This window comes from Beta vulgaris, chromosome 4 (genome assembly GCF_026745355.1).
Source record: "Beta vulgaris subsp. vulgaris cultivar EL10 chromosome 4, EL10.2, whole genome shotgun sequence".
NCBI classification, from domain to species: domain Eukaryota; kingdom Viridiplantae; phylum Streptophyta; class Magnoliopsida; order Caryophyllales; family Amaranthaceae; genus Beta; species Beta vulgaris.
In genome coordinates, this window is record NC_079205.1 from 60,381,045 (window position 1) to 60,516,278 (window position 135,234).

At 33.7% G+C, this 135,234-nt stretch overlaps 12 protein-coding genes and 2 pseudogenes across 34 annotated transcripts; 9 read left to right on the top strand and 5 right to left on the bottom strand.

Annotated features, from left to right (window-relative positions):
• Nucleotides 1–5,334: 5,334 nt before the first annotated feature.
• LOC104890296 (wall-associated receptor kinase-like 1) lies at nt 5,335–11,602 on the top strand. 5 transcript variants are annotated; one of them, XM_057394498.1, is made up of 8 exons: nt 5,455–5,470; nt 7,141–7,405; nt 7,552–7,600; nt 8,116–8,198; nt 8,712–8,786; nt 8,911–9,554; nt 9,667–9,825; nt 10,137–11,602. In XM_057394498.1, exons 4-8 carry the CDS (start codon nt 8,137–8,139, stop codon nt 11,378–11,380), a joined length of 2,184 nt encoding a protein of 727 aa, XP_057250481.1. In that variant the 5' UTR covers nt 5,455–5,470; nt 7,141–7,405; nt 7,552–7,600; nt 8,116–8,136; the 3' UTR covers nt 11,381–11,602. The 5 variants fall into 5 exon arrangements, with proteins under 5 accessions (XP_057250479.1, XP_019104438.3, XP_057250481.1 ...); XM_057394496.1 differs by lacking the exon at nt 7,141–7,405 and having other exon boundaries at nt 5,335–5,470; XM_019248893.3 differs by lacking the exon at nt 7,141–7,405 and having other exon boundaries at nt 5,335–5,470; nt 8,732–8,786; nt 8,939–9,554.
• Nucleotides 11,603–36,005: 24,403 nt separating this feature from the next.
• Nucleotides 36,006–42,846, top strand: LOC125496795 (uncharacterized). The gene is made up of 8 exons (XM_048642388.1): nt 36,006–36,204; nt 40,959–41,060; nt 41,161–41,229; nt 41,350–41,478; nt 41,593–41,673; nt 41,927–42,368; nt 42,485–42,731; nt 42,832–42,846. Exons 1-8 carry the CDS (start codon nt 36,006–36,008, stop codon nt 42,844–42,846), a joined length of 1,284 nt encoding a protein of 427 aa, XP_048498345.1.
• A 62-nt stretch (nt 42,847–42,908) lies between these two features.
• LOC125496425 (uncharacterized) lies at nt 42,909–46,612 on the top strand (annotated as a pseudogene).
• A 6,420-nt stretch (nt 46,613–53,032) lies between these two features.
• Nucleotides 53,033–54,708, top strand: LOC104902974 (probable serine/threonine-protein kinase WNK11). The gene has a single exon (XM_010690936.3). The coding sequence runs from the start codon at nt 53,033–53,035 to the stop codon at nt 54,653–54,655; it is 1,623 nt and encodes a 540-aa protein (XP_010689238.2). The 3' UTR covers nt 54,656–54,708.
• Nucleotides 54,709–55,605: 897 nt separating this feature from the next.
• Nucleotides 55,606–58,575, bottom strand: LOC104890294 (uncharacterized). The gene has a single exon (XM_010675714.1). It carries the CDS (start codon nt 58,573–58,575, stop codon nt 55,606–55,608), a length of 2,970 nt encoding a protein of 989 aa, XP_010674016.1.
• A 3,274-nt stretch (nt 58,576–61,849) lies between these two features.
• LOC125491576 (wall-associated receptor kinase-like 1) lies at nt 61,850–67,611 on the top strand (annotated as a pseudogene).
• Nucleotides 67,612–69,182: 1,571 nt separating this feature from the next.
• Nucleotides 69,183–77,008, top strand: LOC104890255 (wall-associated receptor kinase-like 1). Of its 8 annotated transcripts, none has more exons than XM_048643582.1 (5): nt 69,183–70,847; nt 72,333–72,410; nt 72,865–73,707; nt 73,818–73,976; nt 74,133–75,654. In XM_048643582.1, the coding sequence occupies exons 3-5, from the start codon at nt 72,900–72,902 to the stop codon at nt 75,233–75,235; spliced, it is 2,070 nt and encodes a 689-aa protein (XP_048499539.1). In that variant the 5' UTR covers nt 69,183–70,847; nt 72,333–72,410; nt 72,865–72,899; the 3' UTR covers nt 75,236–75,654. The 8 variants fall into 8 exon arrangements, with proteins under 8 accessions (XP_048499539.1, XP_048499540.1, XP_010673973.1 ...); XM_048643583.1 differs by having other exon boundaries at nt 69,183–70,839; XM_048643584.2 differs by having other exon boundaries at nt 70,733–70,768.
• Nucleotides 77,009–77,279: 271 nt separating this feature from the next.
• LOC104890252 (wall-associated receptor kinase-like 6) lies at nt 77,280–82,683 on the top strand. The gene is made up of 3 exons (XM_010675666.4): nt 77,280–80,568; nt 80,665–80,823; nt 81,200–82,683. Exons 1-3 carry the CDS (start codon nt 79,641–79,643, stop codon nt 82,432–82,434), a joined length of 2,322 nt encoding a protein of 773 aa, XP_010673968.3. The 5' UTR covers nt 77,280–79,640; the 3' UTR covers nt 82,435–82,683.
• Nucleotides 82,684–83,241: 558 nt separating this feature from the next.
• On the top strand, nt 83,242–87,296 carry LOC104890253 (wall-associated receptor kinase-like 1). Of its 2 annotated transcripts, XM_010675667.3 has the most exons (5): nt 83,242–83,374; nt 83,835–83,889; nt 84,369–85,344; nt 85,431–85,589; nt 85,766–87,296. In XM_010675667.3, the coding sequence occupies exons 2-5, from the start codon at nt 83,875–83,877 to the stop codon at nt 86,971–86,973; spliced, it is 2,358 nt and encodes a 785-aa protein (XP_010673969.1). In that variant the 5' UTR covers nt 83,242–83,374; nt 83,835–83,874; the 3' UTR covers nt 86,974–87,296. The 2 variants fall into 2 exon arrangements, with proteins under 2 accessions (XP_010673969.1, XP_048499532.1); XM_048643575.1 differs by lacking the exon at nt 83,835–83,889 and having other exon boundaries at nt 83,249–83,374.
• A 5,130-nt stretch (nt 87,297–92,426) lies between these two features.
• On the top strand, nt 92,427–99,497 carry LOC104890251 (tricyclene synthase TPS4, chloroplastic). Its single transcript, XM_010675665.4, has 7 exons — nt 92,427–92,702; nt 93,617–93,875; nt 95,815–96,196; nt 97,151–97,369; nt 97,736–97,874; nt 98,359–98,607; nt 98,992–99,497. Exons 1-7 carry the CDS (start codon nt 92,457–92,459, stop codon nt 99,280–99,282), a joined length of 1,785 nt encoding a protein of 594 aa, XP_010673967.1. The 5' UTR covers nt 92,427–92,456; the 3' UTR covers nt 99,283–99,497.
• Nucleotides 99,498–100,008: 511 nt separating this feature from the next.
• LOC104890249 (putative wall-associated receptor kinase-like 16) lies at nt 100,009–108,466 on the bottom strand. 11 transcript variants are annotated; one of them, XR_008969175.1, is made up of 4 exons: nt 108,072–108,466; nt 105,021–105,136; nt 102,241–104,882; nt 100,009–101,563 (listed from the first exon to the last, which is right to left on the bottom strand). XR_008969175.1 is itself a non-coding variant. In XM_048643586.2 (2 exons), the coding sequence occupies exon 2, from the start codon at nt 101,348–101,350 to the stop codon at nt 100,289–100,291; it is 1,062 nt and encodes a 353-aa protein (XP_048499543.1). In that variant the 5' UTR covers nt 101,351–101,383; nt 102,241–102,593; the 3' UTR covers nt 100,009–100,288. The 11 variants fall into 11 exon arrangements, 3 of the variants coding, with proteins under 3 accessions (XP_048499543.1, XP_010673965.1, XP_010673964.1); XR_008969171.1 differs by having other exon boundaries at nt 105,021–107,948; XR_008969174.1 differs by having other exon boundaries at nt 105,021–105,106; nt 106,581–108,466.
• LOC109133519 (wall-associated receptor kinase-like 22) lies at nt 106,683–107,711 on the bottom strand. The gene has a single exon (XM_019248702.1). The coding sequence runs from the start codon at nt 107,709–107,711 to the stop codon at nt 106,683–106,685; it is 1,029 nt and encodes a 342-aa protein (XP_019104247.1).
• A 3,386-nt stretch (nt 108,467–111,852) lies between the features above and the next one.
• On the bottom strand, nt 111,853–112,278 carry LOC104890292 (probable LRR receptor-like serine/threonine-protein kinase At5g16900). Its single transcript, XM_010675712.1, has one exon. The coding sequence runs from the start codon at nt 112,276–112,278 to the stop codon at nt 111,853–111,855; it is 426 nt and encodes a 141-aa protein (XP_010674014.1).
• Nucleotides 112,279–119,900: 7,622 nt separating this feature from the next.
• Nucleotides 119,901–120,977, bottom strand: LOC104890291 (putative wall-associated receptor kinase-like 16). The gene has a single exon (XM_010675710.3). It carries the CDS (start codon nt 120,975–120,977, stop codon nt 119,901–119,903), a length of 1,077 nt encoding a protein of 358 aa, XP_010674012.3.
• Nucleotides 120,978–135,234: the final 14,257 nt, after the last annotated feature.

Below are 135,234 nucleotides of genomic sequence, written 5' to 3' on the forward strand. Positions count from 1 at the left end.
TTCTTTCTTATCCAACTTACAAAAGGATTTTTTCATGTTAATGTTGTGCTTTTGCTCTGCTACTAGAGAGAACTTTTTAACTCCCCTTTGCCAATGATGTTCCTTGTTGTCATTTCGGTTTTGGCTTCGATAGTGTCACTAATGACTACAAGGTTGGCGGTTATGATATGATCGATTCGAGTATTGTATTGTTGTATTCCCTAAGCTACTAATTCTTGGAGGCAGCTCTTGATGCTTATTTCTATATTCACTATGATACCACCATGTGGGTGTTTGGTCTTATTGGTTCTTCCTCTAATGGTTGTATGCTTAATTGGATATTGACTCATGATGTTAGGTGTCAAACGAGAGACTGTCTTCTCTCTTTCGACATGGTTGATGAGGTCTTTGGGAGACCACTCTGCCTTATGATGCACCTTATCTTCATGGCTTTTTGTATCAAGGGTCCAACCATGTGTACCCTACCGGCCTACCGTATATTGTTTACTAGACGATGTCGAGCTGCATATTTCGGTACAATAGCTTCCTTTGTTTGGCAGTGCATATGCTATTCTTACAGTACATAGCCTTCCCCAACCAAAACCTATGAGGTAGCCGATTGCTTTGCATTAATCTTAGTACTATTAGTAACATATGCACTTCATCGACATTGCAGGTATCTGTAGATTCTTTAGTAGAATTTATCTTGTGAAACAATAACGTTAGTATATGTCTTCACTTTCTGTTGTGCATTTTCAGGATGCTATGGAAGATGCCCTTGTTCTCATACTTACCCCTAAATGCTCTATTGACATACTCAGGGATGTTCATGCTGCCAAAGAACAAGGGAAGTCATATGTTGTTGTGTTTGTTGGTGTCAGTTGAGAAGTCCTTTTTTTCCTTATTGCATAGTATCTCACTTGAAATACCAAGGCACTGTTATCAATTATAGCATAATTTATTGATATTCTATGCAAGGACGGCATGTTAAAAGAGGCCATGGACCTGTTCTTCACTATGAATTGTGATTTGTGAGGGCATCAAACTTAATCTTCTCACTTAAGTTTTACCTGCTTGTTAGAGGCGTGTACAATTGTGGCTTTTAGATAGAGGCTAAGAATATGTTAGCAGAAGTATTGGATAATTACATATCCAATGACTATGTGATCTATGATACCTATCCTTTTTAACCGGAAAAAAAGTATTGAATGTTTCCACCCTCAGCATGTTGGTTGACATGCTCTCTAAAGATGGGAGTATTGATGAAGTACAAGCTATTCTATAATTTATGTTTAAGAGAGGCGAGGCTTCAGATGTGATTATTTACAAAAATGCATTACTGGAAGGTTGTTTCTGTGGCCAGATGGAAGATGTAAAAATGCTACTTGATCTCGTGGTCCAAAATGGTTGTGATCCTGATATTATACTAAGTTACGAAATTATGATCAAGCGGTATTGCAAAACTACAAACATACAACTATTATTGATGGACTGTGCAAAGCCAATAGACTCCCCTTTACGAGCCAGCTCTTCATGGAGATGTGAGCTCCTGGAGTTGCTCCAACTGTCGTGGGACGACTCGTGTATAGTCTTCTCCCTAATGTTTTATTCTTGATGTTTGAAAAGTGAGTAACTTTAATGAATTTTACCTCCTAGTCTCTGCCAAGTTAAGAGACACACTAAAGGAGTTGTTATTATTGTTATCTTGTTGTAGTGTAGGCTGTAGCTTATGGCATTTAACATTGTTACTTGTATGTTTTCAGGTAAAGAGTTGGGAGGAGCCTTGAGAAAGGCAAGAAGTGCGTGCAAAAATTAGCAAGGATGGAAGGTACATGAGAAAGAGGCTTTGTTCTCTTGATCACTTGATAACCCTTTATATGAACTTCTGAACTCATTATCAGCAACAGTAGTAAAATGAACTCTTTAAACTGAATTTTCCTACAATTCGCTATTTGTAAGCTGAAACTCTTCAGGTTTTATAGTAAGGAAAACATGAAAAGAATAGAAATGCATTGTCCTTACTATACGTTTGAACGCTCGGAGCAAACAAGCAAAACAGACAGTTATCACCCAGTTTCTGACATTATATTAGGAAGATGATTGATCTGATTTGTAATATTCTTGTTTCATGCTTCCTGTAGTGTAAATTAGGTTACTCAAATCTGACAGAGAAATATGTGAATGTGAGGAGTATATGGAAACTATACGAACATAATCAGCAACATACTAGTTCTTTTGGAGGAAGATAAACAAGTACTAATATTTTTGACAATTGGCTAACTGAAAGTTATGTTGGACCACAGGAATTTTTGTTTAGTGGCTGTTAATATTTCAGCAGCTACTAATCATACTTACTTTTGCCTTTGCTTTTGTATTTACAGAAAGCAAACAAGAAGAGAAGTATGCCATTGAACTATGACCTAGTGCACATTGCCTTGATGAAGACTAAAGATATGTTAGTGCTCTAGCTACCTTTAATCATAAAAATTAACTTTGTTTCCCCTTTAACTAATTAATACTATTTACATAATCATGTTGCATTTCCCAGCCATAATCCATGTTATTTGGAACTATCACAGTTAATATTCTTTGAATTTGGATTGATATAACATTTAAGTGGCTAATTATAATAGTCTTGAATTTTTTTATTTATTGACTTTTAGGGTGTTTTGAACTAAAAGTTTATTGTTATTGATCTCCTTGTTAGGGTAAGGCCGCGTAATTTGACCCTCCTATCCACCTTGGGCAGGAATATCTTTGTAAATATATTGGGTAATGTTGACGCTGATGTTTATGCCAACGTGTTTTTAGTGTATTGTATGCAAAAAATTGTTGGGTGACATGTATATATAGGGTTAAAAATTGTTCATGACATGGTCACAGCAAAGGCGTTCGATATGCTTCTTTTACAGATAATTTTCCTTTTCCTGACATGGCTTCTGCTTGCTTTTCCATGTCTAGTACAAGCCTCATTCCCACAGTCACAATTAGCCACCATGCTCACTGCTGCCAATATTACACTGCCTGGATGCCCCCGCGAGTGTGGAAATGTGACAATCCCCTACCCTTTTGGCATTGGGAGAGGCTGCTCCTTGGGGGATAACTTCGCTGTTGTCTGTGACGTGCAAAAGAATTTCTCTGTACCTAGATGTCCTGGTAGACAGATTCTTGATATATCTGAGACCCAGTTGACAGTAACAGCTCCTCCTGCTGCTTCTTCTTGTGACTCTGTAGAAAGAGGATTAGGTGAAGACAACACCTGGCGTACGATTGATCTGACAGCCTTGCCTTATTCAGTGTCATCCACCTCCAACAAGTTTGTGGTCACTGGTTGCCATCACTATGGATTGATTGAGGCACAAACAATGACTGGCCGGGAAGTTGTTAGCTGTGTTGCCTTGTGTACCAGAGAAGAGGATATTAATGATAAGATGTGCTCTGGCATTGGTTGTTGCAAATCTCCTATACCAAAGGGCTTACGTGCCTGGAATAGTAGCCTAGAAAAGATATATTACAACACAACTGTTTCATATGGGAATTGCAGCTATGCCTTCATAGTTAAAAAATCAAGTGTCAGAATTCGGGGAGTTCAGGATGCTGGGCTTCTGAAAAGTGTGCCTATAGTGCTTGACTGGTTTATTCCCAATGAGTTCTGTAAGGATGCTCAGAGGAACTCAACTACATATGTGTGTCAACAGTATACAACTTGCATTGATCTTGATCAGGTTCTGAGTGTTGTAGGATATCGATGTAAATGTCTTCATGGGTATGAGGGAACCTTATCTTAGCCCGGGTTGCACAGGTTAGTATGTTGATCACCATCTTCAATTACATGTAATTGTTTTCTTTTGGCAGCTTACAAATCAAGATCATAACCTGTAACCCCATATAACTATTTTTATCTTATCTCCCAGAAATTGATGAGTGTGCAAAGGCAAATAATCCTTGTTCCGGCACTTGTCTCAATACTCCAGGTAGCTATAATTGTCACTGTTCAACTGGCTATTATGGTGATGGCAGGAAAGACGGAACTGGTTGTCGTTCTAAGAGCTTGAAATTGGTCTACAGTCTTGGTAAAGTTATTTTTAAAGGAATAATTATTGTTAAGATAGATCATGTATGAAACAGAGTTTGCCGAGGTAGTTATGTATATTACTTCTTAACCTAAAATGAGAAACTTGGTTACTCTGCTGCAACATTAGTTTGGAATGAAAATAAAAGAATCCCTTGTTGTAAAGATCTTTTTTTCCTGAACAAGTTGAAATTCCAGTCTTCTGTTCCATTTAAACCAACTAAACTAATTAAGTGTTAGGGTGGGTGATTGACCATTTTGCTATTTGCTAGTTTTCTTGAGCATAATGAATCTGTAATCTGCGCTTTACAGGACTTGGCTTGGGGTTGGGATCTATGCTTCTCTTTCCCAGTGGGTTTTGGCTTTTCATTGTAGCTCAAAGAAGAAGGAAGATAATGGAAAAGGCTAAAAACTTTAAGCAAAATGGTGGTTTCTACTGCGACAACAAATGTCATCCAAGGACGGTATGATAGAAAAACAAGGTTATTTACTGCTGATGAGCTAGAGAAGAGCTACTGATAATTTTAAAAGACAGAGTTCTGGGTCAGGGAGGTCAAGGTACAGTTTATAAAGGTATGTTGGTGATGGAAATATTGTTGCCATAAAAAAATCCAAAATAGAAGGACAGAGCCAGTTGAGCAATTTATAAATGAGGTGGTCATTTTATCACAAATTAACCATAGAAATATTGTCAAGCTATTAGGATGTTGTTTGGAGACACAAGTTCCTCTGCTAGTCTATGAATTTGTACCAAACGGGACTCTTTCTAAGTGTATCCACGACCCCAGTGAAGATTTCCCGGTTACATGGGAAATGCGCTTACAAATTGCTATAGAAGTAGCCAGAGCTCTTTCTTACTTGCACTCCGCATCCTCAAAGCCCATTTTCCATAGAGATGTTAAATCCACTAATATACTTCTTGACGCGAAATATAGAGCTAAACTATCAGATTTTGGAACATCAAGGTCTATTGCCACTGATAAATCACATTTAACCACTTGTGTTCAAGGTACATTTGGTTATCTAGATCCTGAATACTTCCGATCACACCAATTCACTGACAAGAGTGATGTTTACAGCTTTGGGGTAGTTCTAGTGGAGCTTTTGACAGGGTCAAAGGCTATTCGTCGTTCTGACTCTGTTAATGGACAGAGCCTAGTTTTGTGGTTTCTGTCAGCTTTGGAAAATTTGAACTTGTATGATATATTGGCTGCTCGAGTTGCAAAAGAGGGTAAGAAAGAAACCATCCTTGCCACTGCCAATCTTGCGAAGCAGTGTTTGAACATGGATGGGAGACAAAGGCCAACGATGAGAGAAGTCGCGTTACAGTTGGAGATGATCAGTAAACTGGAAGATGTGCCTGTTTCACTTCAAAAGACTCTGTCAGAGATCGATGTGCAGAAATTCGAAGATTTTGAAGTGAGTACAAGTGATAATGTATTGCCTTCACGCACATCTTACACAGAAGAAGATTGTTCTTTACCTTTAACTAAATCTTTCACTACTATATTTTCTGTACTAAGATCAAAAGGTGCTAACAGCTTCAAATAGTTTTGTTGTGAACTTTGATATCATGACTTAGAATTTTCAGTACTTTTTTCTTCTTTCCACTTACTAGTTTCCATTAAGATATACATCTAGGCTTTGTTAGTCGGCAGCCGAATGTGCTAATGCTTGGTTTAGGTGTGGTGTAAGAGTAATTTGCTTTGCTGTATTGATCTTGTATTATCAATGTCAAATTATAAGAACTTTGATGGTGAATAATTTTTCTTTTTTCTTATTCGAGGAGGAAACATTACAAATATAATCTATGTTGCTCGGATTAGGATACCCATGTCCGACACGGGTACGCGTCCAAGTGTTCGACTTGATTATTTGTTTTGAAACTTTTCAATTTTTTGGCCCAAAACGAAGCGTCCAAGTGTTCATCCATGTTCAAATGTCGAGGATCCGACAATGTGATTGTGTCATGTATGCTCTCAATTTGGTTGAAAATCGATGGTTAAACTGCAAACTGTTGCTCAACTGAACTGAAGAAACTGAACTATAAGCCCTTGTACTTCATTTCGTTTTGTTTAATCTTTAGCTTCAATATACTCCATATTCTAACAATCTTTTTCGCGTTAATTATAGGACAACAAAAGCTTCATCTTCTTCTTATTCTCTTCTTCCATGGCTGCATTACTCTACACTAGCCTAGTAGCATGGCGATTGCAGGTTTTCTTGCTCTTTTTTTGTTTTGCACTTTATTCCCTAAAAGGGTAACTATGCTACAATAACTTTTTGGCCATTTTGTGCTGGATATGGATTGCTTAAAACTCAAACGTCGCTGAGGGTTTGGTGAAGTTGAAATCAACTGTACTTTTCGATTTTTTTTCCTTTCTTCTTCATTTTCTGCCTTTTTTTTTTTCCTGTTTATTAGGTTTTTTTTTTCCTCTCTTCCATCTGGGTCTTAGTTCTTATTCAACTAACATGAAGGTACTTCTTCTTAATTTTGGATTTTTTTTCTTACCAATTTTATTGAATTCTTTGGGATTTCAAGGGTTTTCTTTTTGGGGGGTTTTTTCTACTCTCTTTTATGAATGCGAGTATAATAATATTACTGGGTGTCTTTGTTTTTTTTGTAAATGTGTAATGTGTAAGTCTTTAGACGATGATTCCATTTAGAAATTTCCATCAATTTGGATAATTGAATTCTTTGGGTATTTCATGGGTTTTATTTTTAGGGAATTTTCTACTCTGTTTTATGAAATTCGAGTATAATGTTACTGGGTGTTTTTTGTTTTGCGTAAATGTGTAATGTGTATTTCTTTAGACTGTGATCTCACTTAGAAAAGAAAGTTTCATCAATTTGGATTATTGGCTACATTGATTTTGTAAATTTTCACCAGAAAGAACAAATTAAACTCGAAGTTACCATAATTCATCTATCCAAATTCATAACCCTCAGCATGTTGGTTGACATGCTCTCTAAAGATAGGAGTATTGATGAAGTACAAGCTATTCTATAATTCATGATTGAGAGAGACGAGGCTCCAGATGTGATTATTTACAAATATGCATTACTGGAAGGTTGTTTCTGTGGCCAGACCGCAGATGGAAGATGCAAAAATGCTACTTGATCTCGTGGTCCAAAATGGTTGTGATCCTGATCTTATACTAAGTTTCGAAATCATGATCAAGCGGTATTGCAAAACTACAAACATACAACTATTATTGATGGACTGTGCAAAGCCAATAGACTCCCCTTTACGAGCCAGCTCTTCATGGAGATGTGAGCTCCTGGAGTTGCTCCAACTGTCGTGGGACGACTCGTGTATAGTCTTCTCCCTAATGTTTTATTCTTGATGTTTGGTAAGTGAGTAACTTAAATGAATTTTACCTCCTAGTCTCTGCCAAGTTAAGAGACACACTAAAGTGTTGGTTGTTATTATTGTTGTCTTGTTGTAGTGGTAGGCTGTAGTTTATGGCATTTGACATTGTTACTTCTATGATTTCAGGTACCCAAGAAGGAGGCTTTGTCGATCACTTGAAAACCCTTTATATGAAGTTATGAACTTCTGAACTCATTATCAGCAACAGTAGTAAAACGAACTCTTTAAACTGAATTTTCCTATAATTCTCTATTTGTAAGCTGAAACTCTTCAGGTTTTATAGTAAGGAAAACATGAAAAGAATAGAAATGCATTGTCCTTACTATACGTTTGAACGCTCGGAGCAAACAAGCAAAACAGACAGTTATCACTCCGTTTCTGATATTATATTAGTTAGATGATTGATCTGATTTGTAATATTCTTTATTCATGCTTCCTGTAGTGTAAATTAGTTTACTCAAATCTGACAGAGAAATATGTGAATGTGAGGAGTATATGGAAACTATATGAACATAATGAGCAACATACTAGTTCTTTTGGAGGAAGATAAACTAGTAGTCTAATATTATTATTTTTGACAATTGGCTAACTGAAAGTTATGTTGGACCACAGTAATTTTTGTTTAGTGGCTGTTAATAATTCAGCAGCTACTAATCATACTTACATTTGCCTTTGGTTTTGTATTTACAGAAAGCAAACGAGAAGAGAAGTATGCCATTGGACTATGACCTAGTGCAGATTGGCTTGATGAAGACTAAAGATATATATTTCATGTTAGTGCTCTAGTGACCTTTAATTATAAAAATTATCTTTGTTTCCCCGTTAACTAATTAATACTAACATAATCATGTTGCATTTCCCACCCATAATCCATGTTATTTGGAACTATCACAGTTAATATTCTTTGGATTTGGATATGGACTAACATTTAAGTGGCTAATTATAATAGTCTTGGTTGTATTTATTTATTGACTTTTAGGGTGTTTTGGACTAAAAATTTATTGTTATTGATCTACTTGTTAGGGTAAGGCCGCGTAATTTGACCCTCCTATCCACCTTGGGCAGGAGTATCTTTGTAAATTAATTGGGTAATGCTGATGCTGATGTTTATGCCAACGTGTTTTTACCACTTACAGTGTATTGTATGCAAAAGATTGTTGGGTGACATGAATATATAGGGTTAAAAATTGTTCATGACATGGTCACAGCAAAGGCAATAGATATGCTTCTTTTACAGATAATTTTCCTTTTTCTGACATGGCTTCTGCTTGCTTTTCCATGTCTAGTACAAGCCTCATTCTCACAGTCACAACCAGCCACCATGCTCACTGCTGCCAATACTACACTGCCTGGATGCCCACGTAAGTGTGGAAATGTGACAATCCCCTACCCTTTTGGCATTGGGAGAGGCTGCTCCTTGGGGGATAACTTTGTTATTGTCTGTGACGTGCAAAAGAATTTCTCTTTACCTAGATTTCCTGGTAGACAGATTCTTGATATATCTGAGACCCAGTTGACAGTAACAGCTCGTCCTGCTGCTTCTTCTTGCGACTCTGTAGAAAGAGGATCAGGTGAAGACAACACTTGGCGTACGGTTGATCTGACAGCCCTGCCTTATTCAGTGTCATCCACCTCCAACAAGTTTGTGGTCACTGGTTGCCATCACTATGGATTGATCGAGGCACAAACAATGACTGGCCGGGAAGTTGTTAGCTGTGTTGCCTTGTGTACCAGAGAAGAGGATATAAATGATAAGATGTGCTCTGGCATTGGTTGTTGCGAAGCTTCTATTCCAAAGGGCTTACGTGCCTGGAATAGTAGCCTAGAAAAGATATATTACAATACAACTGTTTCATACGGGAATTGCAGCTATGCCTTCATAGTTAAAAAATCAAGTGTCAGAATTCGGGGATTTCAGGATGCTGGGCTTCTGAAAAGTGTGCCTTTAGTGCTTGACTGGTTTATTCCCAACGAGTTCTGTAAGGATGCTCAGAGGAACTCAACTACATATGTGTGTCAACAGTATACAACTTGCATTGATCTTGATCAGGTTCTGAGTGTTGTAGGATATCGATGTAAATGTCTTCATGGGTATGAGGGCAATCCTTATCTTAGCCCAGGTTGCACAGGTTAGTATGTTGATCACCCTCTTCAATTACATGTAATTGTTTTCTTTTGGCAGCTTACAATTCAAGATCATATACTGTAGACCCATATAACTATTTGTATCTCATTTCCCAGAAATTGATGAGTGTGCAAAGGCAAATAATCCTTGTTCCAGCACTTGTCTCAACACTCCAGGTAGCTATAAATGTCACTGTTCAACTGGCTATTATGGTGATGGCAGGAAAGATGGAACTGGTTGTCATTCTAAGAGCTTGAAATTGGTCTACAGTCTTGGTAATGTTATTTCTAAAGCAGTAACTATTGTTAAGATAGATCATATATGAAACAGAGTTAACTGAGGTTGTTATGTATATTAGTCCTTAACCTAGAATGAGAAACTTGGTTACTTTGCTGAAACATTAGTTTGGAATGAAAATAAAAGAATCCCTTGCTGTAAAGATCTTTTTTCCTGAACAAGTTAAAATTTCGGTCTTCTGTTCCATTTCAACCAACTAAACTAATTAAGCGTTAGGGTGGGTGAACGACCATTTTGCTATTTGCTATGTTTTCTTGAGCATAATGAATCTGTAATCTGTGCTTTACAGGACTTGGCTTGGGGTTGGGATCTATGCTTCTCTTTCCCAGTGGGTTTTGGCTTTTCATTGTAGCTCAAAGAAGAAGGAAGATAATGGAAAAGGCTAAAAACTTTAAGCAAAATGGTGGTTTTTTACTGCGACAACAAATGTCATCCAAGGACGGTATGATAGAAAAAACAAGGATTTTTACTGCTGATGAGCTAGAGAAAGCTACTGATAATTTTAATAATGACAGAGTTCTGGGTCAGGGAGGTCAAGGTACAGTTTATAAAGGTATGTTGAGTGATGGAAATATTGTTGCCATAAAAAAATCCAAAATAGAAGGACAGAGCCAGTTGGGTCAATTTATAAATGAGGTGGTCATTTTATCACAAATTAACCATAGAAATATTGTCAAGCTATTAGGATGTTGTTTGGAGACACAAGTTCCTCTGCTAGTCTATGAATTTGTACTAAACGGGACTCTTTCTAAATGTATCCATGATCCTAGTGAAGATTTCCCGGTTACATGGGAAATGCGCTTACAAATTGCTATAGAAGTAGCCGGAGCTCTTTCTTACTTGCACTCTGCATCCTCAAAGCCCATATTCCATAGAGATGTTAAATCCACTAATATACTTCTTGACGCGAAATATAGAGCTAAACTATCAGATTTTGGAACATCAAGGTCTATTGCCACTGATAAAACACATTTAACCACTTGTGTTCAAGGTACATTTGGTTATCTGGATCCTGAATACTTCCGATCACACCAATTCACTGATAAGAGTGATGTTTACAGCTTTGGGGTAGTTTTAGTGGAGCTTTTGACAGGGTCAAAGGCTATTCGTCGTTCTGACTCTGTTAATGGTCAGAGCCTAGTGTTGTGGTTTCTGTCAGCTTTGGAAAATTTGGAATTGCATGATATATTGGCTGCTCGAGTTGCAAAAGAGGGTAAGAAAGAAACCATCCTTGCCACTGCCAATCTTGCTAAGCAGTGTTTGAACATGGATGGGAGACAAAGGCCAACAATGAGAGAAGTCGCGATACAGTTGGAGGTGATCAGTAAACTGGAAGATGTGCCTGTTTCACTTGAAAAGACACTGTCAGAGATCGATGTGCAGAAATTCGAAGATTTTGAAGTGAATACAAGTGATAATGTATTGCCTTCACACACATCTTACACAGAAGAAGATTGTTCTTTACCTTTAACTGAATCTTTCACTACTATATTTTCTGCACTAAGATCAAAAGGTGCTAACAGCCTCAAATAGTTTTGTTGTGAACTTTGATATCATGACTTAGAATTTTCAGTACTTTTTTCTTCTTTCCACTTACTAGTTTCCATTAAGATATACATCTAGGCTTTGTTATTCGGCAGCCGAATGTGCTAAGGCTTGGTTTAGGTGTGGTGTAAGAGTAATTTGCTTTGCTGTATTGATCTTGTATTATCAATGTCAAATTATAAGAACTTGGATGGTGAATTATTTTTCTTTTTTGTTATTCGAGGAGGAAATATTACAAATATAATCTATGTTGCTCGGATTAGGATACCCATGTCCGACATGGGTACGTGTCCAAGTGTCCGACTTGATTATTTGTTTGAAACTTTTCATTTTTTTGGCCCAAAACGAAGCGTCAAGTGTTTCATCCATGTTCAAATGTCGAGGATCCAACACGGATGCTTGAGGTGAAATGAATAACCAGAATAATATAGAATATAATAAAACTGTTTCTAACTGAACTGAATCAAACTGAATAAAATTGTTATTAACTAAACTGCATAAAACTGTTTTAAACTAAATCGAATCAAACTGAATAAAACAGTTTTGAAATATATAGAAAACAATTGTCTCAAATACTCAAACTCAACTATTTCAAAATGTAACACCTCATTTCGTATTTTTTAATTTACCTAAATTATTGGCGTAAAATGACATGACACCTTAATAGCTAGACAAAGAAAAAAATGTAATTTCAATTTTACATTACTATTTGCATTAAAAAGTTGAATTCTCAATAATCAAAATTTAAGACCTTTGTGTATTTTAATAAAGAGAAATACTTACATGGTTGTATCACTTGTATGGGCTATGGAATATGATTATTTATTTGTTTTAATTCTTCAAATATAATTAATGAAATCCATCATTGTTAATAAAAATTTTCTTTCTACCTTAACTCACCCCACATTGATTGCTGGTTATCTTATTTTTGATTTTTCAAATATAATTCATGACATTGATTGCTGGTTATTTATTTTTAAACACTTCCACTCGATGTTACTTTTACTATTTTGATTACTTGCAATAGCAAATTATTTGTCAAAGCCCTTTAATAATTTAGGAATGTTTGATGTACTATTATAAAACAAATATAGAATCAAAGAATAAAAAAAACTATACTAAAATCTCATGGATCAAATGTAAAAAATCAAAACCAAATTTTTATTTATATCACAATGTAATTACAACTAAGCAACAAACATAAAAACAAAAAACCTAACAAATGTTCCACTTCTATTTACAATATATTAAAACCCTAATATCCTAAAATTCATATCTGCCACCACATTGCACCCTATAATACAAAAAAATAAGTTAGCATGGATAACATATGGAAAAAAAAGGATGAAAAATTTTATGTAATAACTCACCAAAATATAACCATACCAAATGTTATGTTTTGAAAAAGATAAGTTTAGATTTGGGCTCTCAGAGTATTATCATCATCGAGCACATGACCCCAAAACACTTACCCAAATTGTCAACTAAAATTATTTGAATCCAACAAGATACTATGGGCATCACCACACTAAAATAGTCCAAAAAGAGACGACGTGTACTCTAGTGAGAGTTCCCAACATAGCAACTTGGGTTTCAATCATTTTAATAAACAAAATAGGACAAGTTTTGAGACCTTATTTCGATATTAAAACCCTAATATCCTAAAATTCATATCTGCCACCACATTGCACCCTACAATACAAAAAAATAAGTTAGCATGGATAACATATGGAAAAAAAAGGACGAAAATTTTTATGTAATAACTCACCAAAATATGACCATACCAAATGTTATGTTTTGAAAAAGATAAGTCTAGATTTGGGCTCTCAGAGTATTATCATCATCGAGCACATGGCCCCAAAACACTTATCCAAATTGTCAACTAAAATTATTTGAATCCAACAAGATACTATGGGCATCACCACACTAAAGTAGTCCAAAACGAGACAACGTGTACTCTAGTGAGAGTTCCCAACATAGCAACTTGGGTTTCAATCATTTTAATAAACAAAATGGGACAAGTTTTGAGACCTTATTTCGAAACGGGACATTTAGCAAGCTCAAGAGCAACCAGCATTTAACATGCTCAAAAAAGTAGATCTTTCTGATTTGCTCTCGGAAAATTTTCGTCATCGAACACTTGGCCTCATTCCAAAACAGGGTAAATATCAAGCTCAACAGAATCCAACCAGCAACATTATCAAGGTCAACAAAATCAACCAGCAACTGTATCAAGCTCAACAGAATCCAACCAACAACATTATCAAGGTCAACAAAATCAACCAGCAACCGTATCAAGCTCAACAGAATCCAACCAACTTAATTTTTTAAGTTGAAGAGAACGCACCTTCATTTGATTTAATAAACAGGTAAGACAAACACTTAAATATGCAACATTTTCACTGTGAAGATCAAAGTTCACTTAAATATGCAACATTTTTGGATTTCACACTATATAAGTCCTTGTACTTCATTTCGTTTGTTTAATCTTTAGCTTCCTTCTTAATCAAAATATTCTAACAACCTTTTTCGCGTTAATTATAACACAACAAAAGCTTCATCTTCTTCTTATTCTCTTTCAAACCTTCATTCTCTTCTTCCATGGCTGCATTACTCTATACTAGCCTAATAGCATGGCAATTGCAGGTTTTCTTGCTCTTTGTTTGTATTGCACTTTTTTCTCTAAGGGTAACCTGTACTACAATAACTTTTTGGCCATTTAGTGCTGGATTGCTTAAAACTCAAACGTCGTTGAGGGTGTTGGTGAAGTTGAAATCAACTGTGCTTTTCGATTTCTATTTCCTTTCTTCTTCATTTTCTGCCTTTTTTTTCCTGTTTATTGGGTTTTTTTTCCTTTCTTCCATCTGGGTCTTAGTTCTTATTCAACTAACATGAAGGTACTTCTTCTTAATCTTGAATTTCCTTTTTTGTACCAATTTTATTGAATTCTTTGGGATTTTTCTACTCTGTTTTATGCATGCGAGTATAATAATTAATATTACTGGGTGTTTTTGTTTTTTGTAAATGTGTAATGTGTATTTCTTTAGACTGTGATTTCATTTAGAAAAGAAAGTTTCATCAATTTGTATCATTGGGTACATTGATTTTGTAAATATTCACAAGAAAGAACAAATTAAACCCAAATTTACCATAATTCATGTATCCAAATTCATAACATCATGAATTCATTTGTCCTTGCAAGTTTGAAGTGCTAATGAAGTTCTTTGTGGGTGTGTGTGTAGATGAGTATGTTGTTTGCTATGGTTGCAAGAGTTCGTTTCAAAGAAGATGTGAACAGGTAATTTTGGTGTCTGTTGTTTCCTACTTCTGTAAAGTTAACTTATGCATATGACTCATAGTTTTTGAAGTGTTTTTGATTGTTAAAATCTTCTTGTCCCAAAGTTACATTTTATGTTAAACTATAGTATAAGTTTTGGTTCTTCATATTTTTGCTTTTTCCTGTCAACTTGTGTCTTTATATAAATACAACAGACAGTCAGACACAATAGTAGCTAAGTAGTCTAGCTAAACTACATTACTACGTTCATAAAGATTTGGAAATTTTTTGTGTGAATGACTAATTTTCAAGATATTGTTGAAATTTATTTGCTGCTCATTAAAACTTAGTTTGGTAATCTGTCTTAGAGAAGGAGCCTGTGGCTATGTTTGGATTTTGGCCTACATTGTCTGATGTTACTATGATAAAACTATTATGTTCAAGATATTGTTGAAATTTGTTTGGTGCTCACTAAAGCTTAGTTTGGTGCTCTGTCTTAGAGAAGGAGCCAGTGACTATATTTCGAATTTCGCCTACATTGTCTGATGTTAATATGATAAAGCTATTTGTATCCGAGGCTTTTGTGTCTTTCATGATGGTGAAATGTTTGTTTGTTGACCTATAGCTTTGGTTGTTCTTACCTTGTTTTTCTTCTTTACACCCCTAAACTTTTCCTAGCTAAACAACACCTCAAAAAGAGGGTTTTGTTTGCTGATGAATGTAGATTTATACTTCCTCCGTTTCTTTTTACTCGCTACACTTTCCATTATGGGAACGGAGGAAGTATGTTAGGATGCTAATGAAAATATGGTACTGCAATTGTCCTAACTGATTGTATGTCATTTGTGTTTTTAGCTACGGTAGAAGGCCAGTTAGCGACTGCTAAAGAACACGAAGCTGACTACGATCTTTTCACACATCAGATTTGATATTTGGACAAAACCAACTTTTTGCTGTTATTTTTTTGTGAGTTTGAAGGCTGCTAATTCAAACTAGAAGCTCATCATTGGCAACACCACTGCAACTTTGCATCTGAAGAGAAGGCAGTTTTTAGAACATGAAGCTGACTACGACCTTATCATACATCAGATTTGATATTTGGAGATAACCAATTTTTGCTGCTAATTCTTTGTGAGCTTGAAGGCTGCTAACTCAGACTACAATCTCGCCGGCAACACTACCTCAGCATTGCATATGTAGAGAAGGCAGTTTTTTTTAACATGACTACGGTTTCATACATCAGATTTGATATTTGGAGAACACCCATTTTTGCTGCTATTTCTTTGTGAGTTTGAAGGCTTATGTAGAGAAGGCAGTTTCTTTTCTTCTAATATTGCGTCAAAGTAGTACATACAATAACAACACCATAGCTTGAAGAGTTGAAGGTGATAGTAGACAGCTGAAAGATGACATTTTATTTTGCAACTTCTCCACAAGATAGTATCATAGTAGGCAACCTTTTTTCTTCTATTAGGCGTCAAATTAGAAGTAGATATTATAACACCAGGCACTAGCTAATTGTACATCCATACCTTGGAGGTGATCTTATACAGATGACATTTGATTTTGTAACTCCTCCACAATGTAGCATCTTTGCTGCAAGTTTCAAGTGACATTAAATGTGAATTGATTCTCTAACAATTAGTCTCTTTTGAGTTTTTGACAATCTGTGGCCAATTATGGTGTCTTCTTTTGAGTAGAGGCATCATAATGTATAGTGATTCTTGAAGTAGTGTTTTCTGACTGGCCTGATGTTGTTGGTTATGTTGTGTTTGTGCGTGCGCGCGTGCATTCGTGCTCAAGTGTGGATGAGTGCCAACATTGGTGGGTCGCTTTGGAGGAATTACATGCTCCGCTTAGTCGATATTACTTTCATCCTCTTCTCTTATCTTGCATGTTCTAATCTGATTACTAGTATCCATAGCTGCTGTTTTTTTGGGTACCCCATTGATCATTGCGTATCTTTTGAGTTGTCCATGCTAGCCTTTAGTAAATGTTCCAGATTTCTATGTCTTCAAAGAAATTGAAGTTTGACCCTACGCTCTGCATTACCATATTTTCATCATCTATTCCTATGTAATATGATTCTCTATATAATTCATTCTCTTTCTACCTCATGTTGACTTTAAACACCCCCCACCCTAAAGTGTCCTAGTAAGTAGTATGAAAGTGGTGTTTAGGTTAATTTGAGTTACATTATAATTGATAAAGCTTATTTACAAACATATGGGAACATATTTCAAACATTAGCCTACGGTTTCAAATTATAATATTGTGTATTCTACAATAAAGTTGCACACATTTTAAAACAATGGAAATTCATTAGGTAGCCTCACCATTTGTATTTTCAATATTAATTTTATTAGCCTCCAAGGAAATTCAAGGACAAGGAAAGCATAGCAAAGCTTGATCACGGTTAGGGAATTGCAAGAGAATCCTGAAGACTAGTAGTAAGAAAAGGTCTTGTTTCATTCCTAAGTTTGATGTTATTGGCAAGTTGCGTGTAGGAATAAAGAAGAAATTTGGTTTCATTGAAGACCCTTCCCAAAGCTCAATGAAAAAACTAGCTTCAAGTTCTTGTGTTGCTATCAATAAGTCAGATGTTCATAATGCGTCAAGTCCTTGTCTGAAGTTAGATGTTCTTAGTAAGCCAGATATTAGTAGTGTGTTAAATCCTAGTCTTATGTCGTCTAGTAGTGGGTTTAAGGATGGGCTTGTTAGTCTATGTATTGCGAGTCCTCAAATAACCAAAGTCCACAACCTAGTCATAAAAGCTAGGCAGATGGATTCACTTATAATTTAATGTTTTTATCAATGTATGCTCTTCTTGTCAAAAAAAAAAAAAAAACAACTATAGCCTTTTTTGGAACTAGCAAGCAAACCTCTCCAATTTCTAATTCCTTCTATTTGATTTCCTAATTATCTGCAACTAGTCATCAAATTGTGAAAGTTTCCATCTTCTATACTAGGACACTTTAGGGGGGGTAAGAGTCAACATGAGGTAGGAAGAGAATGAATTATATAGTATCTTAATCTCTATTCCCATAATAAAGAGAATCATATTACATAGGAATAGATGATGAAATTATGGTAATCCAGAAGGTAGGGTCAAACTTCAATTTCTTTGAAGACATAGAAATCTGGAACATTTACTAAAGGCTAGCATAGACAACTCAAGAGATACGCAATGATCAATGGAATACCCAAAAAAAACAGCAGCTATGGATACAAGTAATCAAATTAGAACGTGCAAGATAAGAGAAGAGGGTGCAAGTAATATCGACTAAGTGGAGCATGTAATTCCTCTCCAAAGCGACCCACCAATGTTGGCACTCATCCACACTTGAGCACGCGCACGCACGCACACAACATAACCAAAAACATCAAGCCTCTCAGAAAACACTACTTCAAGAATCACTATACATTATGATGCCTCTACTCAAAAGAAGACACCATAATTGGCCAAGAATTGTCAAAAACTCAAAAGAGACTAATTGTTTGAGGATCAATTCACATTTAATGTCACTTGAAACTTGCAGCAAAGATGCTACATTGTGGAGGAGTTACAAAATCAAATGTCAAATGTCATCTGTATAAGATCACCTCCAAGCTATGTATGTATAATTAGCTAGTGCCTGGTGTAATATCTACTTCTAATTTGACGCCTAATAGAAGAAAAAAGGTTGCCTACTATGATACTATCTTGTGGAGAAGTTGCAAAATAAAATGTCATCTGTCAGCTGTCTACTATCACCTTCAACTCTTCAAGCTATGGTGTTGTTATTGTATATACTACTTTGACGCAATACTAGAAGAAAAGAAACTGCCTTCTCTACATAAGACTTCAAACTCTCAAAGAATTAGCAGCAAAAATGGGTGTTCTCCAAATATCAAATCTGATGTATGAAATCGTAGTCATGTTAAAAAAACTGCCTTCTCTACATATGCAATGTTGAGGTGGTGTTGCCGGTGAGATTGTAGTCCGAGTTAGCAGCCTTCAAGCTCACAAAGAATTAGCAGCAAAAATTGGTTATCTCCAAATATCAAATCTGATGTATGATAAGGTCGTAGTCAGCTTCATGTTCTAGAAACTGCCTTCTCTTCAGATGCAAAGCTGCAGTGGTGTTGCCAGTGATGAGCTTCTAGTTTGAATTAGCAGCCTTCAAACTCGCAACAAAATAACGGCAAAAAGTTGGTTCTGTCCAAATATCAAATCTGATGTGTGAAAAGATCGTTTGACAGCTTCGTGTTCTTTAGCAGTCGCTAACTGGCCTTCTACCGTAGCTAAAAACATATATGACATACAATCAGTTAAGAACAATTGCAGTAGCATATTTCCAGTAGCATCCTAACTTATAAATCTACATTCATCAGCAAATAAAGCCCTCTTTTTGAGGTGTGGTTTAGCTGGGAAAAGTTGAGGGGTGTAAAGAAGTAAAACAAGGTAAAAGCAACCAAAGCTATAGGTCAAGAGCAAATATTGCACCATCATGAAAGACACAAAAGCCTCGGATACAAATAGCTTTATCATAGGAACATCAGACAATGTAGGCGAAATTCGAAATATAGTCACATGCTCCTTCTCTAAGACAGAATACCAAACTAAGTTTTAAATGAGCAGCAAACAAATTTATACTATCATAAGGAAGCTCACCCCGCAATTGGTTTGATGCCAAGGCGAAAAAGACTAGAGATGACATGTTATAGTCTTATAGATAGGCGCAGGGACTATTCCAGTGAGGTTGTTGATGCTGAGGTCAAGATGTTTGAGGCTCTGAAGATGGCTCAGTTCTTTCGGAATAGTGCCTCTAAGAGTATTAGTACCCAAATCCAAGTTAATCAATGAGGTCAGATTTCCAAGAGATGGTGGTATAGGGCCGGAAAATGAGTTGCTTGCCAAGCTCAAGACTTCGAGGTTTGGGATCGGATTGATATTAAGGCATCCTTGTCTGAATCGATACTCGAACGAATCGACTCAACAACAAGGATTAAGGGATAATGAGGAAAAAACTAGCAGTTTAAGAAGGATGGAACATACAAACAATGACAAAGGAAAAAAACCGCGGAATGAATGAGCTAAGAGTGCAGACCCAATACCATGTTAGAATTTGTGTTTAGAGATGAAGGAAGTAGAAGAAAGAAATAGAAAGAAGATTGAAGGTAGCCATTGTTGAGCTTTGTAGAGCTCGTGAATTAAAAAGAGAGAGAAAGTGAGTAGGAATATTATAACATCTACTTATTTATACTAATTGTAAGAGGTAACAAAATTAATGTTAGAATTACAACTAACATAACTAACAACAATATCTAAACTTTAACAACCTAATATCTAAACTACATTGTAAGATCATATATCCCCCCACCCCCTAATTATTGCAAGGATTTTCTAATCTCGGATTGTAAGACTATATTAGACATCGTTATTTAAGTTGGCTACGGTTTAACATCAAAAAAAAAAAATCTGAACTCCAAACTCCAACAAAATTAATATAACATTCACACAAAAAATTTCCAAATCTTTATGAAGGCAGTAATGTAGTTTGACTAGGCAACTTAGCTACTGTTCTCTATTGTATTCATATAAAGACATAAGTTGACAGGAAAAAGCAAAAATATCAAGAACCAAAACTTATACTATAGTTTAACATAAAATGTAAATTTGGGACAAGAAGATTTTAGCAATTAAAACACACTTCAAAAACTATGAGTAATATGCATAACTAACTTAACAGAAGTAGGAAATTTCAGACACTTACCTGATCACATCTTCTTTGAAACGAACTCTTGCAAACAACATACTTATTTACACAAACGCACAAAGAACTTCATTAACACTTTAAACTTGCAAGAACAAATGAAATCATGATGTTATTAATTTGTATACATGAATTATAATTTGTTCTTTCTGGTGAATATTTACAAAATCAAAGTACCCAATAATCCAAATTAATGAAACTTTCTTTTCTAAATGAAATCACAGTCTAAAGAAATACACATTACACATTTACACAAAACAAAAAACATCGAATTTCATAAAACAGATTAGAAAATCTCCTAAAAAGAAAACCCAAGAAATACCCAAAGAACTCAATGATCCAAATTGATGGAAATTTCTAAATGAAAATCATCGTCAAAAGAATTACACATTACACATTTATAAAAAAACAAAAACACCCAGTAATATTATTATACTCGCATGCATAAACAGAGTAGAAAAATCCCAAAGAATTCAATAAAATTGGTACAAAAAAAAAAAGATTCAAGATTAAGAAGACGTACCTTCATGTTAGTTGAATAAGAACTAAGACCCAGATGGAAGAAAGGAAAAAAAACCCAATAAACAGGAAAAAAAAGCGAGAAGAAGAAGGAGAAAGGAAATAGCACAGTTGATTTCAACTTCACCAACACCCTCAGCGACGTTTGATCTTTAAGCAATCCAGCACTAAATGGCCAAAAAGTTATTGTAGTACAGGTTAACCTTAGAGAATAAAGTGCAATACAAAAAAAGAGTAAGAAAACCTGCAATTGCCATGCTATTAGGCTAGTGTAGAGTAATGCAGCCATGGAAGAAGAGAATGAAGGTTTGAAAGAGAATAAAGAAGAAGATGAAGCTTTTGTTGTGTTATAATTAACGAGAAGAAGGTTGTTAGAATATTATGATTAAGAAGGAAGATAAAGATTAAACAAACGATATGAAGTACAAGGACTTATATAGTTATGTATTGTCAAGTCGGTACGAATTTTTTTTTCCCACCACCTGCCGCCTCAAAATTTACGTAAATATTAGAGACAAATCAAAGAATTTATGTAGTAAAATTATTTGTAGGTTTTTGTAAATAAATCTTGGTTGTACTTTTTTCGAAATTGGTCATACTTAATATAGGAATAGTGTACAAAGTCAGATTGTTGAATTTATTTGAAAACGGAAGGAGAATAATTTTCATATTGCAAAAAAAAAGAGTGAAAAATTAGAGCTAAGATTAAGAGAGATGTATAATATTGAAGATTATGAAGTAAGATCCAACATAGAAAAGAAAATGTGGTAAAAGAGACAAGAAAAATAGCAAAAAATAAAAAGTAAAGATAAAATAAACAAGAAAAAGAAGAATTTGTTTGTAAGTTTACCACCAGACCAAAGCTACATTGTATTAATTTTTAGTGAGGGTATTAGTTTTATATTATGTGTTTGTCTGACGTTAAAAGAAAAAGGAAACTGATTTTTGGGTGGTGCCTGTGTCACCCAGTTCGCCTTTGGTTGAACTGTAATCCGATTTTTTTTTAGGAATGGGTCTCCGACAGAAATTTTTCCCAATTCCGTTCGAATTTCGGTCCCGGTCCAAAACTACACACCTCTACGACTCTACCTGTCACCCCCGCCAACCGCCACCTCCTCCACCATCCACCCCGCGAATTATTTCTATAATTATTGGGCGATGGGGAGGAACGTAGGACGTTCCTCCCATGCCCCGATGGTAGAGGAGTATGCGGATTGTGGAGGATGGGAGGAGGGTTGGGGCTCCTCGTGGAGGTGGTGGGAGGGAGGGAGGGCTGTTCTTGGGGGTTGTACTTAGAGGCTGCTAGTGAATGGTGGAGGAGGTGGCTGTAGGGATGGAGGTGGTGGCAATTGGGGTGGTGGTGGTAGGAGGTGGTTGTTTGGGAAAAGAGAAAAAAGGAAGTTGGAAATGTTTGATGGGGAGATTTTAAGAAGTTTTGGGACGATGTTTAAGATTCCAACTTATATAGGAGAAAAAAGGCCTAAGAGGTTAGTTAGGCGGTTAGTCCCAACATGGTATATTCATCAAAATCTTAAGTTCTAGGGAGAGACTAAGGCCTTGTTCGCCATGTTCGGTGCAGTTTTTTGAAGTAGTGTTTTAAGTAGTTTTTATCTTTTGAAAAAATTATTTTACTATTTGTCAAAGTGGTTTCTGGACATAGGTGACGGGTGCTAAAAGTTAAGATTATTAGCTTTTGAGTTAAATTTTCATTTTTCACATATTATTTGCATGTTAAAATTTCGTTAACAACTATTATTACCGAACATTTATGCTTTAGCTAGTTAGTTTAACTAAACACTAACAACTACCTCAACATCAACAAGTTTAAAGTTTACAACTACTAGCTACTTTTTTTTTATGCCAAGCTGATCCTAAGACCTTGTTCTCTACTAGCTTTTGAATTTGCTTTTAGTGTTTGGACTAATAGAGTGTTCGACAACAGCTTCTGCACTACCTCTTAATGTTTTGATTTTTGACTATGTCAGAGCACTAATTGAGTATTAGGCATAGTAGACGTTGAAATAGTTATATTAGCTTTTGGAAAATTGTTCTCAAATGTTAGAATATATAGCATTCTGTTTCACAAAGTAGCGTTCTACCTTTATTCAGGGAAATATTACGAGAATCAGGAAGGACTTTGCTCTTCATCCATACACCTCCATAACTATTGCAACTTTCCTATCAAACCTTGAATAATATATTCGAAAAAAATTCCACATTTTATGGATAAATTTGGGATTACCAATCGATCGTATAAATACTTACCAGAATATGCGATATAATTGCTTGAAAATCGCACTTCCTTCCGGTGCTATTGCTTCTTCTCTTCAGTGATATTCTAAGTTTACTTTGTGTCTCACTTGAAATACAAATGCACATAACCTAATATCTATATATATATTTAAAGTAGGATCCTTGAGGCCACGTGTCGTTCTGTTATCGATTTCAATCCTACGTGGCATGATGTGGCATGCTCCTTTGATCAGTATTTTTTTCGAGCTCATTGAGGGTGTCCACGTGTCACACGGCTCAAAGAAATTATAATTGGCGTCAATCAAGGATTTAAATTGATATGTGATCTACATAATTAAGGAAACGTTTGTTGGACTAAGGTAATGTGTGTCAAGCAAGTTGCACGTGAAAATTAGGAAAAAAAAATATATCAAATCACGATCTTAATTGAGAGATTTTCGCATAAATTATGGAATCAATTAAGGAAATTTAAATATGAATAAGAGTATTATGGAAACAAAAAAAATACCGAATCAATTTGGAATAAATCATGGTTGTAATTGATAATCAACCAACAATACATGCTAATATTAAGGAAACAAATTTACATTTATATAATAAAAAAAAAAAAAAAATTTTAAATGGTAATTATACTCGGCCATATGTAGTATAAATATCCATGATTCTTAGGCTTTGTCTCACCACACCACACCAAATCCATAGCTTCTAAATGGCGTTTTTAGGATGGTCATGGCACACTACAAAACAAATTTTTCGATTTCTTTTCATGCGTTTTTATGAGATAATCTTCACAAAAATATTAAATAGAAACCAATCTAATAACCATAAACGTGATATGCCCGTAATTGAAGATGTAATTCATGAAGTCCCATGTGAAAATCAATGCGCCTCAATTGAAGCTACATGGCATCCGAAATTGGCACATTCTAATTTTTTTGATGTTGATGCAATGGTGTTAACACTATTTCGTTCGGGTCGTCTTCTGAGTCATAAGGTATCAAAAGAATTCACGCATGATATATGTTATGATTCGCCTATATGGGATACTATTGAAGACGTTACTTCATCAAAACCTCGGTTTAGGGTACACTTGGATTGTGATAACATGATGTTGTACTACCTACACACTGTTCCTCCAAGGATTCATAAAGTGTGCGATGAGTGTTTCGAAGAATTGAATTTGGCCGACGGAGATCTTCTTCAATTAAGTAGAAATAAAACTTTATTGTATTATTGTGCAAGGACTTTTTAGCAGTTTTTTTACATTATCTTTTATATTAATATAGTATGTTAATTCTCTTAGTTGAATTACAAAATAAGTCCAATTAGAGTTGTATTTCTTTTTTTCATTCTTAATATAAATATATACGTGTTTAATACATGTATGTTAATTCTCTTGTGATAACATTAATGTAGTCATATTAATAAAAAAAAAAAAACTCATGGTTGGTGATTAATACATGTAATAAATTGAAGCTTTTAAATACCAACCAATGCATGCAATCCATTAAATATTATCTACCACCTAATGCATGCAATACATTAAATAATAAATTTTTTGCCTATATAATAGCTTGCACAAATCCGGTTTTTTCAACCCCTCTTGCTTCCAATCCATCAAAATCGGTTTTAAAATTCAAAGCTAATTATCCTTCAAATTTCTCAAAAACAACTTATTTCATTAAAATGGATCCTAGAGTTGCAAAACATATCAATGATATTAACGAGTCTATGTATGAATTTTTTGAAGCATGGTCTGCCATTGATGAGGAGATTTCGAAATCTCTAAAAGCACTAGAGAAATTAGATGATGAAGATGAAGTGGAAACCATGGGTTATGTTGGTATGATTATCTCCTTTCGTAATAAGATTGAACTTGCAACAATAGAAGCAAAGGAAAGAGTTCAGCATTTGGATTCCCTAATAAATGATTAATGTCATAAACGTGTTCAACGATTGGGGATGAAAAGCTGAGGTTACGTCTTCAAGAAAAAAAAGTATTCAAGTTTAGGTGGTGTTATTCAAGTTTATCTCATGTATTATTTTGCATTTCCGTATTAACTATGTATTCCATATCTCATTTTATTTTTGATGGTCATGAATTTTGTTTATTACAGCAAAAGTCTTGCATTACATGACTAAATTAATTAAGTGAAATTTCATAGTAATTAATTTTAAATATGTACTATGTGTATCTCTTTAGTTATCATTGTCGTTAATTAAGTTCAATAAAGAAAAATAGATTATCACGATTTTTTTTTTTCGGATCTATAAATAAAACGTGACTGCAAATTGACATCTAACGTAATCAGTTTTTATATTACGATCTAACAATGAACATATCTTATTACCTTTTTCAGGATCTTATTACCTTTTTCCGGATCTTATTACCTTATTAACATCTAACGTAATCAGTTTTTAAATTAACATCTAACGTAATCAGTTTTTATATTTGGCAAGTTTGCAACGCAATATTCTACTGATTATTTTTTTTATTGAATCCGAAATTAAGTTATTTCAATCAACACATACTTTTTTCTTATATATATTGAACATACAAAAAAGTTGTTTTATTCTCTTTTGTGAAATGGATCCTCATGTGAATAAGGTGCGAAAAAATGAGTTAACACTATTAAATTCTTTGATGAGGCAAGTTCGCGTTCAAAATAAGGAAATAGGTATATATATATATACTCCATATTATTATTTCCACACGTATTTTTTAAAACCTTACTTTTTTACATTCTGTTAAAACATTGTAGCCTAAATAATTCCTTCTTCGATTTTTTATCACATTGTGTAGGTAGAAAACATAAAAATTGTTACATGAAGCCCTAAGTTAATAAGAAATCGTTTCATTGTAGGTTAAATAAATCAATTTTTCGATTTTTTTTCACAGTATAGCAATTTTCGCCTCTTTGTTCTGTTTGATTTTTTCTTTATTTTTGTCCACGTTTAGTATTATTAGTATCATAAATTTATATGCATGTCAAATAGAATGTATTCGTAAATGTGTTATTCTAAAAAATGACATGTTAGGTGTTGTTGGAGTACTCATCTATATGGGACGTGTTCAATCAAAAATTAATCAACAAAGCAAAAAACAATATATCATACTAATTGACAATAGGTAATTTTATAATTTCGTGATTTATATTACATGTAATTGTAGTTATTTTCGTTTTTCTTGCCATAATTAATATATTGATTCATTGTTTCTACTTATATCAGTTATACTGCTATGAGACTATGTGTTGTCGACAATTTTTTTGACCATTTACAACAATTAAGTTCTGACCTATTACAAGACGCTGTGGTTGTTTTAGCAAGAGGATTGGTTTTGAAAAATGACGACGGTAAGCATCAAAATTGTATTATTTAGGTAACATATTTTCAAATTCTGTATTTGAATTACGTATGTATTTTCACTACATTTCATAGGCATTTATTTGCAATCTGTTGAAACCACACAAATCATGATCAATCCTAGGACAAAGATTGCAAGCAAACTAAAACAGTGGTAAGCTAATATGTATACTTACATGCGATTTGATCATTTTTTCAACCATGCGCAACTTAACGTGTTCTCTTAAATACATGTTTTGATTGGGTTAATTAGGTTTCGTAACGATCAATTTGTCCGACACAAGACACTATGGATAAATAAGACTTCTCTTCCGCTCAATAGATTACTATGCATCTCGAATTCAATGCGTTTATCCATTTCTGAGTTTCACAAATACAACGGAGTACGTCGTATCTAATATTTACTTTATAATATCTTAAATTCGTTTGTTTATATGTATATAGATATGTAAATTAATTTCATTCTTTTCATTGTAGGGATGCAAGTGTAGGGTTGTTGGGAGATAGATGATATTTATAAAGTCAATAGTTCGAATTCCGTTGTTCATGCAATCAAAATAAAGGATATAAGTGGGTCATTAAGTGTTGGACTATCTCACAAGCAAATATGTTTTATATTACAATTGTCCACTCTCGATCTACCAAAACGAACTGAAGAGGTATGTATGTTAATATTATAATTTTCTATGATACAACTACAACTTTGTAATATAAATTTCGCATTATCGCTAATAATTGTTTTTTGTAGGTTAAATACATGGACAACATACGGACCAAACTGTTCTCTCATATTGGAGATGCATATGTTTTCGTACTTGAAGCGACATTGCTATGTTTTAAATCTAAAGTTCATAAAGTTGTGGATGTTACACACGTTTACTGGGCGGAAGAGTGTGCTTATCAATTTACTTGCAAGTTGCCTACTTATAGCAACCAAATGGATCACAAAATATAAACTTTTCTATATTTTATTTGTTATTTTAATTTTCTTAGTTACAAAGTGTTTCAATTATAATGTAAGTTTACTACTTTTTGTTATGCGTTATTAATTATATAATTCGAGCACTTCGTTTATGTCTTAAATCATAATAGAATGAAAATTTAATAAAAATAAAGCATCATATCTATATATATATTATATGTAATCGTATTTATATATTCCATTTCTAAATTTGATTTATTAACAAACACTTAAAATAATAGACTAAGTTAGTGTAATAATTAATATTGGACGTATATATAAAACAACCATATACAATATTAGTACGTTCTTAATAAAAAAAAAATATAACTGGCGTCAATTTTGTAATTGAATTTTGAAAAAATTTCCTATATTACATAGTGCACTAATTTAGGTAGTTTTATATATGACAGTAACGAAATTTGGTAGGCGTTGCCAATAAGTAGTGACTTTCCATTTTGTCAAATATTATTGCCAAAAGACACAACCATTTATAATAATGTAAATATATATATATATATACAGATTTATATATTCCGGTTATAAAATTGATAGATTACCAAACGTTTACATTAATATTGCCGCCTGTTTTTTACAAAAAAGAAAAACCGATTTTGAATTTTTTTTTTTTTTATGAATTTCCTAATAATCTATATTATTAAAATAGCATTAATTGGCATATACATAGATATTTGGCAGTTACGAAATGTTGCTATGATTAGATTTTAATTTCTGACTTTCCATTGTCTCAAATATTATTCCCATAAGACACATCTTTTCATTTTCTCTAAGCATGCCTTTTTTATGAATGTTATATATATATATCTAAATATACATGCATAGTTTTTCATTTCATTTAACCAAAATACACCCTCCAAAATAAAATTTCGATTTTTTCATTCTCACACTCTCTAACATGGGATTCCCAAATGCAAAGAAGCCTAACATTGTTCATTCCCTTCCTACTGAAATTATTATTGAAATTCTTTCACGCGTTGGTGCTGCAAATGCTCCTGATTTATTTGCATGCAGAATGACGTGAGTTTTATATATATAGATTTCTTTAGTTTTTAAGAGATTTAAATTTCCACATTTTCATCTTATGAAATTAATTTATTTTCAGTTGCAAGGCTATTAATAAACTTTCACATGATGGGAAGATATATAAGAAGGTTTCTTTTGAACACCTTTACATGCGTTCAATGCGTAATGATGAAAATAAAGCAAAGTTTTTTGAGTTGTGCTTGGAATACAAAAATCCAGAAGCACTTTTGCGTTATGGCATGGTAAAGTTGTTTTTTTTTTTTAACTAACGCAATTTTATCAAATGTATATTTTATTTATTTATTTACATTATGAACATAACTAACTATATTTGTATAGGTACAATATTTCACATATGTGATGTTAGATGAAGGGTTGAAGAACATCGACTTGGCACATTCAAATGGCAATGTGTTGGCCAGCTATTTATTGGGACTTTTGCTTATATTCAATGCAGATGAAGAGCGCAAAAAAAGGGGTGTAGCGTTATTACTAAGTGTTTTTCACAAGCATCCAATAGATAAAGTGGTCCAATTAAGAGAAACTCTACGAGATATGATGGTGTCCCTTTGGTTAAATAATTCCATAGTTCGTGAGTCTGATGAATTCGTAAAGTGCGATCAAGAGCACCTTCATGAATATGACAACATTGTGGACAAATGGGATTACTTCGCATGGGGTCCTGATGATCTCAAAAGTTTATGTGATGCATACTTATGTAATCGCGAAGCAGCCTTTTTTCTACGCTTGCTCCACTAGATTTTCTTAGATATGAAATATTTATTTTAAGTTTTTGCTTTATATTTATTTCTAGGTAAATTTTCAGTTGTATTAAGTTTATTGTCATAATAAGAGTTTTAATTTCAATAATATAAGTTTGTATTAATCTTATATATTTTTCATATTAAATGACAATCATATTTGTTCAGTTCTGATGAACTTATATTCAGTTTGACCACATATCAGAGCAATCTATATATATTTAATTTGATTAAACACTTATAATTAAAAACTTATAAATGGTTCAAATAAATTTTAAATTTTGTTGTTGATTAATGACATTTATAAGTGTTTAAGTTTAAAGAAGTTACTTTATCTTATTTTAAGATTCATATATATACTTATGAAATAAAGGATCGTTTTCTTGATGCTAAATCACTATTACATATGGAGTGAATAATTATTTTGTATGTAATGCAATCAACTATTGTATATTGTTACGCCAATTTATGTAAATGTTGTGTATTCTATGTCTTATATTGTTTTTAGCTATACAAGAAAAAAAAAATTACGATTTTTGTGGGGAAAGATTTCGCAAGATATATATAGATGCTACAATTTTCGTAATAATTGTATTTAAAGAATATATGTTTTATTCCTAAAATACAAATAGGCTAAATATATTAGTAATTTATTAGTTGATTATCTGATTTTAGGAATATATGCATGATACTACTGTAATTTGAAAATATCGTTTATATTAATACAAATTTACGTAATAGTTGTATTTTAGGAATATATGGGTTACTCGAATGTAAAATAGGCTATATATGTTATTAATTATAGCAGTTTATAATATCCTGTAATAGTTATTTAATGATTTAAATGATTGTAACTACTTATTATAAGCGTTTTATAAATCGATGATTAAGATTATTGCTATATTAAAAAAAAAAATCATTATGTGCGAGTGATTACAGTTGTCATTGATTATGAGATATTAATATTTTAGGTAAATAATTCATACAATCACTATACGATTATATATAGATACTGTTAAGATCTCAACGTTAATTCAGAAAGAATCATGATACTATATATTTTTAAAAATATCTTTTATAATAATACAATTTTAGAAAAGATTTGTATTTCAGGAATATATTGGTTACTCAATGTTAAAATAGGCGAGACATCTTATTAATTGATGTAATTTAAGATATGATTTTGAGTGATTTAATGATATAAATTAAGGTAATTACTTACTGTAATCAATTTATCAATCTGTGATTAAGATTGTCGTTGATTATAATAATAGATTCATATTTTACATTCACTATACGAATTGGGTATTATATTAATGGCAAATCATTTCCTTAAACAGCTTCATATTAACGTGAATAGTACTTCATAAATATCTTTTACGTCACTTTATATAAATACACACTAAGTTATTACTCATAATCTTAATTCATATTTTTCGAAAACCTCTTCATTTCATCTTTCAAAATAATATTTTCTCACGGAAATGACATCCCAAAATGATGCCCCTGTTAAAAAAATTATTAATGTTTCTGATTTGGTTAAGGGAACAAAGTATATCACTATTGCAGTACGGATAATACGGGTTTATGAGAAGCCAAACTTTATGAACAATCAGGAAGCTGGTAGTATAGAAATGATTTTAATGGATGTACATGTAAGTGATTTTTATGGATGTATATAGATAAATAAAATTTATACGTGTTTATAGAGTATTTGTCTCTTTTACTAATAGTTCACGTATATTTTATATGTGTTTTAGGGTACAAAAATACATGCCAGTATTCGGAGGAACCTAATAGTTGCTTTCTGGCCTAAGATTGAGGAAGGAGGATTTAGACATATTTCTAATTTTTTGCTACGTGATAATGCTGGATACGAGCTTACTACGCAACATAAATTCACCATTTCAATGAATTATGGATCGTCCATAGTGGATTGCAATGCTTTGGATATCCACAATATGGTTTTGAATTTGTTCCATTTGGTGATATTTTGGCTAAAAAAGGTTCTGATGTTTATCTCATTGGTATGTTTAGTTTGTTCTATAATTATTTCCCGTATTTCTATTTTTTTTAGGGTATTTTGAAACGTACACCTTAAGTTGTAATTTTTTTTTTACTACCTATAGATATAATTGGGCAAGTGACTGCGTATGGTGAACTAACCAAGACCACTAAATCGAGGTGCATGACTATTGAGCTGATGGACACAACGTATGTGTATACCAAATTGTTACTTATTGACCATCTTTTTTTTATATTTTTTAAAAATTTTAATTAAATTTCAATATAAGAACTTATGAACTTTTTCATTGTTATTTCTAAATAGGAATGACAACCTAACATGTGTTCTATGGGGCACATATGCTGATGAGATGATAAATTACATAAATGCTGAGGGAGCTAATGGTGCAATTGTTGTCATCTTACAGTTTGCAAAACGAATCATGTATAAAGGTAAATCTTAGTTTTATTTAATCCACGCATAGATTTCAATTTTCGTATTAAATATATTTTAGTTTTTTAAATTTTGGTATTAGATTTGTATTAAATTTACATTTCGGACTAATTATGTATTAAATTTTTATTGAAGATTCAAGCAAAAAGTTAAATGTAATGCACGAATTAATATTTTATTTTTTCCGGATATTTTAAGAAAAGGGAGTAAATTGAAAATTTAATGTAAGTAATTCGTGTATTTTATATGTATATTAGATTCGCTTTGAATTTTCATATTAAATATCTTTTAGCTTTTTTATTTTCGTATTAGATTTGTATTATATTTAAATTTCGGACTCATTATGTATTAAATTTGTATTGAAGAATCAAGCAAAAAGTTCAATGTAATGCACAACTATTTTTTTTATTTCCGGATATTTTAATACAAGTGACTAAATGGTAAATTTAACGTAAGTACTTCGTGTATTTTATATGTATATTAGATTCGATTTTATTTTTCGTATTATATATCTTTTAGCTTCTTAATTTTCGTATAAGCTTTTTATTATATTTAAAGTTCGTACTAATTATGTATTAAATATGTATTGAAGAATCAAGCAAAAAGTAAAATATAATGACCTCAATACTTTTATTATTCCGGATAATTTAAGAAAAGTGATTAAACTTTATATTTAACGTAACTACTTCGTATATTATATACGTATATTAGATTCGATTTAATTCATTTAATTTTTTTTTTGTGTTATAGATATAAATTTGATAATCTGTTTTTTTTATACTAGGTGGTGTTCGTGTTCAAAATTCTCGATATGCTTCAAGATTGTTCATTAACACACAACTATCTGAAATTATTTCTTTTAAAGATAGGTAAGTTATATTAATTTTCACTTAAATAGATGACATATCAGCCACATTTATATAATTAAAGATTTATATAATTAAAGTTTTAGCGATGATTAGTGTTATATATGAACTGCCCTAATTGAAACAAAAAAAAACAAAATATAATATAATTATAAGTTATCTAACACAATAATATAATTTGAAATTATGTGACTACATCTAATTATTTGTATAAAACAGCATATTCATTAGCATGCGATATAGTTGTACTTAACCATGTAGGTGAACTATGAATATGAGTGTATTTTATTCCACCTAATCATATCAAATACAAATACATAATTATTACAATTAAAATTAACAACAAATTACATCGCTTTAAACTATTAATTACATATACAAGTAAACTAATATTAGGTGGAATAAAATAATTACCCATTCATAGTAACCAACATGGTTAAGTATTATTATTTAATTTATTGTACCAATTAAATATACGTTATGGATCACATAGTAAGCATGTATTGATAGATAGAATAATAAATGTAATTTATGTTGTGTCATATAAAGTTAAAGAAGTTATACCTGCGATTCATCACATATCACCAAATACATATCACCAAATATGTAAGTTTCGGACTCTATATTGTTGCATGATATCCTACAAACATGTCTACATTATATATTAGCAACTAACTTTGGTTGTAAAATGAGAACATATGAAAGATTGAGTATATTATTAGATAAATAGGAAAATCATATCTTGGAAAATGCATTATTAATAAAAAAAACTCATACAAATAAAAGATTCATACAAAATGCATATACATGTAGCATGATTTGTCTAAGCTTATGCTACATGATTGTTTTCCAGCATGTGTTGCAAAACTCAACAAATATCTGGCCAACTAACTCAACTGACGAATGAGAGTGATGACTTTTTGAAGCAAGAATATGTAAAAGATATTTTCGACATTATGAACATGAAGAAGGTGAGAATTTTGTCATTTCATGCAACAATATATATTAACATCACAAGAAAAATAAGACTTCTTAACCTTAGTATACATTTTCATTTCTCAGTCTTGTGTATGCGTTTGCCTAGCCACAATAGAGGACATCGATGTTGGTTATAGTTGGTATTACGATGGATGCAACAGATGTATGAGTGGAGTTATTAGGGAAGATGATGTCATCCGGTGTAGAAAGGAGAATGTAGTGTTACGTAGTACAACACCAAGGTAATTATTTCTAATTTACTAATATAAAAACAAAGTATACAGTAATATTTAATATCAAGTTTCAATAAATGCATTTTTATAGTTTAATAGCTAATTTTAATAAATTCTTATAGATTCAAGATAAAATTGATTGTTGCTGATAAATCTGGAGATGCTACTTTTATGATGTTTGATAAAGAGGTGTCCAAATTAGTTGGTAGAACAGCAAAAGAAATGGTTGCCTCTCAAAATCAGGTTCGTTATCATACATTATTTATTTGTCAATTATAATACATGGTTTCTTATTTACATTTATAAATGCTAACATCAAAGTACATGTAGGTAGAAAACAATGAGTTTCCTGAAGAATTCAAAAGTCTATTGGGGAAGAGATTTTTATTTAAGGTCACTGTGCCATATAATAATGGCATTGATCAAAATTATTCCTACACTGTGAATTCTACGTCCGATGAACCTGAATTAGTTAACAAGTGGTTTGAACTTTATGTTAAGTTGGAGGTATTTGATTTAATTCTAAGGATTTTACAATTAGTTTCATTATCTATTATTATGTAAACAAGTAATTGGTAATTACTTATGTAAACTTTTTTCTTCAACAGAACTCTATTGTTGTGAAAAAGGAGAGTGAGGCAGAAAGCGTGCAAGAATGTGAAGAGAACATGGTAATACTTAGCTATTTCAACTAATTTCGTCTACCCACATTTATCTACATATATATATTGTTTTTTAGCATTTCTAACAACCATTATTTTTTCAACATATTCAATAGGATCTCTTTCAATCGGAGACAGACTCTTCTCTATCCCACATCACACCGCAAAAGAGAGCAACATTACTTGATGAACATTCACCCTTAGGGATGCAGCTTTCAACTAACAAGAAACTCAAGTCTGTTATGCCTCAAGAAGAAGATGGACTCTAGATATTGTTGTTGAATTAAGAACTATATATATAGTCTATCTATAGACTATTAGATGAACGTTTTAATTTGGTTGTTATTTATATTTCTAAACAATTTGCATACATTTATTCAGGATTTGGTTATTCTCCTATACATTCATTTCAAAACTCTTGTGGTTACGACATGATTGTTTATGAAAAATTTAAATATATCATTGATTGCCATATAGATTATCCTCATTGTTTTATGTTTAAGAAAATATTAAACATTAAATAACATGTCTTAACCTAACTGTTATAAATTATACATAACAAATAAAATATATATAGATGTTTAAGGTAATATTAAACATTAAATAACATGTCTGAACCTAACTGTTATAAGTTATACATAACCAATAATATATATATAAATATATACATATATACATATATATATATATATATATATATATATATATATATATATATATATATATATATATATATAAGTAATATAATAATTAATATATATCTATATATTACTTATACTATCTCGCATGAATCAATTTACGCATACAAAAATAGTTCGTCGTTGGTGATATAATTAATATGTATGTATGTTTATACTAATGTTTTATATTTTAAACATCTTCTTACACACATTTTTATTAATGCATCCGTTATAAATAACTATACATTTTTAATGCATCCGTTATTACCCATATATAAATAAGAGAGGGAAAAAATATACGACATTATATAACAATTTCTATTAATGCGTTAGTCTAATTTAGTAAATATTATACAACATATTTTAAGAGAGAGAAAAAATATACGGCATTATAAAACAATTTCTATTAATGCATCCGTTATTACCCATATATAAATAACTATACATTTTTAAGAAAGTTCCCTAATGCATAGCAAATCAACTTTTTAAAATGGCGTTATCTATATATAATCAGTAATATTTTGTTTCCAAAGTTGCGCGATATTGAAAAGCTTAATAATAGGCAATTATTCTTTGATTGATTCGGAAATAATTTGAAACATTCCTATTATATGATTTTCGTAATAACTGTTATATATAAAACTACTAAGGAATCTTTACCATACTATACTCTATATAATATCTCCACAAAAAACGTACATATATTCTTCACACCTTTAGACAAATTAATCTTACAGTGTTCTTATCCTTCAAATATAATATCATATTCTTATTCGTTAATAATATATAGATTGTAGAAATGAGTTCTTCTACTAATAAACGTGTGAATAAACGTCCAGATTACGGAAAAGAAAACGAAATTTGTGACAATACTCCATTTGTTTGTAACAATTCAAGTCAAGTCCATGATGCTAAAGTTGCCATGCAAAGGAGGAAATCAATTTTGAACGATAAGCGAAGTAGAAGCCAAACAACACCTTTACTTGACATTTCTAATGGTAAGTTGATTTATAAAGGCACTATTTGTTGTCAATATATTAACATTTTGTGCAAATTGTATAGAATAATAAAGCATTTAATAATGAATTAAAGTTATTCATCATGTAATGTTCTTACTATAACATACATAAGTCAATCAAATTGAATATATCTTTAATTTATCATGTATATAATTTATATAATTATTAATAATTATAAAGAAGTAAAGGGAAGACTACCTTCTTAATCTTAATATCATAATATGTTTTAAACATATTTTCTTCAATGGCCACCATCTTCTGCATGCAAATCAAAACCTCAAAAAAAAAAAAACATTTATTGTATATATAAACTTATATATAATGTAGACTAACGCATACACAAATTGTATATATATATAGTTGTAGACAATTTTGAACTCATTCTAATTATACACAAATTATACAGTTTACAAAAAACATAAATGAGGTTCCATGCATGCAATGTAAATACGAAATTTATATCTTAGATTTGAATTATTATCTTTTTAATTTTAAAATAATATATATATATATATATATATTATTTTAGAAATATACATATTATATACATTTATAAATTATCTTAAATATTTTGTGTTACATTTATGTGAGAAGTTTAGATATCCATATATCCTCAATACGATATTATTTTTTAAAATATATACGATTATTATTAATCTATTATATCATAAATATTATCAACTATATTTATAGATTGCGGAAGTGCATACAACAAAAAAATAATTCAGATGACATTGTATTTTTTACATATGTTAGCATATATTTTGTAGGTACATTGTATTATAACAATTTATACTTATTATTATGTATAGACCACAGATTTAATTAAAAATAATTCATATGTTGTAATATACTAATGGTTTTTGCTAAGTTGTTATATTTGTAGTGTATATATTTTCGAATTATAACTAAAGAAGTCATGATAGTATTCTATTATAATAGTGCAAAAGCCAATTTGTTAGATTGTATTACTATTTCCCATATATATATTAACATTTTCTGTTCAAACTAAAAAGATATATAACAATATAAACTATTTTCTTACATTCTTATTATGCATATATCTGTGGAATTTTATGCAATAATAAAGTAATAAATAAACAAATGAAGTTATTCATCATGAAATTTCCTTAATATAACATACATAAGTCAAATTATTTGAATATATTTTTAATTTATCGTGTATCTATATTATATCATTATTATTAATTATAAAGAAGCAATGAGAACACTACCTTTTTAATCTGACTATCATGATATGTTTTCTCACATTATTTCTTCAATTGCCACCATCTTTTGCATCCAATCAAAACCTCGAAAAAAACAAACATAACTTATGTATTTAACTATATATGAAATGAACTATAATTATGAATAAGCAACATAAAGAATAACTTATGTATTTAACTATATATGAAATGAACTATAATTATGAATAAGCAACATAAAGAATAACATGTATTCGCATAATTAAATCAACTATAAGTATGAAATACATTAAATTGAGGATATACATGCACTTTTTATTGTATGTTCTTTATAAAGTGGTAATTTTAGATTGATAAATTTATCATATATTCATGAAATAATTTAGGTACTAATTAGTGAAACAACAAAATTTATACCTAGATTATAATATTTAATCTTATAATTAATATTTCACCAGATTTGTAACATGCATGAGAAGAAAATATCATATTCATAGAACTATAATTAATGACACACACTATATATATATTTATTCTAATGTTTTTTATTAAGTAATTATTTCACTTTTATTTATCAATATGGGATAGTGAACTGTAAATTGTTTTTTTTTTTTTACATGCATGCGAAATATTAAACAGATTCACCTATATTACTAAACAAAGGAAATAAATTAAACAAAGCTAATTTAGATCAAGACATTAATCATATATTAATGAAATAATATAGGTATTAATTAGTAAAAGATTAAAATTTAAACTATATTATACTATTTATAATTATAATTTAAATTTCATAATTTTGTGACATGCATGCGAAAAAAAATATACCATTCATAGAAAATAAACACGAAACAAAAAAAATGACATGCATTCTATATTCAGATACTAAAAAAACAAAAATTAGATATTCAGATCTAGGATATTGAACTTATTTTTTGTTTTTTTAGATGCATGCGAAATAAATATACATATTCATAGAAATAAATAAAGGAAAAAAAAAATTGAGGATATAAATGCATGTTTTTTATTTCGGTTTTTGAACAACTGAAAATTGTAGATCTATAAAATTATCATATATTCATGAATATATAGTATTATTAATAACAAAAAAAAACGAAATTGATAAAAAAAAACCACAACACCTGTAAATCCTCAATCCTTGAAATAAATCGTTTCTAACTAATTTAAGATCGAGACATTAATCATATATTAATGAAATAATATATGTTTTAATTGGTAAAAGATTAAAATTTAAACTATATTATACTATTTAGAGCAATAATTTAAATTTCATAATTTTATCACATGCATGCGAAAAAAATATACACATTCATAGAAAATAAACACGAAACAAAAAAAATTGACATGCATTCGATATTCAGATACTAGAAAAAAAAAATTGATATTCAGATACTAGGATATTGAACTTATTTTTTGTTTTTTTACATGCATGCGAAATAAATCTACATATTCGTAGAAAATAAAAACAGAAAAAAATAAAAAATGAGGATATAAATGCATGTTTTTTATTTCGGTTTTTTAACAACTTAAAATTGTAGATCTATAAAATTATCATATATTCATGAATATATAGAATTATTAATTATTAAAAAAAACGAAATTGATAAAAAAAAAACACAACACCTGTAAATCCTCAATCCTTGAAATAAATCGTTTCTCCACTTCTTCTTCAATGGAAATCAACATCAAATCCGTCGTGCATGCGATAATATCTTCCCAAAAATAATTTCTCCAATTTCTAAATCCCCTTTTATGATATTAAATCAGAAACCAATCGTTTTCTCATATTTCTGCTATATTTTTTGTGCATCTAATTTTTTTTTGTTGTGTAATTTGTTTGAAAGAAATCTGGAAATAAACGTTTGGCAAAGGAAAGTTGCCATTTTTACGTGAAGATGATGAATGTTCGAGAGAAAGAGAGAGAGAGAGAGAGAGAGAGAGAGAGAGAGAGATAGATAGAGAGAGGAAGAGAAGATGAAGCGGCAGTTTATATGAATTTTGTTGTAAATTTTTGGTTTGCCAAATTTATTTATACTTAGGTTTTTAGTGTTTTTTTTTTTTTAGAAGGTTTTAAATGTTTAGTTAAGGTAGTATTAAGTAGTATGTAAGGAGTATCACATTAAAAGTTATATTTAGTTGGATATGTATAATGTGTTTTAAAACAAGTTATATATATATATCGATTTTTTATTTATATTGGGGTTGGAAATCTTATTTTTATGTAAACTCTTGAATTACCACTTTTATATTTTGTTGATAAAGAGTACGATATTGACGTCATTTACTATGGATTTGATATGCATATTATTATACGGCCAATTTAAATAAATCAATTAATCACTCAATAAATAATTCGTTGTCGCACCTATTTATAAATCATGCGAATATGTTATAAAAAAAACATATAGTTATTGTGGTATACGTTATATGTAGGTGAACATGTATTTAGTTATTTAAGGTTTAAGGTATGTAGTATTAGGTAGTATATAAAGAGTATCACATGAAGGTTATGTTTAGATGGAATGTGTAATGTGCTTTAAAACAGGTTATATATAAGATTTTGTATCTATATTAGGCTTGGAAATCATACTATGAATTTACACATTTATTTGAAAATATAGAAATGTCATGTCCTTATTAAGCGTTATAATTTTATTTCATTCATAAGTGTTATTTTATGTAAAATAATAAATATATTATTACCATCCATTTAATATTGTTTCATACATATTTAACAAAATTGTTAATTCATACAAAATATTATTATTTTATTTGTAAATGAACGATATAAATGATTTAATGTTTATTCACTGGGCAAACGTGGCAGTCCAAATTTCGCTTTTAGTATACTACATTGTAATTCTTAGATGAACCACATAACTATTTTAATTTGCTTACTTCTATGCTTTGACAAGAATAACTTACTATAACATAAGTAGAATTAAAAGATTAATTAAATTGAATGTAAATATGAATTCAAAACTATATCTTTTATATCCACCAATTCATGCTATTAACATGGAAAACATTTCTTATTTTAGTTACCACTCCTTCACTCAATGAATTGTTATCAAAAGAAGCTCAACAAAAATATGCAAGACAAAAGAGGAAGTTCATTATGTTAGAAAAGCGTGCAAGATTTACGCGTTCCTCGACTCCTATACGACCACGAAATAATATCACCATGCCAATCAACTTACCTCTTAATGGATCTTCATCAGGTAGAAATCGCAATTGTATTAAGTAATTAACACATATCATCCAATGATTTTCGACAATAATTAGTTATCCTTTTGTTTTTATATATGCAACTAACATTTTCGTTGTCTTGCAATTATAAGCGGTTTCTTCAAGTAATGGATTATCTCCTTCATCGTCGACAATTATAAACTTCTCTACTAATTCTTATGTAACTCCGATTCCTAATGGTGAGTGTATATAGTGTATTTAACTTTGAAAACGTATTACTTGCAAGATAGTAATGTAAAATTACTCTTAATGCAGTGTTTTCAACAAGTGCACCATCTTCAAGTTCACAAGATTTTAATTGTCATGTGGACATCACAACTCAATCGCCATTAAGTGCTATAACAGATATTAGTTTCGGTTAGTTTATAATAAATTATTCCCTTATTGATTGTTAATTTGTCTAATAACGTTACCGTATAAACAATCTATATATATTTTGAAAAATTATGTGCTTCAGATAAAGAACATGCATCAAAGATAGCAAGGCATCAACGAAAACTTATAATTGAAGAGAAACGAAGTTCTGGTAATAAATTAATCTATTAGAAATATTACATGTTTATACTATTTCAGTTTTGGCATAGTATGATCATAAATACATAATACGTTGTGACCAACTAACATCACCTATTGTCGCATGAAATAGCGTCTACGCCATGTCCTCTGTCAACAGAAGTTATACAACCTATGAGATTATGTAGTTCATTTACATCAAAGACACGTGTTATCCGAAGTAAGCAAGTCCTTCAATCGGTTTCAAAGAGAATAATTCCAGGTATGTTATAGTAAATATTAATTAACTAATACAGCACCATAAATAGTAGGCAGATAACTTATACATTATTAAACTTCTTTGTTTATGCATTAAAAACAAATAGTTTGTATACAGATGACAATGATGTTGAAGGAAATGATATGCACGTCGACAGCAATTTAAATTCCAATGCGCGAGCAGAAACAATTGGTCCAGGTATAAGTAATGCAGTAAAGCATATATTATTTTGGTATATTTTTTGTTATATCGTGCTTTTTTTAAATCAATTTTTAAATAAGAACACATGTAAATCCTATAACGCATACGTATCATATATGCTTTTTGAAGAGGCATCTAATGATGGTGACATTGTAGTCAATGGTGCGTTATTAGACTTACATATTGTACTATCATGTTAAGAAGTTCATATAAAACACTATTTAAAGTTATAATTGTTTCTTTACTGTAGAAGGTTATTCAGATTTGGGAGATCCCACCTGTGTTTGCGAGTTCTGTGGAGCACAAATGTGGTTTGGTGAACGAGTAAACAAGCGAAATAAGAGTGGAAGACCAAAGTTTGGGATGTGTTGCATGCAAGGAAAAGTGCAATTACCTTTACTTAAGCGTCCACCCCAACTTTTGGAAGATCTATTGAAGAAGAGACATAGTAGAAGTGCGCACTTCCTTGATAATATTAGGGGGTATAACATGATGTATTCTTTCACTTCTATGGGAGGTAGAATAATTGCACCAACTACTCATGGGCGTGGTCCATATACATACAAGATTGGAGGTCAAAATCATCACCTGATAGGCAGTTTGTTGCCGAACGATGGAGCACGTCCTAAATTCTCTCAACTATACATATATGATACTGAAGAAGAGGTTCAGAATAGGATGAGTGCGGCAAGGTATCGTGCTATTTTACTGCAAATATTTGAACATGTTATTTTGTTTTAAATGTAATATATACATCCTGATTCATAATAAAGAAATGCTAACGATTGAACGTACTATATTGCTTCAGTTCTAAAGACCCAAATAAATTTGAAGATCGTGTCGTTGCACAATTGAAGGATATGATTGATCAGCATAACCCATTGGCCAAGAGTTTTAGAATGGCTAGAGATCGTTTCGAATCAAACAACGGCGAAGACTTAAAACTTAGGCTAATTGGAAGAAGGGATTCTGATGGAAGGACTTATAACCTTCCAACAACATCCGAAGTGGCCGCGCTTATAGTTGGAGACATTGATACAGCAGATAAGAGGGATGTAGTAGTCCAAAGGAAAAATGGAAGATTAAGGCAGATATCTGAGCTTCACCCATCGTATTTACCGTTACAATATCCACTGATTTTCCCATATGGGGAAGATGGATATCGAGTAGATGTTATGCATAGGGACAAGACCGCATCAAGTAGTTCTACGAATAAAAGAGAACGACTTACTATGCGTGAGTGGTTTGCATACAGGATGCAAGATCGTGAACATGAAGCTGATACTTTGTTATTATGTCGTCGGTTGTATCAACAATTTTTGGTTGACGGCTACACTATGATTGAGGCAGAGAGGCTCTCCTTTCTAAAGAATAACCAACAAAGTTTAAGATCAGATAATGTGAAGAATTTAAGAGGGGCTGTGGAAAGAGGTGATACAGAGGGATCTTCCAATGGCAATCGCATTGTTATACCAGCGTCATTCACAGGTGGACATAGCTACATGAGAGAGAACTATCAGGATGCAATGGCAATTTGTAGATGGTATGGTTATCCAGATCTGTTTATAACCTTTACGTGTAATGCTAAATGGCCAGAAATAAGCAGATTCGTTCAAAAAAGGGGACTCAGACCCGAGGACAGACCGGATATCATCTGTCGAGTCTTTAAAATGAAGCTCGACCAATTGGTTAAAGACTTAAAGGAGAATGAGATATTTGGCCGAGTTAAAGCTGGTACGTATAAATCAAATGCGTTATAATGATGCTGATTTCTACATCTTTTTCTCATTTTTAATATATATTCTTATTGAATTAATTGAATTTCATACTACTTTACAAAACATTGACTACATTCAATAAGTTGGTCTACTTATAATGTTGTTTAAATAATGATACATACATATTTTCTTCTTTCTCCAGTTGTTTATACAGTTGAGTTTCAAAAGCGTGGCCTTCCGCATGCTCATATACTTCTTTTCCTGCACCCCGCTGACAAATATCCACAGGCAAGCGATATTGACAAGATTATATGCGCTGAGTTACCAGATCCAATTGAGGATCCAGATTTATATGAGACTGTTACGGAAATGATGTTGCATGGTCCATGTGGTCCCTCCAACACTAATGCACCTTGCATGGATCAAAAAAAGTGCACAAAGCATTTTCCTAAAAGATTATTGACGAAACAAAGGTTGATGAGGAAGGATATCCAGTTTATAGAAGAAGAGATAACGGAATCTCGGTTGAGAAAAACGGAGTGCATCTTGATAATAGGTTTGTTGTTCCTTATAATCCACAACTGCTTCGTAAGTATCGTGCCCATATAAACGTTGAATGGTGCAATCAATCCAGATCGATAAAGTATTTGTTCAAGTACATAAATAAGGGTTACGATAGAGTGACGGCTGCTGCTTATCAAAACAGAAATAGCAGCGATGATCCACAAAAGATTGATGAGATTAAAATGTATTACGACTGTCGTTACATATCTGCTTGTGAGGCAGTGTGGAGGATATATGGATTTCCTATTCACCATCGAACCCCTGCTGTTGAGAGATTGAGTTTCCATCTACCTGGGGAGCAAATGGTTGTCTACACTGACCATATGGACGTGGAAGATGTACTTGATAGACCTAATGTTAATAAGACAAAGTTTTTATCGTGGATGGAATGCAACCAAAAGTATGAAGAAGCAAGACAGTTGACGTATGTAGAGTTCCCCACAAAATTTGTTTGGAAACAACCTACGCGAGAATGGGCACCTAGGTCGAAAGGTTTCTCACTTGGCAGGGTATACCATGTCACTCCAGGTTCTGGTGAGAAATACTATCTAAGAACGCTCCTTAATTTTGTGAAAGGTCCGACGTGCTACGAGGATATAAGAACTGTTGATGGTTCAGTGTATCCAACCTTCAAAGAAGCTTGCTATGCAAGGGGGCTGCTTGATGACGACAAGGAATACATAGACGCCATAACAGAGGCAAGCTTTAGAGAAACGGGGCATTATCTAAGGAATCTGTTTTGCATGTTACTTATGTCTGGTAGCTTATCTAAACCAGAAGACATATGGGAAAAAACATGGCACCTACTATCTGATGACATTCTATATAAACAACGTCGTATTCATAAAAACAAAGGTACATGCTACAGTACTATGCATACTTACTTTTTTTTATCGCTTTCTTGCATGTTTAGTAACTGTGCAACGAAAAAAAGATCACGATGACATATATGAAGGCATCTAATATTAAATCTTCTCTATCGCGTTGCAGATTTAACTCTAACTGATGAACAAATTCAAGCGTTTGCACTGGCAGATATTGAAGCTAAACTTCAAAGTAATGGTAGTAGTCTTCGAAAATTCAGTGAGATGCCATTTCCAGATGAATTAGTCGTGTTTGAAGGTCAAAATAAGCTAATAGCGGATGAGCTTTCATATGACATACCCTCCTTAATTCAAGAATATGACAAACTATTTCCCTGTCTAACCGAAGAACAACTAATGGTTTTCAACGAAATAATGCACTCTGTTAATGGCCAATCAGGAGGTGTGTTTTTTGTATACGGATATGGAGGGACGGGTAAGACATACATTTGGAGGACATTGTGTGCTGCAATTAGGAAGATGGGTGAAATTGTTTTGCCAGTAGCATCAAGTGGAATTGCGTCCCTACTTCTTCCAAAAGGTCGGACCGCCCATTCAAGGTTCGGTCTTCCACTCAATGTTTGTGAAAACTCTACGTGTGTAGCTATTAGGCCTGGTTCTGACTTAGCTGCATTGCTCATGAGAACAAAGCTAATTATCTGGGATGAAGCACCAATGATGCACAAATATTGCTTTGAAGCACTTGATAGGAGTTTAAAAGACATTATGCAAGCTGTTGATCGAGATAATTTGCATCGACCATTTGGAGGTAAAGTTGTTGTCTTTGGTGGTGATTTAAGACAGATTCTGCCTGTTATACCCAAGGGTACCAGGCAAGATATAGTATTTGCGACCTTGAACTCTTCGTTTCTATGGGATTCATGTAAGGTTTTGAAGCTGACACGCAATATGAGACTTCAATCATGTTCTTCTTCGTCTACCGCTAATGAAATAAGGGACTTCTCAGAATGGATACTAAGCGTTGGCGATGGCAGAGCTGGAGGGCCCAATGATGGAGAAGTCGATATTGAAATCACTGAGGATATTCTTATAGACGGTGGAGATGACCCCATATCAGCGATTGTCGACAGCACATACCCTTCACTCACTGATCACCTTTGGGAAGCCAAATACTTCCAAGAAAGAGCAATTTTAGCTCCAACTAATGAAATAGTTGAGAAGGTTAATGATCATGTGTTGTCCACAATTCCAGGTGATGAGAAAATTTACTTGAGTTGTGATGCAATTAGTAAAGATGAAGGGAACTTAGGGGCTCATGATATATATTCTACTGAATTCTTAAACACAATAAAGTGCTCAGGCCTGCCAAATCATAGTATTAAGTTAAAAGTTGGTGCTCCTATCATGTTGCTTCGTAATATTGATCAGACATCTGGATTGTGTAATGGCACGAGGCTGGTAGTCAAGCATTTAGGCAATCGAGTGATTGAAGCTACTGTCATTTCAGGGAGCAATGTTGGTGACAAGGTATTCATCCCACGAATGACACTAACACCGTCTGACTCAACAAAATTTCCTATCAGATTTCAAAGACGACAATTTCCTTTGACTGTGTGTTTTGCCATGACAATAAATAAAAGTCAAGGACAATCATTGTCGCACGTCGGTTTGTATTTACCGAGGCCTGTTTTCAGCCATGGTCAGCTATATGTCGCTATTTCCCGAGTCACGAGCAAAAAAGGACTTAAAATTCTGATTTGTGATAAAGAGAATAATGTGTGCAAAACAACTACAAATGTTGTTTACAAGGAAGTGTTCCAAAATGTATAACTTCATACACATTTTTGTAATGTTTGTTAATATAACTTTTACTTATTCTTTCATTACAGTATTTGTTGTCTGCTATTGGTTTCATTGAGAATTCTGTTTTATTAAGCAAATCACTTCCCGTGCATTTTTGCACGGGTCCCAAAACTAGTTAATCATATATAATATTAAAGCAAGAAAAATTTAGCCTACGTGGCAGCCCCATATTATTTCTCGCATCTCATTGCTCCTTTGATTTTTCGATCCCTCTCATTCACTTGCCACATGTCATTGATTGAAGTAATATTTTGCAAATCATCTTTGCTGATTGAGGCAATAAGGCATGTATGGGAACAAATCAATTCCTTCAAATTCTCATATTTGCTACAATTATATTATGATTGATTCTTCAACATGGTTTGGTGATTCTTTTCCAAATCTCGCATTCTTCTTCAACACAACCATAATATAGTAGCAAAGACATTTATTTTGTATAATAGCTGCCAAATTCTTCATCTTTGCGAAAATTCATTTTTTTTTTTTCAAAGTATTGCAATATATTTGTAAAACATAGAAAATTGTTTTCCTTAGATGAATATTTTAGATTTATAACTACAACTTATGACAATATCTAATTGAATTTTATGTTACTCATATTTGCATTTTACCTTTTCAAATATAAATCTTGAAGGTATTTTGATTCGTTATAAAAATAAATTATTACATTCAATGATAAAGCTTTTGTTTAGTATCAAAATAATCTCTATTATATAAGCCAAGGGGAAGCTATGGTGTCCCACTTAAAAAAGTCCAAAATATCACTCACATTACCTTAGCAATTAAATATATTTTACAAATTCAAATAAAGCATATACCATAATAAGGAACTTTTGCAAATTTAAAAAAACAATCAATCTTATACAACTGTGAACATGTCATATTCAAATACATATAATTCAAAATAAGGAAACAAATACACTGCCTATCAAGGCCTAACAACATAAAATTTATAACATAATCAATGCAAATCATAAATTACGTTTGACAAAAAAAATGAAATTTACCATAAATTAACAAAGACACATTAAAAAACTATTTAGGATAACGCATTAGATAAATTTGTTATTAAAAATACAAATTTAATGCGTTTCCCTACTAGATAAATTATAGTAGTACATAGGATAAATTATTTTGTCGCTCTTTTTTATGTCTTTAATATTTTATTTAATATTTATAAGTATTTACACCATGATATCCAAGATTGTATTATCACATGTTAAATTTATGAAACAAAATTTTTTATAATATAACTTACAATTCAGATAGTTTACCAGTTGGCTATATATACAAATACATGCAAAAGTCCCATTCTAATAATTTTAAAGATGCTTTGCACCCATTACATGAAGAAAAAAATGAGAATAGTCACGAATTTACATATTTTATTTTATCGATTAAAAAAATCAACTTGAAAAGTTAAAGTTTCGTAAAACCTCACTTTTTTCAAAAAGAAAAAACAACATCCTTTTTTTATTGCTTTTTTTCTTCATAAAAAAGGCATAACTTCCAGATAAAGGAAAAAGCTTGCAATGAACCCAACTAATTAACAACTAAACGATGTATAATTATGGATGCGTAAATCCTAAATAATTTCAAATAACAAAGCTAATTAAAATCCGAATATTACAGGTAAATCAATTTATGAATATGTATTAGCATATTTGATTAAACAATGTAGAAGAAACGATGAACAAATTCCAAAATAATATAGTAAAACAGAATAAAAACAATTAAGACGAAGTATAATGAAATTCATTATTGAAGGGATAAGTGATAACTTGCACGATGACACAAGATAGAAGGCAACATGAATAAAAAAGTATATCCTTGGAAACATAAATTAATAATTGATAACGGCAAGAAATCGTCTCAAACTTGGACTCAATTCTTTATGTCCTTCTTCTCTAAAATCACCTTCAAATCCATAGAATTCATCAGCTCAGATATCAAAATAAATTAAAGAAAATTAAAACGACATGCAAAGTTGGGGGATTGCACTTCAAAGTTTAACAAAATCTAATAAAAGATAGAGAGCGTTGTTTGCTTTGCCTGAATTGTCCAAAATTGATGTCTTTAATTTAGATTTAAGGAAAAAGGATTAAGATCAAGAATTTTGTTGGATGCTTTTTTTTAATGGATAAGGAAATTCAGTAGAATAGAGGATGGTGTGAGCCGTAAACATAACGTTTGAAGAGAATATGATCAATATTACCTATTTGTGTGTTTGGATATGGTATATGATTTAGGAAATAACAAGTGGGACCAGTTTAACGAGAAAACACGTCTAGGAGTAAGACAAATTATCTATAAGAAAAATCTTTACTAAAAGTTAAAAAATATTAGCAAAATTATTTGCTAAGTTAACTGCATCATAGAGATTAAAATTATTAATGAATATGTCATTTATTATAAAATAAATGAAACATGGGGCCTGGGGGGCAAGGATTAAGGAGAGGATAGAGAGAGAGAAAAATAAAAAGAGGAACTCATGTGATGAAGATAGAGTTAAAGATTGAGATAGAGAGAAGTGCTCCCTCCATGTTTTAATAGTTTACCCACTACTTTCGGCATAGAGTTTTTTTTTTTAATGAAAGGATCGACATAGAGTTTTAAAAGAAATAGATATGTGGGTCATAGAAGGAAAGATAAATTATTAATTTATAGGCATATCGTATATGTTGTGGGCCAACAAAAATTGAGTGAGAAAGTTAAGATAATAATAAACAAATAGTGAGACCATTCCAAAAAAATAGAAAAAAAAAAATGTATAAGCTAATAAGGGATAGCTCAAAAAGGAAAGTGGGCAAACTAATAAAACCAGAGGGAGTAATTTTCAATTAAAGTAACGTGTCATTTATTATGAAATATCCTAAAACAACAAGTGTTTTGTGTATTTTAGAATGGATAAAATATATTTATTAATTAAATTACTATTGAAGTTCTTAAAAATTTCTAATAAATAATTATAAATTATCTTTTAATCCTCAAATAAGTTTCATGGGAGTGTAAATATTTGGGTATGCATGCACATATAGTTGAGCTAACATTCGTAATTGTAAGAAGTAATTCGTTGCAAACTTTACTTAGATGGGTAACGCGTACTTTAAATTATTTACCCAGTGTGATGATTTTATTATGTAACATAGTTAATATAGTTAATTGTTTAGTTTACAATTAAATTTGTTTACTATTTTATTAATTGTTTGTGAATTTGTACATCATATTAATATATCATATTTGAATGCAATCACTTTTAAAAAATAGGCAATCATTACCATTAAAATATAAGTATATTTATTGAATAAAAACTTCCCGTGCATTTTGCACGGGTCCAAAAACTAGTGTCATCAATAAACAAGATCTTTGATACAAATAGTAAAAACCAAACTTTAAGCTCTCATCAGAGAGACTAAATGATTAAATTCTCACTAAGTGTACTTGGAGAGGGTAAAAAGGGATTATTATTAACAAAAAGTAGAAAAAAAAGAGTGCATAAAATTAAAATTGGGGCTTATATAATCATGAATGATGGTGACAGTCTCGAACTGATTGAAAAAACACTAGAATTTTAAGAGTGGGGGAAGAAGAAGAGAGAGGAAGGACTATTTTTTTTTTTTTGTTTGTACCTAATTTGAACAAAGACTTGTGATTTTAAGAGCATAGACAATGGTTGATCCAAAAATTTGGATCATTAATTATTTTAATATTTTCTCTCTCTTCCACCTCACTTATGATCTATCATTAATTTTTATGCTTTTCTTACCCACAATGAATGATCTACAATTTTGGACTTTTTAACCATTGGATTACTTTTTTTAATACCATTAGATTGATGCCAACTCACCATGCATGAGGCCTACTATCTATTCTCTTTCATAACCTTTGACTATGATCCAACAATGATCAGATCATTGTAATGATCTGATCATCCTTCTCTCACTCCTCTTTTTTCTCTATCCTAATTCTTTATTATATTTTTCTCCCTCTCTCCTCATGATCTAGTTTGTAGATCATGGGGCCTAAGTGTAGTTCTGAACTTATAATTGAGTTTTTTTTTATATTTAGTTATGATTGAGTTTGACAAATTGTTATTATTATATTACAAATATTGTCTTACTTTTACCCTAATTTACTAACTAGCCTTATATGTACGCAAGTCTGCAAAAACATATAGAAAATATATATTAATTATTGTGTGTAAGAATTGTCTTTGCATTTTGTTTTTCCAAAAAACTGATGTTCAATTTAAATGTGGTATTCTCCTCCCTCATTTAAATGAAGCTAGTAGGATTTGTTCTCTTCGGCATAAAACATCTTAATTGAACTGAATTGAATTGAACTGAATTAAATTAAACTGAACTGAAATGAATAGTGATATGTGAGAGTAAAAGTATTGTCCAGAGCTGAACTGAACTGAAAATAAGTTGTGGAAAACAGACCCGTAGTTATAAGTACCCCTTTTTCTTTTCTATTTTTGGTGTTCTCTATATGTTGTCATATATCCCCTCTATGTTGCCATATATCATATAGATGAACTGAGTTAATAGGGCAGGCCAGATAGTATAGTCCAATCCCCTATAATGTTAGCTTTTTTTATAGTATCTTTTTAATTTAATATAATTATATTTGTGATTCAATATATTACTTTTTGTACAAAAATTCATACTATCAAATAGTGTTACAACTAGAGGTAACAAACAGGTCATGTCACAATGGGTCTATTTGCGTCAACACAACCTAGTCGTTTTGATTTGGGATTAAGATATTGAGATGATTTTAATAGGGTATTTTTCAAATCATTTACATATTAAGTCTATAATTAGAAGCAATAAAATAATAACAAAAATAAAATATTTTTAGTCAACCTTACAAAATAACATATAGGAGATACTATTAAAGTAACTATTAGAGTATTTAGAATAAAAATAATTACAATAGGAGGATTATGATTTATGACAATGAAGATAATCTAACCCTTTTAATTATATGTACCTGATATGACAGGAAAAATTAGGGTATGGATTTTGATGATAAAAAATAGGAGGGATTTTAAAAAGATAAATATTTGAGTCATTGATTTTTTTTATTATGTGTTTTGATTTTTTTTATTACGTGTTTGGATTCTCTACAGTTCCTTTTGATTACCACCAGCAGCACAAGTAGCAGGAGCCCCCTTATTCCTTTTATTTTCAGTTTTTAGTTTATTTTCTTGTTTTGTTGAATAAATTAATATCTCTTTATTAGATTTCTTCAAACCCTGTTATGGGGTTTTTAGTCTCTGTTCTGGAGATCTCCTTCTCCCCTATGGGAGCTGTGAGTGTGGTTGTTTTGTTTTTAGGTATGAGAAATTGTTCTTATTGGTTGAAGTTCAAAACTCAATATGAAGGTATTGGAATCTCGGATGCGGTTAACATGGCTCGATCAAGAATGCTCTTCCCAAACTATGTCAGAATGATAGACTTCAAGGGGGCTGCGCTGTATTGCTCGATCTGGTTCATTATAGTTTCTTCGAAGACGAATTTGATTTAACCTTGTTTAATTGTATCTTGTTTTTCTTTAATATCTATTGTAGATGTCGTTTGGCCTTCAATTAATGAAATTTCTCTCTCAAAAAAAAAAAAAAAGGTAGAGTTCGAGCAAATATCAATTATTGAATAAGAAATCAATGACTCATGTATTATGTTTTCAAAATCTCTCCTGATTTTTTTTAATCAAAATACACACCTCCTTATTTTCCCATTACCATCAATACGAGCCATTAATTTTAAAATATATAGTTTAGATACCACCATATTTTATAGAGGATTTGGACTCTCTGTTGATAGGATTTCCTTCAAAAAACTGACGAATACTAAAACAGCTTGAATTCGTTAAGACTCCTAATTATTATCGGACTAGGAAATATTATCCAAAATCACATAGAGTCATAAACCCTACTTCTATATAGGTGAGTTCGAATTCTCTCGAGTTCACTCAAACACTAGAGGATTCAAACACCTATATAAATAGTCACTTAAAGTCCTAAACCAATTTTTCTCTGATTATTTCATCATCAACTAACTCACATTCTTGTCAAAAAAAACTAACTCACGCTACCATAAAACAACCATCTTTCTTTTTTGTTCTCAAACCTCCCTCTCTTTGTTAACCACAAAATCATATCTTTACTTACCTTATTTTATTTTTATGGATTTCCAAACAACAAATCTACAACCCAGTTCATCAAAAATCAGCCGTTTCAAATCTTCATTCTCTGTTCTTTAAGTGTTTATTAAGAAGCAGTACTTCATCTGATCGATCACTTTTGAAGGAAACAAACCAACTCTAGTTCTAAACTCTCGTACGTGCTTTCGTGTTTCGCTTTCGTGTTTCGAGAGGTTAATCATGGGTTCGAGTTTACAAGAAGACGACATTGAAGAGTTGGAGGTTGTCGAGAAAGATCCAACAGGACGTTATGTAAGGTACGAGGAAGTCCTAGGAGAAGGGGCGTTTAAAACAGTTTACAAAGGTTTTGATGAAGTTAATGGTTTAGAGATTGCTTGGAGTAAAGTTGAGTTAACAGAGAAGATTTTTAAGTCACAAAAACATCTTCAGAATGTATGTTCAGAAGCCAATCTTTTGAAGTCTTTAAAGCATGAAAACATCATGAGATGTTTTTATTCTTGGATTGATAATGAGAAGAAGACAGTTAACATGATTACTGAGTTGTTCACTTCAGGAGATATGAGTCAATATCGCAAGAAACATAATGGTGTTGATACAAAGGCAATCAAGAATTGGGCTAGACAGATTTTAAAAGGATTAGATTATCTTCACTGTCATAATCCTCCGATTATTCATAGAGATCTTAAGTGTGATAACATCTTTATTAATGGAAATTCGGGTAAGGTGAAAATTGGTGATCTTGGACTTGCAGCAATGCTTCAACAAGGTACTCCTGCTACTCGTGGTGCTGGTGGTACGCCAGAGTTTATGGCACCGGAGCTTTTTGATGATGAGTATGATCAACTCGTTGATATCTATTCTTTCGGGATGTGTTTACTTCAGATGGTTACACGGGAATTACCATATAGTGAGTGTACTAGTTCTTGTCAGATTTATAAGAAGATTATTTCTGGAGTAAAGCCTGCTGCTCTTGGCAAAGTGACTGATTTACAGGTGAAACAGTTCATTGAGAAGTGTTTGGGTCCTGCGTCTGAGAGACCGTCTGCAATTGATCTTCTGAATGATCCGTTCCTTGCATCGAGTGATAGTGGATCATCCATAGCATCTAGTAAAACTCTGAGCATGACATCTGAATCTGTCTGTTCATCATCTGTCTGTTCATCATCTGGTAAACCTGAGGTGGCTAGTTCATTACCTAGTTTATCAGCTGCTGCTCCTGTTGAGATAGCGAAAGCAGTTGTCAGTAAGGATAAGTTCTTGAAGTTAGATGGGAAGGTGTTAAAGGAGAAGGATTCAATATCAATGACATTATGGACTGTTGATGTTAGAGGTCATAGAGAAAAGATTGAGTTCGTTTTCTTTATCGAAACTGATACATGTGAATCTGTTATGGAAGAGATGGTGAAGGAGCTCGAGTTATCAGTTGAAGATGCAGCACTGATAACTGAAATTATGGAAGGAATGGTTACAGAAATTGTGAATGGTTACTGTAAGCTTGAAAAATCATCCAAACCTCCCAGTGTTGATTCTCAAGTACTTGCACAGAGTAAATCTGGTGCAGACCACGATTTAGTGCTGCAGGTTCACCCTGATTTAGTGCTGCAGGTTCACCAGGATTTAGTGCTGCAGGATGATTTGAAGTGTAAAGGCGCGAATGAAAGTGAAGATTATCATTCAATTATGCCCAGAATTTCTGCTGATGCACTGAGGAATATATGCATAAACAAACAAGATACAGAGGCAATGAGAATAGATGAAAGGAAGTGTAGCAAAGTGGTAGCTAAGGCGCATTCTAGATCGCAACTTAGGAAGCTGTTGTTTCTTTGCCAGAATAGATTTTAGGTTAATGTTTGTGTTTGGTTTTAGTATATTGTAGTACTTAATTCATGCTATGAAATTCAATAGTTTTAGTATATGACAGTGCTTAATTCATGCTATGAAATTTAATAGTGAACACATCCCTTATTAGTTCAGTGAACTTGTCTCTTTTTTTGCTGGTTTAATATGATGCCTATTGTTTTCTTCTCTAACTTCTACTGTACATGAAATGGAACAACACTTCCCTCTCTTGTACTTCCTTGGTTTAGAAATAGTTGCACCGTTTGCATAGTATTTACTATTCACATGTTACACTTTGATTGTCTTTAGTGATTTATAATATTGTAGAAAAAGTATGCGCATGTGGGATGTTGTTATATGCATCTCAACTATCTTCTTAATATCAACTTTGTATAATTTTTACTTATTGATAATCAAATATATTAATGGTTGAAAACATAAATCGAAGTTTATTTTGGTACAAGAATGGTGTCCAATCAAAGGATCAAACAAACCCTTCATAGTTCATTACCCCCTTTCCCCACATACCTTTTACAAGAATCGAACACAGGAAGAACAGTTGTGGAAGATGATGGCTCTAGTATATTATATTGAGCTTTGTGTAATTCAAAACCATTTGAATTTCTTGTTGTTCAGATTATAAAAAGTAGTATATCTAAAAAAATGTACATATATATGATTCATGAAGTAGTATATTGAAATCAAAGACCATATTTTATGACAACAATCATATCAAATTACCTGAAAACCATAACTATAAAAAAACATACCCAGATCACCAAACACGATCATGAGAGAAAGCACGTAATAAAAGTTTTTATTTTAATTACCTGTTTTTAAAGGAGGGGGCAATATTCAGATGGTAGAAAGAAGAGAATATTGATCGAACCCTAATTGCGACTAAAGTACAAATGATTTTTTTTTTTTTTTGGCGACAAGTACAAACAAACTGATTAGCTTATTAACTTACCCTGTCTAGCTGCTACTGCTAAACTATGCGCTAGAGTGACCTCCATTCTACTGGTTTTCTTTATTCTACAATAACTAAACCCCCTACATAGGGCTCTGATATCATGAACTAGGGTGGCAATCTCGAAAGGTTGATGTTGGCTATCAATTGCTCTGATAACTTCCACTGAATCCGTGTGAATCTGGATGTGTTGTATTCCTCTCATTTTTGCTTCGAGTATACCCCTGTATACAGCGTAAGCTTCTGTTTGTATGGACGAAGAGGTGACAACTATAGCATTACCTTCGAAAACATTCAAACCATTCACCCTTGCTGCCCATCCGATTCCTGCTCTTGGAAACTTATCCTTGTAACACTTCCAGGCTCCATCAACTGCCACAACGCACAAATCTTGTTGTTGGTTTGCGTCGTGGGAAATAGGGACATCCTGCTGAGCTTCTCTTGATTCATCGCCACTTTTTCGAGAAGTTGCCGTAATATTTTTGCTCTCCTCCCATTCTTTTAGGAGGGCGATTTTTCTATGAATAATCATAGAAGGGTCCTTATTTATTTGTTTGAAGGCGATATCATTTCTATGGATCCAAATTGACCAAAGAATTACTACGAACTCGGTGGCTCTTCCCGAATTGATTCCATCTTCCTTCCAAAATAACCTCAGGAAATTACATATCCAATCTGCCAGCGGAATAATGTGACTCGAAGACGTTATGATGCCAAGGGAAGAGCCTAACCAGACACGGGCAGATATTTCACAATCTCTAAACAGATGTTTGTCATCCTCCTCCTGCTGATGACACAAATAGCAAGTTGGAGATACGGGAATGTTGCGTTTTCTCAAATTGTAGTTTGTGGCAATGGCGTTATTAATAATCCTCCAAACGAAGATTTTCCATTTAGGTCTAAGATTTGATGCCCATAACTTACTCCAAAAAGGAGTGCGATTTTTTCCTTCTTTAAGCTCTCCTCTTTGATTTAAAAGATGTATATACATATCCTTCACTCTTACCGATCCTGATTTGGACTCACTCCATGCATATTGGTCTTGGAATGATTCTTGTGGGAGGTATGTAGACAAAATCCTGATTGAGGTTTCAGGAGAGAAAGTCCTCCATATGAGCTGTGCATTCCATGAATTATTTTCTGGACACATTAGATCCCTTACTTGATGCAGACCCAAATTTTCGAGACTGATGCCCGATTTCAACTTAATGGACCCACCCCTTAACCATTTGTCTTCCAGAATATTAGTGGTGGCTCCATCCCCTATCAATTTGATAAAACCTTGTGAACAATCTTTAATCGACCTGCAGAGCCCCCGGAATCCCCAAGTCACTCTTCCTATCTTATGTTTTTGCATAATCATGTTCACCGGGGTGTTTTTGTATTTGGCACAGTAGACCCGAGAAATCAACAATTGAGGAGAGTTATGGATCCTAGTTGCTTGCTTTGCCAGAAGCGCTTTATTAAACAGATGTACATTGCGTATTCCCAGACCTCCACTCCCCTTCGGAAGTTCTAGAGTATCCTTGCTCTTCCAGTAAATTGGTTTTGCTTCCCGTGTCCCCGCCCAAAGGAATCGGGCAAAAATTGAGTTTAACCTGTCTGCTATTGTCTTTGGAATGAGGAACACACTAAGGATATTGAGGCTGAGCATAGAAAGAACACTGTTTATGAGAAGCATTCTTCCTGCAATGGATAGGGAAAGATGATGCCAGCTTGAAAGTCGATTCTCAACTTTTTCCACTAGAGGAAGGAATTGCCTAGATGATCTTCCATTCACCTCGACATTGCATCCTAGATATTTCCCGATTGACTCGGCATCAGGAGTATTAACAATTCCCCTCATTTGTTGTCGACTCCCTATTGGCGTATTGGGGCTGAACATAATGAGAGATTTATTAAAGTTGATTACTTCTCCTGATAATCTACTGAATCTTTCTAGTATGCTTTTGACCCCTGCACATGATTCTGGTGAGGCTTTGAAGAATATTAGGGCATCATCTGCAAAAAATAAGTGAGAAATCGACGGCCCTGTTCTAGAAAGTTTTATGCCTTGAATGATTTTTTCCTCAGAAGCTTTCGTTAGAAATCTAGATAGAATTTCCATGACAAGAATAAAAAGATATGAAGATAAAGGATCTCCCTGTCTAAGGCCACAAGTGGGGTTGAACCTCTGCGAAGGCTCTCCGTTTATGAGAATGGAGTACGAGACGGTGGTGACGCACTGCATGATCCAGTGACAGCAAATAGCTGGAATTTTCATCTGGGTGAGAAGCCAGTGGAGGAAGTTCCAGTCAACCTTATCGTAAGCTTTGAACATATCGATTTTTAGAGCAGCATAATATTGCTTTCCCCTCGTCCGTTGCTTGATACCACTCACTAGTTCATGTGCAATGAGACAATTATCTGACATGAGCCTCCCCGGGACGAAAGCATTTTGATAAGGAGAGACAACACTTTTCAAAATCGGTTTAAGTCTGTTGGAGATAAGCTTTGATATAGCTTTATATATCACATTGCACATGCTTATTGGTCGGAATTGGCTAGCTTCTTCTGGTCTCTCCTTCTTCGGAATTAGGCAAATGTTGGTATAGTTCCACTCTTTAAGAAGAAATCCCGAAGAGAAAAAATGAGATACCGCTTGCCAGATATCTTTCCCCACTATAGACCAATATTTCTGATAAAACATAGCTGGGATTCCATCCGGCCCTGGGGCTTTGAGACTGCCCATTTGAAAAATCACTTGCTTAACTTCCTCTAATGTGATCGGTTTGACTAGGTTGAGCTGCTGTTCGAGGGTTATTTGAGGGATGAGATTTTGGATAGATCCAAGTTCTTCCCAGTAATTATCATCATGATGAGCGCCCTGATATATGCGAAAAAAAGGATTTAGGATCTCCTGATGAATGTCATCCTTGTTTGAAACCCAGTTTCCCTCTGCAGTTTTAATCATTAAGATCTCATTTCGACGCTTTCGTCGTTTTGCCTTTCTGAAGAACCATTTGGAGTTAGAATCCTCCCACGCCCTCCATTTGCTTTTAACTCTTTAATTTGTTGCCAATATTGTAATTGAATGTCTACCATTTCTCTTACTTCCTTCTTAACTTTCTCATCAGCTATCCCGCCATGCTCGACTGGTAGATTGGCTTGAATTTCCCCACACTTCTCCAGCCCTTTTTCCCAGCTAATTTCATGATTCTGCTTATAATCTTTACACCATTTGAATAGACAAATGATTTAGTACAATAATTAAATTTCAAGTGGTCAAATCAAAATGTCGGAAAGAATTGACTATAATTGAATTTTCAAGAAAGATAGATTTGAAGTCGAATTTCGAAATAGATGATTGGAAAAATGGAAGATAATAATTACAGACATGACTTAAACTTGTAATGAGTGAAAACAACATTAAGATTACTCTTACGTCCCCTCAAAAAAAAAAAAAAGATTACTCTTACGTAATACTCCCTCCGTTTTTTTTTAGATGTAACATATTGACTTTGGACACTATTCATCCAATACACTTTGACCACTGATTGTTATTTATACATAAGAAAAAATATAGTCATGTGGGATCTTGTTTGATTCGTCACGGTATACACTTTCCAAATATATATTTTTTATAATTTTTACTTTTATACAATTGGAGATATTATTGGTCAAAGTTGTGCCTCGGCAAATGTGAAAAGTCCAATGTTACATCTAAAAAAAACGGAGGGAGTACTATAGACAATTAAGTAGAATAATTAAATGCAGTTAATACTAAAATTGTAGGTTGAGTTCTGCGCATAAATTGTGTTAGAAAGAAAGATATCAAGGTAGTGGATGATGACGAGCTTAAGTACAAATGAGCCTATTCGACTCTTGCTGACATTTAATTAAAAGTAATAAGATCTTATACACGAATTTATCAATTTCTTTAATTATTACACAAAAGAATCCAAAAGTACAAATTGACTAAAAAAAGAGTTGAGATTTGGATCAAGACAAGTGCAAAATTTAACCCATAAATCATACTTCCTCCGTCCTATTTTACTTCTCGTGTCACTTTCAACATAGAAATTAAGAAAATTATAATTATCATGTACTTATATTGAAAATTATTGTATTTTTTGAAATTACTGACACGAAAAAAAAATGTAGTAGCCTAGTACGGCTAGGAGGTCGGTCATTCAAGAGTTCAAAACAAGTGCAAAGTCTAACCCATAAGGCCATAACACAAGTTGAGAAAGAACAATCACAACTTCACAAGTTTACAACTCTAATCATCACTTTTGCCCTTTGATACTACTATTAATCAAGTTACACGATCAGGCAAATGTCGAAAATTTCCTGACATTAGTATTTCGTTTTGTGTCAAATATAAGTATGAACTATGAAGCGTCGATTAATTGGTAGCTTTCTTCCTCTCTTTGTTATGTTAATCTTCAATCCTTAATCATTTCTCGTCTTCAATTTCCGTAAAATTCCCGAAATTACTGTAATTTTGTTCATAGAGTTGACGAAAAATGCAAAATTAGGGTTTATAATCCAAATTTCCCCAATTTTCTTCTTGTATCATCCTCTTCACTGTTATTTCCAAATTGAAATGCCTTTTACTTCATTCTACCGTTGTCTCTCTCTCCAGGCAGCTTGATTCTGAGTTAATTCTCTCGATTGCATTTTCTAGGTATTCTTACCAACTGTTGCTACTATTCGTGGCCACGTTGATTTGTGTTGCTCATATTTTACAAGAGATGCTTACTTATAAATCGGAACTACGATCACTGGGGGAACCATATTTAATACCAAAAATGCTCGACGAGTAGACGAGAAATCTAAAAATTGCTTTTTCGAGGTTCTAAATATAGAAGAGGTTGGGGGAATTCCTTACTTTATAGTTTAAGGACTCTTTAATCTATGTTACCCAGGATTCGGTACCCACGTCTAACATGGGTACACGTTCAAGTGTTTGATTCGGCTATTTTGTGAAAGCTCTCAATGATTTTGGCCCAAAATGAAATGTCTAAGAGTTAAGTTATACCATGTCCGAGTGTCGAGGATCCGACACGGGTACTTGAAATAAAACGAAGAGTCCAAGTAACATAGTCTTTAAAACCTCAATTAATGGCTTTATCCACTGTGGTGAACTGCCCCTAAGATGTTTGATAGAATTGTAAAGCTTGGTTTCCAACCTAACATTGTTACCTATGGTAGTATGGTGCTATGATCAAAGGGGTTTCTAGCACACGCGACAATGCGGGTGCTCTTAGCTCAGGAAGATGGATTAAACCCAATGTTGTCACTTATATCTCCTTAGTTTGAGGTGTCTACAACTTGGCTTTCGTGTAGAGGCTGAATATATGTTAGATTAGTTGTTGGACAATAATGTTGCACCGGAGTATTGATGAAGCACAAATCATTCTAGACAAGTCATGGTTAAAATTCAGTACTTGTCTACTCGTTGGTTATTGTTTTTGTAGTCAGATGGAAGATGTAGGTATAGTATCTGATTGCATGACTTGTTACTTTTAATACTACTATACTAGTATTATTCAGGGACATTGCAAAATTTAGAAAGTTAAGAAACATTGATGAGGCTATTCATTTATTCCGAGAAATGTTTCAGATAGGGATGGCACTGATCTTGTCACCTGTACTACTCTTATTAATGGACTATGCATAGCCGACACACTCCCTCTTTGCTTGCACACTAACTTCACACGAATCCGAGCTCATGGTGGATAATGTTGTCTATTGATATTTCCATCTATGGTATCCTAATGGGAAGCTTGTGTGAGATTGGGAGACTTGAACATGCAGCAAGTTTTTTTTTCCTGATCTTGTATTTAGAGGGATTCAACCTCATAATAGAATGTATACGATATTGATTAAAGTTTGTGCAAGAAAGGGCTCATGGGTGAAGCTATTTTATTGTTGAGCAAAATGGAGGAAGATGGTTGCTTCCCTGATGATTGTACCTATAAACGATCATTAGAGGATAATTTTTCAATTATGAATTATCAAAAGCATCATCTTATTGGGATCTTGTGGTTAGCAAGGGATCTGAAGCTGATGCCGGCACTTTTGCATACTTGTCGGCCTGACCTCTTCTGGTAACTTAAGTGACTCATCTATGGACCAAGTTTATCAAATCACTTGATTAAGATGATTGCAGCTATGAAGAGATTTTGAAGCTCTGCTAATCAAGAATTCTGCTTCAAATCCAAGTAAGCATTCTATATGAGGAGTCAGGTGTTACAGATGACTGATTTTTGCATAGTTTGTACTTAATTACATGTATGTGATTCCTGCTTACATTTTCTTTGAGCTGATTTGAGCTTGCTGACATGTTATTTTGTGACCTTTGTTTCTCTTACTTGGTTTATTGTTGCTTCCATTGATCTTTTGTCAGAATAGTTTCTGGAAAAGGCTCAATAATTCTGGATGTACATTTCTAGATCCATCTTTTGAACTGTGGAGACGTCAATTGGGCTGAAATTTAGTTACAGATCCCCCTGTTATGTTTCTACTAGTCAAACTACAACTTGTTGGATTTGGCAAATAATGGGGATTCGGCACCCGAAACTGATACTATCCCATTTTAAGACCCCAATATCATCTAAAAGATCAGTAAAAAGGGTAATAACTCACCACCATAACTTCATAAGACTATTAGAGGCATTTATCCTGGTAAAAGCTGACCCGAACATTCAACCAGACCAGACCTAATCAGAAATAAAGGCCGTTGATGGTTAGATACCATCTTGGATTCTTCATTTGAGATTGTGGCAAAGACATCGCCAAGAGTGAGTTCAAGAAATTAAATTTGCATTAGAGGTTCTTTTTTTGGTTGTAGTGCTATAAGGTCCAATTAACTGTTGGTATATTAGTGCTGTTATGTGGTGGGCTTAACTGTGGCTTTTTAGTATTATTGGTGAGTGTTTACAGTTCAATGGCAGTTAAAGAAACAGGAGGAAGGATTGGAGAATGCTTTCTTTTCATCTACTTATGGTTTTCTTACATCAGCGAACATAATGTACGTACGTGTTTTATGTATCACAAAATCCATTACGAGATGGGTCTCACCACAATATTTTTGTGAGATCACTTGGACTTCTTTAATAAGGATCTTATTGGCAGTGCAAGCTCCACCAACTAACTTCATCTGTAGTAACTATTTTTTTTAGTTTTCTCCTTTTATATAGATCTTCCTAGGTTTATTATATGCCTTCCTAATAGATATTTTCCTAGGTTTCTAATAAATTATTATTGGTTGTAGTAGCTAGATGTAGGTTTGGACTTTTATACTTAGGTGGGTAGGTCTTTACAAGATTATTTAAAGATTAATGTCTAACCAGCACTTCTGCTAGTATGATTGTATGAATAGACACTCACATTGTAGGTCATTATAATGTGCACTAAATCACTGCAAAATAGTGCTATATCCAATTAAGTTGCTTTCCATGAAACAAACTAATCTTTCTTGGCAGGAGAGATAAAGTTCAATTGAGTAGATAACTTGTTAGTGTATTCTGATGAGCGATTTATATTGAAAAGGATAATCCTTCATTGTAATCCAATTTGTAATGAGCGGTTTATATGTTACTCGAAATCCTTTTGCACTATTCATACACTTCACTTTTATTATCATTTGTGATTTATACGTAAGAAACTGGGATCTTGTTAACAATAAAAATCGTCTAAGTTGGTATATGAATAGTGCAAAATGTGGTTAAAAAAGAATGGAGGGAGACAGGGAGTATGAGTACATTTTGCTGAAATAGTTGATTTTGTAGGAGATAGTGCATTGTTTTTTGTTTGAATGAGAGAATGGGTCGGACACTGATTTTTAAGTTTTAGGGAAGAAATATATAATGAAAATATTAATGAACCGTTTCTAATTATGGAAGTGTGAAGTGTATTATGAACCGGGATAAGGAACGCGTAAAGCGTATTCTAGTAGAATGGGAGTAGCACTTTAGTAGGAAAGATGTACTAGTATTATAGAACTTGGCTAATTAGTACTCCCTCCGTCTTTTTTTATTTGCTACATTTTGCCATTTAGGGGTGTTTCAATTTATTTGCTACATTTGCAAATATTTCCATATATAGTACATAGGTCCCACACTTTATTTACAAATTTGCCATCACTCCCTTCTTGATTTTGTAAATATTTCCATATATAATACATAGGTCCCACAATTTACCTATTTGCTTTTTTGTTAATTCCATTTATGTCAATGATCCCCACTCCCTCCTTGGTCTTTGTGAAAAAGTGCTTGTAGCAAATAAAAAAAGACGGAGGGAGTACTACATATGAAAAAGTTATTTTGGACCACAAGAATTTTGGTTAGTGGTTGTTAATAATGCACTTTTGTCTAAATATTATGGTAATAATCATACTTACTTTCTGCCTTTAATTTTTAATTTACAAAAAGCAGACTCAATGAGAAGCTATGCCATTGGACTATGACCTTGTGCAGATTGGCTTGTTGGAGAATAGAAGTATAAATGATTTCATGTTAGTGCTCTAAGTGACCTTTATTATCAAAATTATCTTTGTTTCTTCTATAACTAAATACTAGTATATTCATAAACATGTTGCTTTTCCCACCCATTTAATATTCTTTGGTTTTGGATTAATATAAAGTACATTGAAGTGGCTAATTTAAAAATGTCTATGTTTCTAATAGTCAAGTAGTAGACCTTCCGGATGCTTTGAATTAGAAATCTATTATAAATGTTGGCGCTGATGTTTATACCGGTGAGTTTATATTTACCCATCGTGTATCGTCTGTATGGCATCAATATGTATAATTTCTTGCTCTTGACAATGTCTGTTTTTTCTTTTTCCCCATACAAATATCTTCTTCTGTAGTCGCATAGATGCTTCTCTACGTACAATGTCCAAAAGAAATTTATTGTCTCTGACATTGCTTCTGCTTGCTTTTCCATGTCTAATGCGAGCCTCTTTCTCTCAGTCACAACCAACCACCATGCTTACTGCTGCCACCAATACTACACTGTCTGGATGCCCACGCGAATGTGGGAATGTAACAATCCCCTATCCTTTTGGCATCGGGAGAGGCTGTTCCTTGGGTTATAACTATGTTATAGTCTGTGACATACAAAATAATTTCTCGGTACCTAGACTTCCTGGTAGACAGGTTCTTGATATATCCGATACTCAGTTGATAATTACAGCCCGTCCTGCTGCTGCTTCTTGCGAGTCTGCTCTAACAGAATCAGGTGATCATAACACCTGGAACAACGTAAGTCTGGCAGGGCTACCTTATGCCGTGTCATCCACCTCCAACAAGTTTGTGGTCACTGGTTGCCATCACTATGGATTGATCGAGGCACAAACAATTAGTGGCCGGGAAGTTACTAGCTGTGTCGCCTTGTGTACTAGAGAAGAGGATTTACTTAATGAGATGTGTTCTGGGATTGGTTGCTGTGAAGCTCCTATTCCAAAGGGCTTACGAGTCTGGAATACTAGCCTAGAAAAGATATATTACAACACTAGTATGTCATCAGGGAATTGCACCTATGCTTTCATACTCGAAAAATCTACCTTAAAATATAGGGGGTTCCAAGATGCTGGACCTCTGAAAAGCGTGCCTCTGGTACTTGACTGGTTTATTCCTGATGAGCTGTGTAAAAATGCTCAGAAGAACTCAACTACATTTGTATGCTAAGAGAATACAACCTGCATTGATCTTGATCATGTTCTCGGAGTTGTAGGATATCGATGCCAATGTCTTCATGGGTATCAGGGTAATCCTTATCTTAGTCCAGGGTGTACAGGTTAGCATAATCACCCTCTCTAATTACATGCTATTATTTTGTTTGACAACTAGGAAATTCAGATCATATCATGTGACCCCATATGACTATTGCTATCTCTTTTTTCAGATATTGATGAGTGTGCTGGGGCTAATAATCCTTGTTCTGGCACTTGTGTCAATATTCCAGGTAGCTATGAGTGTCATTGCTCAACTGGTTATTTTGGTGATGGCAGGAAAGAGGGAACTGGTTGTCGTGCTAACAATTTGAAATTGTTCTTTGGTCTTGGTAAATCTTTCAAAGCAGTACTTGTTAGTTTGGTCATGTAACACAATAAGCGGAGATAGTTATATTAGTTGTTTGCCTAGAATAACTTGGTTACGATGCTTGAACATTATTGTGGAATGGAAGTAATAAAAAACTGCCTTGTTGAAACATTGTCTGTGCTCTGCAGGACTTGGCTTAGGCTTGGGATCTATACTTTTCTTGCTCAGTGGGTTTTGGCTTTTCATTTTAGCTCGAAGGAGGAGGGAGATAATGGAAAGAGCTAAAAACTTTAAACAAAATGGTGGTTATTTGTTGCGACAGCAAATGTCATCCAAGGATGGTATGATAGAAAAAACAAGAATTTTCACTGCTGATGAGCTAGAGAAAGCTACTGATAATTTCAATGAAGACAGAGTTCTTGGTCAGGGAGGTCAAGGTACAGTTTATAAAGGTATGTTGAGTGATGGAAATATTGTTGCCATAAAAAAGTCCAAGATAGGAGATCAAAGCCAGTTGGGTCAATTTATCAATGAGGTGGTTATTCTGTCCCAAATCAACCATAGAAATATAGTCAAGCTATTAGGATGTTGTTTGGAGACACAAGTTCCTCTGCTAGTCTATGAATTTGTTCCAAACGGGACTCTTTCTAAGTGTATCCATGATCCTAGTGAAGATTTCCCGGTTACATGGGAAATACGGTTACATATTGCTATAGAATTAGCCGGAGCTCTTTCTTACTTGCACTCTGCAACCTCACAGCCTATTTTCCATAGAGATGTCAAATCCACCAATATACTTCTTGATGCGAAATACAGAGCTAAACTATCAGATTTTGGAACATCAAGATCTATTGCTACTGATGAAATTCATTTAACCACTTGTGTTCAAGGCACATTTGGATATCTAGATCCTGAATACTTTCGATCACACCAATTCACTGACAAGAGTGATGTTTACAGCTTTGGGGTGGTTCTTGTGGAGCTTTTGACAGGGTCAAAGGCTATTCGTCGAACTGACTCTCTTCGCGGACAGAGCCTAGTGTGGTGGTTTTTGTCCGCTATGGAAAATTTGCGCTTGTATGATATATTGGCTGTCCGAGTTGCAAAAGAGGGTAAGAAAGAAAGCATCCTTACCACCGCCAATCTTGCTAAGCAGTGTTTGAACATGGATGGGAAAGAAAGGCCAACAATGAGAGAAGTTGCTTTACAGTTGGAGGTCATCAGTAGACTGGAAGATGTGCCTATTTCACTTCAAAACACTCAGCCAGAAGCTGGTGTGCAGAAATTCACAGAAATTGAAGTGAGTAGAAGTGATAGTCTATTGCCTCCCTGTTCATCTTACACAGAAGAAGATAGTTCTTTACCTTGAATTGGATCTGTCACCTCTATATATTCCACACTAATTTATCAAAAAGGGCCAACAACCATACATAAGTTACTGTGAACGTAGATATCACGAGCTAGAGTTTTCTGTACTTCCTTTCGCTTGTAGAGTTGTAGTTCTGCAATTTCCACTTATTAGTTGTCATTGGCATACACATTTAGACTGTTATTACGCAGCTGTATGGGCTAAGGCTGGGTTTTGGTTTGGTTTCGTTTTGGCGTGTAGTAAGTGTCTAAGTGGGGTGAGTGTAATTTTCTTTCCTGTATTGATCTTGTACATTCTGTCAAATTAAGAAGGCAGTGCCATAGTTGCTGTAATTGCTGATACAGGGATAATCTCAGTTTCATTACCAACCCCCCAAAAAAGAACTTGGGCTCAGCAAAACCATCGGAACTTGGATACTGTAGACATATGTAATTGTTTTTTTTTTCCGACATCGTGACATATGTAATTGCTGATACAGGGAAATGGTGTAACTAGCTCTGTTTTGTGCTCAAGTACATGCTCATAATCCATCAGGTGAAGATCATGATTTTGCTGGTGAATCAGTTTGCAGTGTGATGGGAGTAAAGGCTCAAATTGTCTATCGTCTTCTTTTTAACTTCCCCTACACATTTCTTATCCAAAAATTCTAAAAGAAATCCACTACACATGTAACAAGACTCCTTCTAAGCTCTGACCCCTAAGAGGTAGCTCATCTTGAACGGCTTTAGAGTTTAAATGATGTGTGCTTACAGCAGGTCAGAAAAGAAATTTTACATATTAATTGAGAAACTTTATTGCACGAATGATATTGTCAAATGTACACGAGGATCAAAGAGAGAAGAGAGAGGCAAAAAAATTTCGTTGTGCTATGAGAGCGAAAAAGAAATATATTGCCAAAAACGTCAACGTTGCAACTTGCGAGAACTTTATTAAATGCAAAACATTGCAATTATTAAAAAATGAAAAAATTATTAAGCACTTAGATGTCTAAGTAATATAGTTTTTATCCGAAAGTCGATTATACAATCAAATGTGTGATTTACGTGATTCTATCGTTAATTTTAAATTTGACTTATTACATTTAATATGATAAACCCTGATTTCACGTGATTGAAACTGACTAGGGATAATACTTTTTATTTATCTAAGTTAATAGATTTGTAAAGCATTACACTCCAATAGATTGGGATTTAAACAATAACTAGAAAGAATGGGAAAAATTCTATATAGAGTACTGGAAGATTCCATGATTTGAAGCCTTTTTGTCATGATATCTACAATTTTGTTAGCCTCTCGTCTATAGTGTAGGATCTTCAACTTATGAAGTCTCGAATTTGGAATCCTTACTTATAGATGGGGAAGGTGGGATGTATTTTGGATTCTTTCAAGGATGAATTCTTGAAAGGGGAGAGATAAGCGCTCAAGGGACCATTTGTTATGGCTAACATTGTCAAGAACAATTTTCATAGTTTGGACTTTGGAATTTATGAGTGGGCTTTCAACTAAACCATGAATGAGCCAAATTCGTGGCCAATTTTATTTTCAAAAGCTAATATCCTTCTCATCACCCAAAATCCACGTCTGTGACATGCTCTTGGGCTAGATTAATCTCAACTTGAAAAAGTGTCTATCCTAATTTAGCCATAAAAGATTTATTCATGAGGATTTTGACTTAAAATAGTGCACAAGCCGAATCATGTTAGTCCACGTGACAAATCAATGAGCCTTTTGCCAGCCAGACATGCAACAGATCACGAAAAAATGATGCAGGATTATGCTCGTGTTAATAAAAGAGGGCACAAGCACAACACGATACATGTGACATATTGCTTGATACCCCTTAAGAATAATTTGTTATTTACCTTTTTGATTGAGAATTAGCAGGCCAAGAAGCGAATTGGCCAGTCGTACTCATGTCGAACTCGAGTTAAAAGGTAAGACGACGTCCACGAGCGTCTCATAGCCCAACAATTGAGTTTTCACATCAGGCTTAACTAGTTTCAAGTTCATGCTAAATCGAGCCAAAGTTGGGTCAGCGATCAGACCACGGTAGTCCTCGTGGCTCGTGACGCCCCGACCATGCACAAGCACAACCCTTTTTGACTTCTTATAAAGTTATTGCAACTTTTCAACTTGCAAGTCCTCTCTTGGGTAAAAGGCAAACTGGCAAATGGATCTTTGTCTTCCCCCTGACACGATTTTCCCAATTTCTAATCACGATTTTCCGATCAGAACAAATGTCGAAATATATCCTGACACTAATATTTCTTTGCGCCAAACGTAAGAATGAAGCGTCGATAATTTGGTAGCTTTTTCTACCCTCTTTCTTATATTAATCTTCCATTCCCTTTAATTTCTCATCGAAACATTACTGTAATTTTGTACATAGATTTGACGCCATTGATGATCCTCACCTGTTTATTTACCATGTGACGAAGACAATTTTGCAAAATTAGGGTTTTCCAATCTCAATTTTCCCCCTTTATCTCTTCCGCCAAATGAATTCCTTTGTGCAAAACACTTAACTTGTATAGAGATACCCCTTCAGTGTGTTATCTTTAATTCATTACTTAATTGCTTTATCCTCTGTTAAATTGTTGGATAAAATTGTAAAGCAGGTTTCCAACCTACTATTGTTACCAATGGTGCTATGGTTAAAGGGTTTTATAGGATAGGCGACAATGCGGGTGTTCTTAACTTACTTAGGAAGATGCAATGTAGTTATGATACGCCTGATCATGTTATGTATAGCACGATTATCGATAGTCTTTGTAAGGATAGGATGCTAAAAGAGGCCATGGACTTGCTTTCGCTACGAAAAGCGAGTGCGTTGAACCCAATGTTGTTACTTATACCTTCTTGGTTCTAGGCCCCTGTCATTCTGGCTTTCGAGTAGTGGCTAAAAGTTATGTTAGATGAGATGTTGGACAGTAATGTTGCACACTTGCAATGATACTCCTACCTTCAACATGCTGCTGGACAGTATTGAATACCTCAAATGAAAAGGGGGGTATTGATGAAGCACAAACCGGTTTCACACTTCATGATTGAGAGAGGTGAGGCTCCAGACAGCATTACTTACAGTGCAGTACTCGATGGTCATTGTTTGCGTGGCCAGATAGATAGAAGATGCTGAGAAACTACTTGATCTCATGGTCTAAAATGGCTGTGAGCCTAATGTTGTAAGTTTCAGTACTATAATTACTGGATATTCCAAAACTAGAAACATTGAGAAGGCCTTCATTTATTTCAACAAATAATTCAGAATGGGAAGACACCTGAATTTGTCACTTGTTCTACTCTTATTGATGGACTGTGCAAAGCGAATGGAATGCTGTCACGTATGCTTCATTGCTTGATGGCGTATGCCTAATTTTTCTGCTTGATGATGCAGTGCATGGAGGATAACGGTGTCGAGCCTGATATCATCATCTGTGGTCTCCTAATGGATAGTTTGTGTGAGGCCGGATGACTTGAACATACAGCAAAATTTGGCTCTGATATTGTATTGAAGGGCTGCAACCTGATTATGATATACATGATATTGGTTAAAGGCTTTTGCTAGAAAGGGCACACGGGTGAAGCTATTCAATTGTTGAGTAAAATGGAGAAAGACAGTTGCTCCCTTGATGATAATGTTTATGATTCAATCATCAGAAATGACTTGTGAAAGGCATTATACTAATATGATCTCATGGTGAGCAAGGGATTGGAGGCTGATGCTGACACTTTTCTGTCTTTTGGTAAGTTAAGTGACTCATTAATCAACTGTGGGAGATTTTGGAGCTATGATAATCAAGAAGTTTTGGTTCAGGTATCCGAGTAAGCATTCTATATGGGCATTAGAGATGACTGATTTTCTGTATTTTTTACTTAGTTTCATGTATGTGATTCCTAGATACATATTCATTGAGCTAATTGGAGCTTGCTGGCATGTCTATTGCTTCTGGTACCTTGATTATTGTTGCCTACTTTGATCTTTTTGTTAGACCAGCTTCTGGAAAAGGCTATATATTTGTGGAAACCTGACCTTCTTTTGTGAAGAAAAATCAATATCCACTTCAACATTATCTTCCTTATCATTCTTTATGCCCCCAGCCCCTTTCTGTGCGTGTACATTATTAGATTTTCTTAACAATTTGGGGGGGGGGGGTAACTTAGCTGTAAATTGAGGTCTAGATAACATTCCATTTCTTATTCTACTTCTACTATACTAAACACACCTTGTTGGATTTGGAAAATAATGGGCATTTGACAGCTGAAAACTGAGAGCACTATCCCATCTTAAGATTCTCTTATCATCTTGCGACTTTGATCATTCTAAAAGATCAGTATGAGGATAATAACTCACCAGCATAAGACTATAAGAAGTTTGCATATGGATTAGGCCTTGTAAAAGTTGACCCGACCATTAAACCCGGCCTGAATGTAATTATGAAATAGAGGCTTTTGATAGTTATGAATTATGATACCATCTGGGTCTGATCCTTTGAGATTGTGGCAAAGACACCACAAGAGTGAGGTTGCTAACTTAAGATTAGTATTAGAGATGTTTTTTTGGGTTGAGAAATTTTTCCAGCCCTCACTCTATGCCTTGGTCTAGGCTCAAGTTGATTCAGTACCCAGTATATCTACACTTCACATGAAGCGTTTCTACATCTATTCAATTTCATCATTAAGGGCTAGGAACAAAAAAGGAAAATGACTGCATTCTGTTTCTTACATTAGTGAAATTAATGGTTTGATTTTGTGTGTTCTTTTCCGTACTCTCTGCAGTATAAAATAGATTACTTATCTGACAGATAAGCAGCCAATATTAAGAGGAATATATGAAAACTGTTTCAGAATACTGAGCAAAAAATATTATTCCCTGTGTCTGTCCCAGAATACTCTTTATACTTATCATGTTGCATATATATTTTTAGGAGACAAGTTGTTTTTTGTTTATCAATTGTTGATATTATTGATAAAGTTAATGTGATATGAGTTAGTTATTTAGGGTAATTGGGACCCTAACTTTCTAGTAGCTAGGAAGAGATGTATTAAGATATTAGTTTACCAATTATAAAAGTGTAACGAGCATTACGGGATGGATGAAAAAGGAAAGTGTACAATAGGTCTGTAGTATGAAAGATCAACTAGTGTTAAAAATTTGACTAACAAGTATTATATAAGAAGTGAATATTATTCTGGACCACGAGAATTTTAGTTAGTGGCTGTTAATAATGCATTAGTGATTTAGTGTCTGAAGATTATGGGAATATCATACTTCAAATTTGCGTTTATTTTTCAATTTACAAAATGCAGACTCAAAGAAAAGCTATGTTATTAAATTATGACCTTGTGGAGATTGGCTTGTTGAAGAATACACATAAATCATGTGATGTAAGTGCTTAGTGACCTTTATTTATCAAAATTATCTTTCTCCCCTCTAACTATATACTAGTACATCATAATCATTTTGTATTTCCCACCCATGGTCCATTTCATCTGGAGCTAAAACTTTTATTCTCTGGCTTTTGATCAATATGGAGTGCATCAAAGTGGCTAATTGTAAACGTCTATGAATTTAATAATCAAATAGCAAATCTTCAGGGTTTTGTGGATTAGGAATCTATTGTGAATGCTGACGCTGATGTTTATATCATTGACTTTGTATTTACCACTCTGTATTGTTTGTGCGCCATGAATACTTTCTTGCTTTTGCCAATATCTTTTGCTCTTTGTTTTTCAATGAAAATCTCTTTTACCTTAGCCGCACATATGCTGCTTCTACGTATAATTTCCTTGACAATTTTACTGTCTCCAACATGGCTTCTGCTTGTTCTTCCATGTCTAGTGCGAGCCTCATTTTTGCTTTCACAACCAGCCACAATGCTCACTGCTGCCAATACTACTTTGTCTGGATGTCCACGTGAGTGTGGAAATTTGACAATCCCTTACCCTTTTGGTATTGGGAGAGGCTGCTCCTTGGGGGATAACTATGTTATCCTCTGTGATGTCCAAAAGAATTACACTGTACCTAGATTTCCTGGTAGACAGATCCTTGATATATCTGAGACCCAGTTGACAGTTACAGTTCATCCTGCTGCTTCTTCTTGTGACACTGTAGAAACAGGATCAGGTGAAGAAAACACCTGGTATACGATTGATCTGACAGCCCTGCCTTATTCAGTGTCGTACACCTCCAACAAGTTTGTGGTCATTGGTTGCCATCACTATGGATTGATCGAGGCACAAACAATGACTGGCCGGGAAGTTTTTAGCTGTGTTGCCTTGTGTACTAGAGAAGGGGACAGAAATAATGAGATGTGCTCTGGCATTGGTTGTTGTGAAGCTCCTATTCCGAAGGGCTTACGTGCCTGGAATAGTAGTCTAGAAAGGATATATTACAATACAACTGTTTCATCAGGGAATTGCAGCTATTCCTTCATACTTGAAAAATCAAGCTTTAAAATTCGGGGGTTCCTAGATGCTGGACATCTGAAAAGAGTTCCTCTAGTGCTTGACTGGTTTATTACTGATGAGTTGTGTAAAAATGCTCAGAAGAACGCAACTACTTTTGCATGCCAAGAGAATACAACCTGCATTGATCTTGATCAGGAACTCGGTGTTGTAGGATATAGATGTAGATGTCTTCATGGATATCAGGGTAATCCTTATCTTAGTTCGGGTTGTACAGGTTAGCATGTTGTTAATCATTCTCTCCAATTCCATGCTATTTTGTTAGTCAACTAGGAAATTATGATTATATCATATAGCCCATATAACTATTTGTACCTTTTTTCCCAGATATTGACGAGTGTATTGGGGCAGATAATCCTTGTTCTGGCACTTGTGTCAATTATCCAGGTAGCTATGAATGTCGCTGCTCAACTGGTTATTATGGTGATGGCAGGAAAGATGGAACTGGTTGTCGTGCAAACAGTTTGAAATTGTTCTTCGGTCTTGGTAAATTTTTTAAAATAAATACTTGTTAAATTGTTCATGTAACGATAAGCTGGGTTAGTTCATATTAGTTGTTTGCCTAGAATGAGGAACTTGGTTAAAATGCTGAAACATTATCTTATAATGAAAATGTAGTTGAAACCTGTTTGTTCTTTGTAGGACTTGGCTTGGGCTTGGGATCTATACTTTTCTTGCTCAGTGGGTTTTGGCTTTTCATTTTAGCTCGAAGAAGGAGGGAGATAATGGAAAGAGCTAAAAACTTTAAACAAAACGGTGGTTATTTGTTGCAACAGCAAATGTCGTCCAAGGATGGTATAGTAGAAAGAACAAGAATTTTCACTGCTGGAGAGCTAGAGAAAGCTACTGATAATTTCAATGAAGACAGAGTTCTTGGTCAGGGAGGTCAAGGTACAGTTTATAAAGGTATGTTGAGTGATGGAAATATTGTTGCCATAAAAAAGTCCAAGATAGGAGATCAAAGCCAGTTGGGTCAATTTATCAATGAGGTGGTTATCCTGTCCCAAATCAACCATAGAAATATAGTCAAGCTATTAGGATGTTGTTTGGAGACACAAGTTCCTCTGCTAGTATATGAATTTGTTCCAAACGGGACTCTTTCTAAGTATATCCATGACCCTAGTGAAGATCTCCCGGTTACATGGGAAATGCGGTTACAAATTGCTATAGAATTAGCCGGAGCTCTTTCTTACTTGCACTCTGCAACCTCACAGCCCATTTTCCATAGAGACATTAAATCCACCAATATACTGCTTGACGCGAAATACAGAGCTAAACTATCAGATTTTGGAACATCAAGATCTATTGCTACTGAGAAAAGTCATTTAACCACTTGTGTCCAAGGCACAATTGGATATCTAGATCCTGAATACTTCCAATCCCACCAATTCACTGACAAGAGTGATGTTTATAGCTTTGGGGTGGTTCTTGTGGAGCTTTTGACAGGGTCAAAGGCTATTCGTCGCACTGACTCTCTTCGCGGACAGAGCCTAGTGTGGTGGTTTCTGTCAGCTATGGAAAATTTGCACTTGTATGATATATTGGCTGTTCGAGTTGCAAAAGAGGGTAAGAAAGAAAGCATCCTTGCCACTGCCAATCTTGCTAAGCAGTGTTTGAAGATGGATGGGAGAGAAAGGCCTACAATGAGAGAAGTTGCTTTACAGTTGGAGCTCATCAGTAGACTGGAAGATGTGACTGTTTCAATTCAAAAACTCTGCCAGAGACCGATGTGCATAAATTCATAGAAATTGAAGTGAGTACAACTGTACAAGTTATAGTCTATTGCCTCCATGTGCTTCTTACGCAGTAGAAGATTGGTCTTTACCTTCAATTGGATTTGTGAAATGTTTTCCACATTAATTGAACAAAAGGTGTCAATAATCTCACATAAGTTGCTGTGAACGTAGGCATCTTGACATAGAATTTTCTGTACTTTATTTTCATTGTAATTCCAAAATTTCCACTTATTAGTTGCCATTGGAAATTACATTTAGGCAGTCTTATTCAGCAGGTGAATGGCTAAGGCATGATTGTTTAGGTGTGGCCTGGCCGTTTATTTAGTGTCTAAGTGGTTGTAGAGTAATTTGCTTTGATGTATTGATCTTGTACAAGCTCAATTGAATTATAAGGCAGTGCCATATATGCTGATAGAGGAATAGTATCATTCTATTTTCCTACCGCCAATAAGAATTTCGGCTGAGCAAAACAAGTGGAACTTGGATGGTGAAGAATTACTTGTGTTTTATCTTTTCGGGGAGTAACTGTTGCAAATAAATTGATTCTGTCCTCTAAATAGGCGTTATCTCATTTGCTTTTTGCATCAGGTGATATGAAGAATTTGAGTGCTACACGACACTCTCATTCTGCAGAAGTTCATGGTCTACATCTCATGCATGTTTCTTGTTTTTACTGAGCTATAAGGTCCACACGATAGCAAATACAATGTTTGAGGCTGTTAAATTATATAATATGGTTATCTTTTTTCTGCAAAAGGATCTTTGAGTTTGATTTATACTTGATGCAAATTCTTTTTGTTAGTCTTGTGAATTCAAATATATACCTTTGAAAGAGGATCACTTTTCTGTTTCACTTGAGTTGCTACCAGGCAGTTCTATAAATCAATAGAGGGGAGATGTTTTTGACCAAGTAATTTTTTTTGTAAACTAAGGACTCAACTTCTTGTGCTAGTTTCATACATCATGAATCCTCTTATCGTGGGCTGAGCTAAAGCTTTTTCTACAGTTATAATATGTCTAACTATCGGTCCTGTACTCCTGTTGTATCTTGAGATGAACATGTCCTGTTGTATCTTGAGATGAACATGAATTTCCATTTTCTTCTTCTTACTGATTCTAGATAAAAAAGCTGGAAGTGATGACTGGTGAGTCATCTTTGAAAAGATAGACAAGAATTTTAATCATCGGAGGAAGAGGATTAATTTTTTGGGCATTCTCTGTTTGTTTGCATTGTTAAAAGAAGATAACTCAAGGAGGAAAGTGCTGAAGGTTTTCTGATTGGACACTCATGCAGCATGAAGCCTCCTTTATCTCATTTTCTCTTGTACAGATATAGGAGCTCCAGATGAAGATAGCAGAGAAACTAATTTTGTCTTTGGGAAGCTTGCGAAACAGTGTTGGAAATCGGATGGTAGACAATGGCAAACAATGTGTGGGGCTCTGCTGAGTTTGAGGTGATCAAACAACATCATGTGCCTGTTTTATCCAAAAGGTCCTTCAAGAAGTCATCAAAAAGACAACGTTGACATTATATTGACTCAATTATGATCTATTGGCTTCATCATCTTATTTAGAAGAATTCTCTTTTATCTTCGAACTGCTGCACCGTCTTCTCTCATTCAACACATTTATCAGAATGTGAAACTCATTTGGAGGATGTTTTGGAAAGAGGAGAGCATAAAGGCACAAGCAGGATATTGCTTCCTGGTACGTATTATAGATATTAGATGGGTGATATTTACATGCTTATTTTATCTAGTGGCAAAGGGTAAAACTCAAGGGGTGCCGGGGCGGGGAAAGGGGGGGGGGGGTTGCATTGTTGGAGGGACAGACATATTGGAGCAAATGGCTCTGTGCTTGAAGAGAGTAAAGAATATCTGCCACAGTTTAAGTAATTTATCCTGTTTTACTGATTAGTGCATCATTTAATCTCTCGCTGCTTTTTTTTTGCCTTTTGTATGCATAAAATTTGCACCTTTATAAACAATCAGCCATACTAGAATTGTTCAATAACTACTTATATGATAATTGCTGAACAGAGTAATAGTTTTTGTGTCCACGCATTTTACACAGTCAAGTTGGGTTTTTCCCTTCAGAATGGTCTACCCTTTATTTTGTAATGGACGATGATACATTGTGAAGATAATTAAACTTTTTTACAGATTTTGCTTAACTTGTAATGTTTTTGTATTACTAGTATCTGTTCTGAGTTCTTCTAGTTAGACTACCTGATATAGGAACTTGTATTGTGCCCACCTAACTGACCCTACCCAGAGTATCCTGTTCCAGTCTGAACTAATAAGCATCTTCGTTTAAGTTTATATTCTGCAAATATATGTTGTCTTGTGTTTTGTAGTGCATAATATATTCTTTTGGGAACTGCATCTTTATTTTCTATTCATTTACACTCCTTTTGTACTTAGTTTAATACTTGTAAATATTACCTTTTCAAGGTGGGGCATTTGTGTCTCGTTTTGGAGCTTACCTATGCTGTCAAAACTAATAAATATAAATATATTTTGATTGATAAGATTCGTCGTGGCATGCTCGTTTGGTTGCATGTAGGAATCAGTATCTCCTAGAGGCTAGGAAGTCGTATTTTCCTTGAAGTTCCAATTCCTAGGAAATGGTAAAGTTAATTTGGTTGATCATGGGAAGAAAAATTTCCCATGGAAAGTTTTAGTTACCTAGGTCTCCCCTAGGTAAGGAACTTCATTTTGTGGAGAGTAGAAGTTCTTAAGAAGTGCAACTTCCTACATCATTATCAACCAAATAACCTGACTATATCTTACTTCCTAGAAAGTTCTACTTCTCATGAATTATTATGTCAACCAAACAACCTCTAAATATTAAAAGTGTTTTTGAGTTGAAGAAAATAGTGCAGATCTGAAAAGATGGTTGAAGCCTTGTAAACTTGGCTATAGCTTAAAACTTTGTGAGCATTTCATCATTATGTTGAAGTGGGTTAACGTAAGAGGTGCTAATCCAATATGATCTTTAGATTTACAAAATATCAATATTCTTTGAAGATATTAATATGATTATCTCTTTAGTAGTGCTCTCTCGACTTTTGTACTACTTTTTGCTTTTGATCTGTTGGTGCTTTTTCCCAGTTTAAAATTTGACTCTGTAACTTAAGGGGTATTTATGCTGCAGCAAATAGTAGCTTTTTAAGGTTTTTACCTCTTCAACACTGCATTGTTTCGTCGTGTTCTGTTTGGCATCATCTTAAGGAAGATTTTAATATTTTAAGGATTTCTCATTAGTGCCCACATGACCCCCTGTGTCACTTTGTGCTTTTGACTGTCTTTTGTCTTTCATACTAGTCCTTTTTTTTTGTTGCTTTAGATTTGCACACCTTATATGGCACAAACAACACTACTACAAGATAAGGGTAAGAAAAAGGTCCAGTCCTACAGTGCAGATTGGTTTTAGAGTTTAGAAGACTTTCCAAGAAGGTTTATTTCCTTATCATAGTGTTACCTAATTTGTGTTTCGAAATGGGGTAAAAAAAATGTTATTCTTTAATCTTTACATAATGTTGTCATTATTAGCTAGCCAAATAGTCACATGACCGTTCTTAAATTTTAAAGCTCATATTAGGATCCTTGCCTTTTACTAGCAGCATGAAGAGAATTCATCTTTGTAATAAGCTAGTTTAGCTTAGTAGTTTCTCTTGTAATGATGGGTTACCCAAAATTTTTTAGTCCTACAACAATTTTCTTTTTAGGTGATTAAACTATGTCGGAATTTTGGACAAAGTTCATTAAACTATCCTTGATTTGTGACACTGTGTTTGTTCAGTGTAGCAGCCGAAATTGTATTTAAAGGTTAGATTAACACTCTAGTACACATTAGCATTTCCTCTCTCATCACATACATATATTACACTCTTAAAGCTCATCAATTTTTAAATCTAGCTATAAATTTTTGCTTGTTTAGCTCTTTGATAATATCCACACACCAACTCTCATTTTTATGTCTCTCACTTCACACTTGCATAGCTAAATCTCTTGGCAATCTGATCTGTGATTGGAGAACTGAATTATAATCATTTTCTAGCTGGCATATTCTAACAACTTTGACATTGGATCAACCAATGACATCAACTTCCTAATTTGCTGACGAAATTAAAATAAAAAAACTTCGACAAAAAAAATTCAAAGATTCTTCACTTTTTTAACTTCTAACTAGCAATTATTAGAGACATGATCTAATTCATGTGAATTGTTTTAGCATAGGATTAGTGATATTCTATAGATTTCCCATCAGCATTCCCCACACACCACTTTCTTTAGTGAAAAGCTTTGTTGCTTTCATATTGCTGTGATAATGTCTTATCCTCCTTTCACCTTAATATATATCTCTGTTCATCATCTATCTTGGGGAACACTTTGACTTGGGCAAACGAGATATGTTTCTCGTTAGCACAGCTATCTTAGCATGCATCACTTGGACATGGCTTTTGCTAGCTTTTCCATGTACAGTGCAGGCCTCATTCTCAAATCCATCCACCATGCTTACTGCTGCAAACACCACAAAGCCTGGATGCCCACGCATGTGTGGTAACTTGACGATCCCTTACCCTTTTGGCATTGGAAAAGATTGTGCCATGGGTGATGATTATGTCATAAAATGTATTACTGTAAATGGTACCACATATGCTGTGTATGTTGATGATTCTACAGCAGCTCTAGACATATCTGAGACTGAGTTGACACTAACAGCTACTCCAGCGGCTCAATCTTGCAACTCTGTTGGAACAACAGTTGAGAATCGGTATGGCAGCTTTCATGTCACAGGCAAACCTTATGCTCTGTCATCGACTGCCAATAAGTTTATTGTCACTGGTTGTCATCATTATGGATTAATTGAGGCACAAACAAGGGCTGGTCGGAAAGTTATTAGTTGTGTGGCCTTGTGTACGAAGGTGGAGGATTTACTTGACGAAACATGTTCTGGACTTGGTTGCTGTGAAGCTCATATTCCCAAGGGATTACAAGACTTCAATGCAAGTTTGGAAAAGATAGTGTATAACACAACTGTCTCATCTGGGAACTGCAGCTATGCCTTCATAGCTAAACACTCGAGCATCAACTTCCGTCGAGCTATTGATCTTCTGGACCCCAGATTTGCTTCTGGGGTGGAAGTCATGTCAGCTGTACTAGATTGGTTTATTGCTAATGCAACCTGCAGAGTTGCTCAGAGAAACTCAGCTACATATGCTTGCCAACAGAATACAAGTTGCATTGATCTTGATAAGGATCTCAATGTCCACGGATATCGCTGTAAATGTTTATCTGGGTATGAGGGTAATCCTTATCTCAGTCCAGGTTGTACAGGTTAGTGTCCTTACCCCTCATCCCTCCCTTTTTATTTGGTGCTATATAAATTTTAAGGTGGTTGATTCTTAACGAGATTCTATCCTGGTTTCTCAGACATTAACGAGTGCAAAGGATCTAGTAATCCTTGCTCTGGGATATGTATGAATACTCCAGGAAGCTATAAATGTCATTGCCCGAAAGGTTATCGCGGTGATGGCAGAAAAGATGGGACTGGTTGTCTGGACAAGAGCTTGTCACTAGCCTTTCCTCTTGGTAAGTACTCTCCTGAATCAACTCATTGATGATGCATGAAATGGGAATAGCTGATCCTGTTCACACAGCATGAGTGTTGACCCCAAAAGAGGAGCTTGTTTGCAGTAAAAAGCATTTAGAATCAAGTACCCTTCATCTCATTTTAACTGAATGAACTGGTTTTTGTTGATTCTACTGTATTTTACTTTTGCAGTGTATTGATTAAAACTGTTTTTTTACTGGTTAAAACTGAATTATTCTGAAAAAATGTGAAAACTGCTGACAAAAACTGAACAGGGTCTTAGTTGGAGAGAAATTCTGTCATAGTTATAGAATTTAGCAAATTTTCCTCTTTGGTAATGAATATTATTTAATCATAACTTATTAATGCTTTCAGGACTTGGCATAGGCTTGGGATCTATACTTTTCATCTTGGGTGGATATTGGCTTTTGATTGTAGCAAGGAGAAGAAAGAAGACTGTACAAAAGACTAAAAACTTTGAGCGGAATGGTGGTTTGCTATTGCAACAACAAATGTCATCTACAGATGGAATGGTAGAGACAACAAGAGTTTACACTGCAGATGAACTTGAGAAAGCTACTGATAACTACAACGAAGACAGAGTGCTCGGTCAGGGAGGCCAGGGTACAGTCTACAAAGGTATGTTAAGTGATGGAAACATTGTTGCTATAAAGAAATCCAAGATAGGAAGTAACAATCAGTTGCGTCAATTCATCAATGAGGTGGTTATATTATCACAAATCAACCACAGAAATATAGTCAAATTGTTGGGATGTTGTTTGGAGACAGAAGTTCCACTACTAGTTTATGAGTTTGTCCCAAATGGGACTCTTTCTATGCACATTCATGGTTCTAGGGAAGACTTCCCAATTACATGGGAAATGCGTTTGCAAATTGCTATAGATGTAGCAGGAGCGCTCACTTACTTGCATTCAGCATCCTCAAAGCCTATCTTTCATAGAGACATCAAAACCTCCAACATACTTCTTGATTTAAAATACAGAGCAAAGTTATCAGATTTTGGGACATCAAGAACGGTTGATGTGGATCAAACTCATTTAACCACTCGTGTTCAAGGTACATTTGGGTATTTAGATCCTGAATACTTCCGGTCCAATCAATTTACGGAAAAGAGTGATGTTTATGGCTTTGGAGTAGTTCTTGTGGAGCTTTTGACAGGGAAGAGAGCAATTATTCCCACTGAATCTCATAACGGGATGAGTCTTGTTTCTTGGTTTTTATCGGCTATTGAAAATTCCAACTTGTGTGACAATTTGGCTGCTCGAGTTGCAAATGAAGGTACGGAAGATACGATCCTTGCCGTTGCCTACCTTGCTAAAAGGTGTCTGAACATGGATGGGAAGCAAAGGCCAACAATGAGGGAAGTTGCTGTAGAGTTAGAGATGATCAGTCAACTTCATCATGCGCCTGTTTCAGCTCAAAAGAACCTCCCAAAGGTCAGTGTGAAGACATTAGCAGAGATTACAGATTGTCCAAGTGATTATCCTTTGCCTCCATACACATCTTGCACAGAAGAAGATTGGTCTTTGCCTTCGAACTGGTCTACAGCTTCTGCAATTCAACAATACACTTTCAATAAAAGCTCATGATGACACGTGGTCTGTTCTAAACTCCACTGTTAACACCTAGAATTTTTCGCTGTTTTCATATCAATTGTATTTCTAGTGATTATGTCACAACTAGAGAATCCATGCACTAGCTGAGCTGCTAAGTTTTGTTTGTTATTTTACTTTTTGGTTCATATGGTGTTCGATTGATCAGCAATTCTGCTCTGTGCTACTTGTATATGAAGTCTGAACTATTAATCCATTAGTATCATTTAAGAAGTTTTGTGCAAATTCTTCTGTTGTACTATGTACTGCATCTGATATTTGCTGTGGTTTTTTTGTCTCGTCTTTAATCTGTCTGGAAAAAGGGTCTTTATCTTTCAAATTTTGGTACTTGTGTGTCTCTTTGGAGCTTTCAATACCTTCACACAATTTTCATCAAGGGAAGGACATCCTTTCTGATAATATATATTGTGACAGAAAAGAAAGTTCATGCTGTCAGCTGTCTCCTAGTTTACTGCTTCTTTTGCTCCAATCTTTCTTACTAACTGCAGACTGCAGCATCTGCTGTGTATCTGACTTTTCAGCATGTTTTTCTCTAAACTTGAAATTGTAGCTCGAATATGGCGTGTTAGTCCGATTCCTAATTTGCTATTTTGGGTGGAAAAGAATGCCAAACCTTCAACCCTTAGCTAATAGAGTTAAATTGTTGGTTACAATCATAATTAATTTACTGAAGCTTAATTACAATGTCAACTATTGCTGGCCTTGGTACTCTTTTTTCTGACGACACTTTTCAATGCAAGGTGTTGAACTTGTAAAATGTCAATCTTATTTGTTTGTTTCCAGGTCATACTTTCCATCATCTGCAACATTTGGTTTTCTTCTGATGGAACAACACAATTAACCAAGTTCAAGGCAACATTCGGCCACAAAAGGGGCGATAGTTTTGTTAGACTGCTTCAACCGTGCAAGTTGTGTTGTAAGTTGTAATGAATTTTATAGTTGGCGTTAACTTTGTTACAGATTGTCACGACTTCTTACCTTGGCAACTTTTTTCTGCCATGTCCGATCTTTTGTCAAAATTCACCTAATTATACTTCCTGATTTATAATGTAGATAATGGAACCGATTATTAAGATAATTATTCATTCACCAACATGCTCGAATTATGATAGGTTGTATTTTGTTGGAAGAATACTTTTGAAAGTATAAGAAATACAAATGCAGTAAAAGGTCACATTGCATTGGTGCGGCCTGTTAATTCATCCATAATAAGCCCTTTCCTTGACAACATGAGTGAAATAAAACGCAGACTGGCTCCTTTTTTTTTTTCCTTGGATTCAATAGTAAACCAAAGCTATAAACTGTAAACATTACAAGTCTCTGTCACTTCTTGTATCCTGTATATAGGGAATCGTTACTACTGCTACTATTTGCAGATATCTGGATGAACTCGCGACGGACAGGATCCAAGGAAAAATGGAGCAAGAAAAGGTATACTTCTGATAATCCAGTGGTAGACTTTTGTAAATTTTCAAGTTGATACCTTTTTTAGAATTGACATTTTCACTAAAACCAAATAAACCATCATTTAGCCAATAAAAGCTGTTTTCTATAACTTAATATGTAATCGAAAGTAAACCTTGATAAGTTTTTGTAAAGCCAGAATGGTGGACCATGGGAATACATAACCACCATGACATGAGTCATTGATTCACACTTGTGCATTTACTTACAGTCTGAACACAGCATAAAGAGAGTAACACACACCATTTGGATTTTAATTGTTTGTATAATCAGTGCTCCATTGACTATTGTACTAATTGTTGCCTAAAACTTCTAGTGCTTTGTTGCCTAATTGCATCCAACCTACACCACCTTTAAACTGCATACGTTTCGTGCTTATCCATAACTGTTTTGTTAAGTGATATCCTGATAGTGCTTTGTTGCCTAATTGCATCAAATCTATGCAGATAATATTTGTGTTTGTTAAGCGTGATCCCCAAATTAGTACACGTCAATATCACGTAGAAAGCAAAAATATGCTATCTGCATTCCTCTCATGGACATGGCTGCTGCTAGCTTTCCCATGTATAGTGCAATCCCTGCAACCAGCCACCATGCTCACGGCTAAAAATACCACAAAAGACGGTTGTCAGTCCAAGTGCAGGAACATGGTAATCCCTTATCCTTTTGGTATAGGGAAAGACTGTGCCATGGGAGATGAATATATCGTAAGATGTATCACCAAAAATGGTACCACCTACACAGCTTATTGGAACGAGTACTCTGTGATTCTAGATATATCTGAGACACAGTTGACAATGGAATCCCTTCCTGTTGCTCAATCATGTGACAGTGCAGGAAAAGCAGTTGCTACTAATAAGTATCAGGGTGCTCATATTGTAGGCAAACCCTTAGCATTATCAGCAACGGCCAACAAGTTTATAGTTATTGGTTGTCATCATTATGGACTGATTGATGCACAAACAAGGGCAGGCCAGAAAATTTTCAGTTGTGTTGCTTTGTGTACTAAGGAGGAGGATTTGCTTGACAACACATGCTCTGGACTTGGCTGCTGTGAGGCTCCTATTCCTAAGGGCTTACAGTACTTTAATGCAAGTTTGGAAAAGATAGTATACAACACTAGTATGTCATCAGGGAATTGCAGTTATGCCTTCATAGCAAAACGCTCGAGCATCAACTTCATTCGAGCTATTGATGTTCAGAGCCCTGCATTTGCTTCCAGGACAGAAGTCATGCCATCTGTACTAGACTGGTTTGTTGCAAATGCAACATGCAGAGACGCTCAGAAGAACTCGACTGTATATGCATGCCAACAGAATACAACTTGCATTGATCTTGATCAAGATTTAGACGTCTATGGTTATCGCTGTAAATGTGCTCAAGGATATGAGGGCAATCCTTATCTTTCTCCAGGTTGTACAGGTTAGTCTCCTCCCCTGTCTCCCCCCCCCCCCCATCCTCCAGTTGGTGGTAAAAGTATACAATGAAAAGTTTGCCTCCTTTCCTAGATTTCAATGAGTGCAAAGGACGAAGCAATCCTTGCTCTGGCATCTGTGTAAATACCCCAGGGAGCTACGAATGTCATTGCCCAAAAGGTTATCAAGGCGATGGCAGGAAAAATGGGACAGGTTGTCTGGCTAAGAGTTCTAAGTTTGCCTTCCCTCTTGGTAAGGTTTTTCCCCCTCTTGGAAATTACTTATTAATGGAACACATATCACTGAGTTTGATCATATTCCTCATAGTGGTGAACCTAAAAGAAGAAGTAGATAACAGCGTTGAAATCTTTTAAAGTCCTCTCCACATCAAAATTATTATTTGATAGTCTATTATCGGTGCATTTCAGGACTTGGCATAGGCTCGGGAACTATACTTTTCATCTTGAGTGGATATTGGCTTTTAATTGTAGCAAGGAAAAGAAAGAAGATTGTACAAAAGGCTAAAAACTTTGAGCGAAATGGTGGTTTACTATTACAACAACAATTGTCATCTACAGATGGCATGGTAGAGACGAGAATAATTTATACTGCAGATGAACTAGAGAAAGCTACTGATAACTACAATGAAGACAGAGTGCTTGGTCAGGGAGGCCAGGGTACAGTCTACAAAGGTATGTTAAGTGATGGGAACATTGTTGCTATAAAGAAATCCAAGATAGGAAGTAACAATCAGTTGAGTCAATTCATCAATGAGGTGGTTATATTATCACAAATCAACCATAGAAATATAGTCAAATTGTTAGGATGTTGTTTGGAAACAGAAGTTCCACTACTAGTGTATGAGTTTGTCCCAAACGGGACTCTTTCTATGCATATTCATGATTCTAGGGAAGACTTCCCAATTACATGGGAAATGCGTTTGCAAATTGCTATAGATGTTGCAGGAGCTCTCACTTACTTGCATTCAGCATCCTCAAAGCCTATTTTTCATAGAGATGTCAAAACCTCAAACATACTTCTTGATCTAAAATATAGAGCAAAGTTATCAGATTTTGGGACATCAAGAACAGTTGATGTTGATCAAACTCATTTAACCACTCGTGTTCAAGGTACATTTGGGTATTTAGATCCTGAATATTTTCGATCAAACCAATTTACTGAAAAGAGCGATGTTTATGGCTTTGGAGTAGTTCTTGTAGAGCTTTTGACAGGGAAGAGCGCAATCTTTTCTACTGAATCTCATAATGGACAAAGTCTTGTGTTGTGGTTTCTATCATCTATGGAAAAATCCAAGTTGTCTGATATCTTGGCTGCTCGAGTTGTAAACAAGGGTAAGGAAGAAACTATCCTTGCTGTCGCGGACCTTGCTAAAAGGTGTCTGAACATGGACGGGAAGCAGAGGCCAACAATGAGAGAAGTTGCTATAGAGTTGGAGGTGATCAGTCAACTTCATCATTTGCCGGTTTCAGTTCAGACGAATTTGGCAGAGGTCGGTGAGAGGACATTAACCAAGATTAAAAGCAGTCCAAGTGAAAGCCTTTTGCCTGCAGAAACATCTTTCATGGAAGAAGATTGGCCGTTTCGTTCAATCTGGTCGAAATCTTCTAGAATTTAACACTGTAACTCATAATCTGGCATGATATTTTCTGAACTCTGAATGACACCTATAGTTTTCTGTGCTCTTATTAGTTATTACTTGCAGTTATATGGATCATTAGACCAGCAGAGGATGATACATGATCTACCTATCTTCGAGTTCGGTTAGCTTTGGCTGTGGCTTGCACCAATCATTGTGGTGTGAGATAGATTAGCTTTTTTTTACATGTAGGGATGCAATCCTTGTGTCTGACTTATGTGCATTATAACTCACAATATATGATCTGCAATATTTTGGTGGTTGTACTTTGTACTGCCATTTTTATTTGCTATTTTCTATAATCCCTTAAAAGTTGTCGCCAACTTTTTCTTTTGTGAAAAGGGTAAGCCGCATATTATATAGTCATATTAAAACGAGTTTTACAGTCCGCAATATAAGCCGTGTTACAACAACTAGGAGGGAAAGTTGTAGCCAACTTAGTACCTACCATCTTCCCAAAGTGAAGCATATTGATTTGACTTACCCAGATAATCTAAGTTGGTCACTGATTAGTTATCTCTTTGTAGAGCTTCTCATGTACCTAAATTCCAGACATAATATTCACAATATTCAGTATGGCCTCTTTAATTCTTAGTTACTTTTTTATTATCAATACATTAATGAAGTGGGAATGGGAACAAAAAGGAGGAAGAGGGCTAAGAAGGATTTAATAGAACTTTGATTAATTATCAAAATAAAATAAAATTTGGGTACTACATTAAGAATATGTTCAATTTGTAAGATTTTTTTTTTATCTAATCAGATCAAATCTGAATTTTTCAGTATCAATTCTGAACTTGTTGTAGCTGTTTTTTTTCTTAGAATTTTCTCATTTTTTTTCTAAATTTTTTTGTCTGATCTGATTCGATCTATTTTTTTTTTATTGTATGTGAAATGAAAACTAAAGTGTATACATAAGTTTATTTTTTGTTAAAAAAAAAAAAAAAAAATAGACTGGAGTCGACACAAGAATACAACAATAATGATGATGATCAATTGATGATATAAAATTTTCACAATGTTACAATCATGTAGCAGGGAGAAAATTAAGTCTTGTTATTCAAGCATGTAGAAGTGTGGAAAATGTGTTAGGTTTGCAGTCATTGCACAGCAGAAAAAAACAACGTTGATATATTTAGATAATTAGATGTACTATGTACATTGTGCACCACGAAAAAACAACTTCGTACCGGCACTAATAAGAAACGACAACATGTATACCTGTACAGATGTAAACTGTATCACTATCAACATTAAGATTTACGAAAAAGTCGATAAAAGCAAGGGACTTTTTTTTGGGAACGAGTGAAATTAAATTGAAGTGAACTAATTGAAATTAAACTGAACTTAACTGAATTAAATTAAGAGAAATTAAATTGTAGAGAGTAATTAAAGTGAATTGAACTGAAACTAAAGTTCGATACCTCAAGTCATATACTAAAGTCTTAACCACTAGGCTAAGTTGTATTTAGTGTTATTATCATAAAGTATTATATTAATAATGATGATGATCAATTAATGATATAAAATTTTCACAATGTTACAATCATGCTATTCAAGCATGTAGAAGTGTGGAAAATGTGTTAGATTTGCAGTCATTGCACAGCAGAAAAAAACAACGTTGATATATTTAGATAATTAGATGTACTATGTACATTGTGCACCACGAAAAAACAACTTCGTACCGGCACTAATAAGAAACGACAACATGCATACCTGTACAGATGTAAACTGTATCACTATCAACATTAAGATTTACGAAAAAGTCGATAAAAGCAAGGGACTTTTTTTTTGGGAACGAGTGAAATTAAATTGAAGTGAACTAATTGAAATTAAACTGAACTTAACTGAATTAAATTAAGAGAAATTAAATTGTAGAGAGTAATTAAAGTGAATTGAACTGAAACTAAAGTTCGATACCTCAAGTACATATACTAAAGTCTTAACCACTAGGCTAAGTTGTATTTAGTGTTATTATCATAAAGTATTATATTAATAATGATGATGATCAATTAATGATATAAAATTTTCACAATGTTACAATCATGCTATTCAAGCATGTAGAAGTGTGGAAAATGTGTTAGATTTGCAGTCATTGCACAGCAGAAAAAAACAACGTTGATATATTTAGATAATTAGATGTACTATGTACATTGTGCACCACGAAAAAACAACTTCGTACCGGCACTAATAAGAAACGACAACATGCATACCTGTACAGATGTAAACTGTATCACTATCAACATTAAGATTTACGAAAAAGTCGATAAAAGCAAGGGACTTTTTTTTTGGGAACGAGTGAAATTAAATTGAAGTGAACTAATTGAAATTAAACTGAACTTAACTGAATTAAATTAAGAGAAATTAAATTGTAGAGAGTAATTAAAGTGAATTGAACTGAAACTAAAGTTTGATACCTCAAGTACATATACTAAAGTCTTAACCACTAGGCTAAGTTGTATTTAGTGTTATTATCATAAAGTATTATATTAATAATGATGATGATCAATTAATGATATAAAATTTTCACAATGTTACAATCATGCTATTCAAGCATGTAGAAGTGTGGAAAATGTGTTAGATTTGCAGTCATTGCACAGCAGAAAAAACAACGTTGATTTATTTAGATAATTAGATGTACTATGTACATTGTGCACCACGAAAAAACAACTTCGTACCGGCACTAATAAGAAACGACAACATGCATACCTGTACAGATGTAAACTGTATCACTATCAACATTAAGATTTACGAAAAAGTCGATAAAAGCAAGGGACTTTTTTTTTGGGAACGAGTGAAATTAAATTGAAGTGAACTAATTGAAATTAAACTGAACTTAACTGAATTAAATTAAGAGAAATTAAATTGTAGAGAGTAATTAAAGTGAATTGAACTGAAACTAAAGTTCGATACCTCAAGTACATATACTAAAGTCTTAACCACTAGGCTAAGTTGTATTTAGTGTTATTATCATAAAGTATTATATTAATAAATGAATTTTTTTTCTTACCCGGGGCATAGCCCGGGCCTAATAACTAGTTAACCAAGATTAAAAGCAATCCAAGTGAAATCCTTTGGCCTGCAGAAACATCTTTCATAGAAGAAGATTGGTCGTTTCGTTCAAGCTGGTCAAAATCTTCTAGAATTTAACAATGAACTCATAATAATTTCTGAACTCTGAATGACACCTATAGTTTTCTGTGCTCTTATTAGTTATTACTTGCAGTTATATGGATTATTAGACCAGCAGGGGATGATACATACATGATCTACCTATCTTCGAGTTCGGTTAGCTTTGGTTGTGGCTTGCACCAATTGACGCAAAATCGTAGTTTTCTTGCCCGGTCGACCGGGTGGTTTCGAGAGCTCTTTCACCATACAAGCCAAACAGCCCGGCCAACCGGGTGAGAAAGAGGCCAAATTTGCTTACACCCCCGACCGGGGAGGCTTGCTCGGTTGACCGGGCGAAATTGTTCCTTTGCTCGTAAGTTCAAGACAACGTCGCCCGACTGGCCAGTTTTTCGGGAAAATTAATTTTTGCCTTTTTTAGATGGTTTTGTAAAAACTATAAATAGGTTTTTAGTATTTTTGATTAGGGCATCTATTACTCAGCGTTTTTAGGTTCAAACACTTAGTTTTCTCTCTCTACTTTAGTATTAAATCTTGAAGATTATAAAGATTGTTGATTTCGTTTTCATTGCTCTTCAATCATTCGGTATTCTTCTTTACTTTGATGAATTCTGATATTTGCATTATATTTATTGAGTTTATTATTATCAAGAGTGAATAGTCTTTCTCTAGGGCTTAGTGAGGGAAGCCATGTTTATACCTATTTGATTGTGGTTTATATTCTTCGACATTTGAATTGAATTAGAGTAATTCCTTATTGATTTGTTATGTTTGTTTAATTCATGTAATTGCGCAATATCATGAGTTATGTTTAGTTAATAGGAGTTGGAATCGAAAGATCATACTCATTATAGAGGCTTGTTACAATAGGTAGGTCTGATTATGTTGAGTGACCGTACTAGCATATGTTGATCTAAGAGTTGTTAAGACCCGACCGTAGGATTAACGAAATATTCTAATTATTCGAACTTCAATCCAAGTATTGTTGAACTATATTGTAGTGATTAGATTGGTATAAACATGATGGACCGATCGATTGCCCTAGGTTTTTAATTATTTGATAAACTTCCATCCTTTTGTGCTCTAGTTTATTCTAGTTTAGTTATTAATTATTCAATCAAATTCTTTTCTTGAAGTAGTTAAAAAATTGAGCACAAATCTATAGAACTCCCCTCCTTGTGGATCGATCCGTATTTGCCAGTTCTTCTAAACAGACACCGTGCACTTGCCGTATATATTTTAAAACTCATCAACAACGCTACATCGATCCTTGATCTTCTTGAAAGAATGGGCATGCTCGATACAAAACTGGTACCTACTCTTATAAGGCTATACTCCCTAATTAACATCTCACAGCAAACTCTGGAGTTCCTCTTGACGAGCCTAAGGATTATCGTTTTGCAGTGGTCAGCCTTCAGTAACTTACTCTCACTCGGCCACACGTGGCTTATGCCGTCAACAAACTCTCTCAATTTATGCATTGTCCAACATCTGATCATTGGGATGCCCTCAAGCAGTTACTTCGGTACTTAAATGGTACACTTGATAAGGGTATTAACATCTTTCAAGATTCCCCATCTACTCTTCATGCCTTTTCCAATGCAGATTGGGCAGGCGATCGTGATGATTATATTTCTACTATGGGCCTGTGATCTTCCTTGGTCGAAATCCTGTTACTTGGTGCTCAAAGAAGCATCTGTCTATTGCCAAATCCTCTACCGAGGCCGAATATCGTATTGTTTCTTCTACGTGCCTATAGTGAACTTATATGGGTTTACAACCTCCTCATTGAAATGGGTGTTCGTTTATCTAATATTTCGGTTATTTTTTGTGACAAACTTTGTGCTACCTGTCTTAGTGCTAATCCCATCTTTCATTCCAAGATGAAGCATATAGCCATTGTATTTTATTTTATTCGTGAGCAAATTCAAAATGGTAAGTTATGGGTAACTCATGTCCCCATATCAATGATCAAGTTGTGATTTTCTCACTAAACCTCTTTTTTGTCCCCGGGTGGATGCTCTATTACTCAAGATCAGACTTTCGAATTCCCCGTCCATCTTGCGGGGGCATATAGGAAATTGTATCAAGTAATTAATCCTTTTGATATGATTATCGATATTATTGTTCATATTACTTTGTAAATCATCTTTAATTTGTACCTCTCTTTATTATCTTTCTTATCTCCTTCCTTGTATATGATATTCTCTAGGATACTTTGTTGTCTTTTCCTAGTCTAGCTACTGCTCTTGTATTATATATAGTTGATGTACCACAGTTAAATGAATATATTGTCACTCACTTTCTCAACTACAAACTAGCTAGTATCCCCAATGAACCATATTTTGTTTATGCAAGTCCAAACACCAACACCAACACCAACTATATTTTCACCCCTCTCCAAAGGTCCTGGTTACGGTCACAAAATCTTCCCTAGGCCAAATATGTCCACAGCCACCGCCACGCCCGAAACACTAAGCTCTCCGACGGTAGACAGTCGTCGTACTGCCAATTATAAACCCAACATCTGGAATTCTGAGTTCCTTGAGTCTCTAAAGAGGGATCAAATGGATGTGCAGGTAGTTTTCAATGTATTACTTTGGAATGTATATACTACACATAATATTGTTACTATGTAGTAGTAGCTTTATTTGATTATACACAAGTAACATAACTTTAACACTTAGTTACTCTATACTACTATACTAGCTAGAATTCTTTATTTACTTTCTCCGTTCAATTTACTCGTGACACTCTTAAAATTACGGACTCCTAGACAATTTTTAGAGAGGAGATAAAGAGAAAGAAAAGGGTCTCATGTGATAGGAGAGAGATAGAGAGATGTTATTACCCAAAATGAAAGTATCACAACTAAATTGAAATTTCCTAAAATAAAAAGTGTCACAACTAAATTGAAACGGAGAAAGTATGATTTTATTACTAGATCACGATTTTCCTAAGCGTGATGTGGACTAGCTCAAATAGCAAGTATAGTTACCATGGTTTTACTTGTATGAGCTGTATCTAATCTAGGATGCAAAAGCCTTGAAATATTTTACATCGACTTAAATGACCACATAAACTCCACAGGAGTTATGCTTCCTTCGTTTTTTAATGAGTGACATGTTTTTCTTTTAGGTAAGGTAAATGTTACAATAAGTAACACATTGCTTAAAGTGGTAAGATATATTTCTCATTTATTACATCTTTGCTACCATTTAATTATTTTACCTACTTACCTTATCCAATACTTAATTTTAATTGGTTAAACAAGTGGTCTCAATAATTATCAAAAAAAAAAAAAAAAAAAAAAAAACAAGTGGTCTCAATTTTCTTTTTCTAGCAGACTTTTAGGTATTGCCCATTTTCTCTGTGTGTCATTTATTAAACAACGGAGGAAGTATTAGAAAAAAAATTTAGAATATGTATGTTTCAAAATGGACATTTTATACACTTGTTTTTTGAGCTTATTCCTTAACTTTATATTATGTAGGACAAGTATGAGAAAATAGATAAAGAAACACTAAGTTTTGAGGTGAAGAATATGATGGCTGATGAAGATTTGGAACTCATGGTGGTTTTCCAGCTAATTGATAGCATCCAAAGATTAGGTCTTGGAATTGATTTTGACAGTGATATTAAGAGGTCACTAAGAAGAATTGCATGCAACTTTGGTGATTTGAAACTGCATCTCCATGCTACTGCTCTTGGGTTCAGACTTCTTAGGCAAAATGGAAATATGGTTTCTCAAGGTATTTCCTTTCTTAGCTTGAAACACAATAATAAATAGTTAATATTATTGCCTCAAAATAAAACTATTAAAAAGTAAGTTTTTCACACGGACTCCACAACTTTAATTTGTCTGTTAAGTTCGAACGGCTGACATATCCATTCATCACACAATTAACGATATTCGGGAATTAGGCAGAGGATTCCTTGGGTGCAACGTTACAAAAGGTTCACATGGAGAATGTTCACTTAGCTCATGAGCTCGCAAATGCCATCTGAATGGCTTCCCCTTCCTTTTATACCTTTTAGTTTTTATGGTTGTAAATTTTCGCAACGTCAAAAGAAAAATATCCTTAAATGTTGGGGTTGTTTATCCCAAATCTCACAGCAAAAAAAGAATTTCTTTAAATAAGAAAAGAATAGTTTTTTTATAAATGAGAACATACTCCATTAGTATGAGGTCTATTGAAAAGTATATAACGACTTTTAATTTGCAACACATACATGCATGTCTTGGGGTCCATAATAAGAAGGCTCCAATCTTGTCTTGGACCTTGATCATGTCAAATCACAAATGCACATCATTATTGGCGATGTCATAAATTTATTTTTTCTTTTATTTATGTTTATTTATTCCTTCACATATACTCATCAATAAATCCTCTAGTTTCACATACTAAAATTACTTCATATACGAAAAACAAAAAAACTTAATTGAGCAGGTGAAAAATGATACTCCCTCCGTTTCATTTTAATTTACACACTTACACTTTTCACGCATGCCAATGTAAAACTTTAAGGACATATATCTTTAGTTTTGTAATTGTAAAAATTATAAAAAGTACATATTAATAAAATACATACTAAGGCGAATCTAACAAGATCTCACATGACTATGTTTTTATTCACGTATAAATCACAAACGAGGGTCAAAGTCCAATTCGTGAATAGTGTAAAATGTCAAAGTGTGTAGATTAATATGAAACGGATGGAGTATATCTCTAATACACAACATGAATATGATCATCGTAGAGTTGACTACAATCAATATCTACCTGCAAAAATGCAAAGCCATCCAAAATACCTTCCCACGTCAAGTTAGGAGTGGTGGAATACGAGTTTGTCTTTAGGAGGCAAAATAGTAATTGTTTCGATTGTAATAATTAGGTCTTTTCTCTATATCTATGTTTTTCAAATTTATACCATAATTCTAGATGTCATATGGATAATTATTAATAATATTACTTTTCCCCATAGAAAAAAGTTTATAAGTAGTGGTCTGAGTTGATTATTCATTAAGTAGAAGTACCAATGTTGTCAATTCTCTTAGAAGAAAAGTATCCATGTTCAATAATTATCAAGAATTAACGACTTTATCCCTTCAAAAAAAAAAAAAAAAAAGAATTAACGACTTTACCTCTATTTGGAGAAGTATTTTAGTTACCTTAAATGATAAATTGTTAACAAATTTTAGGTGCTAAAATCATTCCTAGTGTTATTGGAGAGTACGTAAAATAATATTTCAGGTGGTTAAAATGACATAAATGATAAGTTAAAATTTTAACCTTTACAAAATAAGGTGAGTAAAATTTTGGAAAAGTCTTTTTAAAATTTTAATATTAGCTAATTTTGCCAAACTAATTTATCAGCTTAAGCAACTAATTTTGCCAAACAGTCAAGTTAATTAGATACCTTATCAATTTCATCATCTTATCAGTTTTAGTTAACTTATAAGTTTTAGTTTATTCACCCTAGATATACGGTATATACCATATATATATATCTTATTAAGGAATCATTCCAAAAAATTTGTGTTTATAGTAGGCCTTTTATTCTAATTTATATGGTAACGAGCCACTTGTTGGTTTACTTTTCGCTAAAGTAATTGTGCATTTAGCCAATACAATTATGATTTTGTTAATTTCCTTGGATGTATGTTTTTGGCTTTCTTATACTTCACAGATGTATTTAAGCAATTTATGAGTGAAGAGGGCAAGTTCAAGCTTTCATTATGCAATGACATCGATGGGATGATAAGTTTGTATGAAGCTTCATACGTTGCATACGAAGAAGAGCATCTTTTAGAGGAAGCCAAAGCTTTCACTTCAAAGCATTTAGCTCATCTTTGCTTAAATGAGCACAAACTCATTGCAAATCAAGTGAATCGCACATTAGACCTTCCATTACGATACAGAATGCCAAGACTCGAAGCTAGACACTACATCGAGGCATCCTCTACCAAGAACGATTCTAACACAAAAGTTGTGGCATTGTGTGAACTTGCTAAGCTCGACTTTAATATGACACAATTGATCTATCAAGAGGACCTCCAAGATATGACAAGGTAGTACTCCCTCTGTTTTTTTTTTTTTTTTACCTTTCTCACTTTCCTTTGCGCATCTCTCAATGCGCATCTTTGTAGGGTGGTAAAAACTGACCCAACCTGATAACCCGACCTGAAAATTCCGAGTTTGGGTTGAGATTTTCGACCTGAAAAAATGGGTCGACCCAACCTAACCTGAAAATATAATGGGTTAGGTTCAGGTTGACCTTTTAAACCTAAAAATAACCCGAAATTGCCTGATTTAAAAATAACTTATTATGTTAGGTTAGCCCTTAGCCGGTTAACGTTATAATATTGGGCCAAGCCCAACTCACTTTAACCTGAAAATTCCGGCTTTGAATGTTGAAACTTAAACATGTTACATGTACATTACTTTTCTGAATTAATTTGGCAGTTTTTTGATCATTGGATATTTAGATTTTTATTTCAGGTCATTTTGGGTTGATTTCAGGTCAACTCGAAAAATATAAGGTCGTGTTTAGGTTGAGGTTTTCAACCTGAAATATAAATAAGGTCGGGTTGGGGTCAAGGGTAAGTAACCTGAAATACAAATCAGGTCAACCTGAAACTGACCCAACCCAACCTGATTATCAGCCCTACATCTTTGAACTTAGATATCTTTCATTATATATTAGTAAAAATTATAACGACTGAATATTAATAATGTAATAATTGAGAAGAATCAAATAAGTTCCCACATACATGACTATATTTTTTTTTTATAAATTGAAATTTTGAGAAGATTCTCTGTAATTATGAACAGTGTCAAGATTATAAGTGAGAACAATAAAAAAAACAAGAGTACAGGTTAATCTGCATTTTATGATAATTTTCTTAGAAGTATATAATTAACATGCATCATCTAATATGAAATTGTAATATGTAACGTTGTATCTCAACTTCTAAGTATACTATAGGCTTGTTCAAATAACTAAAATTACTTTGAATTTGAAGGTGGTGGAAGGAGCTAGGTTTATCAAATAAGTTGAGCTTTGCAAGGGACAGACTTATGGAATGTTTCTTTTGGGGCACTGGCACAACACCTAGAGCTGAACTTAGCTACTGCCGCAAAGCATTAACCAAAGTTTGCAAATTCATTACTATTATTGATGACATCTATGATGTTTATGGTCACATGCATGAGCTAGAACTTTTCACCAATGCCGTCGAGAGGTTTGTGACATAACATGCATGAGCTAGAACTTCGTACATGTCTCTTTTAATTTGTATCATAACAATGCATATCAATCGAGCTAGATGCTTCCGTTAAAGTTTAGGTTCATTCGTTATCGTTTTCTATTTTCAGTCTTCAGTTTTTTGGAAATTAAAAATTAAAAAATAGCAAATCAGAAAAAGTGGTTTTCACTATTTAGTTGTCAGTTTCCAGAATTATCATGTTTCCAATAAATTTGACTTATTTTTTATTCATTGTAGTACATACATCATATGAGTTTGAAAAATAAAAAACCAAAAACAGAAAACCACAGTAATACCGAACGGTCTCTAGCTAATCGATTATATTGCTATGATTTTGTGCAGATGGGATGTTAATGTTGTTGACGATCTTCCATACTACATGAAATTAACCTTCCTTGCTTTATACAACACTGTTAACGAGATAGGGTATGAAGTTCTCAAGCAAAAGGGTTACAATTGCGTTCCTTTCCTTAAAAAGGCGGTAAGCATGTTGCATCTATAAGTCGATTTCTACTTCTCTTTGCCAATGGAACAAGCTATGTACTTAAGATAATTTCGTTAATTCATAGTTAGGCTTTGTTTGATAGTGCGTAAAACATTTTCCCATAAAACTATTTTCCTCTATTTTCAGTTTTACATTGTTTGGTTGATAAAAGAGTGTAAAATAATTTTTCCTTGGGTAGAATTACTCTCCCGAGGATGGAAAACCATTTTCCTTTCAAAATAAAGGGAAAATTGTTTTCCTTGTCTTTCTTGTACACTCTTCTTACTTTCTCTTTCATTTACTTTCATTTCATCATTTTTCTTACATGAAATCAAACAAAAGAAAACTAATTTTGGAATTGTATTTTCTATTGTAAATTGTTTTCCATGAAAATCATTTTACATTAAAAATGTTTTACGCCCTACCAAACAGATCAGCCTTAATGTGTACTAAAGGCGACTAAATTGGACGATTAATGTAGTGGGAAGATGTGCTGAAATCATTTTTGGTAGAAGCTAAGTGGTGCCACTATAAACAAACTCCAACATTTGAGGAATACATCAACAATGGATGGGTTTCAGCCTCAGGGGTTGTTGCATTGACGCATGCATTTTTTTTTGTAAGCCAAGATATTACACCTGAGGCTCTTGATTGCTTTAAAAACAACCATGACATTTTACGTTTGCCTTCCATGGTCTTCCGTTTATCCAATGATCTTGCCACTTACGAGGTACTTTTACACATACATTACAAGCGAAGTGTGTCATATATACTACTCCCTCCGTCCCATATTAGTTGCTACATTTTGACCGTAGGCATCCATTATTCACGTCATAACTTTAACTATCTTTTACTCCATATACATAAGAGAAAACATAGTCATATTAAATCTTATTTGATTCGTCACAATTTGTATTTTCCAAATATATAATTTTTTCATGTATGTAACTCAAGATATTGGTGTTTGAAGTTGCATCTCGTAAACTGTGAAAAAGCAAATGTAGCAACTAATTTGGGACGGAGGTCGGAGGGAGTACTTGTATAAGTTATTAACACCACCAAAGAAACTACCACTATTATTGCTAAGTTGTTTGATTGCTTGAATTTGGTGTAGGATGAAATTGAAAGAGGAGAAACAGCAAATGCAATATCTTGTTATGCAAAGAAAGCAGGTGTATCACTCGAAGATTCACGTGAACACATAAGCAAGATGATCGATGAGAGTTGGAAAAGGCTCAATGAAATTCAAGTTGATAATAAAACTCCCTTTTCAGATGATTTTATAGAAACTGCCTTAAACCTGGCTCGCACATCTCAATGTGCGTATCAACAAGGAGATGGTCATGGATCACCAGAACTTATTAAGAAACATATCCTTTCAATATTTGTTGATCCCATCAAATAATTAAATTAACCGAATAGTCAATTTTTTGAACTGAAAACTGGATCGATTTGTATTTGATTTGGACAAGTTCTTAAACACACCTAATACTACACAAATCCTAGAGGTAAGTGTTAGGGGTAGAAATATTTGCAATTGATACCACTTGGAATAACTTCTCCAATAATAATATGTATATATTGGACTAAAATAAGAAATTGTGATATTTTATTTTGAATTTTTTGTAAAAAAAAAAAGGTTAAAGAATCAAGTTTACTAGAATTGTGTTTTCAATCCTAAGTATTTTGTCAAAAGATATGAATATGAAATTCAGACTATATAAAAGGAGCTGCATATGAAATTCAAAAAATAAATTATCTACATCTTTAATTATATATTAGTAAAAATTATGAAAATATGATATTCTTAAAAAGTACTATAATTTTTCTTTTATATTGAGAAGTATATAGAAGATAATTAATATTTATGAAAATGCCAAATTTTTTTTGATCTATATGAACCACGAAGGCGGTACAAAGTACAAAGAAGGGAGGTCACGGCACCTCAATCTTAACCACTAGGCCAAGATACAATATCACATTTTTTAACCTGTACACTCGTGCTGGGGAACAGACGAGTGCACTCTCCCTCCTCCAACTCCACGATCTCTAAATCACAGGCACTGAAGTTTGTAGTTCTCTTGCACTCCATAAGTATTTCTAGTAGAGATTAAACTTACACAAGTAGACGAATAGCAACAAACATAGCCTAATAAGAGTGTGATAATCAACTCTTGCCAAGCCAAAACAACATATCATTATTGATTTGTTAAATGACATTCTATCATTAAAATTAACTATGATACTGCAGACATCAGTAGATATCAGTCAGCCTCTAACACATCAATATATGAAAAAACACATCAGGGAGGATATCTACCACAATCTTCATCCCTTGAAAAAAAAAATGACAGGAAAAGAATAGTAACCAAACTCTATAACTACCCATTCTTACCCTGGATACATAGATGTTACTTGTGTTTCATTAACTGAGGTATATTCAATTGAGCTCGCATCTGCCGAAGCTGCACAACGATTTCAATCATAGTTGGTCTCTCAGCCCCTTTCTTTGCCACACATGTCAATGCAATCTGTGCAAACTGTTGAATCTCATGCCTACTTGCTTGCTCCAAGACCTCGCTATCTATCATCTTTATCATGTCATTTTTCTCCACAGCTGAAACAAACACATCAACCAAGTCTCTCCCACCTCTAAGCATCCTAATGGGATTCCTCCCAGTTAACAACTCCAGCATCAAAACCCCAAAGCTATATACATCACACTTATCTGTCAAAACTTGAGTTTGGATATACTCGGGATCAACATATCCTGGAGTTCCTTGAACAGGCCATCTTTGGGAAGTATCCCCTGGAGTAATGGACACTGAGTAGCCAAAGTTTGCTAACTTGGCATGGAACAAATTATCAAGAAGTACACTTAAAGAGTGAACTCCCCTGTGCACTACTGGCTTTCGCAAGGCATTATGCATATAAGATAGCGCATATGCTGTATCGGTGGCAACCCTCAAACGATCAGCCCACTTTATACGACTGCTAGATGCAATGTCACCATGTAAGTGCTCAGAGAGGTTTCCATTTGGTAACACTTCATACATAAGCATCGGTACGCAAGTCTCGAGGCAACAACCATAGAGTTTAACCATATTGTCATGACTCATAACTATTGCAATCGAGGCTTCAGTTAAGTTGCGATCAATCATAGTAGGATTTGGCTCTCGCTGTAATGGGACTCCAACAACTACTTCACGATCTCCAATGGTTGCTTTGTAGACGTTTCTATGAGTACTACTGCCTACCAGAAGATCAGGATCAAACTGGTTCGTAGCCTTCCTGACATCCTTGTGTGAGAAAACTTTCAGCTGCCCTGGTCCTATATCTAGGCCTTGGCTCAAAGCCAGTTGTTTTTCCAGCAAAATACCTCCATTCTTAAAGAAATACTCCTTCCTCGGATCAAACTTCGGCTTTCTATGATTCTTATTTTCCATCTTGTTTCTTCTTTGAGCTTGATCCATCTATTAGGGCCTTGTTTTGGACTATATTTTTTGCTGAACCTAGCACAAAATATCGCCAAAGGAGCAAGTTTTGTTTAGCACAATAGACAGATATGTGACATTATTCCCAATCTATTTTGCTCGGACTCTTCATTTCACCTCAAGTACTCGTGTCAGATCCTCGACACTCGGACATGGCTGAGAGCCTGAGACACTTGAACACTTTGTTTTGAGCTAAAAAATAGAAAAAATTCCAAAAAATAGCCGAGTCAGACACTTGGGCACGTACACGTGTTGGATAATTGAAGAGACCTCGCTTTGATACTCACACAGAAAAATGGACAACTTAGTTGTTTCACTTCACTTAGATTCTAATTTGTTAGCAGTATATTTTGATCAGCATATATGACTGATACAGCATATTAGAGTATATGACTGAACACAACATATTCTACAAGACTGCAACTGAATAATAAAACAAATGACAGGAGATTGATACATATGTACTAGATAGACTACCCACTAAAATAGACGATTAAAAAATAATTAATTATGTGATTACCCAGTGGCTAGACAGAATTTTCCACAAATTATTTACTGGTCCAAACAGGACCAGCCCTCATGAGCTAACTAGCTAAGGGATAAGAAGGGAATTTATACCCAGAAGCAAATATCCACACAAATACCCCAAATATGAGGATGATGAGAATCGAACTCCCCAGCTCAAGATTGGGAGGTGGGAGCTCGGAGCTCCAACCATTAGAAACCCACATGATTCTCTAGTCACAATTCAATTGAATAAAGCATAAATACAGTTAGAAATTTAGAATTGATAATATTTTAAAAATAAAAATAAAATTACTGGAAATAATTAATTGGAAAAATTAAAGTTGCCCAAAAGTAAAACATACCGGAATAAGTGAGTATGAAACACAAAATTGTTCACCTCCACCGTTTCGCTTTACTAGAATTCAAGTTTCAGGCTTTGAAACGTCTAATATAGACGGCGGAAAGACGTTTCGAAATACCCTGTACTCCTGTACTACACAGAGAGGTAAAATGATCGAATATGTCACCAACTATGAATCTCTCACTCACTCATCTCTTTAAAAGATTCAAACTTTGGGTTACTTTTTTTTAAAATTGATTAGAAATTGTCACCAAATGGGAGTACAATTTTATTGACCTTTTGGATTTTTTTTGTTTTTTAGATAAGAAAAAAAGTTTTGGGAACTCTCATGTGTCACCCTCTTTGTATCTACCTTCTAATGAAATTACTTAAAAGATGATGATATGTCTCTTTCACAAATTATTAGAATAGGCGGTTGAATTTTAACGTAAATTAGACAAATTTAATACTGAATTTTTTCTAACAAGTCTATTTTATTTCACTCTAACCCAACACTATTCTGGTGATCCATTCTCTTTTCCTTTCTTTATTTTTTTGATTCTCGATCTACACAATTAGTGGGGTCATTCTAGAAACTGGAAAAAAAAGTTAAACTAATAAGGAACAATCTAAAAACGAAAGTGGGTATAAAAAAAATCAGGGAGCTCCCATCTACCACCTACTGTAGTAGACTTTAGATTGATGAGGTGACAAAACTAGAAGAGAGTATGGCACAAGATGAAACATTAATTTGGAGTTATAATTTACCCCTTATTCAACTATTTTCCTAGTTGTTCTTAGCTAGTTACTACTTCTTCCGTTTTATATTACTTGCTACACTTCTCAATTCACGGACTCCTAGACAATTTTTGGAGAAGAGAGAGGTAGAGAGTAAAAAGAAAAGGGTCTCATGTAGGAGGAGAGAGATAGAGAGAGTTTATTGCCCAAAAAAGAAGTGTAGCAAGTAATGTGAAACTTCCGTAATGAAAAGTGTAGCGAGTATTTTGAAACTGAGGAAGTAGTTAGCTCTGATCTTTGCACCTACAAGACATGTGATATTGCTAGTAGTTCTACACTTCTACCACCAGAAAAACTATAGCCCACCACAGCCAGCCATCAGAATAGATAATGGTCTTGTGGTCTTAACTTCTGAGATAGATTTTCAGTGATTTATTGATCTGCACTATCACACACACCTCTGTCAAGAAGAAACAACCCAGCTCCATGGAACTTCAATGCCAATTAAGTAATTCAGAATGGAGCTGATGAAGTTAATCAGATATCCAGAATCAAATATTTTTCTTACTTATTTCTAAAAAAAAGTTCTTTTTTCATGTAGAGTCTTACACCTATGCCAAATACAGTCTTACACCTATAGTAAATACATATCATTTATGTATGTCTTATCAAATTAACATTGGCTAAGAAGACAATTCTTGATACTCAAACTAATTTGTAACCTGTTTGTTGTATTTTGCTATGTGCCTTGCACTTCTGGGTCTTTCTTTCTGAGCTTGAACCAGACACGAGAAGCATTACGATTTCCACATCATTTCTTGTCTCGGCCTTGTATGTTCCAGAGCTCACTAACGATATCAATCATAGTCGGTCTCTCAGTCCCTTTCTTTGCCACACATGCCAATGCAAGCTGTGTAACCCGTTGAATCTCATCCCGAGTTGCTTGTTCCAGTACCTCAATATCAAACATCTCTATCATGCAATTCTGCTTTACAGCTGAAACAAACATGTCAACCAAGTCTGTCCCATGTTTTGCCATCATAAGGGGCTGTCTTCTGGTTAATAGCTCCAACACCAAAACTCCGAAACTATAAACATCACACTTCTCTGTCACCTCTTGAGTTTCAACGTATTCAGGATCAATATATCCCAGAGTTCCTTGAACAGGCCATTTTTTGGGAGTCTTCCCTGGAGTAATAGACACGGAATAACCAAAGTTTGCTAATTTTCCACGGAAGGAGGAGTAATCGATAAAAATACTTGATGAGTTGACATCTCTATGTACCACTGGCTTCGACAAGGCATTATGCATATAAGATAGTGCGTCGGCTATGTCAGTAGCAACCCTCAAACGATCAGCCCACTTTATACGCTTGCGAGGCGCATCATAACCGTGTAAATGTAGGAAAAGGCATCCGTTTGGCAAGAATTCATACACTAGTATTGGTATAAAAGTATCAAGGCAACAACCATAGAGTTTTATCATATTGTCATGATTCATCACCATCACAGCTGCGGCTTCAGTTAAATTGCGATCAATCAGTTGGGAATTTCGCTCTGGCTGCGATGGAACTTTAATGAATACATTACGATCCTCAATAATTGCTCGATAGGCCTTTTCCTGAGCATCACTGCCAAGAAGAAGGTCGGGATCGAGGTTGTTTGTAGCCTTTTCGATATCCTTACATGTTAAAATTTTCAGCTGGCTAGCTCCTACATCTCGACCTTGGCTCAGAGCAATTTGTTTTTCCAACAAAATACCTCCATTTCTAACGAAGTATTCTTCCCTGGAATCAAACTTCGATTTTCTCCTGTTCTTGCTCTTGCTCTTGCTCTTGCTCTTGATCTTGATCTTATTTTTTGTTTGAACTTGACCCATCTATATAAGGGTGAAAGGTTTTGTTTTGGGCCAATTGGTTGCTCAGCCTAGAACAATATAGTGCCAGAGGCAGAAATTTGTTAGGAAGATGATACAGGCAGATTTTTGACGAATTTTCCAATTATCTCCTATGTTTCACTGAAAGAATTACTTGGAAAAAAAGTTGGCCAAAAAGTGAAACATACCGGTATAATTGACTGAACTGTTCTGGAAATTCTGTCTGCTCTCCGGCAAGTCGAGTAACAGGTTGTTGCTGATCAGTGAGATCGTTCTTCAAGAAAGATAATTATTGTAGTAAGACCTACCTTAGTCAAGATTGTTGTCAACAAGACATCAGGGAAACATGGTAAATGGAGAAATTTAACAAATGAAAGACAGCAATAGACTTGTCACATACAAGAGATTACATGTGAAAAAATTTCCACCAAAATAAATATTAATGACCAGGGACCACTAACAACCAAAATTTATATGTAAAAATTGTGAAAACATACCAAGTCCTAACATTCATTAGGTGAAGGGTATAATAGAACTATCAAAATAAGTACACACTATAAAGTTAGTTAAGTATGAATCAGAGAATACTACAGTTATGCAGAAAGTAATGCACCCACTAGAAAACAGAAAAGAGTCAATAAAAAAACTACAGTAGATAGACAGTTTTTATTCCTACTAGGAAATTCTCATGCTGAAAAATCAAAGAGTGATTTAAACAGCCACATAGCATGAGTTTAGCCCACACAAATTCACCGGCATTAAATTGTGTTTGAAAGTTCATGCATAATGGTTTGTTTGTTTGTCCCTGGAGGAGGCAAGGTTCGGTCGGTCTAGCTTTGGCTTGGACGAAGCATCATAGTGGTCATGTCGACTGAGATAAATTTGCTGTGCTGTACTGTTCTGTACAACTACTACTAGTGTATCTGAACTACGAATGCAAACCTGATCAGCCTTAGCCCTTAAGTATTAAACCCAATTCCATGGAAGTTAGCTGCCATATGAGACTAAATAAAGAACAATTCAAGACTGAACATGTGATAAGGAAGTAATTTGTAAATCCAGCTCCACACACTGAGTCATCTCACTCCTAAACATGTTCTCTTTATAGCTGTTTCCAGTGACAAATACCACCACCAACGTTGACAGATGAGATTAACTAATATTGGAGCAGATGAGATTTCAAGAATAAAGCAATGGAAGCAAAAGCATCAAGCAATATTAACAACCCCATTTGATATTTAGAAAAAAGAAAAGAAAACAACAATAGGCAGAAATTGACACCTGATTCTTAAGGTTCATTATTTTCAAGAACCTCTACTAATACTACTCAACTACAGGGCATATTTAGCTCAATATAGAAAAGCTCGAAGCAGAAAATGAATGCATAGGAAATACTATTACCAGACTTTAAAGATATGATTCAAGAAGGATCCTGAACTACTGTTTTGTCCATAGCCAAAGTATAGTCTAGATACACAAAAGTTACAACCAGTTTGGTAATGGAAATTTGTGAAGTAAAAGAACACATGGGATGAGTTCTATTGCCATGGGAATTGGCATGAGTCGCCAAATTTTCTTTACAAAACTACACATGAACTCATTACCATTCCCACCATCTATTGTTGGCTACCAAATGGACTATTAATTAACTTTTAGTAAACCTTCTTCATGTTTTTTTACATAGATCATAAAACTGCATAAACAAAAAGAAAGCTCCAGTACTCAAATTTTTGGTATTTATAACTTACTCGCTAACATATTAGTTGCATGTTGTATTCTGCTCTGCGTCTTGCTCTTATGAATCTTGCTTTCTAAGCTTCAAGTTCAACATGCTAAGTACAATTTTCAATTCACTTCTTGTCTCGACCTTGTATCTTCCAAAGCTCACCAACTACATCAACCATAGTCGGTCTCTCAGTTCCTTTTTTTGCCACACACATCAATGCAAGTTGTACAAACTGTCTAATCTCGTTCATGGTGGCTTGCTCTAAGACCACCGTGTCAACCATCTCCATCATGCAATTTTTCTGCACGGCTGAAACAAACACGTCAACCAAGTCTATCCCACCTCTGGCCATCATAAGGGGCTGCTTTCTAGTTAATAGTTCCAACATCAAAACCCCAAAACTATACACATCACACTTTTCTGTCACCTCTTGTGTTTCTATGTATTCGGGATCAATATATCCTGGAGTTCCTTCAACAGGCCATCTAGTTGCAGGAGTCTCCCCCGGAGTTATGGACACTGAATACAAAAAGTCTGCTAATTTTCCATTGAATGAATAATCAAGGATTATACCCATTGAGTTAACATGCCTGTGCACCACTGGCTTTGATAAGGCATTATGCATATAAGATAGCGCATAGGCTATATCAGTTGCAACTCTCAAACGATCAGCCCACTTTATAACATCACCATGTAACCTCTCAAAAAGGTCGGCATTTGATAAGTACTCATACACTAGTATTGGTATACATGTCTCAAGGCAACAGCCATAGAATTTTACCATATTGTCATGATTCATAACCATCACCGTTGAGGCTTCAGTTAAAAAGAGATCAATCTGTTCAGGATTTGGCTCTCGCTCTAACAAGGCTTTGACGACTACCATACGATCATCAATGGTTGTCTTATAGACAGTACCGTAAGCACTAGTTCCAACAATGAGATCAGGGTCATAGTTGTTCGTAGCCTTTGCAATATCCTGGCTCGAGAAAATTTTCAACTGCCCTGCTCCTTTATGCTGTCCTTGGCTCAGAGCAATTTGTTTCTCTAGCAAAATACCTCCATTCTTAATAAAATATTCCTCCTTGCAGTCGAATTTTGCCCTTCTCTTATTCTTTATCTTCTTAATGTACTTTGTTTGAGTTTGACCCATCTATATCTGTAAGCTTAGCTTATGAAAAACGGGTTAACAAATTGATAATTAGCAATTCTCAGATGTTGGAAGAGGTGGTAGCTCAATGGAGTACCACCCCGAATTCCAGGGCATTGCCCATTGCTAGTTACCTAGTAGGGGTTGGTTCTCGGACTAATTATCTTTCCTAAGCAATTCCTAGATGTTTGACAAATTTTGATCACCTTCTCCAAAACCAACGCTAAACTTCATAAATAACTACATAGAACAAAGTAAACATATATGATGAGACTTAGCTTTTGAATTAATCTATTCTTTTGGGCATTTTAACAAACATGTAGTAGGCATGAAAAAACAAAGTGGGTGCAGATCGTTCCTTACTCTTGAATCTTGGCTGTTCTGTTCTGGGTGACTTCCTCTAGTTCTTGATCATCATCTTCTTCGTCTTTGTTTGACTTTGACCCATTTTGGGATGATTGATTCCTTATTATATGAAGTATTAATGAGGTAAATTAAGATTGCAGATATTTGGGAATTTCAAAATTGGAGATACACGTTAAATTTAGCCCAAAAGAGAAGGAATATCAACGATAACAAGGGAGTTCTGTTAAATTTTTTTTTTGGGTGCAAACATAGTTTCATGGAGGTTTTGTTTTTTTTTTTGGTGAAAAGGCGAAAATCACATACAAATATCCATAAAATCAGTGTTTCATGGAGGTTGAAGTTGCAACTTTGCAGGTCGTATGTAGAACTTTTGCTTTTTTTTTTTTTCTTTCTTTTGACTTTTGAGAGAATAGACCTTTTGCTTTCTACTGGTAGTACTCCCTCCGTCCCATAATATAGTGCTTGCATTTCTCTTTGGGTGTCCCAAAATGTTGTGCCTATTTCTTTTTTTATCAATTTATTTGGACTAAATTATCCTTCATTTCTACATAAAACTTTCCAAAATACCCCTACTTTCTTTTAAAATATGTGCCCCTATTTATTGTTTTACACTATTCCAAGGTATATTTATTGCTCTTTCATTTTATTTTAAATGGAAAAGAAGAAAAAAACTAGTTCCAAGACAAAAATACCCAATAAACATTTACTTAAATATATATTTTTGTGAAATCCTAAAACTCTTTCCATTTCCTTAATTCTTGTGAAAAATGAGAAATGAGCACTATATTATGGGACGGAGAGAGTAGTTTATCATGTTGAAAAATGACTGACAGTTGTAAACTTGTGGTATGAGAAAACTTAAATGTGCACTGGAAAATATATTATATAGTTAGTTTTTATTTTGATATAGTCAATTTTAGTTTGACGGGCAGTTTTTGGATGATATAATCACTTTTTATATAGTCGGTTTTATATGATAAAGTCGGTTTAGATATATAATAAATTATTGCAAATTCGTGTCCATTCATAACTTTTGTTGTAAATAATAGATAAATAAATTCAGATGTGTCAAATGTAGTGGGTTTAAAATTTTATTTGACTTCATTTTAGTTACTTATATTAATCTTACAAAACTAAAAGAGTGTTGCCAACTTGCCACTAGTTACCAATTTGCCAGTGGTCATGAAACAATAAACAACTAATTATTCGTGAGATAACGTAATGGAGTTTGTCTTGTAATGATTAGGTTAATTTTTTTCGATGACTAATTTAATTCATTTAGTGACTAGATCTACTTTTATATTAAAATTAGACCGTCTCTATTAATAATTTTTGAACGTAATGTATATTGATACTACTAACCTTTCTAGTTGTATCTCTTCTTTTTGGTTAGCAAGGGTTGTAAAATTGACGAGCATTACTGTTCTTGACTTTAACTTTTGATTGGTATTTTTTTATTCACTCCGATTTTTATTGGTTTACTTTAACAAAAATTAATATGTAGATCATATAAAGGAAGAGAAAATATTAATTTATTATCTATTGTATTAATATTGTATAAACAAGTGGATAAACTAATAAATAATAATTCAAAAAAGTGGGTAATTAATAATAACCGGGGTGAGTAACATACTAATGTACTACTAACTTTTAGTTACCTGATTAAACCTTTTGACGTTAGTGAAGTCCATTCTCTATCTTCAGAAATGTACTTATGTTTAAAAGTACTTCTTCTGTTTCTTTTTACTTGCAACAGTTTGACTTTCACGCTTGCCAATGCATAATTTCAATCATTAATAAGTTTAATTACCGATAAATAAAAATTACAAAAAGTATATATTCGAAAAATATACATTCAGACGAATCTAACAAGATCCCACATGAATATGTTTTTCCTTAACTATAAATCACCAAACATAGACTAAGTAGAGTTGGTGAATAGTAGGGATGGCAGGTGGGTATAATTTGGCGGGTTTCGCACCGCATCGGCCCCAGTTGGGGCGGGTATGGATATGACTTTGGTGGGTAGTGGGTGGGTATGGATACGAAAAGTCAAATCCGCCATGGGTGGTGGGTAGGTGGTGGATATGAGGTCACATCCGCCCCAAATCCACCCGCCCCGCCCCATATCCGCCCGCCCCGCCCCATATCCATCCGTCCCGTATAATATTTACTAATTTACCCTTTATAAAATAAAGAATTATGTTCATAAATCTAAAAAATTGTAAAAAATAATTAAGAAATATGAATACTAAGAATGTGTACTTTTTTTTTCTTTGAAATGGGTGTTTCCAATAATTAATTTATATAATAGGTTATATATAGAAAATAAATCAGGTGGGCGGGTGGAAAATCCACGTAGGTGATGGGCGGGTATAGGTGGGTAATGGATATCCACTTGGGTGGTGGAGCGGATGTGGGTATAACTTTATACCCACGTGGGCGGAAGTGGATATGGAAACTTGTACCCGCCATGGTTGACGGGTAGGTGGTGGATATGAAAATTTTAGGTGGAGGTGGGTGTGGATTTAGGGGTATCCGCATCCGCCCCGCCCATTTGCCATCCCTAGTGAATAGTGTAAAAGTCAAACCGTTGCAAGTAAAAAGAAACGGAGGAAGTATTACATATGATAGATGTGCACAAAGCCACAAACTACTCGTAACTGATGTGCTTGAGAAACACATCTCAAGTTATGACTTTGAATGAGCCCAATTTTTCACTAATATTACTATATTAGGATAGTAATTTGCCCAAGGAACAAGACTTGTTATTAGCACAATTGCATAGGAATATACAGAAATTTGCCATATTCCCAGTCATCTCTTGGGTTTTTACATGCTTTTGACAATCATTCACCAAAAGAAGGTTTGATATACTGATAGTGGAAACACGATAGTAAACAGCTTGATTTCTCCTTATCAGGTGAAATATGTGAATAGTGTAAAAGTTAAAATATATGAATATTAGTAGTAAAATGTAAAGATGAGATTTTAAAGAGTCCGAAATTAGGGTTTTTTTTTTCATTAGCCAAGTTTAGTCTCCTATACTAAACACATGATAGTTTTTTTCTTTTTTTGCAGCTTTGTTAGGTTCTTTCAATAGATCAGAGAAAAGCTTGGTAACCAACTGTTTGAGTCCAAAAAAGACTCAAACACCCAAAAAAAACACAATGGTACCATTATAACCTGACATTGGTATTAAATTGTTATCAGGACTGGTACCAAGGTATCAATATTTTCGGAGAATGGTACCATTATAACCTAGCATTGGTACCAAGCAAATCCTTGCCACACGCGCGTGAAATCTTCTAACGCATAAAATGACCAAATTACCCCGTTTGAGTCCCCTAAGAGACTCAACCGGTTGGACGCCTAGACAAGCTCAATAGATCATAAAGCTACATTGACCAAAAGACAATTCTAGTACTCAAATGTTGTACTTGTTATTTGTTACTTTCTTATTAGTTGTGTGATGTCTTCTGCTGTATGCCTTGCTCTTATTTATCTTTCTTCCCAAGCTTGAAACAGACACATTAAGCCTGATATCCATTTTCACTTCTTGTCTCGCCTTGTATCTTCCAAAATTCACCAGCAATATCAATCATAGACGGTCTATCAGCCCCTTTTTTTGCCACTCTAGCCAATGCAAGCTGTGCAAACCATAGAATATCATCTGCATTTGCTTGTTCCAAGACCTTGCTGTCCAACATCTCCATCATGCAATTTTTTTCCACAGCTGAAACAAACATGTCAACCAAGTCTGTTCCGCTTCTGGCCATCATACTAGGCTGCTTTCCGTTAATACCGTCAACATGAAAACCCCAAAGCTATATACATCACACTTATCTGTCACCTCTTGAGTATCTCTGTACTCGGGATCAATGTATCCAGGAGTTCCTTCAACAGGACATCTCATTTGGGGAGTCTCCCTTGGATTAATTGACACAGAATAGCCCAAGTTTGCTAATTTGCCACGGAGTGAATAGTCAAGTGGTATATTCAATGAGTTAACATCCCTATGCACAACTGACTTTCGCAAAGCATTGTGCATGTAAGATAATGCATAAGCTGCATCAGTGGCAACGCTCAAGCGATCAGCCCACTTTATACACTTGCTAGATGCAGCAATATCACCATTTAACCGTTTATAAATATTACTTACCCTGAGAAACACCGTGTTTTGAAGCCTGTATACATAAGGCATGAGCAATGTATCACCACATTCCTTTTTTCCCTTTCATGGTTGCGCCAAACACAAAAAGCAACACCTGTTGGGTATATGGGTTCATATGAGGCTCAATGGGGTGTATGGGGTGTGGAGAAAGGTTGCGTAGAAGGAAAACGAAGAAGGAATTGAAATCGGGGCTCGGCACGAGTGGTGCGCCCGCACAAGTTGGTGGTGCGCCCGCACAAGTCCAGGTGCGCCCGCACAGGACTGGTGTGCGCCCGCACTTCAGAATCGTCGAATTCCTGCAGTTGAGGCAGAAGGCTTCTGTCCGCCCGCACCAAAGTGATGTGCGCCCGCACATCGGGCTGGTGCGCCCGCACCAATAGTAGGTGCGCCCGCACCTATCGGGCAAAACGCGGTTTTTCCGTTTTTCGATTAATGAGGGTATAAATAGGTGCCCTAATTGCGATTAATGTAATTCTTCATCTTTAACACATATTTTGAGAGAGAGAAAGCTTTAGAGATAGCTCTTGAGTGCTTTTGTAATCTCTATCAAAACATTCATTGATTCCTAGTGCAGATTCGTGGTTTTTCTCCCAGTTCTTGGGTTTCCACGTAAAAAGTTTCTGGTGTGATTTTCCTGCTTTCTTATTTGATATTCTATATTTGTTTGCTATTATTCTACGATTGATAGTCAATAGAACTTACAAGTGGTATCAGAGCTAGGTTTGATTATTGTCTAGATCTAGAATAATTAACAATGGAGGATTCAAAGATTAGAATTGAGAAGTTTGATGGGACAGATTTTGGATATTGGAAGATGCAGATAGAAGACATCTTATATCAGAAAAATCTGTATCAACCTTTGACTGATAAGCCTGCTGACATGGAAGAGGCTTAAATGGAAGGTACTGGATAGGCAGGCACTAGCGGTGGTGAGATTGACATTGGCTCGGACTGTGGCTTTCAATGTCAAGGACATCAAAACAACGGCTGGACTGATCAAAGCTCTGTCAGATATGTATGAGAAGCCCTCGGCTATGAATAAGGTATATCTGATGCGCCGTTTATTTGATTTAGAGATGAATAATGGTAGTTCTGCTGCTGAACATATTAATGAATTTAATTCTATAATAAGTCAGTTATCGTCTGTTAATATTGCTTTTGAGGATGAAGTGAAAGCTTTAATTTTGTTGTCCTCTTTACCTACTGCTTGGGAAACTGTTGTTACTGCCAATGTTATCAGGATCGGGATCCTACTTTGGATCGTAGAGGTTGGTAGAATCGAATCGGTGGGATCGGATCGTAGGATCGTAAGATCCTACAATTCGGTGAAATAAAGATAATTATACCAAAATATGGTGAGAACCTCATGTTAAAAATTTATACATATTAATAATGAATTTTTTAATTAGCAAATGATGATAGTTTTTCAATACTATAAGATTGAAGTAACATGCGACCAAAATCTAATAGGAGAAATATAATATGTGAAATTAGTTTATGGTTTTTATACGGTAGGATCGGATCGTAGAATCGTAGGATCGTAGAATCGTGTTAAGATCCTACCATGTGATTTTTTGTGGTTGGGCAGGATCGAAAGATCCTACAAGATTAAGATCCTACGTATCCAGGATCGTACAATCGTAGAATCGTAAGATTCGAATCGGGATTTTAATAACAATGGTTAGTGCTGTGAGTAATTCCTCTGGTAAAGAGAAATTGGTTTATGATGTTGTCCGTGATCTTATTTTGAGTGAGAGCATTCGAAGGAAAAAGAGTGGAGAATCATCTGGAGCTTACAGTGCAGAGGGTAGAGGGAGGGGAAAACAAAGGGAAAAGGAAGAGTTCACAAGGGAGATCAAAATCAAGGGGGCGAAGTAAGTCTAAGGGCAGAACAAATTTTACCTGTTGGAATTGTGGTGAGAAGGGTCATCCAAAGAGGGATTGTCCACATCCCAAGAAGAAGGGTGGAAAATCTGATCATAATGAGAAACAGGAGGATAGTGATAACTCATCGATATTTTCTGCATCGAATGAGATTGAGGATGCTCTGGTTTTGAGTGTTGATAGTTCTATAGAGTCGTGGATCCTAGATTCGGGGGCATCATTTCATTCTTCACCTATGAAGGAGCTATTTCGAGACTTCAAGGCAAAGAAGTTAGGAAAGGTCCATCTTGCTGATGATAAGACCTTGGATATAATGGGGAAGGAGATGTGATTGTCAGGACTACGAATGGAGGAACTTTAAAACTGCATGATGTTAGGTACATTCCAGGCCTAGCAAAGAATCTGATTTCTGTGAGTCAACTGGACTCAAGTTGGCTACAAAACTGTGTTCTGTGAGGGAAAGTGGAAGATTTCCAAAGGTTCCATGATTTTGGCTAGAGGTACTAAGATGGGAACCTTATACACTATTGCAGGGTGTACAGACATGATTGGTGCAGCTACGGTAGATGAGACTAAGTTATGGCATACTAGACTTGGTCATATGGGTGAGAAGGGGATGAAGATTTTAGCTTCAAGTGGCAAGTTGTCAGGGTTGAAATCAGTTGACATGGAATTTTGTGAGAGTTGTGTTTATGGCAAGCAGAAAAAGGTGACTTTCACAAAAGCCAAGAAGGAGTTGAAAACTGAGAAGCTAGAATTGGTGCACACTGACTTGTGGGGTCCTTCACCAGTCAGATCCCTTGGAGGCTCACGGTATTTTGTTACTTTCATTGATGACTACAGCAGGAAAGTGTGGTCTACTTCATGAAGAAGAAATCTGAACTTCATGAAACTTTCAAGAAGTGGAAAGCTGGGGTCGAAAATCAGACTGGTAGGAAGATTAAGTGCATTAAGTCTGATAATGGAGGTGAGTATGAGTTGACAGAGTACACAAAACTCTGTAAGGAGAACGGCATAATTCTGAAGAGGACTGTTCCAGGGAAACCTCGACAGAATGGAGTTGCAGAGAGGATGAACAGGACATTGACTGAGAGGGCTAGATGTATGAGGTTGCATGCAGGGCTACCTAAGACTTTCTGGGCAGATTCAGTTAGCACAGCAGCTTATTTGATCAACAGAGGACCATCTGTACCTTTGGAGTTCAAATTGCCAGAAGAGGTTTGGAGTGGAAAGGAGGTAAATCTTACTTTTCTTAAACTATTTGGTTGTGTTGCATATGTTCAATCTGAGAAACGTGACAAGTTAGACCCAAAAGCCGTTAAATGTTATTTTATTGGGTATGGTTCTGAGAAGTATGGATATCGATGTTGGGAACCAAAAGGTAGGAAGATTTTGAGACACTGTGATGTCACATTTGATGAGACTAAACTGTATAAGGATGTATTTGGTGACAATCTGAGATTACTGAAGTAGTGGGAGTTCAGGAGAAAGAGTTGTGGAGATAGGTGGCATTGATGTTAGGGATGTTATGTTCCAGAATTGGGTGAGCAACATAGAGATAAGTTCACACTCCTGCAGGGTCTGATTCTGAGGAGTCAGATATCTCACAGCCTGGAAATTCAGAGGATACAATTGTCATACAACCAAGAGGCTCCAGTTCTAGTACAGGAAGAATTGTCTCTCAAGTTGACTTGAGAAAATCCGCAAGGGTGTCCAAAACACCTGTTCGATATTCACCTTCTATGTATTATTTGTTACTAACTGATGCAGGTGAACCAGAATCATACAAGGAAGCAATAAATTCGACAGATTCATCTAAGTGGGAGTTAGCCATGAAAGATGAGATGAAATCCCTGGAAAAGAATCAGACATGGGAGTTGTCTGCATTACCTAAAGGTATGAGAGCACTTAGCAACAAGTGGATCTTCAGACTGAAGAAAGAGCCTGATGGAAGTGTCAGGTATAAGGAGATAGTAGTAAAGGGGTTCCTACAAAAGGAGGGTATAGATTATAATGAAATATTTGCTCATGTTGTGAAGTTAACTACTATTCGTATCTTGTTGGCTATTGTTGCTGCTGAAAATTTGTTCTTAGAACAGATGGATGTTAAGACTGCGTTTCTACATGGAGATCTGGAGGAGGAGATTTACATGAAGCAACCAGATGGTTTTCAAGTTCAAGGAAAGGAGAACTTGGTGTGCAAGCTCAAGAGGAGCTTATATGGACTGAAGCAGGCTCCTAGGCAGTGGTACATAAAGTTTGACACATTCATGTGTAGCAGTGGGTTCAAGAGAGCTGATAGTGATCATTGTTGTTACTTTCAGAGGTATGAAAATGACTATGTTTATTTACTTCTGTATGTTGATGATATGCTGATTGCTGGTACTAGTATGGATGTGATAAATGGAGTGAAAGGAAAGCTGTCACAAGTATTTGAGATGAAGGACTTAGGTGAATCTACACAAATCTTAGGCATGAAGATTTTCAGGGACAAGTCTACTGGTATGTTGAAGTTGTCTCAGGAGGATTATATTCTTAAGGTGCTGAAGAGGTTTAATGTAGGTGATGCTAAACCAAGAAATTCACCACTTCCTAGTGATCTCAATTGACAAGGGAGCATTCACCAACTACAGAAGCAGAAAAGGAGCGGATGGCCACTGTTCCCTATGCTTCAGCTGTTGGAGCTTGATGTATGCCATGGTGTGCACACGACCTGACATTGCTTTTGCAGTGGGAGTTGTTAGTAGGTTTGTTTCAAATCCAGGTGAAAACATTGGGAGGCTGTAAAGTGGTTACTAAGGTATTTGAAGGTACTTCAAGTATGGGGCTTTGTTTCTGGCAGAAGGAGTAAAGCTAGAGGGTTATGTTGATGCTGATCTCAGTGGAGATATCGATACAAGCAAAAGCACTTCAGGATATGTCTCTACTGTGGGGGTACTGCAGTGAGTTGGATGTCTAAGTTACAGAAGTGTATCTCTTTGTCTACTACAGAGTCTGAGTATGTGGCTATGTCGGAGGCAGGTAAGGAGATGGTATGGTTGATTGGTTTTCTTGAGGAGATGGGCATTAAACAGGAAAAGGTGATACTTTATAGTGATAGTCAAAGTGCAGTGCATTTGGCTAAGAATCCCATGTATCATTGTAGGACTAAACACATTCGTAGGCGTTTTCACTATATCAGGAGTTTAGTGGAGGAGAATGAGTTGAGTCTGGAGAAAGTGTTGGGTGCTAAGAATCCAGCAGATATGCTCACTAAGAGTGTGAGTTGTGATAAACTAAGGTTGTGCAGGACCTTAGTTGGTCTTCGTTGATTGATGGCGAAGATGGTGGACTAGGAGTTGAGTTGAATGAGAAGATGATGAAGGTATGGAAATTTTCTTCACTTACACCTATCTCCAAGTGGGAGATTGTTGGGTATATGGGTTCATATGAGGCTCAATGGGGTGTATGGGGTGTGGAGAAAGGTTGCGTAGAAGGAAAACGAAGAAGGAATTGAAATCGGGGCTCGGCACGAGTGGTGCGCCCGCACAAGTTGGTGGTGCGCCCGCACAAGTCCAGGTGCGCCCGCACAGGACTGGTGTGCGCCCGCACTTCAGAATCGTCGAACTCCTGCAGTTGAGGCAGAAGGCTTCTGTCCGCCCGCACCAAAGTGAAGTGCGCCCGCACATCGGGCTGGTGCGCCCGCACCAATAGTAGGTGCGCCCGCGCCTATCGGGCAAAACGCGGTTTTTCCGTTTTTCGATTAATGAGGGTATAAATAGGTGCCCTAATTGCGATTAATGTAATTCTTCATCTTTAACACATATTTTGAGAGAGAGAAAGCTTTAGAGAGAGCTCTTGAGTGCTTTTGTAATCTCTATCAAAACATTCATTGATTCCTAGTGCAGATTCGTGGTTTTTCTCCCAGTTCTTGGGTTTCCACGTAAAAAGTTTCTGGTGTGATTTTCCTGCTTTCTTATTTGATATTCTATATTTGTTTGCTATTATTCTACGATTGATAGTCAATAGAACTTACAACACCTACATAACCACTAATGAGATCAGATTACAGCTCTATAAATCATTAGTGACTTAAAAATGTATGTAACCCTTCTCCATAAAAGGAGATGAGTCATCTTCTCCAACTAAGAAATTTTTCTTTAGAGCTAATAAAACTTTTGCAGTGACTATAAACTCGAGGTAGCTGCAATCAGTGTTACTCCGACACCTTCATTTGCCTCAAAAACAGGGTGTCTTTATCGTGTCCCATACAACACTTTACTTGGATACTTCATTTTAAACTTAAATCTTGACTTTTTTTCTACAAAATAGCCAAGTCGGACACTTGGACGCCCATATCCGAGTAGACGCTCATGCAATCCCGCACCAAAATGGAAAACGAAAACATATTGTTCTTTGTCCTTTCTGGGTGACTTCCTTTGCTTCCTTACCATCTTCTTGTTCTTTATGGATGATTGCTTCCATATCTATACCCTTCCTCCGTTCTTTATTAATCACTACATACCCCTTCGCAGAAAAGTGAACGAAAACATAGTGCCTGTGAAGACAAAAATTGGCTAGTTTATTGTAAATTAGACAATTGCAGATGTTAACGTACTAAAGATCAAAGCTCTACTCCATAACTAACAACATAAAGTATTAGATATGACATGGAGAGTAACTAATTCGGTAGTTCTGACGGTTATAACTTATAACAAGCGATTTGGGGAAGAAGCTTGGGGAAAATAAGAGGTTTTTGAATTGAGGATAAGAAATAGAGTGTTTTAGTTCATCTATTCTTTTAGACATTCTAACAAACATGTAGTAGGCATGAAAAAAATTAGGTGCAGATAATTCCTTACTCCATTTTTACTCTTGGTCAAAATTTGTAGAGATGAAGGAATTCAGTTACAAAGTTAAGTTTTTTTTGGGGCAAAAAAGAAAAGTTTGGTGGGGCGAGTGACGAGTGACGAGTGACGAGTGACGAGTGATGAGTGATGAGTGATGAGTGATGAGGGATTGAGGGGTGCGAATCGTATTTTATAGATGCAAAATGGGCCTGGTTGTTTTAGGGCTTATATTAATCCCTAATCACCTCCGTTATCCTTATAATCTAGAATTTGTCGGGTAAGAAATCGCCTACTTTTAAATTAAAATTAAGCAATAGTAAGTCCAATATTAAAAAAAGAATTAGTCCAATAGTGATTAGGTTAATTTTTTTCGGTGACTAGGTTTTAATTATATATTAAAATTAAATTGTCTCTTTTAATCATTTTTGTTTAATCTAATATCCCTAATAAAGAGGGGTTTTAGCTAAGATGTACTCACTTCTCTCGCCTCTCTTATCTACTCATTTCTCTATTGACTCATTCATTATCAACCTGTTATTGATCTGCAATTTGTAAAGTTTGACTCAATTATTATAGTTATTAATAAGGTGATGTATTAAAATACTTATAGTTCAATCCATGAAACTAATTCATTATGCAACTTACCCAACAATCAAGTATAAGAAGCATTTTAGTCATACGGTGAAATTTTCTGAAAAATATAAACATTTTATAACATTATTATTTGTAAACGTATAGCACAATTGATGAGTCGAGTTTATATACACTTAATTGCTAACTCGATGCAATATTCACCAAGTTAATGTTGAAAGAAGCTTTGTGTATATAATTTCACTTAACAACCCAGCTTCCTTATATAATAGAGATATTGACATTCCATCACCAAATAGCCAAATAGCAGGAATATATAAGAATATAACATGAGCATACTTCAATAGTTCATTTATTGATTCGACCTTGTATTAACCAAAGCTCTTTAACAACTTCAATCATAGTCGGTCTCTCGTCCCCTTTCTTGGCCACACACGAACATGCAAGTTTTGCAACCCTTTGAATCTCACCTCTATTTGTTTGTCCCAAAACTTCACTATCAATCATCTCCATCATCATGCAATTTTTCACCAAACCTGTTACAAATTCCTCAACCAAATCTTCTCCACTTCTAGCCATCGTAAGAGGGTGTCTTCTTGTCAATAACTCCAACATCAAAACTCCGAAGCTATATACATCACACTTCTCTGTTACCTCTTGAGTTTCGATATATTCAGGACAAATGTACCCTGGAGTTCCTTCCACAGGTCGTCTTTGAGGCTTTTCTCCAGGAGTAACAGACACCGAAAGCCCAAAATTCGCGAATTTGGCATGAAATAAATCATCTAATAGTATCATAGACGAGTTAATACCTCTATGCACCACTGGCTTTGACAAGGCATTATGCATATAAGATAGTGCATATGCTACCCCTGTTGCAACTTTCAAACGATCAGCCCATTTTATTATTGTTACACGCTTATTAGACGCAATTGCAATAACATCATTAGCATGTAAATGTTGAAAGAGGCTTCCATTTGGTAAGAATTCATGCACTAGTATTGGTGTCGCGGTTTCGAGACAACAACCATAGAATTTGACCATGTTGCCATGATTCATCACCATTGCCATTGCAGCTTCAGTTAAGTAGCGATCAACTAATTTGGGATTATAATCTGGATGAATTGGAGCTCCAATGGAAACAATTCGATCTTCGAGTATGGTTTTATAGACATTTCTATGAGCAATAGTGATGCTACGTCCAATAATAAGATCAGGGTCGTAATTGTTAGTTGCCTTCTCAATATCCTCCTTGGAGAAAATCTTTAGCTGCCTTGCTCCTATACATTGACCTTCACTTATAGCAATTTGTTTTTCTAGCAAAATTCCTCCATTTCTAATGAAATATTCCTCTTTGGCTTCAAACTTTGGATTTCTCTTGTTCTTCATTATCTTCTTTGTGCTTCTTGTTTGAGCTTGACCCATCTATACTATTATAAGATAGTTAAAGGTATTACTGATTAATAAAGTTGCACGTTGATAAACGTAACAGTTACACATTATAAGATTTTAAGGCTTTTCTTTAATGTACATGAGGCTTCGCACGTTGTTCAATTCAACTTAAGTACGTCGTAAATTATATTATTTTAATTCATATGAATTTATTAGAATTTATCTTAACTTGTTTCATCATAACACATTTTGTCAAATCCTATTTTGTCTTAAAAAAGAACTTATATTGTCTACTATTCTCTTATTTGTATATTAAGATTTTCTGAATAAAAAAAATTATTTTATGTGAAAAACTTTTATTTTGTCTACATATGTACGCTTATGAAGTTAATTACATTTTCTGAACTTATTTTGTTTTAATAAGTCAAAATAATTTGAAGTGAAGACAAACTAATTCTACCAGTATAATGTATGGCATTTCCTCAATTTTTTTTGGTTCTTCCTATTTGATTATTTTTGTGAGGAAAAAGTAAGAAGAACAATGTGAAATGATGGAGTAGAACCTCATATTATTACCAGAATACTCACAAGTACGTACGTACATGCTTTCATATTACTACCTAGAACAAACAAAGCCAAAACTTTTGTATATAATATGAAACATAAAAATATGAAATAGCTCATACTTCCTTCATTTCGAATTACTCGCTACACTTTGAAAATTCTACTATTTATCAATAGAGTTTGACCATGCATTATTTACTATTAGATAAAATTGAATGTTATGATGTAATATGCTATTGGATTCGTCTCAGTGTATATTTTTAGAAAATCAAATTTTATACTTTACGCTAATACATAATTAAAGATATTAATAATCAAAATAGTGCATCAGCAAGCGTGAAAATCAGAGCGTAACAAATAATTTGAAATGAAAAAGTAATATTTTTTATTGAAAAAACATTGGTAGTATTAGTAGGCAAGATGGGTACGATCTATAATTGTTTCAGTTGGTCTTGTAAGAGACCGTCTACTTTTAATTTAAAAGTAGGCGCGGCCCAAGCCCAATATTAAGAAGAGAATAGATCATATTTCTTAATATAGTGACTACTTTAATCTATTTAGTGACCATTTTAATCTATTTAGTGACCAGTTTAATCTATTCATTAATAACATTCTTTAATTCATTTAGTGACTGATTTAATCCATTTAGTGACTAGCTTAATCCATTTTGTAAGACTGACGGACTAATTTTAAAAATTGTTTGTTCTAATTCAAAATTTAGAAGGGAAATAAAAGAAGGAGAAGAGAATGGACGACTAGGATGGTGCAAGATACCTAAAAATAGTGTTAGGTTAGAGAGAAATTGAATGGGCTTCTTAGGAGAACGTAGGTTTGCATTGTCTAATTTTATATTAAAATTAGACCGTCTATTATAATAATTTGTGTAATTGTTATGACTTATTTCCAATCTTTCCTTGTTGCACCAACCTAATTCAACATTTTTGCACAATCATATTTTCTCTCCTTTTTCATATAAAAAAGGATATATTTTCACATTCTTACTCTTCTTTGCCTTTTAGTATATATAGATATTGGGAAGAATAATATAATATACTTTCCCCATAAATATAATTATATGCTCGGAAGACATAAGAACCAAGGAGATGAGAAAGTACAGAAAAATAAAAGGAGAGACTTGCGTGATTAGGGATGACAATGGGTCTAGAATTTTACACATACTGTACTTTAAAATTAGGGTTTATGGGTCTTAATTTTTTGGATCCTATGGGTAAGGATAGAGTATGGTGCCTGGTACTATCGAGTAAGGGTAGGGTAAGGGTCCACTCCTCAAATACTTAGACCCTATCCATAGACCCACACAACTAAAATATATATTTTTATTTTAAAAAAATTATAAAATATATATATATATAAACATATCCTTCTAGTAAAACTAAAAGCCTCCCTCACCCACGAACCCTAGCCGCAAATTACAATCACGTCTCACCTTTCACTTTACTCTCACTCTCTCAGTCTCTCACTATCACAGTGTTACTCTCTCGCTCTACTCTCACTATCTCAGTCTCTCACTATCACAGTGTCACTCTCTCGTTCTACTCCCACTCTATTTCTCTATTACTCTCAGTCTCTCACTATTACAATGTCACTCTATTTATATTTTGATGTTTGAGACTTTTATGATGTACAAAAACTATGTATTACTATGGAATGTGAATATGTGATATCATGTAAGCTAATTGCAAAATTAATATATAGAATTACGCTTAACGATTTTATATACATGTGAAAATGTAATTTTTTTTGTATTGGACCCATTTTAGACCCTAGACCCTACCCATATCCTATCGAACCCTACGGGTACGGGTAAGAGTCCTAAAAAAATTTATACTATGGGTATGGGTAGGGTAAGGGTCGACATTCAATGATTAGGGTATGTGTATGGGTCTAGTCTTATCCTACCTGGACCCTACCCATTGTCATCTCTACGTGTGATGAAGAGAGAGTGAGAGAACTCAATGTCAAATAAAAATGACGATGATGATGATGATGATGATTGATGATTGATGATGATAATGCTGATAATAATAATAATAATAATAATAATAATAATAATAATAATAATAATAATAATAATAATATAATAATAATAATAATAATAATATAATAATAATAATAATATAATAATAATAATAATAATAATAATAATAATAATAATAATAATAATAATAATAATAATAATAATAATAATAATAATAATAATAATAATAATAATAATATGACATTGTAAATAATATAAAACTATGGATCATAATATTCCATTATTTTTTATTTTTTTTGTTAAGTTTAACAAATACTTGTAGTAAATGTTTCTTGGTATTACTTTAACACTTGCATTTTCATTGGGTTCATTTTTCTATTTCTCTTTTCTATACCCTCTATTTATTAAAGATCTTTCAATTTACTTTAGCACCATATTCCAAGACATGGAGGAGATAGAGTGTGAAAACTGGTTCTTTATGTTGATTTAAATAGGAAAAGAAATGTGATTATGAGAGAATGTAAAATTATATTAGTCAAACAAATATTATTAAGTAAACAATAGAGTAAAAATACAAAAAATATTTGAAAACGGATTTCACAAAAAGTATGAAGATCGTTAGGAAACAAAGAAAGTCTCACATGGATTTACTTTTCTATCATCTATTTCCAAAAATATACTAAGCTTAGGGTGTTATTAAACTAGTTTTAACTTATCTTAGATTACTAGAACTAATTATAATATATATAGTTTATTGAAAATTTAAATTTACTAGAACTTATCAAAAATTATTAAAACTATTAAAATTTAATAAAACTTATCAGAACTTATTAAAGCTATGAGTCATCAATTATAATTAATAAAATACATTTTTCTTAGGAAAATAAAAATCAAGTTGATCGGTAAAATAGTTTTAGTTCAATAAAAATTTACTAAACGAGAGAAAAAGGCCTTATTTTGTTTAGAAAGTCAAGGTAAACAAATCACGTCATATAAGAAAAATTATATCTCCTAAAAAAGGGAAGAAAATATATTAATATTGCAACGAAAGTATCAAATCATGAAATCAAAACAATCCTATAAAGCGAAAAATAACTTTCGCACAACCAAAATATACATAAAAAAATACAAACAATTTATCACTGAATATTAGAGAAAATAATTAACATAGTTTGTTTAATTTGATCCCATTAATATACAAAAATTTACATTTATTATCAATAGTTACTCCCAAATAAGAAATTTAATATACTTTTCTATTACTCCCTCGCTTCAATTATCATTGACGTGAATTGATACAAAATAAAAGAGTATGTATGTGAGATGATAATAATAATAAATTATATTTTTCCTCAAACTCGACCAATTTTAACATCTAAAACTTTGGTTTACTTAAAAAATATGCTCACAAAAAATATTCTAACATCGATGCAAGGTAATAACAATAAAAAAGTTGTGCTTTTCCCCAAACTTGAGCAATTTTAACATCTAAATTTTTGGTTTCTTTAAAAATATGCTCATAAAAAAGATATACTAATAGATCGGCCTAACAAAAGGATAGCTACATTTAGAATGCGATAAAAAAATCAAGCTAACTAAGATAAATTACTAAAATATATATAACAAAAATGTAATATATTCATTGAATATGGATTGAGAAGAGATCGACAATTTTCTATGTACACATATTATATAGGAAAAGATAAGAACGTTTAGTTCTTACGAAAATACAATTAATTATCTTGAATATTTAGTCTATTTTTAAATCTTCAATATTATAGAAATCTCTTGCATTACCACTAAATTGCATTGTCACTTAATTTAGTTATATAGTAATAAGTGTAATTACTTGTGAACTATGAATTATGATGAAACTTACCTTTGACGAAGGAAGAAAGACCATCCACTGTATCAAAGGCCCGGATGAAGATACAAGTTGGCTCGTGCAAAAGTATTCTTCTCCTTATCACCTATGTTGGCTTATGTATGCTTTATAGAAGTACCATTTTATTAGAAGGTAAGAAGTAAGCCTTCTATTTTGCACTTATTACCTAGGAAATTATACAAGGACTGTATTTCTCCAATGGGACCAAATTCACAGCCAGGATATTGTTTTAACTTTCACTAGCCAAGTTAAGTCTAGAGTTGATCGGCTCAATTATTATGGAGGTCATATTCAACAAAAAATAATAGTAATTTATAACTTACACGTAAAAAAAACTTATTAGAAATGTAATTATAGATATATATTCAAATAAAAAATGTAACACCAACATTTATTAAAGATCATAGAGTTTAATAACTACTAATGTATTGTGCAAAACAAAACAAAATTGTGAACATATATCAAAAGTACTTTATATATATATATATTTTTAGTCTTGTGTAGTCTCCTATATCAAGCATGTCTAGTGCTACCTTCGACTAAGTCATATGTTCCTTTACTGCTATCAATGCATAATATATCATCTTTCTTCAAATCTAGTTCAAACTCATAGTCCTTCATTCCTTTATATTAAACATAAATTGTTTGTATTGTACACTTATAATAATCTATACAAATATATTAAAAGGCGTGTGTGACAATGTATATACGGCACGTGACACCTCTGTTACTCCATTGGAATTGTCCAATGTGTAAATAAGTCATCTTAATTAAGAAAAGTAAAAATAATAATTGATAAATAATAAATAATACGGTTTTTTCACCAAATACCCTTGACAAAAAAATTTATTCACCAAACTTTTTTCAAAATTCACCAGATACCCCTAACTTTTAATAAAATTCACCAGATACCCTTACTATTAACGGACGTTAGTGCTCCGTTAGCCTATATTTACAACTTTGCCATAAGTCAACTTAATTAGCCCTAAGTCAACTTAATTAGTCCTAAGTCAACCTAATTTGCCCTAATTAACCTAATTAAACCTTAAACTCTCCCTAACCCAACCCCAACCCCCAACCCTAGACCCACCAGCCCCACCACCCAACCCCAGCCCTAGCCCCACCCCCACCCCCTCCCCCTCGTCGGCAACCCCGCATACCCCCTTTCCGGCAGCCCCCTCCCATCCCTTCCCCTCGCTCGCGCGCGCCTCCCCTCCCCCTTCTTCCCCCGCGCCTCCCCTCCCTCACTTTCGTCGCGCCTCCCTTCCCCCTCCCTCACTCTCATCGCGCCTCCTGATAAGTCGGTTTTTAGTTGCATATAGGTAGGTATTAAGTCTCATTTTCATGAAGATTTTAGTGGATATTAGGTCTAATTGCATGATTTGGGCAGTCTTCTAAACCATTGTGTTATTTCGAGATACTTTCGGGTTTTTCATGTGATTTTCAGGTTATTGAGGCCGATAATTGTGACTAAGAGAAGCTCATATGGTTCGTAGATGGTCTAAATGGCGGTTTCTGGATGCGAGAAGATGAGTTTGAGTGCCTTTGGAGTCAAATAAGGAATGACGATAATCAAAGATTATCCTCTTTGCGGGACCAAGCAGAAATTCGCTTGCCCACGCACCAAGGTGCACGCCCAAGCGAAATCTCGCTTTCCCGTGCGGAATTGTTAGAAAATCGTCAAAAACCTACTGTCTCGCGCGCACGCCCAAGCAGCTTTCTGCTTGATCGTGCGCTATGCTACACGCCCGTGCAACATTTGGCTCGACCGTGCGTGCTGCTGAGATCTTGTTTTTAGTTTATGTAAACGATATATTAGGCTTTAAAAACATACTTTTCGGTACCTTTTCATTATTAGAGAATAGACTATCACTTTTTAGAGAGTTTTTTTAGAGAGTACTCCATTGTTGAACATCGATTACTACGATTTTGATTTCTTCAAGTAAAGACTAAGTTTTCTTAATCTCTTCCTTTCCTTCATTATTATAATGTCTTTCAATTTGTTTATTATTTGTTTTGTTATTTCAATTATGAGTGAGTAGTCTATTAATCTAGGGTTAAGTTAAACCCTAGCGATGATTAATACATGAATTCCTCCATTAATCCCAAGTTTATGTGATCAATTGTTCTTGTTTGATTGGATTGTTCTTATGTTCATTATCATACTAGGGATAGATGATTTTGATTGACTCCTTATATCTTGTTTTCAATGGGAATTGAATCTAGATGGTTTTGTTGATCCAATCAATGGTATGAATATCTCTATGGGAATAAGTAGATAGGATTGCTAGGAATTCAATTGTGATGTTATGCTTAATGTCTCTTTCTTGCATGATTCCATGGGAATAGGTTTGATTGCTTGTTTAGAGTAGTCATTGGTACTCGGGAGAGATCTTTGGTAGTTATAGGGTGCATTACTCCTCTTGAATCCTTGATTTTGTTTATTGGGATGGAAATTATTCATGTATTGGTCATGCTAGTGGTGATACTCAATTCTAGATGTTTTAATTAATTGATTCTATCTTGTGTGTCTCTAGTAATTGTTATAGTTTAACATTAGTCTTAGTTCAACATCCTTTTCATCTTTGTTTGTCACTTGTTTGTTTAGTTAAATTGAGTCAAGATACCTAGTGGTTGATACTGTTTGTCCCTGTGGATTCGATCCTGACTTGACCTGCTACATAGTTAGGAGGTTAGTTAGGAATTTACTTTTGTTAGGTGCGCGACACGCCTACCACCTCCCCTCCACTCCCCCTCCCTCACTCTCGTCGGCCCCGCGCGGATTCAGAGTGGCGAATTCAGAGTGTTGCTTCTGGTTCATTGGAGGAGAGAGAAAGGTCGGAAATTCGAAAAAATTCAGAGTGGCAGTGCAAGCGAGCGAGGCGAAGGGGGAAGGGGGCGGCGCGACTGTGGTCCATGGACGGGGAAGGGGAGGCGCGATGGAAGGAAGGGGAGGGGAGGCGCGAGCGAGCGAGCGACGCGAAGGGAGGGGAGGGGGCGGCACGATTGGCGGGGAAGGGGAGGGGGCGGGCGCGACTGGCGGAGAAGGGGAGGGGGGCGGCGCGACTGGCGGGGAAGTGGAGGGGGTTCGGTGGTAGGGCTGGGGTTGTTAGGGGGTGGTGGGTTAGGGGAGAGAGAGGGGGGGTTAGGTTAGTTAGTTTTTTTAGGGTTTTTTTAGGTTAATTAGAATTTTTGTAGGGTTAATTAGACTAATGACTAACGGAGTTAACCGCCGTTAGTCATTAAGGGAATTATTTGTCGTTTTTTTTAAAATTTGAGGTATCTGGTGAATTTTTTTTAAAGTTAGGGATATCTGGTGAATTTTGAAAAAAATTGGGGTATTTGGTGAATAAATTTTTTTGTCAGGGGTATTTGGTGAAAAAACCGTAAATAATAAATAATAAATAATACTCCCTCCGTTTCCTAAAGATCTTCCCTCTTTCCGTTTAAGGGTGTTTCCAAAAGATCTTCCCTCTTTTGCTTTATTCCTTATTTGGCAAAACAAATTTTCCTATTTACCCTCTCATGTCATTATCATATGGTCCACCATTACATTACTAATTCAATTTTACTCCCATTCTCTCTCCTACTTTAACCCCTTTTATTTGTTTATTTATCTTAACCCTTTTCTCTCTCCTACTTTACTCATACCATGCCCCACACAACTTGATTTTCCTTGCTATCTGTAGGAACAGTAAGTGGGAAGATCTTTAGGAAACGGAGGGAGTAAGTAATACTCCCTCCGTTTCCTAAAGATCTTCCCTCTTTCCGTTTAAGGGTGTTTCCAAAAGATCTTCCCTCTTTTGCTTTATTCCTTATTTGGCAAAACAAATTTACCTATTTACCCTCTCATGTCACTATCATATGGTCCACCATTACATTATTAATTCAATTTACTCCCATTCTCTCTCCTACTTTAACCCCTTTTTATTTGTTTATTTATCTTAACCCTTTTCTCTCTCATACTTTACTCACACCATGCCCCACACAACTTGATTTTCCTTGGTATCTGTAGGAATAGTAAGTGGGAAGATCTTAGGAAATGGAGGGAGTAAGTAATAAATAATAAGTAATAAGTAATAAATAATAGATAATAGATAATAGATAATGAATAATAAATAATAATAATAAATAATAATAATAAATAATAAATTATAAATAATAAATAATAAATAATAAATAATAAATAATAATAATAATAATAAATAATAAATAATAAATAATAAATAATAAATAATAATAATAAATAATAAATAATAATAATAATAATAATAATAAATAATAAATAATAAATAATAATATAAATAATAAATAATAAATAATAATAATAAATAATAAATAATAAATAATAAATAAAAAATAATAAATAATAATAAAATAAATAATAAATAATAATAATAAAATAAATAATAAAAAATAAATAATAAATAATAAATAATAAATAATAAATAATAAATAATAAATAATAAATAATAATAATAATATAATAATATTAATAATAATAATAATAAATAATAAATAATAAATAATAAATAATAATAATAATAATAAATAATAAATAATAAATAATAAATATAAAATATAAATAATAAAAAATAAATAAATAAATAATAATAATAAAAAATAATAATAATAATAAATAATAAATAATAATAATAAATAATAAATAATAAATAATAAATAATAAATAATAAATCATAAATCATAAATCATAAATCATAAATAATAATAATAAATAAATAATAAATAATAATAATAAATAATAAATAATAAATAATAAATAATAATAATAAATAATAAATAATATAATAAATAATAAATAATAAATAATAAATAATAAATAATAAATAAATAAAATAATAAATAATAAATAATAATAATAATAAATATAAATAATAAATAATAAATAATAAATAATAAATAATAAATAATAATAATAATAAATAAATAATAATAATAATAATAAATAATAAATAATAAATAATATAATAAATAATAAATAATAAATAATAATAATAAATAATAAATAATAAATAATAAATAATAAATAATAAATAATAAATAATAAATAATAAATAATAAATAATAAATAATAAATACTCCCTCTGTTTTTTTTATCTTTCTCACTTTCCATTTACACATCTTCCAATGCACATTTTTGAACTTAAATATCTTTCATCATATATTAGTAAAAATTATAACGATTGAATATTAATAATGTACTAATTGAGACGAATCAACAAGATCCCACATGACTATATTTTTTTTATAAATTGAAAAAAATTGAGAAGATTCTCTCTAAGTATGAATAGTGTCAAGATTCTAAGTGAGAACAATAAAAAAAAACAGAGGGAGTAATAAATAATAAATAATAAATAATAAATAATAATTAATAAATAACCAATAACAAATAACAGATAACAAATAACAAATAACAAATAATAAATAATAAATAATAAATAATAAATAATAAATAATAAATAATAAATAATAAATAATAAATAATAAATAATTAATAATAAATAATAAATAATAAATAATAAATAATAAATAATAAATAATAAATAATAAATAATAAATAATAAATAATAAATAATAAATAATAAATAATAAATAATAAATAATAAATAATACTCTCTCCGTCCCAAAATATAGTTCCCATTTCATTTTGCACAGTCTCCAAGACATATCTTTGACCTACAATATCTTCTATTTTTTATTAGTAAAAAATATAAAAAGTTGATATTACGAATTTATCATTGGGACGGATCTAACAAGAGTACAAGACCCCTCATGAATATGTTTTTTTGTATACATTAGTAAGAATATTTGGTCAAATTTTTTAGATTTCAGTCAGGACAATCAATACATGGAAATGGAATATCTCTTAAGTTATTATTAGTAATGTAATGTTAATTTTTTTACAATTTACAAAATAAGGTGACATCCCTAAGAAATTTAAATCCATGTTTCTTTTTGAGCTCAACCATTAATTAAATAATAATAAATGAAGAATCAATAAAAAAATCGAAATTTAATAATAGATTGGAAAAATCCAATTTCTTTTCCGGGATGAATAAAAAAAACGAACTTCTTTCTGTATTATTCTATATTATAGATGAATATATAGGGGATGTATATATGATTAACGGAACACTTTTTTTGAATGACTCTCAAAATAGAATGGGAACTATATTTTGGAACGGAGGGAGTAAATAATAAATAATAAATAACAAATCACAAATATTCGAACAAATAACAAATAATGAATAATGAATAATTAATAATGAATAATGAATAATGAATAATGAATAATAAATAATAAATAATAAACAATAAATAATAAATAATAAATAATAATTAATAATAATAATAAATTGTAAATAATAAATAATATATAATATATAATAAATAATAATTAATAATAATAATAATAAAAATAATTATACATAATAATAATAATAATATTAATAATAAAAATAATTAATTAATAATAACAATATTTAATATACATAACAATAAAATTAATAAATAACAATAATAATATTAATAATAATAATAATTAATTAATAATAACAATAATTTATTAATATTAATAATAATTAATTAATAATAACAATAATTAATTAATATTAATAAAATTAAAAAATAACAATAATAATACTAATAATAATAATAATAATTAATTAATAATAACAATAATTTATTAATATTAATAATAATTAATTAATAATAACAATAATTAATTAATATTAATAAAATTAATAAATAACAATAATAATATTAATAATAATAATAATTAATTAATAATAACAATAATTAATTAATAATAATAAAATTAATAAAAACAATATTAAATATATTGAGAATCAACAAAATAAAAAAATACAAATTCATCGTTATTATAATTATAATTATAATATTAATAATTATTACAATATTAATAGTAATATTGAACAAAAATAATAATTACAATATTAGACAAGACTGAACTGAACTTATTTTGGCTGAACTGAACTGAACTTATTTTGGATGATCTGAACTGAATAAACTTATTTTGGCTGAACTGAACTTATTTTGACTGAACTGAACTTATTTTGACTGAACTGAATTGAACTGAAAATAAGTTCAAAGAAACAGGACCTACATCTACTTCTAGATAAAACAACATTTGATACTACTCACTACAACTTATTGCCTCAAAATACCTATCTCAGCAAATGTTCAATTTTTTCTTAGCAGGGAGTAGCGAATTCAGAAAGTTGGAACGTAAACCATACACCTATAAAACTAAGTGACACAAACAAATTTGATGCGATTAATGGGTGGATAACTGGTTTTATTTATGTAGTGGATACTTCTTGCGTTCTTTAAAGGATGCAATATTAGCATACTAACCGCTATTTATCTACCAACCTTATCCTATATTCTCTTGTATATGTATAAAAAAAATATATTCAAATGAAATCTTACTTGATTCGTCTTAATGTATACTTTCATACTATCAACTTCTTATAACTTTCACTTGTACAAAATTAAAATTAAAGATATTAAAGTTCAAAGTAGTGCATTGGATAGCATGTACTACTTAAATGTTGCACCATAAGAAAAACGAATGAAGTATTTCATTGGGTACGTACGGAGATACAATTTGGGGTCGTTTGGTTTACTATTTTGGGCTCCAAAAAAGGGAATCAATTATCAATTTAATTTTCTTTTTGTTTGGTTCAGCCTCTCATCAATCCATCACCATTACTTGATTGTAATGATTTCCCCTAATTTGTTACCATTCTCTCCCTCTCAAGTAACAAAATTCATTTATTGGTGGTAATTATTACCATTTATTTCTATTCCTTGACTTGAACAAACGCTCATTAAAGATAACCATTTTTGTTATCATTTTTCTTCTCTATCTCTATCTTTTTTTTTTTCTATTTAATATGTTGAACCAAACGACCCTTTAATGTGATTTAGACTATCCGCATGGGGCGGATGATATGTGTTGGAATTTTACCCAGTACCATGTATTCCAAAGTGATTATAAAGCACAAGTCCAAACTATTATTCTTTCCCTTTTGGAATTATATAGCTTTTCGCCGCATAGAAAAATTTCACTTTCGAGCAAATGTGACTACTATGTAAATTGTAAATGAATCTGGTACTATAACGAAAGGTGACTTACACCATGGGTAAGGCCGTAAGGTAGTCTAGTGAGCAGTACTGTAGCAGTGTAGGACATTGCCAAATAAGAGGCAAAATATGAAATTTTATCACGATGGATTTTATAGTAGTGTTTCACTTATTTTAAAACACAGCAAGTATATAAGATAGATTATAAATTGACGGATCATAGAGTTTTAATAGAAAACTACATTTAGGAATACAAATCTCTCATTCTTGATAAATCCTATTGTCCTAGGATAATTCTCTCGCAGGTCAGTCAGCCCAAATACACATGTCAACGCTTAGGAGTAGGGGGAGATAAGAAATCCATACTCTCAATCACTAGTAAGTAGTGGGGTTCGAACTTGTAACCAAATTTATAAAGTGAGTTATCCACCACCTCCCAAAAACAAGCTTATTTACTTAAATACCTCATATGAGAAGCATGTATCTCATGTTTTAACATATTCCCCCTTTTCCCTCCCCTATCTTAGTTATCTACTCACATAACTTCTCAAAGACAAACCAATTCACGAGGGATTGACAAATTTCGCATTTTTCTAAGACAATGATATAATCATATTTTTATTATTCCGTAATAGTTGTATATTTCTAATATCCTATATTCCTATTACCTCAATATAACTGAATACATCCATATTGTAGTGAGAGTAAAGGATAGCTCATAGCTCATGGTTTAGCTTTCCTTATGTTTCCAAAAGATTCTAGGATTAATTTTCATCACCCAATCTTGGAGAAAGTGTTGGCACATATCCGCTATTTGTCCATATCGGAATATTAAAGTAATTTGACAGAAAAAAAGAGAGTAAAGTAGATCAACAGATTGCACTTGGGTTTGATACATATTTTCATGTTAAAGTTTAATTAATGACAATTTAGACAACTCTAATCATGTAGGAGAGATTAGAGAACTCAAATCACCTATTATATGAATGTTGTCAGTTTTGAATATAATAAAGTCAACTAAAATGTGAATCAGGGCATGCATGTATGTACGTAATTCAATTTGTTTAATTAGGCTTCTGTTTCATATCATGTGTCATACAATTCATATCACCTATAATATATATGAATCATATCGGTTACAATATAAATCATATCTTGAGCAGATGAACTTTGATTATGTAGCGTATACATCATATCTTATATTTTATGAACCAGATCTAGTTCTATATGTTTCGGATCTAGTTCTATATATTTCACTTTTTTGTCATAAGTTAAAAAAAACCTCCTTTTATTCAAAATAAAGCATTTATTTACAGCTTTGTCCCAGTATGAACAACTACCTCTCATACCGGGTATGTGCATATGAAGACTCTCGTGACTCTCTGAACACCAACAAAAAATTGAGATACTTAAGCTAGCCAAAACTTACTTTGAAGTTAAATAAAACCGATAATGAGACGCGATAGAATTTACACATGGAAATTATGCTGAAAGTTCTCCATTAGAAACACAGTGTACACTACTTATTGTCATCTCCATTAGAAACACAGTGTACACTTATTGTCATAGAGCATCAAATCAAAGTTGTAAAATGAAGTCCTGATGCAATGAATTATTATTTCAGGTGTGAGCTGTTTTTCAAATTTCAGGTACGATCTAAATAAGTTATAATAATTTAGATCAACATCTTATATTAATAATATTTCGATAAG

Coding starts and splice junctions, on each gene's coding strand:
- LOC125496795 (XM_048642388.1), top strand. CDS start 36,006: ATGAGTTCTTCTACTAATAAACGTGTGAATAAACGTCCAGATTACGGA. Junction 41,674..41,926: donor AGCAGAAACAATTGGTCCAG/GTATAAGTAATG, acceptor TCTTTACTGTAG/AAGGTTATTCAGATTTGGGA. Junction 42,369..42,484: donor AATAGGATGAGTGCGGCAAG/GTATCGTGCTAT, acceptor ATATTGCTTCAG/TTCTAAAGACCCAAATAAAT.
- LOC104890249 (XM_048643586.2), bottom strand. CDS start 101,350: ATGGATCAAGCTCAAAGAAGAAACAAGATGGAAAATAAGAATCATAGA.
- LOC104890251 (XM_010675665.4), top strand. CDS start 92,457: ATGAACCATATTTTGTTTATGCAAGTCCAAACACCAACACCAACACCA. Junction 93,876..95,814: donor TGGAAATATGGTTTCTCAAG/GTATTTCCTTTC, acceptor TATACTTCACAG/ATGTATTTAAGCAATTTATG. Junction 96,197..97,150: donor GACCTCCAAGATATGACAAG/GTAGTACTCCCT, acceptor TTGAATTTGAAG/GTGGTGGAAGGAGCTAGGTT.
- LOC104890296 (XM_057394495.1), top strand. CDS start 8,624: ATGGTCACAGCAAAGGCAATAGATATGCTTCTTTTACAGATAATTTTC. Junction 9,555..9,666: donor TCTTAGCCCAGGTTGCACAG/GTTAGTATGTTG, acceptor CTCATTTCCCAG/AAATTGATGAGTGTGCAAAG. Junction 9,826..10,136: donor GAAATTGGTCTACAGTCTTG/GTAATGTTATTT, acceptor TGTGCTTTACAG/GACTTGGCTTGGGGTTGGGA.
- LOC104890294 (XM_010675714.1), bottom strand. CDS start 58,575: ATGATTAAAACTGCAGAGGGAAACTGGGTTTCAAACAAGGATGACATT.
- LOC104890292 (XM_010675712.1), bottom strand. CDS start 112,278: ATGCCTTATGTATACAGGCTTCAAAACACGGTGTTTCTCAGGGTAAGT.
- LOC104890253 (XM_010675667.3), top strand. Junction 85,345..85,430: donor TCTTTCTCCAGGTTGTACAG/GTTAGTCTCCTC, acceptor CTCCTTTCCTAG/ATTTCAATGAGTGCAAAGGA. Junction 85,590..85,765: donor TAAGTTTGCCTTCCCTCTTG/GTAAGGTTTTTC, acceptor GGTGCATTTCAG/GACTTGGCATAGGCTCGGGA.
- LOC104890252 (XM_010675666.4), top strand. CDS start 79,641: ATGTTTCTCGTTAGCACAGCTATCTTAGCATGCATCACTTGGACATGG. Junction 80,569..80,664: donor TCTCAGTCCAGGTTGTACAG/GTTAGTGTCCTT, acceptor CTGGTTTCTCAG/ACATTAACGAGTGCAAAGGA. Junction 80,824..81,199: donor GTCACTAGCCTTTCCTCTTG/GTAAGTACTCTC, acceptor TAATGCTTTCAG/GACTTGGCATAGGCTTGGGA.
- LOC104890291 (XM_010675710.3), bottom strand. CDS start 120,977: ATGGGTCAAGCTCAAACAAGAAGCACAAAGAAGATAATGAAGAACAAG.
- LOC104902974 (XM_010690936.3), top strand. CDS start 53,033: ATGGGTTCGAGTTTACAAGAAGACGACATTGAAGAGTTGGAGGTTGTC.
- LOC104890255 (XM_010675671.4), top strand. CDS start 72,711: ATGAATACTTTCTTGCTTTTGCCAATATCTTTTGCTCTTTGTTTTTCA. Junction 73,708..73,817: donor TCTTAGTTCGGGTTGTACAG/GTTAGCATGTTG, acceptor CTTTTTTCCCAG/ATATTGACGAGTGTATTGGG. Junction 73,977..74,132: donor GAAATTGTTCTTCGGTCTTG/GTAAATTTTTTA, acceptor TGTTCTTTGTAG/GACTTGGCTTGGGCTTGGGA.
- LOC109133519 (XM_019248702.1), bottom strand. CDS start 107,711: ATGGGTCAAACTCAAACAAAGTACATTAAGAAGATAAAGAATAAGAGA.